Below are 139,917 nucleotides of genomic sequence, written 5' to 3' on the forward strand. Positions count from 1 at the left end.
AGAAAAGGCATTACATTGCTGTTAACATTCTGTGGCGGCGAGTGTGTAACCAAATAGGCTAAAATAACCCATTGTAACCTCTTTGTTCTTCTGTAGTAGCTATTAGCTAGCGTTGTGTTATTTGCTGTTGGTAGACTGTAGGACAGATCAGAGGCAGTGTCCTACAAACAGCGCTTAATTTGAGGGGTAGCAAGCCGGAGCGCGCTCTGGAACCTCGGGCGTTGGCTCCGGCAGCTATTTACACTGGATCCGGTGATCCAACACCTCTTTTGACTATGTAACAAAAAAAATAAATAATAATAATAATTAAATAAAAAAATGCAAGTTTATTTAGTGTTAATGTCTGATTTTGATATCTGTCTTGTTGGTGATTTCTCTCATGAAACGACATCCACAAAATATCTGCAGATGAACTTAATTTGCAGTGTTATTACAAAACATGCCCAGAAGCGCAGCGCCACGCCCCTCTCCTCTCCTCTCCTCTTTTTTTCCACACCAGAGCCGCTCATCCTCTGCACTCCGGGACCTCCCACTTTACAAATTAAGCACTGCCTACAAATAAGTGTTCAAAATAAGAGGAACATGTATTTGTCTCTTAAATCCAGGCCGTTCCCTGTAATCTGTAACAACGGTTGGAGAAAGTAATGGCAAATAGTGAGTGCACAAACCGTAGAAGGGAAACTGTACACAGCGCCAGGGCAGTGTGATGGTATGTCTACTTTTAGATTGTGTTAGCTTATCAATGAACACACTCGTCACTCGACGAGTTTCACGTCTTTACGACGGATACTTAAATGTGTGTTAGGTATTATTGTTGCAGTCTAAGCAGTCATTGTAGCAGCTAGATGAGCGAGAACCGAAAGGGTCTGTGCCATAAACTGTTATTTCTGTATGGCGTTGCTAATGTGTCGTTACTGTTGTTATTTCTCCCTCTGCTCGCCCTGTAAATGCCCTACGTCGCTGGATAGCGAAGGTGTTTTCTGCATCTCGCTCTTTTTCTTGTATGTTCTCCGTTTGTCGCCTTCCTCGCATTCAAACCAATTCGAGCTGAAGTCCACTACATGTCCAAAATGGTGGTCACGTTTACGAAGGTCACGTGACTGAAAGGGGTCTATACTTTTTACTTTTACTTGAGTAAAAAGCTTCAGTTGATACTTTTACTTCATGAAAAGTATTTCTAAACCATAGTATCTATACTTCTACTTGAGTAATAAATGGTAATACTTTTGACACCTCTGTGTGTGAGTAAGAGAGAGACGGGGGGGGGAGTGTGTGTGTGTGTGTGTGTGTGTGTGTGTGTGTGTGTGTGTGTGTGTGTGTGTGTGTGTGTGAGTAAGGTGGGGTTTACATTAGACCGTATCAGCGGATCATCAGATTAACGTTTTTAAAACGATTAGCGTGCACACAGCAACACCAATACACGATTCGCGTGCACACAGCAACACCAATACACGGATACGCTCGGCTCCGCAGGCATCCTGCGCTCCAAATCACTCCGCCCTGAACAGCGAGTGCCCTCTGGAGGGTGCGCACTCCGGCCCTGCGCAGCTCACAGAGCGCGCGAGTATAGCGCACGAGCAGTGATTCGGGACTGAGCCGCTGTGTGTGTGATCTCAGTGCATATCACTTACCACTTGCAAGTGGAAGGATGGCAAGCCTAAAGACAATCATAAGCTTGGAGGGTGGAGAGAGAGAGAGTGGAGAGTGTTTGAGGCAGAGAGAGACTTTTAGACTTCTTTTAATTACAAAATAATTCCAAGAGTACAGAATCATTTAACAATATTTACAAATGACAAATAAGTAAAATAATATTTTTTTAATTAAAACATTCAGGATAAAAGGCTCACAACTCCACCAGAGACAACACACTCTGTCAAGTTACACGTCTTCTACCAGGCTATTAAAGTGAACAGCACCTTCCCTGAGAAAACATACAGCATCATTACAACACCATATTTTCTCAAAAGACCCAAGATCCTTCATCTCACGATAAAAATGAAAATCGATTAAAACCCTCGATTTCACTAAAGTCTTAAACACCATTGTAATGTTGTACCCTGAGTCACATTCAACTTTGTTCCTCCTGCTTACATATACAGTGGTGCTTGAAAGTTTGTGAACCCTTTAGAATTTTCTATATTTCTGCATAAATATGACCTAAAACATCATCAGATTTTCACACAAGTCCTAAAAGTAGATAAAGAGAACCCAGTTAAACAAATGAGACAAAAATATTATACTTGGTCATTTATTTATTGAGGAAAATGATCCAATATTACATATCTGTGAGTGGCAAAAGTATGTGAACCTCTAGGATTAGCAGTTAATTTGAAGGTGAAATTAGACTCAGGTGTTTTCAGTCAATGGGATGACAATCAGGTGTGAGTGGGCACCCTGTTTTATTGAAAGAACAGGGATCTATCAAAGTCTGATCTTCACAACACATGTTTGTGGAAGTATATCATGGCATGAACAAAGGAGATTTCTGAGGACCTCAGAAAAAGCGTTGTTGATGCTCATCAGGTTGGAAAAGGTTACAAAACCATCTCTAAAGAGTTTGGACTTCACCAATCCACAGTCAGACAGATTATGTACAAATAGAGGAGATTCAAGACCATTGTTACCCTCCCCAGGAGTGGGCGACCAACAAAGATCACTCCAAGAGCAAGGCATGTAATAGTCGGCGAGGTCACAAAGGACCCCAGGGTAACTTCTAAGCAACTGAAGGCCTCTCTCACATTGGCTAATGTTAATATTCGTGAGTCCACCATCAGGAGAACACTGAACAACAATGGTGTGCATGGCAGGGTTGCAAGGAGAAAGCCACTGCTCTCCAAAAAGAACATTGCTGCTCATCTGCAGTTTGCTAAAGATCACGTGGACAAGCCAGAAGGCTATTGGAAAATTTTTGTGGACGGATGAGAACAAAATAGAACTTTTTGGTTTAAATGAGAAGCATTATGTTTGGAGAAAGGAAAACACTGCATTCCAGCATAAGAACCTTATCCCATCTGTGAAACATGGTGGTGGTAGTATCATGGTTTGGGCCTGTTTTGCTGCATCTGGGCCAGGACGGCTTGCCATCATTGATGGAACAATGAATTCTGAATTATACGAGCGAATTCTAAAGGAAAATGTCAGGACATCTGTCCATGAACTGAATCTCAAGAGAAGGTGGGTCATGAAGCAAGACAACGACCCTAAGCACACAAGTCGTTCTACCAAAGAATGGTTAAAGAAGAATAAAGTTAATGTTTTGGAATGGCCAAGTCAAAGTCCTGACCTTAATCCAATGGAAATGTTGTGGAAGGACCTGAAGCGAGCAGTTCATGTGAGGAAACCCACCGACATCCCAGAGTTGAAGCTGTTCTGTACAGAGGAACGGGCTAAAATTCCTCCAAGCCGGTGTGCAGGACTGATCAACAGTTACCGCAAACGTTTAGTTGCAGTTATTGCTGCACAAGGGGGTCACACCAGATACTGAAAGCAAAGGTTCACATACTTTTGCCACTCACAGATATGTAATATTGGATCATTTTCCTCAATAAATAAATGACCAAGTATAATATTTTTGTCTCATTTGTTTAACTGGGTTCTCTTTATCTACTTTTAGGACTTGTATGAAAATCTGATGATGTTTTAGGTCATATTTATGCAGAAATATAGAAAATTCTAAAGGGTTCACAAACTTTCAAGCACCACTGTATAGCCATCTTGGCTTGACCAAGCAAAAAATTCAAAACTTGACATTTAAACCTGCGTTTCTGGCAATATTTAAAACCAAAAATAAAAATCACCATTGAAAAACATTCATTAAAACAGCCAAATATTCTTTCCAAAAGAGAAAACAGAGGCTTCAGTCTTATACATTGCATGAAGGCATGGAAAATGGTTTCCCTTATGCTACAAAAAGGACACTGATGATTAACATCTGGGTTTAAAACTGAAATAAAAGAATTAACTGCCACTGCCCCATACAGAATCCTCCATTGTAAATCCCCACACTTCTTAGGTAATGGTGACTTGTGAAAAGCTCTCCATTGTGGTTTAACCTGCTCTGTTACTTGTAAAACTGTACGCCAAGGAGTGTCAACTCTCTTCAAGATATTTTTTGTTCAAAACCATCACACACAGTTTATATAATGCCTTACCAGAGGCAAGGTTAGAACCAAGAAATAACAAAAGTTCAGGCTTAAATAATGTGCCTGAGGTATCATCTACCTCTGCAGACACCGTAACATTTGGGACAGGATCAGAGTCATTTGGTGCAATAAAACCCATGGAAAAGTCAAATAACAATCTCATTTCATCCTCTGTAAACAGATTCTTCAATTTGCCAAGAAGATGTGATACTACTCGGGTTGACCTTACTCGTAAACGTTTAGACACTTGATCAACATTCTGAAAAGATGGACCAGCAATCTTGATTAAATTTTCCAAGGTGAGGACTTTTGCCTCACGGAGAACTTCTGTGAGGGCAGGGAAGGATATTTCAGATGTGAGATCCAGGAGGGAGCCATAAACCAAAGGCTCTTGCAACAACCAAAAAAAGGATGTGGAATTCAAGGTCCTCCCAATCTTTAACAGACTCCATACTTTCAAAAGATTGCGATAAAAAATGGGAAACTTGTTCAAGTTAAAATGATTTGGATCCATCCAGAACAAAGTCTTATCTAGATCCAGCCCATCAAAAGTCCGAAGCATGGCACAAGCTACGGCTTTGCAGCTACTGTCAACTGTTCCATTTAGTAGCCGCTGTATAAATTGTAGGCGAAAAGCAGCAGTCCTGCTCTGTAAATGAACCAGCCCGTCCCCACCTTCCTCTCTTGGAAAAAACAGTACACTCTGTGGAATCCAGTGTAAGCCATTCCAAAAGAAGTCAACCAACACAGACTGGATCTTTGCAAGTACATTAGCTGGAGGATCTATACATGCAGGGGCGTATCACCCGCGGGGGATGCGTACGTTTCATCCCCCCCACTTTTGTTGAAACACAATTTCATCCCCCGCACTTTTGTCAGATTAAAATGACATCATTATGAAAATTATACAGCTACTATCATCATCATCAGGAATCCCTCGCATTGCAAGTATGATTGCCCATTGGTCATCATTTGTGAGTCCTCTGGTGGCTCACAAGGCCGATGCGGGACGCACACAACCGTCGACAGGCCGGGCACGCGAAAGAAGTGGTCGTTGAGGGAGGAGCCCTTTCACGGGCCTTGCGGTTTTGGCGCTTCTCCTCACAACGGTCGCGTCTGGCAGACTCAAAGGAGGCAACACCCTCATGTATTTGCCCCCTCCACTTCGTGCGGTCAGAGGCAAGTTCTTCCCAGTTATCTGGGTTGATCTTACAGGCTTTCAAGTTGGCCTTGAGGTTGTCTTTGAATCGCTTCCTTTGGCCTCCAACTGATCTTTCTCCAGAGCTAAGCTCACCATAGAGGATTTGCTTTGGTAAGCACGAGCTGTCCATTCTAAGAACATGCCCTGACCAGCGGAGTTGGTTTTGAACTACCATGGCCTCTACGCTTGAGCAGTTGGCTTCCTCTAGAACGCTTGTATTGGTTCGGTGATCCATCCAACTTATGCCGAGAATGCGACGCAAGCAGCGTTGGTGATACTTTTCAAGGGCCTTTAAATGACGCCTGTATGTGGTCCAAGACTCGGAGCCGAACAAGAGGGAGGGTAAGACCACCGCCTTATAGATCTTCACTTTAGTCTCGATGTGTATGCCTCTCTCCTCGAATACTCTCTCACGCATTCGTCCAAAGGCATAGCTGGCAACTCGTAGGCGATGCTGAATCTCATCATCGATGTTTGCTTCGACAGAGAGAATACTGCCAAGGTATGGAAAAGATTCTACATTCTCCAGAACTGTCTCGTTGATTTTAAAGGAGGGGAGGACAATCACCTGGCCGGGAGCAGGTTGGTAGAGTATCTCGGTCTTTTTCACATTGACAGACAGACCCAGCCGTTGGTATGCGTGCCCAAAGGCATTCAGAATAGCTTGGAGACTCTCTTTGGAGGTTGCACAAATGCAGTTGTCGTCGGCATATTGAAGCTCAATGACGGAAGTTGTGCGAGTCTTGGTTTTCGCTTTCAGCCTTCTTAGATTGAAAAGACCCCCATCGAAACGGTAGGTGATTGCGACTCCATCAGGAAGCTGGTCTTTCATTAACTGAAGGACAGCTGATATAAATATGTAGAAGAGTGTAGGAGCAATCACGCAGCCTTGCTTTACACCGGTCCGCACTTCGAACGGGTCGCTACTGGAGCAGTTGTCAAGAACTCTTGCAGACATACCATCATGGAAGAGTTTGAGAATGTTGACAAATTTCTCAGGGCAGCCGAACTTGGCTAGGATCCTCCACAAGGCCTCACAGTTGACAGAATCGAAGGCCTTGGACAAATCAATAAAGGCCATGTACAGGGGTTGATGTTGTTCGTGGTACTTTTCTTGGAGCTGCCGAGCTGTGAAGATCATATCTATTGTTCCTCTATTCGCACGGAAACCACACTGTGTCTCTGGGAGGAACATTTCAGCATGTGGTTGAAGATGATTCGCCATGACTCGGGTGACTATTTTGCCAGCAATGGCAAGCAGTGAGATACCGCGGTAGTTACCACACACAGATTTGTCACCTTTCTTGAAGATTTTCACAATATCTGCGTCTCGTAGGTACGGCGCTAAGACCTCCTTTTCCCAGATAAGAAGGATAAGCTTGTAGATGCAACACTCTAGTTCAGACCCTCCAAGCTTAAATACTTCTACTGGGATTCCATCGATGCCTGGAGCTTTCCTGTTTTTCATCTGTGCAATGGCAGTTCATATTTCGGAGGGACTGGGTTCTTTACCAAGCTCAAGATTGACAGTTAGCTGCTCGATCTCGTCATAGATGGACTTGTCAACGGAAGAATCACGGTTCAGGAGCTCCCGAAAGTGCTCCATCCAGCGGTGGTTAATGCTCTTACTGTCCTTCAGGAGAGTCCCGTCTTGATCTTTAACTGCGGTTGCACCACATGAGGTTGGGCCATACGTTGCCTTGATGGCACTGAAAAGGCCGTGGGTGTCGCCTTTATCTGCGAGGCTTTGGATCTCGTTAGCCCACCACTCATTTTTTAACTTTCGAATCTGCCGCTGGACCTCAGCCCGAATGGTCTGATAGGCTTCCCTTTTGTTGTTATTCAGGGGGTCATTCTGCCAATCAGTGAATGCCTTCCTTTTCCTAGAGACCATTTCTGTGATCACCTCGTCATTCTCGTCAAACCAATCCTGGTGTTTCCGTGTTTTGTAACCAATGGTTTCTTTGCAGCTAGTAATGATTGCTTTCTTGAGGTCATCCCAGTATTTTATAGCGTCATCACCACCTACAGAAGTAAGGGTATGACGGAGAGACCTTTGCAAGTCATCACATACGTCCGGGTCTTTAAGTCTCCCGACATCAAGCCTTCGGCGCACAAGCTTTGCCGTGTTCCGCTTCTTCCACATTAGCTGGAAGAAAAGGTCAACTCGAATGAGTCGGTGGTCAGTCCAACAGTCGTCAGCACTAACCATCGCCTTCGTTATTCTGACCTCGCTCAGGTCTCGGGCGCAAACTATGGCATAGTCAATCAAATGCCAGTGCTTCGAGCGAGGATGTTGCCAGGTGGTTTTATACTTGTTTCTCTGACGAAACATGGTGTTGGTAATAACAAGCTGGTGCTCGGTGCATAAGGTGGGTAGCAGTGTGCCATTAGAGTTGCAATTTCCAACGCCGTCTTTACCGATTGTGCCCCTCCAGAGCTCGTTATTTCTGTCTACCCTGGCGTTGAAGTCTCCAAGGAGAACGATTTTGTCCTCTTTGAGAGTTTTGGTCAAGATTGAGTCCATGGTTGAATAGAATGCTTCTTTCACCTCGTCTTCAGCGTCCAGGGTAGGTGCATATGCGCATATGATGGTTACATGCTGGCTGCTGGACAGGGTTAAACGTAAGGTCATAATACGTTCATTTATGCCTTGTGGAACCTCGGTGAAATGATTGACGATGTCATTCTTAATGGCAAATCCGACGCCATGAATCCGCGGCTGTCCTTCGGGTCTGCCTTGCCAAAAGAAGGTATAACCTCCACCAGCCTCCTTAAGCTAACTGTCCACTGTTCCATTTAGTAGCCGCTGTATAAATTGTAGGCGAAAAGCAGCAGTCCTGCTCTGTAAATGAACCAGCCCGTCCCCACCTTCCTCTCTTGGTAAAAACAGTACACTCTGTGGAATCCAGTGTAAGCCATTCCAAAAGAAGTCAACCAACACAGACTGGATCTTTGCAAGTACATTAGCTGGAGGATCTATACATGCAGGGGCGTATCACCCACAGGGGATGCGTATGTTTCATCCCCCCCACTTTTGTTGAAACACAATTTCATCCCCCGCACTTTTGTCAGATTAAAATGACATCATTATGAAAATTATACAGCTACTATAAAATGTGTAACAAGGAAGTAAACTATTGCCATAATGTTAGAAAAAAACAGCCACGCAACGGACTCAAAACAGTTTTTCTCACCCGACCAATCTAGCGTGCCGAAAGCGCTCAATAATACAGTATCTGTCTGCAGAGCTGCAGAGCCAACACCAGTTTTACCGCTCCTGATTCACCGTTCCAGGTTTGACGGCGCATGCGGTGCTTACTGTGCCTGGCTCTGCGGCTCTGCAGACAGACCCTTCTCAAAGCGCTTGCAATGCCGTCATTCAAACAGTTGTCCCAGATGCCATGCCCTAAAAGATTGTGTTAATTTCCATAGGACTATTAATGCTGTCCTCTTTTGTCGTGCAATATTGACAAGGATGCAGAAAAGGAAAAGGCAGGGGACGATTGACTCCTTTTTCAAGAAGACCCAAGTAAGTTGACTATATTACCCCTGCGCCCACAGGCTTGCAAACGTGCCACTACTTTGAGTAGCCTACTGCTCAATCACTCAACCACTGCACTCATTTCAAGATCGAGGATCCGTGGTGCACCAGTTTTATTTAAGGCAGTATTGATTGAAATGCTTAATGTTAGTAGCATACTAGCCGTCTAGAGAGAGAGAGGCAATATTAGCTATGCTAATGTGACTTGTGTCGACTCGTGTGTTTATCAAACATTGAATGATCTATACACTGTGTATGACTTTTTGGGCTATGTGAAATTTTTGGTTTTGTTTATCTCAGTGTATACCAGTGTCGGCAGCAATACTGACATCTCTGTTATAGAACAGTATCCTGTTACCTAGAATTATCACTCAATACTTTTTCCCTTCACTTACTGAATAATTACATAGCCCTGGCAGTAACAACACCAAAACCCAACATGATAGATCTCTGCATGAAATGCAGAACTTGGCTGGAGTCAACTGGATTTATAGGCTTTCTGCTGTCCTCCCTTTCATTTGCATCCATGAACCATGGGTATGAAAAAGTTCCATATCGGTCATTGACAGTACATCACAGTGTACACGCCGGGCGTGGATATAGCCATAAACCGATTTCTAATGATATGGCTTCCCCATTCCAGAACACTCCCACTTTTGGAAAGCTTGATACGCCCCTGTATACATGCCAACCGGTGCCAGAGGGATGATGCTACCAGGTTGTTATTTATGAGCACTCTCCCTCTATAAGACAAATTATTCATTAAAAATTCCCATCTAGTAAGACGGCCTTTAACTTTTTGAATAACACCTTCAAAATTTTTCAGCATAAAGTCGTCATTCCCAATAAATACCCCCAAATACTTAAACCCATCTTTGGACCAAGCCAGATTCTCAGGTAATCTGGGTGAACCATCATTCCAGTTCCCCATCAACAAAGCCACAGTCTTACCCCAGTTAACTTTGGCAGAGGATAACATTCTAAAATCATTAAATACTCTCAACATGGCATCCACATCCCTCTGGCTCTTAACAAGTATTGCCACATCATCAGCATAAGCTGATAATTTAAAAGTAAAAGTACACTTTTGGATCTTTACCCCTTCTATGTCGTTTCTCAGCTTTACCAAAAGTGGCTCTATTGCTAGGGAATACAATATACCAGACAGGGGGCAGCCTTGTATGATGCCTCTGAAAACCCTAAAAGGAGCAGACAAGTCACCATTAACCTTTAATATGCTTTCAATGTCACGATATAAGACTTTTATGTAACTAATAATACCAGGATTAAAACCAAAAGCAGACAGAACATTCCATAAATAATTATGTTCAACCCTATCGAAAGCTTTTTCTTGATCAATTGAAACAAGGCCAAAATCCAAGTTCAGGCGCTTTCCAATGTCAACAATATCTCTGATAAAACAAATGTTATCGTGAATTAACCTGCCAGGCACACAGTAGGTCTGGTCAGGATGAATGACCTCTTCCACCACTTTGCTAAGCCTATTGGCTAGAACTTTAGAGAGCAACCGGTACTCAACACATAGGACAGAGATAGGTCTCCATGATCTAATGTCACTGAGATCCCCCTTTTTTGGCAACAGCGTTATAACAGCTCTCCGACAACTGTGAGGCAGCCGCCCATTGGCCAAACTGTTACTCAGAACCTCTAGCAAATCTGCACCTATTTCAGGCCAGAAAGCTTTGTAAAATTCAACTGGTAACCCATCAAGCCCCAGCGCCTTACCACCCTCCATATTTTGGAGGGCAGTAGTCAATTCCTCAAGGGATAGCACCCTTCCAAGGTCTGTATTGGCTGTGCTGGAAACCTGGGGTAGATTCTTCAGAAAACCATTGTCAGGAACCTGCTCATAAGTGATCTCACTCTTGTATAAGTCCTTGAAAAAGCACTGTGCATGCTTTCGAATGTCTGCATTTTCAGACAAGAGTGTGCCATCTTCTGAGCGCAAGGCTTGCATCAGCCTTTTCTGATTATTTTTCTTTTCTAAATTAAAAAAGAATTTAGTGGGTGCATCCATAAGTTCAATCGACTGAAAACATGACCTGACCAGAGCTCCTGTAGCCTTGACCCCCATTAATTCAACCAGTAAATTCTTTTTGCTTTTAAAGTCTCTGTTACATTATTTGTCATATCTGACACCCCTTGAAGTTTCAGTATCTCCTTTTATAAAGTTACCATTCGATTGGAGATGTCTCTCGTGACATTGAAGCTGTATTGTTGGCACAACATCTTTATTTGGACTTTGGCAAAGTCCCACCACTGTTGTATTGATTTAAAAGAATACTTTGTAGTCTTACACTGACCCCAAAAAAACTTAAAAACATCACTGAAATGAGTGTCTTGCAATAAACTGGTATTTAAATGCCAGTAGGCACTCTTTGGTTTTACAGTACTTATAAATATTTTACATGTTACCATACAGTGATCAGAAAAACCAACAGGAACAATATTGCAGCTTCTAAAAAAGTTGAACTGGTGCTTGAAAACATAAAGTCTGTCCAGCCTTGCCAAAGAAAGCATGTTATTATAAGAGTGAACCCATGTGTATTGCCTCTGAATTAAATGGAAGTTCCTCCAAATATCTACAAGATTGTACGCTTTTAAAATTTCACATATTTTTTACGAGAAGGCATGTGAGCCTCTATGTGATTATGATCCATACCATTCTCAGTACAGTTAAAATCTCCCCCAATAAGTAAGGTGTCTTGGCAGTCACAGGTCTTAAGTACACTTTCTAGAGTTTGAAGAAAAAGCATACGCTCAGTGCCATTGGTAGGTGCATACACACAAACAAAAACAAAAGGCTTGCTATCATATAAGGCTCTTACTTTTAAAAGTCTGCCTTTAATAATTTCGTCAACTTCATAAGAACATGGAATGAAATCACGACTAAACAGAATGCCAACACCCCCACTATTAGAGGTGTTGTGACTCAAAATTGTGACACCAGTAAACTCACTTGCCTAGTCCGCACAGTTACTTGTATCTGTGTGCGTTTCTTGAACAAAAGCAATATCAATTTTCTTTTTTTTAAGGGTTTCAAAAACAACAGCTCTCTTATTACGGTCTCTTACTCCATTTAAATTTAACGAAGCAATTAAAAATTCACACATAAGAAAGTATAAAAAATTAAACTTGGTACGCATGATAATCATAAAGGCTAAAGAAGTTACGACTGACTTTTAGCGTCACTGTCACCTAGATGAACATTTAGCTTAGTTAAAATCTTCTTTAAATGGTAACCCTCCTGATCAGTAAATCCTCCCTTTGACATAAACAGTTTTGTCTTAGCAATGAACTGTTCAACATCTGCAAAAAAATCAATCTTGACATTTCTAGCATGTTTCGTTTTAAACAGAAAACTTTTAATATCTTCGACAGTATAATTCTGTTGAGAGAAACCACTTGCGCGTACACTACAGCTGACACTGCAGTCTGACGCATAATCACTTTCACTCTCAGCATCCGACACTTCAATTGAAAGACTTTTCTTCTTCGCTTTTGAACCCAAGTGGGCTCGACCCCTTTTCTTTGACGGTATTTTAAAAACACTCTCAGTTTCCGTAGGAGGATGTTGTTCTCCAATGACTTCATTAAAGATCTGCTCTGCCAAATCCGAGCTACTCTGTGAATCCGTGGGCATTTCGGCCTCAGCGCTTGGATCTGTTGGGGCACCATCTGATGTCTCAACCTGATCGGAAGCCTTTTTTGCTCCTTGCATCTCACCTACACTGTCCTCGACTGTTTCATCATTGTTAGCTGCTTCCTGAGACTGTTCTTTACTGGGGATACCCTCAGTAGAATTCTCATCATTGGTCCTAGTCTTTTCTGGACAGCTTCGCGCCAGGTGCCCCAGCTGACCACATTCAAAACATTTAATAGTATTAGTGGTTACGTAAATCATATAATTGAAATCATCCACCTTAATATTCAAAGAAAGCTCAAGTTCTTTACTGTCTTTCAAGATAATGTAGGCGAACCTTCGGAACGACACTACATGCTTTAAAAGCGGAGATTTGGTAGCTATCGGTATCATTTTCAAGGGAGATACTAATTTTCCATAACGTGATAGGGCCTCTGCAAGCACATCGTTTCCAATGAATGGGGGGACATTAGAAAGAATTACCTTCCTTGAAGGGCTTGCCAAAGGTAAAACAGGAATAAACACCTCGTCAATGTATAACCCCAATTCCACCATGTCATTTACCAAACTAACCTCGGAAAGGAACAACACCACTCCGCTGTTCATACGAGATGCCGATGAAATGTTATCATGACCAATGAATTCACTGACAGCTAAGCTGATTTTCTCGACAGAGAAAGGACTATCCAACTTAATACCATGCCTCCTTGTGAGGTAGCCAAAATGCTCCTTGTGTCTACCCTCAGCAGCCATACCTCCAAAAAGGAAGCAGATGCCTTAGGTAACAAACAAAATTCAGCAAACTATTAACACCAACTCACAAAAACACCATACAAGGATAGAAAAAGAGAGAAAAAGTTTGGGGCACAGCGGCCACAAACTTCCAGCACTCACTCACACACGCTCCGAACCCACCCACTCGCACCGCATATGCGCAACGAGAGAGAGAGAAAGAGAGAGAGTTGCAGAGAGAGTGGAGAGTGTTTGAGGCAGAGAGAGAGAGAGAGAGAGAGAGTTACAGAGAGAGAGAGAGAGTTGCAGAGAGAGTGGAGAGTGTTTGAGACAGAGAGAGAGAGAGAAAGGGGGGGGGGAGAGAGAGAGATTTTTCAGTGCGACCGGAAGGCATTTCAGTGCGACCGGAAGGCATTTAACTGGATCCGGAAGGTTCACTGTGTTTATGTGTATGCCTGTATGGTAATTTTTCAAATCTTTCATCCGAGAGTCAAGGAATTGTGACTTTCAGTTTAAATTTTGTGTAGGTAAAAAGTAACCGAACTAAGTGGAGCTCCCTGAACCGAAATATTTATTTTTTCCAAATAATGAGAAGATTTTGGCACTCGCCATTGAAGATCTACATCCGTCCAGTTGGTGGCGTTAATGATTTATGTTTGGTCCAAACTGCCAAAAAAAACGAAAAAAAGTTTTTGGGCGCGGGATGTTCGTCCTCATTTCCTTGCACCACAATGGAAGAAGCTATTGGGATTTTGCGAAACATCTTGGGTTCACCAGCTATAATTAACTCTATTTCAAATGCCATCAGCACAGCGCCTCAAGTTAATTCTACTGGAAGTGTTAATGCGCCACAGGTTACTTCTACTCCCAATGTTAATGCCGAGATAAGCAATTTGTTTAGACCAGACAGAAATGGCGCTAGTTCTACATCCATGCCATCAACAACTTTGGAGACTCCCAGGTTCCAAGCCAGGTGTTTTAGCAGCTGGAATTCAAGAGGAAAGGGGAAAAAAGGTAAGAACATCTGTGTCATTCAACAGATTTTTCAGCAGCTTTTGAGCGCAAGGGTGTGCATTCAAACGCCAGGGCAGGGCTATAGCTAAAATTGCCCAGTAGAGTTAGCCATGCTGAAGATGTTACACTTAACACTGACCACGGTTACATATATCCTACATGCAGGGAATATCCTGGTTTTGAAATGAGAAATAAGGTCAGTTGTCAATTTAAAACAAGCTCTGGAATATTCCGTAAATGCGTGGAAGAGTGTTGTGCTCCCATGTGTCTCGGAATGAAGAGAGTTTTTCATGTCTCGCGGACAAAAAAGCTAATGCAATCTAAAACAGAGTTCCCTGTCAGTCAGATATCTTGCCAGTCCGACATTGTCGTCTAATTGTCGGAGTCGCTGCATTTCGTTAAACGTGCATACACTCCAACAGCCTTTTCCCCCCTTAGTCGGAATGGCTTTCCCCAGCATCTCGCTATTTCAACACACAGTTATAGTCACAGACATATAAACATAGACGCCGCCTTCCGCATAGAATCATATGTCATCCTCACCGCCATATTGGATGTGGCAAAGTGGAGAATAAAGATGCCTCATTCATGTGCTGCGTTTAACTGTACCAACAGGTTTACCGTCCAAACGAGATCACATGGGATTACCTTTCACAGGTGAGACTGGAAAAATACTTTTCATTGTATTTGGTCATTATAACATAATTTTACGAACAGATTTTTCTGACTTTTGGCTAATATGAAGTCTCGCGCATAATAGCCGCTCAGTGAAACCTGTCTCCAAACAACGAATATAATATAATTTATTTCATAGCCCACCCAACCAATTTCACCACCAGCTGTCAGATGGTGATGGCACACTCAAAAATAGAAGAGATTGGAAGCATGTCAGACTGTGAAGCAATCACATGGAGCAATCCCATTGTAATATGGTTTAATTGAATTTTTTCCATATAGCACTGTATATTGCAAAAATTGTTTTTGGAGACATTTTATAGACTATCTGCACGGCATTTAATGAAAGTGATGCGCAGACAGCACGGCACGGCTTCAGCAGCGTAAGCACAGCACATTATTCTACACGATCCCTGCTGAGCTCCAAAACATGCCTTGATGTGTAGATATCGTTAGTAGCCTACGATAGTAGCAGTGGAATAAAAAAAAAAAAAAAAGTTTCCGATAGCCTGATTCCGGTACAGGCCTGCTACATATTGAGGAAATTTAGGTCACACCTCCCACGGAATATTGACTGGTATTTCGCACACTATTTATAACCATCACATTAAAAGTTATATGTGTTGTTTTGATGCCTGTTTGTTTCCCAAATATATACGTGTGTGTCTTAATGGGTGAATAAAAGGCATCGAGTTAAATATTATTGTAGAAAGGGGCTTTATGAAGTTCAGTCCATTTACTTGCATCGGTTTACAGGGAAGATTTGCCACATCAAATATGGCGGACACTCTGACGTATCCCAGCAACAGGCCACCAGCTCAATGCGGCATCTATGTTTATATGTCTATGGTTATAGGCCTATATGCTCCACGTAAGTACGTGAGCTGAGGCGTAATCTTTAAACAGAAACACCAAGCACCGTTAAAATGCAGTCTTTTGTACGTGCATTAAGTCTACCTGAGGACCAAATAGTTTTCTTTTGTACTGAAATACTTTTCATTTAAGTAGCTAGGCTGAGACAAACATGCAACAGCATGACTTAATGTAGCCAACTGTTGCATGGCTGCGTCCATCATTGATAAAATGTTTTCAAGGTATGCCTCTCCTCGAATATATTTCAGTTCATGATTTGAGAAATGTGGACGGTATTTGTGTAACCGTGGTCATTGTTAACAATCAAATCACGCAGCATATGCTGCTCATGGTACTATTGACGTTCGTTTTTGTCATGCTGCCTGAAATATGTTGACATTCTGTTCTATATATTTTTTTAAAGAACAACCCTGGCAATGCACAAGACCTTCAACAAGGATGTTATTTTGCTGCCTTCTGCACACCATAGCTGTGTTGTGAGACACGGCACAAAATCAAAATTACACCAGAAGGGATACATTCTAAATGCATTTGAATTTGACAAATCGTGGGACAGCACAGCTGTAATCAACAAACTACGACAGGCATTCAGGTCCAAAGTATGCCTTCCTGATAATGTAAGGTAAGGACTGTAGTTGATAAGAGTCCATGGCGTTTGGCATCAGTTAAACTAAACACGTTTACATACATTTTTGAAATTCAACTTATTTGGCTCCTGATATAAAAGGCTCCTAATGTTCTGATCAGATGACAGCAATGATGAATTATGTGCTGTGTTTTCATGTTGCATCATGAAACTGTCTTTATCTACTTCAGCTTGCAAATCCTTATGCCCTGCGGGAATAAGCTGGTTGCTCCATCACTGTGTGACGGTCAGAAAATGGACGCAATCCTCATTCAGAAAGTTTTCAAAAGGGCATCTTTATATCTGAGGCCATCTGTATCACTTGAAGTAAGCATGCTGTCCTCGAGTCATTTTGCTTCCATTTTTATAATCATCTTGTTTGTCTTCACACTTTCAACCTACATAAATGATTGTTTGTCCTCAAGTGTGTGAGTGCTGAGACCTCAGAGGCGGAGGACAGCCTCAGTGAACATGACATTGTGATGGAGACGAGTGTCACAGAGACCCCTTCCTGCAATGTTACTGCACTGCATTCTGCCAGCAGCCATCATGAAGCACCACACCAACAACCACTGGCAAGTGGCCAGGCTAGACTCAGCCCAGAAAGTGACTATGGGACATATGTAAATATAATTGAAGATTCTGAGGAAGAGGGTGAATTGTTAAGTGCTATTGTAGCCAGCCTTGAAGACCAGACGTAAGTGTATCAGTACCTTTATCTAAACCTTTCCCTTTGTGTCTAAACTGAACAAATTCCAAGTATTGTAAAATGTTTATTTATGAATGAAATATTGTATTACATTCCACTGTGAGAAACAGCTGGCTATAAATGTGTTTGCACTATGTTGTTTCCTCTCATTTGAAGGCACCCTAAAGAAGATATCCCAGTCAGTCAAATTTTGAGGGAATTGGCGGAGAAAATTGACAGCAACAGCAGTTGCAAGTTTAACATAAATCGTTCCTGTGTCCTTGATGGAGCTATGCGGGGGTTTAGAAGGTTGACATTCAACCCCTGTAATACTTTGAGTGTGACATTCTCCGATGACAAGGGGACAAGTGAAGAAGCTGTAGACCTTGGGGGGCCGAGGAGAGAATTTCTTCGGCTGCTTATGGAAGCACTGTCTTGGTCTGAGATGTTTGAGGGACACGAAGGCCACCTTCACTTGGCTCTGGATTTCAAAGGTTTGTTTACTGTTATGTAGTAATGTAGATACATTTAAGTGTTTAAGCTACTGCTACAATAGTCATACTTTACAAGTGATCTGTACTTTCTGTTCTTCCTCTAGCTGTACGTGAGGACCGATATTTTTATGCTGGTACAGCCATCGCGCTCAGTTTGGTGCTTGGAGGCCCACCACCTTGTTTCCTATCCAACACCCTCTTCACATGCATCGCAGAGGGACCAGACATGTGCAAACCAGAGCTTGACGACATTGCAGATGGTGATCTGCGTGAAAAGCTAAGACAGGTCTGTGTGTGTGTGCGTGGGGGGGGGGCATTACTGACTGAGTGAGCGAGTGTGTGTGTGTGTGTGTGTGTGTGTGTGTGTGTGTGTGTGTGTGTGTGTGTGTGTGTGTGTGTGTGTGTGTGCGCATGTCGTGGGCTGAGCGTGTAGGGAAGAGTGTGGGCTGAGTGTGTGGGGGGGAAGCATGGGTTGTGTCTGTGTGATGGGGAGAGGGGTCTCTCGGGGCTGCCATCTCGGTAATTAGCATTGAACTGTAATATCAGGGTAGGGGTGTTGAGGAGTGACACTAATACCCACACACTGATTCTTATATGTACACTCCTCTCTCTCATAAACACTTTCTTTTGTCTCACACATGGGTGATTAAATTATACACACTGCACAATGAAGCCGAGTACTAGGGTTGTGAGGATCGTGATTCTTATGATGGTAATGTTTCTTTATGCGCTATTCCACAGGTCTCTCAAGCCAGGACTGTAGATGAACTGAAGCTGTCGGTTGAGCCAATGGGCGACTATTTAGCCACCGCTGGCTGTTTCAGGATGTTAACTTCGTTGACAGAAAAATACCAATTACTGGAAGACATCCTCATGTTTCACATTGTGCACCGCATCCGGGCACCCTTTGAAAAGTAATTTTGTTGCGTATGGTAATACTGTATAATAATAACACATGGTGCAGGGTGTCTGCGGAGTCTTAATTTGATTATTTCCATCCAAGGTCTTAAAAAGCCTTAAAGGACAGTTTCGGCCAATTTCAACATGCAGTTGTATTGCTCACGCTACCCTTGACTTGTCAGTACCAAGAGACGTGGTATTTTTTGGTTCAGCTCTTTCCGATATCCTAGCACACTAACTGGGGGAATGTGTTTGTTTACATATTGTTTGAAACCTCTTAACATACTCCAAATATTATCCAAAAATGTATGCAACATGAACAGACACTATACAACACAGCACTAACTTTTGGAATGATCTTTGGAGTATGTTAAGTAGTTTCAAACAATATGTAAACAAACACATACCCCCAGTTAGTGAGCTAGGATATCGACAAGGGCTGGACAAAAAATGATGTGTCTTCGGGTACTGACAAGTCAAGGGTAGCATGAGCAATACAACTGTATGTTGAAGTTGGTCAGAATTGCCCTTTAAATACAGACAAATTTTGCACTGTTGGTCTTCAAGACTAAAATCCTGAATAAACTAGCACTTCCAATGCATGGTTCTTTGTCTTTCCTAATTCCTTGGCTCACCTGTGCCAGTTAGCCACCAGGCCAGGTGGACTGTTAAGCAGTTCAAAACATGCAGTTTCATGGATAACAGCAGGTGTCGTAATACAAAATATCCAAATATGGCTCTTACACTCATGTCATAATGACATAATGTGGCCTTGAAAGTAATTCTGGGTCTGATTGTCCTTATTTTTTGTACTCTGTGAAGGTTTTGAATTTAACCAATAATGGTCTTAAAAAGGTTTTTAACCAAGTCTACAATTTCACTTAAAACCTGCAGAAAAACTTGTGGGAAAGTAAGGCCATTTATATTTCTGGACCTTCTCAAGCCCTGCTAGCTACGAGTGCTTTACTGAGACTGAAAAAAGACGAAGAGACTTCTGTGGTATTAAAATGTTTTTTCTATACAAAATCTTGGGTTTAGATTCAGAGATGGGCTGAAAACCCTGGGTGTCCTCCAGAAGATCCAGCAATACCCAGAGGCTTTCCGTCCACTGCTCTGTTACAGTCCGACTCGCCTCACAGCTGAGACTCTGGATGAATTGTTTATAATCAACTGGTCAGAGACCGGAAGCAACAAGAGAATGGCTGAGAACAGGATTGTGGCATTTTGGAGGGACTTTCTTCAGGATGCTCAAGGTGAGTGGAATTTGGTTGTTAATGGTTTCAAAGGTACCATATGTCATTGTGTGACACTGGACTATGGGAGGTCAAAATAACAAGCATTAAATAAAACGTTCATTACAAAGCAAAATGTCAGTCATATTACCTAGTATCAAATTTAAATCTATCAACAGTTATCAAATATAAACTAATTTAAGTTTATTTAAATTCTATTTGAAGTTGAATTACTTTAAACTTTAAATTAATTAAATAAGTGGACTTTAATTAGGCTTATACACTACATTTCCCTGTTTTCATTTTGAATGAGATATTTAAACCTCATGTAATTTCATGTGCCACCATTCAATTCGAATGTGTTTATTTTTAGAAAAATATTTGCTTTTAAGTTGTACTTTCACCTATCAATCATACTCTGTGACCGTCATCCTCCTGACTGGGTTAAGGCCATCTAGTGGGGCAGTAATTGATTGCTTTGTAATGAACTTTTTATTACATTTTTGTTACTTTGACCTCTCATACTAGACTGTATTCTTCCATTCTCATACACAGTTTCTCTCTAGTCTGACCATAATGTGAATTATTTTTTAATTTTTTTTGCTGGTTAATATAAGGGGCTTTTAATTATTTTCTCTACACAATTGTTTGTGCTCTTGAATGCTGCCATTAATCTTGTTGCCTTGTTTTTATTGTTATTATTTAACAGAGGACAACAGAACAACATTGCAAAGCATTCTGACTTTCACAACCGGGTCCAATGTGGTGCCACCAATGGGTTTCTCCCCTCAGCCCTCGTTAGAATTTCTGCACACTGGAGGCAAATATCCCATTGCAAATACTTGCATTAATTGCTTACGCCTGCCCCTATACATGGAGTATGAAGCTTTTAAGGAAGCAATGGACTTTGCTATCAGAAACACTCAGGGGTTTGGCATGGCTTAAGTGGGTGTGTCTAGTTCTTAAAAGCAGTGGCAGTATTTTGGCCAGGTTTATGATTTGTATTACATGCAATACATTCATGGTTCATGATGTTAATTTTGGCAAAGCTTGTCATTGGAGGCACTTTTGTTTGTATTCTGTTTGACTCAGGGACAGTTTTATTCAACAAGCACCACATCATGTGTGCACATTTACTGAAATGTTCCAACTTTCAAACCTTGTTTACCAAACTGGTTAGTGTAAGGGTTAAAGTCAAGGCATTTTCTAGTATACATGGGGGCAGCAATTCTAAACACCTTACTCTTGCACTTCTGCACTTATGGCAGTGCTTCATGTTTTTACATGGATGTGTGTGATGTTTGCGACCTCATTATATTCACAACATGTAACATTTCATTTTATTACAAGAGGGTTGACTTTTTAAACAATAAAATGAAATGAAAGAAAACAGTTTTTAATTCCTAATAAGACTCATGTTTTATTATCTAGTTTCCAAGAAGTTGACAAGGGTAACAAATAGATTTATTCCATAGTTTCCATCTTCCCCCAAAGGATCAATTGTGTGACGGATTTCTTCCATAGTAGTGTCATTCACATGAAAATCATTATCTGGAACTTCTACGACACTGCTGAATCGAAGTTCAGGAGGTGTTTCACGGTAGGTGGTACCTTGGGATTCAAGAGGTGCAAAGACATCTTTGACCCCTGTGATGTCCTGGCCTATATGCCTGATGATACCACTGAACCACAGCTGGAGTGGTGTCCTGTACCTTTCAGTTGACAAAGCGTGATTATTCCATTGATTATGGAACTCCCTCGCAGCCCGTTGTATTCGTGGTACATAAATGTAGTGAAGTGCGAACATGTGTAGCTCCGACAATGAGTCAAGGTAGTTTTGGTTCTCCATAAAGGTGAAAAGTTCAACATAAAAATACGACACAACATGATTCAACTCAGCCCATAGTCGTTCTGCTCTTTGGTTATGCACGCTGCGGCCTGCAATGACACTTCCCTGATGGAACCCCCTTCTGTTCAGCATGAAACGCGCAACCTCCAAGTTTTCAGTTCCATGGTCACACCGGACTCTTGATGGAAGCTCAAAGTTGTGCACCCCCTCTTCAAATAGCATCAGCACACTAGAACCTCTATTATTTGTTAAGCAGTCTAGGTATATAATGGTGCAGCTATATCCATCCACGCATCCGTGGAACACCAATCTCCAATGAATTAATTTGTGGTTAGAATCAATGTGCCTGCAAATAAAGATAGCAAGGGGAAAAAGTATCAGTTCAATGCATGGGGCAAATTTCTTGGGTAGGTATCATATGGGCACACTAACAGGCCTAGCGCTGTCATTACAATAGTAGGCTTAAAAATATAGTGGTGCTCACCATAACTCATTCGGACCACAGACATAGTAGGTCCTGCGGCGAATGGCCTGTCGGTGACGTACACATCGTCCCACCGGGTCAATTGCTTGTAGAGCTTCTCGCACTCTCCTGCGCTGGATACGAATCCCCATGTGCCGCAGACTGCCCCGTACATAGGTCTCACCAGCATTCGGCGTAGTTTCCAATACGTGTCTGATGTTTGATATTAAATTCTCCCGAGACAGTTGAGCATATTGAAGAGGTGGTACACCCAGGCGTTGTCGATGGCGGTACAAAGTCCATCGCCCAATGCCAAATAGTGAGGCTATTCCTTGCCAGTTCAGCCCAAGACCCAAACATAACCCTATCTGTTCTGTTGTCAAATCGTAGCGTGGGCGACCTGTTCTGCTTCTGTTGGTAGGGGGTACGATGGCAGCACTTTCTCTCGGAAGTTCGTCATGGAACCATTGCAGAACAGCAATTATCCACTGATGTAATTGTTGTAGTAACATTGTGCACTGTTTTTCCTCCAAGGTATCACGTTGTCCTACAATGTCTGTGATGTGAAGTATTATTCTGGCATGGGCTTCAAGTTCATGAAAACACCTTACAGTCGGATTTACTTGCATTCTTTCAAGGCAGTGTAGAACGCGCGAAAATATATCAATAACATCTTCGTTGTTTGAACTAACTAGTGAAATGTGACATGTGATGAAAATGAGTATAATTAACAGTTTGTGCATTATATTAAACTTCGGTCGGTCCTAGACTGTACTTCCATGTACAATGAACCTGTATGGTGATTTCCTGACGTACTGAAATGCCTTCCAGTCACACTGAAATGCCTTCCGGTCGCACTGGAAGATCTCTCTCTCTCCCCTTTCATTCTCTCTCTCTCGCTCAGCCACTCTCCACTCCCCCTCCCTTTCTTTCTGTGTCTCTGTCTCTCTCTCTACCCCCTCTCTCGCTCGCTTGCTCTCTCTCTCTCTCTCTCTCTCTCTCTCTCCACTTGTCCACTCCCCCATCCCCATCCCCCCCTTTCTCTCTCTCTATCCTATACCTCTCTCTCTCTTTCTCTCTCTCTCTGCCTCAAACACAATCCACTCTCTCTGCAACTCTCTCTCTCTGTCTGCCTCAAACACTCTCCACTCTCTCTGCAACTCTCTCTCTTTCTCTCTCTCTCTCCATGCACTTGTGTTCTTCTATGTAATTCCACAGTGTGGAGACAAATAAAGGAGACAAGGCTAGTATTCCAGTGTGTTTTGGCACCCATAAATATATAGGTGAAAGTGTTTTTTTCAGTATGGAGAGAGAGTTTCAGTGGGGAGAGGAGAGAATTCCAGTGTGTTTCGGCCTGAACGGCTTCTCATATTTGTAATATTATTTATACCACTACTGCCTAGAAAGTGTCAGACACTCAGTGTATGAAGTAAAATAAAACTGGTTAGAGCCAACTGACGGTTTAAAAAAAAAAGAACAAACTCCGACGACCGGCAGAGAGAGGGAGTGTGTGTGTGTGTGTGTGTGGGGGGGGGGGGGCTTAATTTGTAATACTTATACCACTACTACCTTTATTTTTACATGAATTACAGCAAGAAAGTGTCAGACACTCAATGCGTGAAGTCAAAAAAGCTGTTTTTAACCGATGGTTAAAAAAAGAAAAAAAAATCTCCGACAGGCAGAGACGCAACGCAAGTTGCTTTCTACTAAGCACCACGTCTGAACGAACCCACGTTTACCAGAACTCTACTGGTTATAAGTAAGTACAAACTGAAATATAAACAAACTTGAAGCTGAAGAAACCCGAAACGTTAACAGAAAAGAGCCGCGAACCTGAGTGACAGACAGCAAGCTGTTCTCTGTGTGAGTGAGCAGAGCGGTGTGTGTAGGGGAGGGGCGCTGTGATGCTGTGTGAGGATTTTCATTCAGTCCGAGCACAGATATTGACTCGTATTACTCGTATAATACTCGTACTCGGCAAAAGTGCTTTATCTGTACCGGATACTCGTTTCAGCCGAGTGTCTGACTCAACTCCAACGTTTAGTCATTCTTCCTCCGTCACTAGTGATAGCTTTATTTGTGATAAGTGCAGATTAGTTAGCTCTCTGACGGAGAAGATTACAGTGCTAGAAGGGCGTGTCCAGGCTTTAGAGAAGGTCAGTGAGTGTGAGAACAGTGTAGTTTCTGTAGGGGAAAGTCTGGATGCCCTAGGTCGAGTTAGTAATCCCCCAACTCCGGCATTAGAGCCCTTACAGCGGGGGCGAATGGGTGACGACTCAGTGGCATAAGCATTGAGCCAAAGCTACAGCTGAGGCTCGCCCACTGGAGCACCACTCCTCTCCGCGTCACGTGTCGAACAGGTTTGCTCTCTTTAGTGACGCACCCACTGAGAAACCTGAAAGAGCTCTGGTTATATGGGACTCTATCATGCGGCACGTGAAATTAGCTCAGCCTTTAGGGGCACCAGCAGCTTTAGTCACGTGTATACCGGGAGCCAGGGTGCTGGACATAGCAGGTAATCTTAGGGTCCTAGGCAAGCACAGGTTCTCAAAGATAGTTATCCATGCAGGAACTAATGATATATGCCTTCATCAGTCTGAGGTTACTAAGAGTAACTTTGTAGAGGTGTTTAAATTAGCGAAGGCGATATCTGATGCTGTAGTATGCTCTGCCCCCATCCCAATGCGGCGTGGCGATGTAGCTTACAGCAGGTTATGGTCGCTGAACTGCTGGCTGTCCAGGTGGTGCTCTGAAAACAGTGTGGGCTTTATAGATAATTGGGCTAATTTTGAGGGCACTGCTGGCCTGTTAGGGCGGGACGGTATCCATCCCACTCGGGAAGGTGCTGCTCTCATTTCCTGCAGCATAGGTCATAGTCTCAGGACAGGCCTAGTTAATTTCTGACAATCCAGAGCCAAGGCAAGGGAGGAGATGAACAGGCTAAACTGATTGTCTGCTAGTCATCACTCAGGGTCCACTACATTGAGACTGTGTCTGTTCCCCGGGCTAAACAAAAAGGTAGAAATATTCAGAGAGTTTGTTCCAGTAACCTAATCAATATAAAATTAGATCATATTGACTGTACAGCTGCTGCTCGCACCTTTGATTTAAAGGTGGGGCTATTATATATTAGATCTCTTACATCTAAAAGCACTAATGGTTAATGAACTCATTACTGATCAGGAGTTTAATGTACTTTGTTTAACTGAAACATGGATTAAGCCAAATGAATATATAACATTAAATGAAGCGAATCCTCCTGGATACAGTTATATACACCAGCCTCGTCTAACTGGCAGAGGAGGAGGCGTCGTGGTTATTTATAATGATTATCTAGGTGTAACACAAAAACCTGGTTATAAATTTAATACATTTGAAGTTCTTCATACTCATATAATGTATGTAGCCTCGAAAAATAAGTCTACCCAGTTAATTCCTTTGCTTATTATTTACAGGCCCCCGGGGCCATATTCTGAGTTTCTTTCTGAATTTGCAGATTTTATCTCAGATCTGGTTATTTCCTTAGACAAAGCTTTAGTTGTCGGAGATTTTAATATTCACTTCGATAACACAGAAGACCCTTTAAAAACAGCGTTTGTATCCATTTTAGGTTCAGTAGGGATTAATCAGAATGTCATAAGACCGACCCATAATGGTGGTCACACCCTTGATCTAATACTAACATTCAGGTTAAACAGACAATATAGTCATACTTCCACAGTCTGAAGTTATCTCAGATCATTATCTCATCTCATTCAAACTATGTCTGAGTAATAATATATGCACCTCACCACACTACTGTATTAAACGTACATTCGCGTCAACTACCGCACATAGCTTTATAAATGTTCTCCCAGAGTTATCAACTTTGACTGGGTCACTGTCAGTCCCTGCGGAACTTGATCAGGCAATTGAATGCTTAGAGTTAACATTCTACCATACCTTAGATAATATAGCTCCTCTTAAAAAGAAAATGGTCAGAGACAAAAAATTAGCACCCTGGTATAATGATGACACTCGCACATTAAAACAGACCACTCGAAAATTGGAACATAAATGGCGTCAAACAAAATTGGTAGTGTTCAAATTAGCGTGGAAGGAGAGCTTCCTGAAGTATAGAAAAGCTCTTAGTGCTGCGAGATCAACATACTGTATCTCTCCTCCCTAATAGAAGATAACAAAAATAATCCTAGATTCCTATTTAATACTGTTGCAAAATTAACCCGGAATAAGTCCACTATAGACACATGCACACCTGCAGTATATAATAGTCACAATTTCATGATATATATTTTTTAATGACAAAATTGAGAATATCCGACAAAAAATTCAAACTACTAATTTAAGGTCAGACAATGTAAGTGACCCTGTAGTTAACAATATAACTGTATCAGATCATCAATTAGAATGTTTTACTCCCCTTAAAGAAACTGAATTACTTTCATTGATCTCGGCATCAAAAGCCTCAGCTTGCATACTCGATCCCTTACCTACACGTCTATTCAAACAGATAATACCTGAAGTAATTGAACTGCTTCTAAAAATAATAAATTCTTCTCTTACGATTGGCTATGTACCCAAATCCTTTAAACTAGCAGTTATCAAACCCCTGGTTAAAAACCTGACCTTGATCCCTGTCAGCTGTCCAATTATAGGCCAACATCAAACCTCCCCTTTATCTCGAAGATCCTTGAAAAAGCTGTGGCACAGCAGTTATGCTCATATTTACATAGGAATAACATCCATGAAATGTATCAGTCAGGATTTAGACCTAATCATAGCACAGAGACAGCTTTGGTTAAAGTAGTAAATGGCCTACTGTTGGCGTCTGATCAGGGCTGTGTCTCGCTGCTTGTGTTGCTTGACCTTAATGCAGCATTTTATATCATTGATCATTCCATTCTTCTGGATAGACTAGAAAATGTTGTGGGAGTTAAGGGAACGACCCTCTCCTGGCTCAGCTATTATTTAATTGATCGTTATCAGTATGTTGATATAAATGGTGATAATTCTAAACGTACTGAAGTAAAGTTCGGTGTTCCACAAGGTTCTGTCTTGGGTCCACTGCTTTTTTCTTTATATATGTTCCCTCTGGGTAATATTATTCGTAAACATTGTATTAGTTTCCACTGTTATGCTGATGACACACAGTTGTATGTTTCTGCAAAACCTGATGAGATTCACCAGCTTTATAGAATTGAGGAATGTGTTAAGGACGTTAGACACTGGATGCTTATTAATTTCCTTCTGCTTAACTCTGACAAAACTGAAGTACTTGTACTAGGACCACATACAGCTAGAAGTAAGTTTTCTGATTACACAGTGACTCTGGATGGCCTTTCTGTTTCTTTGCGTGCAGCAGTAAAAGACCTTGGGGTGATTATCGACCCCAGTCATTCATTCAAAACTCACATTACCCAGATAGCTTTCTTTCATCTCAGAAATATTGCTAAGATAAGAAATTTAATGTCATTATATGATGTGGAAAAACTAGTTCATGCTTTTGTTACCTCCAGGTTGGATTATTGTAATGCCTTACTGTCTGGATGTTCCAATAAGTGCATAATCAAGCTCCAGTGAGTTCAAAATGCAGCTGCAAGAGTCCTTACTAGAACTAGAAAATATGACCACATCATGCCTGTCTTATGCACACTGTATTAGCTCCCAATCAAATTCCGTATTGATTATAAAATACTACTATTGACCTTTAAAGCACTAAATGGTCTTGCACCACAGTACCTAAGTGAACTTCTGCTCCTTTATGACCCACCACGCCTTTTTGGATCAAAAGGTGCAGGCTATCTGCTGGTACCTCATACAGTGAAGGCTACATCAGGGGGCGGAGCCTTTTCTTACAAAGCCCCACGGTTATGGAACAGCCTTCCAAGTAATGTTTGGGAATCAGACACAGTCTCAGCATTTAAGTCTAGGCTGAAAACATATGTTTAGTCAAGCCTTTTGTTAATAGTGTTTATGAGGTAAAGGTGTAGATCTGGAGGGTCCTCAGACAGAATGTTTTGGTAAACTGGGATGTATGGATGCTGTCAGTCCCCCACTCGCTTGCTCACTCAAGTTTGCTGACGGTGTAGTGGCTGGCTGCTTTATGTCCCAGGGCTCCCTCATGCCTGTGTTACCTTCTGGCTCTCCCCTTTTAGTTATGCTGTTATAGTTAGTTGCCGGAGTCCCTGCTTGTACTCAGTGCAATATGTATACTGTTCCTACGTATTCAGGTGACATTGGGCATACCTAACAACCTGTGTTTTCTCTCCCTCCCCTCCCCTCCCCCCCCCAAATCTGTCCCTCTGAGTTACATGGAGTCAACAGGAAATCTTTTGGTGGAGAGGGTGGAGACCTCGACTGGGTCTCATAGCCTTCAGGGAATCGGCCGTCAGACATTCTGTCGCATGTCCCAGACCCGGTGAAATGTAACTGAATTGTCTTGGCCAGCCCTAAGGGCCCCATCTGCATCTGCCTGCACTCACTCTGATCTATAATTCCAACTGTCTCATTGCTGAGGAGTGTACACCCATCACCCAATCAAGCATCCAGCCAGAGCAGGTCATAATATTTTTTAACATGCCATTGTTGTATTATGCCTGATGTCAGGACTCTCGTCTCTGCGAGCCTACCACACAGACTTAATACTTGTGTTATTTTTAGACATAGACACCTGTTGCCTACACTTATTCAGGTGACATTGGGCATACCTAACAACCTGTGTTTTCTCTCCCTCTCTCCCCCCCCAAATCTGTCCCTCTGAGTTACATGTTGGTCCTGGGATCGAGATGCTGAACCTCTTCTGCTCGTCTGACCTGCTTGATCCATCCTGGTGCCCTGGGTCTGGTTGGAGTCTCATCCCATCGCTCCTGTGGAGGATGGCCCCATGAGGACAGTTGAAAGTCACACTTGGAGGACACTCTGGACTCTTACAGTAATGCTTTTATGGCTGAGGACTACAGTTGACTTGCTAACTTTAGGACTGCAGTTGTCATGAACAGTTTTGCACTCAAGTTTCCATCAATGAAGAGTTTCTAACATCAACGAAACTGACGTCATGTTAAAACTGTTAATATTATAGTTATGCTGTCGTTGCCCAAATGAGGATGGGTTCCCTTTTGAATCTGGTTCCTCTCGAGGTTTCTTCATGTCATCTGAGGGAGTTTTTCCTTGCCACCGTTGCCACAGGCTTGGTCATTGGGGATAGATTAGGGATAAAATTAGCTCATGTTTTAAGTCGTTCAAATTCTGTAAAGCTGCTTTGCGACAATGTTTATTGTTAAAAGCTCTATACAAATAAACTTGACTTGACTATTATGATATAAACAATTCCAGTTTTGATTATTTATTAATGAACAACACATTGCACTTTTTTTTGTCTCATTAACTTACATTCGAGGCATTTAGCAGACACTCGTATCCAGAGTGGCAGACAACATACCCAGAGCAGCCTGGTGTTAGGTGCCTTACTCAAGAGCACTTCAGCCATTCCTGTTGGTGCAGGAAATTGAACCACCAGCCTTTTGATCCCAAAGCTGCTTCTCTAATCATTCGGCCACAGCTTCCCCCATGGCCTAAAAGATTCGAGAGAAATGGTTACTTCAGGAGAAAGAGAAAAATGAGAAGCTGGTAAGGGAATGATTGAAGCTACAGCTGAAAGATTTCAAAAGGTGTATCCTAAACTATGGTGCCCACTATCCGGAATGCAAGGTGCCATGAAGTAGTTGCCCATTCTCTATTGTTAACATCCATTGCCCAACATGATTACGAGCTAACAGGATATTTGTAATATAACATCCATAACTTGAAAATGTCACATTCTGAAGACCAGTTTTCCGAAAGTAATTCATTCCAAAAATAACAAATATTTTCAAATTGATACTTTGGCTGTTCAGTCAAGTCTCTTAAATGGTACACATGTAATTCTTTCTGCACTTGTCTTTGAAATTCACAGAGTTTGTAGAAAACCTGTAATCTCCCATAGACTTATATCTGTTTGATGTTACATCTATAATGCAAAAAAAGTGATGTATTTTTAGGATGTCCATAATGATATGAATTTTGAGGATTTATCTGTATTCATTAAAAGTTATGGAGATTAATCCACTAATGCTGAACTTGTCTAAGCTCTGAAGCACTTTGTTTTCCAATATGAGTGGAAATATCACATCTACGACACTGAAAACACCCCAGAATGTAAAACTGGAAAACTTTCAATTGTGAAACTGACGTTACCAACTGTACAACATCCAAATGTCATTGTTTGTTGATTTTTTTCTTGACATTTATATGACTAAATATGTACAGAGCCCATCAAGGGACGTGTGAAAAAAGTGGAAAGTTTCTCATGTTCACGGTATACAGGGTGAATTATTTACAATTGTATTTAAAGTTGCATTTTCTCACACACCAGTCTGCATATTCCAAAAGGAATCTCTTGTCTTGTAAAGGCTCAAAGGTCAAACAAATGCTCAAAATGTTCAGTAAATCACACAGTAAATAACAGACAGGACATCTACAGTATAACCAATTCCTGAACAGAATCTGAAAATGGTCATTGATGGAACTCTTGAATTGTTGGTGTTGCCTGTATTTCACATCATTGCCCAAGGCAGCATATAAATACAATTAAACAAAAGTGAACTATTGAAAGATGGACACATCACCAGGTCATTGTAGGGCTGACACAGAGACAAACAACCATTCACACTCACAAGCAATTTAGAGCCATGAATTAATGTAACCTACATTTCTTTGGACTGTGGGGGAAACAAGAGCACCCTGAGAAAACCCACACAGACACTGGGAGAACATGCAAACTCCACACAGAAAGACCCTCACCAGGCTTGAACCCAGGACCTTCTTGCTGCAAAGTAATAGGGCTAACCACTACACCACCATAGCAAATGCAATCATGATGAAATAAAAAATTCACTTTTCTCATGACACCAGGCCAAACGTGGTCCTGTTCATCCCATGCCACATCTAGCAGCTGAGTTTCTGTCAGAGTGAGGGTGTACTCTGCCCGTGGAGTGTCGTGATCATTTAGTGCAGCGGTATTCAATTAAAAGTCACTGAGGTCCAGTTATTAAATTTTGTCCAAGTAGAAGGTCCGAACCGAAGTCCAGCTTGTGTCTTATAGCCTTCCCCTATGTCCACATTTTCATATGGTTTCAACAATATTTACTGTTAATTTCCAATGCAAGAAATGAACTGAGTGCACAACTATCTCTTTAACCATAAATAAAAGTAGTCCCAGGAAAATAAATTCAAGGCCTTTATTTCAGATTAAAGAAAACAGAAACCTCAGAATAAAATAAATAAAAAAGTGCAAACAGAGTGGAATAACTCCTTTTTCTCTTAAATTAAAGAGGTCCCAACCTGAAGAATTGAAGGCCTACACTTCAAGTAAAAAAGTCAACTCAGAAAACATTAACTAAAAAGTGCAAACAGAGCATTGACTTAACATTTTCTCTTCTTTGTTCTTAAAATAAGGAGCTCCCAGCCTAAAAAAATGAGGGCCTACTTTTCAAGAAAAAAAAAGTCCACATCTTCAGAAAACAAGTGGCTTTTGGGGGGGGGGAAATGCAAACAGAACATTTTTCTTTGAACTTTTCTCTTTTAACTCTTCTTTTACTCTTCTTAATGAGAAAAACGAGCATGTGGCTGACCTGCCAGTAATTTAAATCTTGGTTGGAATGGAGTTAGTGCCATTCTCATGCAGATATGTAGGTGTTCATTGTTGAGCCTAGAATGGTACTTGGTTTTGACAATGTTCATAGTGGAAAAAGCTGACTCACAGCTGTAAGTTGATCCAAACATAGTCAAGGTGTGGAGTGCTACTTTGATTAGACCAGGGAACACACTCCAATGTGTTTATGTTGCCCCAAAATCCACGCTACTTTTAAGGAACATTCGTTTGCACGTTGCTGGGCTGTAAATGTATGTGTGATGAGTCGGGTAGACCTGTCATACTGTGCTTGCAGTTCGGTTATTTTGCGTGCCCTCAGCTCGGACTTCAGGGGATAACTTTGCTCGAAAGGGCTGTGCTTCGTTTCGTAGTGGCGCTTCATGTTGCCGCTTTTAATTAATGCCACGTTTTCGGAGCATATGAGGCACACTGGTTTTGAACTGCTCGCCGGAAAAATGAACATGTATTTCTCCGTCCATTCATACAACGATTTTTCTTGTCTACTTTCCGCCGCCTTTTGGAGCAAGCCATGTTGTCTCGGTCGGTTGTCTCTGAACTTAACTCTCTTTCTCTCTGCTTGTTGCTCTGCTGTGGCGCGCTGGGTAAACTAATGATTTTATTGGCTCAACTGAGTGACGCTATTGTCGTATTAACTGGAGTAGCAGCGCCTGCTGTCAATAGCCACGACCGTCCAAAATAATGCTTCATGAAAATTACTTAATCTCGTGAATTTATCATTGGTCACGGGTCCGGATCCGGACCGAGGTCCGCCATTTGGTGATGCCTGATTTAGTGGTTAGTATTATGTATTGTGGTCACAACAGCCCCAGTTTGAATCTATATCACAGCACTGCTTCTTCCATGTCACTCTTGAATAATGGATCAGTGGAAAATATGGGTGGAGAAAGAGCGTTCGCCCATCAAGTGGGCAGTCCTCACTCTCCCATACTATCTGCTCGGACACCTGTTCACCCTCTGTTCTGACCAGTGGGACCAACGTGTGGCTCCCTCTGGGTATTGCCCTTCAGCACTTTAAATCTGAGGTGGTCCACAGGCCAGGGGCTGCATATGGTGGTGGTGGATTACCTCTCCTGCCAGAAGGGGTGAGTGAGAAGTTTTATATATAAAATTGTGGCTGTTGAAGTTAACACAATAATGTGTTTATGCAAATTCCTTTTAATACCACAAATTTTTTCCATGTGATTAATGCCTGCATGTTCTGTGCCCCTCCCTCATAGTTTAGGAAATCAGGAAGTGACAGAGAGTGAGCAATGTAGTGAGTGGCTGGTCAGTGTAAGTCGTGATAAAGTGCACTTATGTACAGAATCAACTTATATTGTTGCATTCTGACAGTTTACATAAAATGTGTGTATTTTTTAATATGCTTTTGATGGCCCAGAGGGGAGAAAAGATGTGTTAAGGCCCAGCTGTGTGTGTGCGTCTAAGTGTACATGCTACATGCTGTAGTGAGAGAGTGTGTTTTATTCTGAGAAATTTGTGAGTTTTGTAAAAGTGTTTATAAATGCAGTTTTTGCTCATGAATGTTCCATATATTAACCAGTGAGTGATTGCATTTTGCTTGAAACCATCTTTATGAGCTGTGTGGCTTAACTAATGTTACGGGTTTTGGATATGAATATGGGTTTTGTATTTTTATTTTCTTGATTTAAAGATTGGCAATACTTTTTTCCAGAATCCATATCACATAGTTTGTTTAGTTTATTTTATTGCATATTTTGAGGCTGGAAGTTAAGGACAGAACTCGAGGAAAATATGAGATTGTTTTGTTCACAATGAATTGTGCTAAACTCTCAGAACTATAAAGTTAACCCCAGTATCTGTGGGAGAGGTGGCTGAGAGGTTAAGGTAATGGACTGCTGATCAGTTGCGCTTTGCGTGCATGCGTGCGTTTGAATCCTACCCTTGTTGCAAGGTGAATCCTGAAGAGGCTGTGCATGACTCCTCATGTTTGAACAACACAATAGAACACTCAAGCAAATCTGTCTATTTAACAATAGGAGCATTTATTTGATTTTTTTTTTATTCGAGTCCAGTACTTGAGTGCACTTGAATTTCATTGTATGTTTTCTGTACATTGACAAAGAATCTTATTTTGTATACACAGGATGTCAATCTTTCTCTTCTCCATCAAATTAGCCAGTTCTCTTCCAATACCAGTCATTGCGCCAACATTTCAATTTCCAATTCCACTCTCCTGCCTTTTCTATTCTCACATTTTTTCCAAATTCGCCTTCCACCTCTCTTTCTCCTCCTTTCCCCACCAGAAGCATCATTTCCACTGGTACCCTGCTGGGAAACAGTTTCAGTGGCGGTCTTGTTAAACCAGGCCTCGACCGATCCAGGATGAAAGCCCTCGTCATCTTCCGCATAGTTGATTTGGCATGAGTTTTATGCCAGATATCCTTCCTGACACAACCCTCCTCATTTCTCTGGGCTTGGGACTGGCGCTAAGAATACACTGGTTTGTGCACCTCAGTGGCTGGATTGATTGCTGCTTGAACATAAATTGAATTAAATGTCGTTCTTTGATAATTTGAATTACTTTAAGAATAATGACAAAAATTTGAATTACTTCCTGATTCTACCACACTTGTTTGAATTACTTCCTGGTTATTTGACACTAATTTGAATTACTTTGTAATTCAGTGACTTGAATTCAAATTATGTTCTTCATGGATGACTTCAGAGCCTTCATGGATGACATGACTATTACAACAAAGTCTGCTCCTGAAGGAAGATGGATGCTGGAGGACATTGTCAGACTGATGACATGGTCGAAGATGAAGTTTAAGGGATCCGAGTCTAGAAGCCTGGTTTTCAAGAAAGGCAAAGTTCAGGACAGCTTCAAATTCAGGATAGATGGTGAAGACATTCTGACAGTTTCTGAGAAGCCAGTCAAGAGCCTTGGCAAGTGGTTCAACAGCACACTGACAGACAAGGAGAGTATCTTTCAGATGAGACAACAAGCTGAAGAATGGATGTGCACTGTTGATAAAAGCAGTCTACCCAGGAAGTACAAGGCTTGGTGTTACCAGCATGGGGTGCTTCCAAGACTCCCCTGGCCATTACTGGTGTATAACAACTCCACATCTTCTGTAGAAACTATGGAGAGGATGATCAACAGATACATCAGACGATGGCTGGGACTTCCCAGAAGTTTTTCCATCATTGGGCTTTACAGTACCAGTAGTAAGCTTCAATTACCACTATCATCACAGAGGAATTCAAGGTGACCAAGGTACACCAGGTGATGATGCTGAGGGAAAGCACAGATGAGAAAGTTAAGAAAGCAGGAATAGAGGTGCCCACCGGTCATAAGTGGCGAGCAGACCAAGATGTGAAGGATGCCGAAGAACGTCTCTGATATAGCAACATCATTGGTACAGTCAGGACAGGACAGCTTGGGCTTGGATGTGTTACTAGGCCAAGCTGGAAGACAGCAACACCAACCCAGAGCAGAGAGATGGTCCAAAAAGAGGTTCGCCAAGTAGAAGAGGAGGCATGCCAGACAAGAGCAGTTGCAAAAGAAACAGGGAGGTTGGTTATGTTGGAAGGTACACGTAATCAGATGCTTTCATGGAGCATCCTTTGGCATATGGAAGACAGTTGTATAGCCTTCTTGTTAAGGTCCACTTATGACACACTTCCAACTCCAACTAACTTGAAGACATGGGGTCTGACAGATAACCCCACCTGCAAGTTATGTGGTGAACCTGTGAGCCTGGAACATATCCTGTGCTCCTGCAACACAGCACTACTGAGTGAAACAGTCACAGTCATTGAAATGGCCAGAAGGAAGGTCCACCACAGAACCAAGGGGCCCACCTTAATTAAGTTTATAAAAGAGGGGGCTAATCCAGTGACTAGTGCCACCAAAGGAACTGGGATCCTTCCAACAGCACAAGACTGGGAGTTGAAGGTGGATCTGAAAGAACAACTGAAGTTTCCTTTAGACATCGCCACAAGGCAAAGACCAGATGCGCTGCTGTTTTCAAGGTCAACAAAGCAGCTTATGGTGCTTGAACTGACTGTACCATGGGAAGAAAGCACTGAAGAGGTGCACGAGAGGAAGTGGGGTAAATACCAGCTGCTACCAGAAGAGTGCCAGCAGAAAGGATGGAAGATGTGGAACCTGCTGGTAGAAGTAGTGTGCAGAGGATTTGTTGGTCAATCCTTGTGGAAAGCACTCAGCATCCTGGGCATCACAGGATCAACCCGCAGGAAAGCCATATCTGACATCAGTAGACAGACTGAGTCAGCCTCTCACTGGTTGTGGGTTAAGAGAAAACAGTGATGGGAGAGCTCACAGTTCCAGGTTGAGTAAACTAACTCAGTTGGTGCACCTCTGGAGGACGTAGTGGGTAGCGCCAAAACGTCTGATGAAGTAGATACCCACCTGATGATGGAACTGACTGCAGTGCCTCACCACTGTTTGGCTCTTTTCTGATTATACACATTAATTTGAATTACTTTCTTTCTGTTCCTTTCAGATTAATTTGAATTAATTGTGATCCTGATATTTATTTGAATTACTTCCTGGGTTTCTAATATTTATTTGAATTTATGATTGCTGCTGTAACATAAATTTGAATTAATAGTCATTTTATTATTTTAATTTGAATAATTTCCAGATTAATGACACTAATTTGAATCACTTCCTGATTCTGTCACATTCATTTGAATTCCTTCTTGGTCATTTGACATGGATTTGAATTACAGGACTTAAACAGAAAACTCTATGGTTCAAACAGGACTTAAGCAGAAAACCCTATGGTTCAAGCATTCCGAATCTAGGGCATTATTCACGAAGCCAACTGAAATGGGGTTCTTGAATAATGCCTGATCTAATACTAACATTCGTGTTAAATGTAGAAAATATAGTCACACTTCCACAGTCTGAAGTTATCTCAGATCATGATCTCATCTCATTCAATCTATGTCTGAGTAATAATATATGCACCTCACCACGCCACTGTATTAAACGTACATTCACTTCAACTACTCCACAGAGCTTTATAAACGATCTCCCAGAGTTATCAACATTGATTGGGTCACTGTCAGCCCCTGCAGAACTTGATCAGGCAACTGAATGCTTAGAGTCAACATTCCGCCATACCTTAGATAATGTAGCTCCTCTAAAAAGGAAAATGGTCAGAGACAAAAAAATTAGCACCTGGTATAATGATGGCACTCACACATTAAAACAGACCACTCGAAAATTGGAACGTAAATGGCGTCAAACAAAATTGGTAGTGTTCAAATTAGCGTGGAAGGAGAGCTTCCTGAAGTATAGAAAAGCTCTTAGTGCTGCGAGATCAACATATCTCTCCTCCCTAATAGAAGATAACAAAAATAATCCTAGATTCCTATTTAATACTGTTGCAAAATTAACCCAGAATAAGTCCACTATAGACACATGCACACCTGCAGTATGTAGTAGCAACGGCTTCATGAATTTTTTAATGACAAAATTGAGAATATCTGACAAAAAATTCAAACTACTGATTTAAGGTCAGATAATGAAAGTGACCTTGTAGTTAACCATATAACACTATCAGATCATCAATTAGAATGTTTTACTCCCCTTAAAGAAACTGAATTACTTTCATTAATCTCGGCATCAAAAGCCTCAGCTTGTGTACTAGATCCCTTACCTACACGTCTATTCAAGCAGATAATACCTGAAGTAATTGAACCGCTTCTAAAAATAATAAATTCTTCTCTCACGATTGGCTATGTACCCAAATCCTTTAAACTAGCAGTTATCAAACCCCTGATTAAAAAACCTCACCTTGATCCCTGTCAGCTGTCCAATTATAGGCCAATATCAAACCTCCCCTTTATCTCGAAGATCCTTGAAAAAGCTGTGGCACAGTAGTTTTGCTCATATTTACATAGGAATAACATCCATGAAATGTATCAGTCAGGATTTAGACCTAATCACAGCACAGAAACAGCTTTTGTTAAAGTAGTAAACGACCTACTGTTGGCGTCTGATCAGGGCAGTGTCTTGCTGCTTGTGTTGCTTGACCTTAATGCAGCATTTGATACCATTGATCATTCCATTCTTCTGAATAGACTAGAAAACGTTGTGGGAGTTAGAGGAACGGCCCTCTCCTGGCTCAGGTCTTATTTAACTGATTGTTATCAGTATGTTGATATAAATGGTGATATTTCTAGATGTACTGAGGTAAAGTTTGGTATTCCACAAGGTTCTGTCTTGGGTCCACTGCTTTTTTCTTTATATATGTTCCCTCTGGGTAATATTATTCATAAACATTGTATTAGTTTCCACTGTTATGCTGATGACTCACAGTTGTATGTTTCTGCAAAACCTGATGAGAGACACCAGCTTAATAGAACTGAGGAATGTGTGAAGGACATTAGACACTGGATGCTTATTAACTTCCTTCTGCTTAACTCTGGAGCAATTCCAGCGTTATGGACGTGACACTTGAACTCAAAATGGCAACAAATGACCCAGTGCATGCTTTATTGTCTCCCAGTATTTAAACAGGTGTTGCATATTTTAAGGCTGTACCATACTGGAGAAGTGATAGAACAAGAACAATTCCCATAGTACATCTAGGGCATGCCAGAAAATGCCAATAAAAGATACGTTATGGATGTGACAGAAAAAGTATCACTTTTCTTGGGTGACTGTACATTTTTATCAAACTCTGTGAAATTGTAAACCTAATGTCGAAATGGAGATATCCATTTGATAGAGGGGTCCAAGGTGAATATTAAAAAAATCTTTGTTTAAAATATTTTGTATTTCATGCAGAGTTTCGGAAGGAAAAGTCAGCGTTATGGATGTGACGAAATTCCGTTATGGATGTGACGCGTCTGAAATAGACATGGCATATGTTTAGAAAATCAGCAATTTAACCACCATAACCCTTTGAAAAACTCTCTAAATATCAGCTAAAACTATCAAAGTTCTTAAATAATATTTAGGATGGCTATTGTTTTGCTGTTTTGTGGATTTTAGCATACATTTCTGTGGCTTGTGGCAATAATATAGAATTGTACATGATCAAAGTTGATTTTAGCTTGAGTTTTACATTATAAGAAAGAAAGACTGACAGTGACATATTAGGTTGGTTACAAATTGGTTCAACTTATTCACATCTGTAAAATACAGGCTTAGGTGATATCTCTGGGAGTGGTTTTGATGTATTACATGTTGCTTTATTTTTGCATGGTGAGGTTGACATTTACATGGAATTGCCCTCTGACAAGACTGAAGTACTTGTACTAGGACCACATGCAGCTAGAAGTAAGTTTTCTGATTACACAGTAACTCTGGATGGCCTTTCTGTTTCTTCAGGTGCAGCAGTAAAAGACCTCAGAGTTATTGACCCCAGTCTTTCATTCGAAACTCACATTGATAACATTACCCAGATAGCTTTCTTTCATCTCAGAAATACTGCTAAGATAAGAAATTTAATGTTACTACATGATGCGGAAAAAACTAGTTCATGTTTTTGTTACCTCCAGGTTGGATTATTGTCATGCCTTACTGTCTGGATGTTCCAAGAAGTGCATAAACAATTTTCAGTTAGTTCAAAATGCAGCAGCAAGAGTCCTTACTAGAACTAGAAAATATGACCACATCACCCCTGTCTTATCCACACTACATTGGCTCCCAATCAAATTTCGTATTCATTATAATGTACTACTATTGACCTTTAAAGCACTGAATGGTCTCACATCACAGTACCTGAGTGAACTTCTGCTCCTCTATGACCCGCCACGCCTACTTGGATCAAAAGGTGCAGGCTATCTGCTGGTACCTCCCATAGTGAAGGCTACATCAGGGGGCAGAGTTTTTTCTTACAAAGCCCCACAGTTATGGAACAGCCTTCCAAGTAGTGTTCAGGAATCAGACACAGTCTCAGTGTTTAAGTCTAGGCTGAAAACATATCTGTTTAGTCAAGCCTTTTGTTAATGGTGTTTATGAGGTAAAGGTGTAGATCTGGAGGGTCCTCAGACATGGTGTTTTGGTAAACTGGGATGTATGGATGCTGTCAGTCCCCACTCGCTTGCTCACTCGAGTTTGTTGACAGTGTAGTGGCTGGCTGCTTTATGTTCTGGGACTCCATCATGCCTGTATTACCTTCTGGCTCTCCCCTTTTAGTTATGCTGTCATTAGTTAGTTGCCGAAGTCGCTGCTTGTACTCAGTGCAATATGTATACTGTTCCTACTTATTCAGGTGACATTGGGCATACCCAACAACCTGTGTTTTTCTCTCAGTTCCCTCCCCCCCCAAATCTGTCCCTCTGAGTTACATGTCGGTCCTGGGATCGAGATGCTGAATCTCTTCTGCTCCTCGGACCTGCCTGATCCATCCTGGTGCCCTGTGTCTGGTTGGAGTCTCATCGCATCACTCCTGTGGAGGGTGGGCCCCATATGGACAGTTGGGGGTCGCGCCTGGAGGACGCTCTGGACTCTTACAGTGGTGCTTTTGTGGCTGGGGACTGCAGTTGACTTGATTACTTTAGGACTGCAGTTGACTTGTTGACTTTGGGACTGTGGTTGTTGTGAACAGTTTTGCACTCGGGTCTCCGTCGGTGGGGGGGTTTATAGCATCAGCAAAGCTGACTTTATGTTCGGACTGTTAATGTTATAGTCATGTTGTCTGTTGTTGCCCGGATGGGGGTGGGTTCCCTTTTGAGTCTGGTTCCTCTCGAGGTTTCTTCGTCATGTCATCTGAGGGAGTTTTTCCTTGCCATCTTTGCCACAGGCGTGCTCGTTGGGGATAGATTAGAGATAAAATTAGCTCATATTTTAAGTCGTTCAAATTCTGTAAAGCTGCTTTGTGACAATGTTTATTGTTAAAAGTGCTATACAAATAAACTTGACTTGACTTTCAGGAAATGCACCTTCCAAGAGCAATCCTATTCAGCCATGTACCAGAAGAGGGAAATTGGAGGGTCTTGGATGCAGATCATGAATGCAAAATTCCAAGTTCCTTCTACTTAATACTGGCTTCCTTTGCATTCTTCGTCTCATCCTGGGACTTGAGCATGTCTCAGTAAAATAAACAAACACATTAATAAATAAGTAAATAAATGAATGACTGATAAACTTAAAGTCTTCTGGGCAAATGCTGATATTTTTAAAATATTTCCTTTTATTGTGAAGGATAATGTTTATGTCCAATTTATCATAGAATTAACTGAGATGAGACTGAACTGGCTGCATCAACTGCTAAACTGGCTGTTTTGCAGGCCTCAGATCTGTAAAGTTCTTCTCAAGCACCCTCAGATGGCATGAACTCCTATCTCGAAAGGGAAAAATGGAAATGGCAATCCATCAACATCTTAAATCCTATAGATAGTTTTCACTGATGTCACGGCATTCCAGGGAACGCCCTCCAGCCGCCGTCTTGTGGGTCTAACAAAATGGACCATCGCCATAACCGGCTACGTTATCTCGGACGAATTTATGAAGTTATATAGTCAGTTTTCTAAAATAAAGATCAATGTTGGCAAAATCAAGCAAACAGAAGTATATAGATACATTAGACGACATCTCACGACAACGGTATGCAGCCAAACTGGCCTTGATTGGGGGAATTGACCCCTACGAAGTGGACAAAGATGCATTTTCAAGTGACTGTGCAGGGCTACCAAAGCCTGAAACTGACTTCATCAAACTTTAAAGGCTGTCTGATATATACAACTTTATATATTCTAGCATTAAATAGACTGTTGAATGTTATGCATTGGGATGCAAACAGCGCGCCTTTTGGCGGATGCCGCCTTTTTCACGGCAAATCCGATTTTTTTTGGGGGGGGGGCGTTGGAGTGTCTGATTATAATTTCAAAGTAAATTCTGTATTAAAATTACTAAATAAGCAAATCCGTTACAGTCCATGAAACAGGAAGTATAAGGATGAGAAAAAAAACAGTTTAAATCAGAAAGCTGCGCACATGTGCGCAGCTTTCCGATTTAAACTGTTTTTTTCTCATCCTTATACTTCCTATGTTTCATGGACTGTAACGGATTTGCTTATTTAGAAATTTAATACAGAATTTACTTTGAAATTATAATCAGACACTCCAACGCCCCCCCTAAAAAAAAAATCGGATCTGCGCGATTCAGCCATGAAAAGGCAGCATCCGTCAAAAGGCGCACTGTTTGCATCCCATAGACCTAAAATGTTTTTCAAAAATGACCCTTGCGTGAGTGAAGTGACAAGTGTCAAATAGAAACGTGACAAACAAGCGATATTAAGTGTACATTACAATGTAAACGTACACTCAGCGGTTCCAGTTAGGCATTCTCCAGAGATTGTTTACATGATGTTTTGGTTTCCAAAAACAAACTTAAACACAATTGATTGCTTATTTAAACAACTTACCACTTATAAAATGATCGGAGCAGACTTTGCTGTATTTGGAAGGCTGATAATCCTTGCGGTTGATTCTCGCAAGCCATAGAGTTCTCCTTTGTATGCTGAGCTTCTTTGTTTGCTCACCTTCGTGCTCCCGTACAGTGGGAATTTCATAAAAGCTCCGCTTGACGTCATCATCTGACCTATTACGACAGCCGTGAATACAACAGGTGTGCACCATTGCTAGCTTTAAATAGCCTGCTTGGGTTCTTTTGAAGACTTTGTACTTGCGCGTTACAATGTGTGCTCAGTGACCCGTATGGTAAGCTTGACCCACAAGATGGCCACCACTAGGGAATCCCCGACTCTGTGACGTCATGTGAAAACTATCTATAGTGAAGGAATACAATCTGTGATTCTGGAAGCCAACAAAAAGTGTGATGAAGGGATCATTTCCATCTAATGACCCACAATTACCAGATGTGCAAAGAAAGGAAATGGAACAGTGGTCTGAGGCTGCCTCAAAGCAGTGAGACAATCCCAATGAGCAACAGCAAGAAACCAATACTATGGGAACATTATAACAAATTTGTCGCCAGCCAACAATGGCACCAATGGAGGGTGAGCAGAGGCAATTCTCAAAGCAGCAAAGTGGTCAATATTCATCTAGTGACCTCCTTACCATCATGCACAGACAAAACGGCTGCATCTTGAGTGTGACAACAGTACATTGTCCCTGCCACCCCAAGAAATTCCCATATTTGAAAGGAATCCACTCCAGTAAAGGGCATTTATCAAAGCCTTTGAACAAGGAATGGAGCAAAAGGCAGGAAAGGCAGACTGCTTGTACCATTTGGAGCAGTTTACAAGAGGACGACCACAAGAACTAGTGCGCAGCTGTCAGTAGATAGCTCCTGAACGAGGCTACAGTGCTCAGCAAAAATGAGTACACCCCCTTTGAAAAGTAACATTTTAAACAATATTTCAATGAACACAATTTCCAAAATGTTGAAAAGACAAAGTTTAGTATAACATCAGTTTAACTTATAACGGGAAAAAGTAAGGTTAATAATATAACTTAGATTACACATTTTTCAGTTTTACTCAAATTAGGGTGGTGCAAAAATGAGTACACCCCACAACAAAAACGACTACATCTAGTACTTTGTATGGCCTCCATGATTTTTAATGACAGCACCAAGTCTTCTAGGCATGGAATGAACAAGTTAGCGACATTTTGCAACATCAATCTTTTTCCATTCTTCAACAATGACCTCTTTTAATGACTGGATGCTGGATGGAGAGTGATGCTCAACTTGTCTCTTCAGGATTCCCCATAGGTGTTAGATTGGGTTCAGATCAGGAGACATACTTGGCCACTGAATCACTTTCACCCTGTTCTTCTTCAGAAATCCAACAGTGGCCTTAGATGTGTGTTTAGTCATGTTGGAAAAGTGCATGACAACCAAGGGCATGGAGTGATGGGAAATGCAGCTCCCCGACACCAGCAGCACTCATGCAGGCCCACATAAGGACACTGCCACCACCATGTTTCACTGTAGGCACCCTGCATTTTTCTTTGTATTCTTCACCTTTGTGACACCATACAGTTTTGAAGCCATCAGTTCCAAAAACTTTTATCTTGCTCTCATCACTCCAGAGTACAGAGTCCCAGTAGTCTTCATCATTGTCAGCATGGGCCCTGGAAAAATCTAGCTGGGCTTTTTTTGTGCCTGGGCTTTAGGAGAGGCTTCTTTCGTGGACGGCATCCATGCATGCCATTCCTCTGCACTGTACGCCGTATTGTGTCACGGGAAATAGTCACCCCAGTTTGGCTTTCTACTTCTTTAGATAACTGCAGTGAACTTGCATGCCAATTTTCTTCAACCCTTCTCATCAGAAGATGCTCCTGTTGAGGTGTTAACTTCCATGGATGACCTGGATGTCTCTGTTGCCCCTTTTCCACCAAAGCAGTTCCAGGGCTGGTTCGGGGCCAGTGCTTAGTTTGGAACTGGGTTTTCTGTTTCCACTGACAAAGAACTGGCTCTGGGGACAGAAAAACCGGTTCCAGGCTAGCACCAACTCTATGCTGGGCCAGAGGAAAGAACCACTTACGTCAGCGGGGGGGCAGAGTTGTTAAGACCAACAACAATAACAAGACCGTGAAAGATCGCCATTTTTAAGCAACGAAAAGCAGCAGCTGTACAAACGTGAAGTCATCCATTATTATTATTGTTGTTGTTGTTGCCGCTGCTGCTTCTTCCGTGTTGTTTTTGCTTTGATATTCGCGCCAAGGTTTATGTAAACGTAGCGCCATAACTTCCGTATACAGCGACGTAACTGACGTATACAGCAACGTAATGACGTGGCTCCGCTTAGCACCGCGAGCGATGGAAAAGCAAACTGGTTCTCAGCTGGCTCGCAAGTTGAACGAGTTGTGAACCAGCACCAGCACTGGCTCCGAACCAGCCCTGGAACTGATTTGGTGGAAAAGGGGTATGTGAGATGGTTGCAGTTCCATCTTTCTTAAATTTTTGTACCACTTTTTCTACAGTATTCTGACTGATAAGTAAAGCTTTGCTGATCTTCTTGTAGCCTTCACATTTGTGGTGTAAAGAAATTATTTTCTTTGGGGAATTCTGAAGAGAAAAGTTGAGCATCACTCTCCATCCAGCATCCAGTCACTAAAAGAGGTCATTGTTGAAGAATGGAAAAAGATTGATGTTGCAAAATGTCACCAACTTGTTCATTCCATGCCTAGAAGACTTGGTGCGGTCATTAAAAATCATGGAGGCCATACAAAGTACTAGATATAGTAGTTTTTGTTGTGGGGTGTACTCATTTTTGCACCACCCTAATTTGAGTAAAACTAAAAAAAAAAAAAAAAAAAGTGTAATCTAAGTTATATTATTAACCTTACTTTCACGTTATAAATTAAACAGATGTTATATAAAACTTTGTCTCGTCAACATTTTGGAAATTGGTTTGTTTAAAATATTACTTTTCAAAGGGGGTGTACTCATTTACGCTGAGCACTGTATATAGTGGCAAGGGATCTTTTACAGGAATGCTTTGGGAATCCATAGAAAATTGCAACTGCCTATATGGAAAGAGCTCTGGCACGGCAAACAATAAAATCTGAGGATGTTAAATCACTTCGAGCCTACTCCTTATTCTTGCATGGTTGCTGTAAATGTAATAGAGGAGCTGCCATATGTGCAAGAGCAGGACATGCCAGTGAATATGAGGACCATCATCTCAAAGTTATCTTTTAAGATGAGGGAGCAATGGAGGACTAAAGCACATGAAATAATGGAAACAAGTAACCATAGAGCTTGTTTCAGTGATCTGGTTACATTCATTGAACGACAAGTCAAAATTCTCTCCGATCCTTTGTTTGATGACATACAAGATCCATCATTTGGTGCCGTAGGGGAAAAGAATCCCAACAAGTTTAAATTGCAGCCCAGGGATAGAATAAAAGGAAATATTGTCACCACAACAGTAACATCTATGGATTTGTCTGAGGGAGTTCTTGAACCAACTTCAGATTTAGAGACATCTAAAGGAGTTGAATGTCTTTGTTGTGCTTATAGTCACACTTTGGATGAGTGCAAGAAGTTTCAGAGAAAGGGGCACAAGGAAAAGATAATCTTCCTGAAGGAAAGGGGAGTTTGCTTTGCACGTTTACATTCTGGGCTTCTGAGTCATAGGCTACGTTTACATTACGTCGAATCAGCGGATCATCAGATTAACGTTCTTAAAACGATTTGCGTTTACACTAAAACCGTTAGCCGTGCACACAGCAACACCAATACACAGATACGCTCGGCTCCGCAGGCATCCTGCGCTCCAAATCACTCCGCCCTGAACAGCGAGTGCCCTCTGGAGGGTGCACACTCCGGCCCTGCGCAGCTCACACAGCACGCGAGTGAAGTGCACAAGCCACGATTCGGGACTGAGCCGCTGTGTGTGTGATCCCAGCGCATATCACTTACTACTTGCAAGTGGAAGGATGGCAAGCCTAAAGACAATCATAACTACGCAATGGGCAGTATTTGCATCAGTATTTTCATACTTTTATACTCTTTAATGAAAGGTGATACAAGGCGGAAGTCCGCGCCGTTTTTCAGCAGTCGCGTCACATGACCAACGCCAGCGAATCAGGAAGGTGGATGTCACAGTGACGTTGTCCAATGAGGACGCCAGCTAGAGCTCAGCACAGCGTATTCGCGTATCTCAATGTTTACACAGCACCGGAGCTGACACGATCTGGATTGAATACGTGGACGCTGGCGGATTCCCGTTTCCCGGCTTTTCCAGGTGGTTTAATGTAAATGGACAGTGCATCCATGAAGAAAACGAGACAGATACGGTCTAATGTAAACGTAGCCATAATTGCCAGCAGTGCTTGATGTCTAAAGCATGCAGTCAAACTCATCCTACTGTGCTTCATATTAAGGGACATCTTGCAACTCTGGAACAATCAAAGGAACCATCCAATAATCAGTTGACCCCACTCAAAACATGTAGCCCAACAGGGGCCGGTAACAGGCAGAAGAACTAGCCTCCTGTTGCGGACTATGGGTAAGAAAAGATTGTTCCAGCCTATTCTTTGACTGGTTAAGAGATAACTGGTCTGGACAGCAATGATTTTCACATCCTTCTCAAGGTTTTTACACAGAAGGAAATGCCTGTCACTGTAAATGATCTGGTAACTCCTGAAGACCTGACTAATTGGCCATATTTGTCAAAGGTGTACATCCCAAGCATTAAGGCAAATGTTGTGCTGTTAATTGGTATCAATGCTCCCAAGATAATGGAACCTTGGGAGGTCATCAACAGCTGTAGGAATGGTCCATATGCCATTAAGACATTGCTGGAATGGGTCATCAGTGGGCCACTGACTAGAAACAATGACAACTTGGAGCAACGGTTTCTTTCTTCTACAGCAAACAGGATTTCTCTGTCCAAATTGGAGAAAATGCTGACCGATCAGTACAACTTTGTAATTAAAAGGGGGTACATTTCTGTTTTTCATGTATTTTGATCATGCATTGCATAAAAAGTGGGATTTTCCTCACTGAAACAAAATTGTCTTGTTTATCCATCATTCAGTGCAGGCACAATCTTTTACAGGTTCCACCAACATTTGAACTCAGATGCCTGGATTCACCATCCAGAGTGCTAACCATGACACCATGGAGCCAAATCATTCAGCACTTGTGCTTTTTGGAAGATCAATACAGACATATAGTGGCCAATACCATTGAAGCTGTGATGATATTGCAATAAAGCCCAGATTCAAAATTGCAGAACTGGCCCGTACCCATCTTGAAAAGAAGTTGTTTCATGGTGATGGACACAAAGGGTTTGGGACATAAAAGCTGGCTTGACCAAAAGGAGTCTTCTGTTGAGACAGTCTGTGCATGTTAGGCCAAGTTTACATTAGACCGTATCTGTCTCGTTTTCTTCACGGATGCACTGTCCGTTTACATTAAAACGCCTGGAAACGCCGGGAAACGGGAATCCGCCAGGGTCCACGTATTCAATCCAGATCGTGTCTGGTCCGGTGCTGTGTAAACATTGAGGATACGCGGATACGCTGTGCTGAGCTCTAGCTGACATCGTCATTGGACAACGTCACTGTGACAGCCACCTTCCTGATTCGCTGGCGTTGGTCATGTGACGCAACTGCTGAAAAACGGCGCGGACTTCCGCCTTGTATCACCTTTCATTAAAGAGTATAAAAGTATGAAAATACTGATGCAAATACTGCCCATTGTGTAGTTATGATTGTCTTTAGGCTTGCCATCCTTCCACTTGCAAGTGGTAAGTGACGCGCATGCCCGATATGCACTGAGATCTCACACACAGCGGCTCAGTCCAAATCACTGCTTGTGCACTTCACTCACGTGCTCTGTGAGCTGCGCAGGGCCGGAGTGCGCACCCTCCAGAGGGCACTCGCTGTTCAGGGCAGAGTGATTTGGAGCGCAGGATGCCTGCGGAGCCGAGCGTATCCATGTATTGGCGTTGCTGTGTGCACGCGAATCGTGTATTGGCGTTGCTGTGTGCACGCTAATCGTTTTAAAAACGTTAATCTGATGATCCGCTGATATGGTCTAATGTAAACCCCACCTTAGTTTGGAAGCTGCAAATGAAGGATTCACAGGTTCCACTGAGATTTGAACTCAGATCACCGGATTCAGAGTGCTAACCATTGCACCATGGAACCCAAGTCAACCAGTGTGATTGTTTTAACCATCAAATTACTGGCATCGACCTGGCAAAAAAAAAAAAAAACCACAGACCAAGATGGACACAAGCCACAGTCCTTGATGCTGAAATCTGGGCTTGAACCAAAGATGCTTCAAGTTTCAGTCTAACACACTCCCAACTGAGCTATTTCAGCAACTCCTGGGGCAATTACGTCATGGCTCTATCCAAACAGCTGGATACAAAATTTGTCCCTCGTCAAATACATACAGCAAGCCGAAATTTTGTTTTGAGATTACATTAGAACAGGGGTGTCAAACCTGATCCATAAAGGGCCGTGTGGCTGCAGGTTTTCATTCCAGCCATGCAGCAGCACCCTGATTTGGCTTATTCAATCAACTGACACACCCACCCTTTAATCAAGGGTGGGTGTGGCTGCAAGTATTTGACTGTGTGAAGACAGTTCAGTTGATTGAATGAGCCAAGTCAGGTGTGCTGCTGCATGGCTGGAATGAAAACCTGCAGCCACAAGGCCCTTTATGGATCAGGTTTGACACCCCTGCATTAGAATATGTTACAGGCATTTAGCAGACGCTCTTATGGGACTGTGGTCGCAACAGCTCCAGTTCGAATGTGTGTGACAACACTGCTTTTTCCAGGTCACTCTTGAATGCTGGATCAGTGGAAAATATCGATGGACAAAAAGTGTTTGCCCATCAAGTGGGCAGTCCTCACTCTCCGGTACTACCTTCTCGGACACCCGTTCACCCTCTGTTCTGACCAGTGGGACCACCACGCGGATCACTCTGGGTATCACCCTTCAGCACTTTAAATTCAATTTGGCCTACAGACCGGGGGCTACATATGGTGGTGGCAGATTACCGGTAATGCCAGGAAAATGACAAAAGGAGGTCATCAAGATTGATGTCCATTGACCTTCTCAGGGCTCCAAACCGGGTTTTTAGCCTACCAAACGCACATTCTATTACCATCCGTGCATAGCCCAAAGACATTCCAAAGTACTGCTCTTGGGCAGTGCTCCCCCCATTGGCATATTCTTTGATCAGATATGGGAGCAGTGGATACGCGGGGTCGCCCAGTAGGTAAATTGGTATGGCCTCTTCATCAATAATTTGCCTGGGACAGGGTGGAATATTTCCATTTTTCAGGTATGTGTTTAGATTAGAATTTGCAAACATACGAGCATCATGGATGCTCACCAGCCATTTATTTTAACATGATGGTGGCGCTGGTAATGGTGACAGGCAGCAGCAGTGGTGCGTGAGCGTTGTGAGCATATGAATGTCAGTGCACTTTTTTAAAGCTCTAACCTCCTTGTTTTTTGTCTTTATCGTCATTACTAACAAGTTCGGACAATCATTACTATTTACTGCAACAATTACAATGACTTACCACGGTATGTTGGGCCTTCTATTTCTCATCACTTTCTTCTGTCACCTACTGAGTGGATTATGTGACCACCGAGGGCCTCTCCAATACGGCCGCGATTTCCTGCTGCTTCTGCCGGACAACAACACTGGCAGTGTGGATCCCTCATCCAGCTTCCCCATGGAGATCATCCGTCCAGTATACATCAGCGGTAACCAGGGCTGGGGTCCCAGGCCATTGAGGAAGAGGGGGAGACGGGGTAGTGTGCGCCAGAGACTGAAGAGGCAAGGCCACCGCCAGATTCCTCTGCCCACTGTCATCTTAGCCAACATCCAGTCACTTCGCAACAAGATCGACGAGCTCCAGGCAAACGTCAAGTTTTCACCTGAGTATAAGAACACTCGTCTCCTTGCCTTGACTGAGACATGGCTCAAAGATCATGACCCCCAGTCTGATTTGGGGATCGACAGCTTTGGGGAGCCTGTTCGCTTGGACAGAGATCCCTCGGTGACAGGTAAATCACTGGGGGGAGGCTTATGTCTCTATGTTAATAAGAACTGGTGCAGCACGGTGATAATCAGAGAGTCACTATGTACCCCCGACATTGAACTGTTGTCTGTGTCCCTTTGTCCATTTTATTTACCAAGGGAATTTCCACAGTTATTTGTAACACTTGTCTACATTCACCCAAAAGCTAACGCCGAGTTAGCAACCCAGGTTATAGTCAAGGTGCTGCAGCGGCTACAAGGGATTTCCCCGGATGCGCCGGTCCTTGTCATGGGCGATTTTAACCATTGTAAACCAGGGAAGTCCCTGTGTAATTTTTACCAGTATGTGACTTGTCCGACTCGCCATGGAAAATGTCTGGACCTCTGTTACGATTCTGTGAAGGGTGCTTACAAGTCCTTGCGCAGAGCCCCACTTGGTTTGTCGGATCACAATGCCGTGTATTTACTTCCGTCCTATAAACCAGTCCTGAAGGAACACAAGCCAGTGAAACATGTGGTTCCGGTTTGGTCGGAGGAATCAATCCAAAGTCTACAGGACTGCTACAGCTGTACAGACTGGGCCTTGTTTAAGGAGGTCTGTACTGATCTAGATGATCTCACAGAGACTGTGTCAGCATATGTAATCTTCTGTGAGGACTTGGTTATTCCACTCAAACAGGTTTCTTTCTTTCCGAACAACAAAGCATGGATTTCAAAATCAGTTAAAAACTTAATAAATCAGTGTAACATTTGTTTTAATCAGGGGGACACTACTAAGTATAGAGAGCTACAAAAACAAGTTAAGAAAGAACTTAAGCTTGTCAAGTGTAGCTATAGAGTGGAGAACCTGCTTTGTGCCAGTTGCTCCTGCCCTGCATGGGAAGGGGTGAAATCCATGATGGGTATGAAAACCAAAAAATGTCCTATTTCCCATGGCAACATGTCTGACAATGAACTGAATGTTTTTTAATAATCGTTTTAATACACACAACTTTGCAGTGGAACAATCCCATTTTAAGGCTGTGATAGTGGGCCAAAATCCCATCCACATTGAGGAAGGTATGGTCCGGAGACTTTTCCAGGGTGTGAAGGAGAGGAAAAGTCCAGGCCCTGATGGTATCAGTGGCCACTTACTCAAGAATTGTGCAGATCAGTTGTCTGATATTTTTTGCTATATTTTTAGACGCTCCCTCCATCTCAATAAGGTCCCTTGCTCATGGAAAGATTCCATTATTGTCCCCGTCCCTAAAAACAGAGCTCCAAAACAGCTGAATGACTAAAGGCCTATTGCCCTTACATCCCTTGTTATGAAGTCATTTGAGAAGATAAAGAATGCACTATTATCCACTGTGAAAACCGGCTTGGACCCATTGCAATTCGCCTATAGGCCAGGTAGAGGGGTGGACGATGCCATATGCACTTTACTGAACTTGGTGCTCTCACACCTTGAGGCAGCTAACACCTTTGCACGTCTTGTTTTTATTGATTTTTCCTCTGCTTTTAACTGTATCCAGCCACATATTTTAGCTAAAAGGTTAAAGAACACACATAACACTGACCCTGGTCTTATTTCTTGGTTGATGGGTTTTTTAACCGTCAGATCCCAACGTGTCAGGGTCAACAATGTTTTATCTGATGCTCTGCTCTCCTCCACTGGTTCACTGCAGGGTTGTGTTCTCTCCCCCCTTTTATTTGTTTTATACACAAATTTGTGTCAAAGCCAGCACACAGGATGGCATATTTTAAGGTTTGCTGACAACTCTGTTATTGTGTCTCTTTTAAAGTCAGATGATCCTGATCATGGCTCAGTGGTGTCTGATTTTATTAACTGGTGTAAGTAATCCTTTTTAGACATAAACGTCAGTAAAACTAAAGAAATGATCATTGATTTTAGAAAAAACAAAGATGTCATCTCCCCTGTATATATTAGTGATCAGGTAATTGAAGTTGTGGAGGAGCATAAATACTTGGGTACCATAATCGACTACAGATTTACTTTTGACAAACATGTGGACACTGTATGCAAGAAAGCTCACCAACGTATGCATTTTTTATCATAAACTAAGGAATTTTAACATGGACAGCAGTTTTATGAGAATGTTTTACAGTTGTTTTATTGAATCTGTTCTTACTTTTTCTTTTATCTGCTGGTTTGGGTTGCTGACACAGAAAAACAAGAACCGTATTTTTAACATCAGTCTCTGTAGCAAAATTGCCAATACTCCCCTGAACAATATCTCCATTCACCATAAAATCAGGTCACTCGAAAAAGCACAGGCAATTTTAGCTGACCCCAGTCACCCCCTGTTCTCAGAGTTCTCCCTTTTACCATCCAGACGCAGATTTGTTTTAAAAGGTTGTAGAACCAACAGATTCAAAAACTCATTTTTTACCTACTGTAACCGTCCTTTTAAACACTTCTTGATGAATGTTTTTATTGTTCTAATTATTTATGGTTGGTTAATGTCTCAATTGTGACTGTATTTATTGTTGGTGCGTGTTTTTTCTGCTGGCTGCAAAATTAATTGCCCTCAGGGGACATTAAAAATACCTTGAACCTTTCACCACCACGTCCATTATTTGTAGTCACAGGTAGCTTGAATATTTAAAGTATACCTGCCTTTCCTGTTAATGTAATCTGTAGAACTGGCTGAAGGTTGTTTTATCTCTGTGTGTGTGCACCGTCTACAGCACCTAGACACTGGGGGAGGCCGTGCGCTTGCTGAAATCCGTGCACAAGCTGTTGGACAGCAGTTTCTGTTGTCGGCAGTCGTATGTACTTAGGACCAAGATGCACAGTAATCGCTTTACACACTTGTCTGATTATTATGGAAACCATCGACCTAGAGAGCCCGAATGTATTTGCCGTTTTCCGTATTCTACCCTCATCAGCTAAATAATATGGGGTGCAGGCTACTAATTTTGTCAATACACTGACTGGGCTCTGCATGACAGTCGTCTGGCCTTCAATGTAGAGATGCAGTAACTCCGCAAGCGAGAGCAGCGATGATTGCGACATTCGGAAGTTCTCGTGCCATTCCTCCGGGAGAACAACTTCATTTGTGAAGTTTAGCCACCAGGCAGCAGTTCGCCCGGGTCGGATCCAAAAGCGGCGGTGACATTGGTAAGCAGCAAGCCTTTGTCTTGGTGGGAGGAAAAGTGCCTGAAAAACTGCGACCCTCCTCGCAGTTCTTCTTCTCTGCTCCTCATAAAGCAGTTGTAGTCCTATTTGCAAATGCAAACAAACCAAAAGTGTTTGCAAATATGTAAAAACGACGACCACCCGTGTTGCATCCATGAGACCATCAAACCAAAATACTGAGCGCCTGACGCAAATATTGTTCTGTGACGCATATCGTGACGTCGGGAAAACCTAAAACTCCGTTTTCCACTATTTACACGCAGGCATGAAAACGGAGTTTTCAAAGATATCCGTTTTCAGTGACTGAAACCTCTGTTTATGTGTAAATGAGAGGTGCAACCGCATAAATAAATGTGTCTTCATAGATATCCGGCTACGTGTAAACGCACCATGAGAACGCGTGTTGCTTTATAGCTCTGCGGAACACTGGGAGCTGTTTGAGATGCGCTATCCTGGGGTTTAATATTGAAGGCACGTTCACGCTGTCCCTCTTCTTCCTCGTCACCCGCTTCCTCCTTTTCATCACTTTGTTCGCACTGAACCCATTTTATAACGCCATCCCAGAAGTCTTTGTAAAACTGAAATTTTGGTTCGTACCAGTCTGTATGATCAGCCTCTCTTTCAGAGTCCTCTTTTATCGATCTCTGTACTGATGCTTGCAAGTTATTAAACTCAACGAAAAATGCCTCAAATAACTTAATTTGTTTCTCAACAGTTTCTTTATCTTGGCCGGATTCAATAAGGCTGTTGATTTCGTTACGTTTATGTGTTAGAACACCAAGCTTCCCTCTGCGTGTTACAATTAACTTAAACAGTTCTCGTTCATTTGAGAAATCCTGGTCTTCAGTCTCTTCCTCAGTCATATTGAAACTTAACTCAAAAGCTTTAAACACAAAAGTTCGTTACTAACTTAAAAAGGTTGAACACAGCGCAGTAGGAAAGGCGAAAGGCAGCGCGCGCACAGGCCGGTTCAGTTTGTAAAGTGCGCGCGGCGGCTCAAGTTCAAATGCGAGCACGGCGGCCCGTTCAGCAGTTCAGCCTTATTCTCACCAACCAGAAAAGTCAGTCAATCCTACAAGCACGTAAATCCACATCCACGAACTCCTGACAAGTAATCCACAAGCTTGCGACAACGCAGCTTCCAATCTTCCAAAACCGTGTGCCTGCTGGCGTCTCCAAGCTTCTAAACTTTCCATACACACTTGACCACTCATGCGCGCTCCGCTGATTAGCGCAGGTGAACCAATTAACCCTTTCATGTACCGGGCTCCACTTAAGGCCAAGGCCAACATCTCATATCATCTCTAGCCGCTTTATCCTGTTCTACAGGGTCGCAGGCAAGCTGGAGCCTATGTTGCAACAGAAGGCTTGGTTCATCTTAGAAATGGTCAATGCACGACATAGGGGATGGCGTAGGAATCCCCAAGAACATCACAAGAAACTAAATTGCTATAGAACATAATTTTTTGACACTGAATTTTCCCGATTCAGGGATTATTCTTTTGAGTACAAATTCCAACTCTGGACCCACCAGAGAGGGGGGGGGCGGGCATCTATCTATCTATCTATCTATCTATCTATCTATCTATCTATCTATCTATCTATCTATCTATCTATCTATCATCTATCTATCTATCTATCTATCTATCTATCTATCTATCTATCTATCTATCTATCTATCTATCTATCTATCTATCTATCTAAATTGTATCCATCATTGGGCAAGGGCTTGGCTTGGGAAACAGAGAATTTTGAGGTCAAAAATCACAATCATTGCTGATCAGTGGTGAAGGTTTTGGGTTAAGAAGCAGAACATTTAGAGTTTAAAAACGCAATTATGGCTAGTTAAGTGGTTAAGGTCATGGGTCAAGAATTAGAGGGTTTTGAGGTTAAAACAGCAATCATTGCTAGTAAAAGGGTCAAGGTATTGTATACAAAATTAGAAGGCTCTGAGTGTAAGCAGCCAATCAAGCCAAGTGGGGGTATCCAGTCAATCAGACTTGTTTTAAGGGCTATTCCCCACAAGCCCCGAACCTAACCATAACCTCTACACCTAAACTTAGCCGTGATCCCAGTACCCAACCCTAACCCCAACCCCTAACCTCTCAACCCTTAAACCTAATCTCAACTACTAAAATCAAATCTTGGATCTAGACCTTCCCCTGATCCCGTTCCCGAACCCTGGTTGAGGACCATTAGACTGATCACCAACCCCTTCGACCAACATCCAGATTAAGGTACAGAAAGATTGTTTGCTTGGGAGTGTGGTGTCTGGGCTGTGGGGGGTGAGAGAGTAGATGGACTTTGGACAGGCCCGTGCAGAACGCAGGCCCCAGCTTTTGCTGGGGCAATGGAAAACTTTCACCCTACCCTAATCCTAACCAGAGGTAGCCTATTTTGGGGAGTGGGCCAAAGATAGCACCTTCTGGATCACCAAACTTTACTTTAGCATGCATATGAAAGTCACCATTTACATATACAAACTGACAATGATCAGTTAAATAAGACCTGAGCCAGCAGAGGACCATTCCTTTACCTCCAATGACATTTTCTTGCCTATCCAGCAGAATGGAATGATCAGTGGTGTCAAAAGCTGCACCAAGGTTAAGCAGCACAAGCAAGGAGACACACCCCCGATCAGGAGCCATTAGTTGGTAATTTACTACATTAACCAGTGCTGTGGCTCTGCTATGATGAGATCTAAATCCTGATTGATACCTTTTATGGATGTTATTCCCATGTAGATATGAGCATAACTGTTATGCCACAGTTTTTTCTAGGATTTTGGAGATAAAAGGGAGGTTTGATATTGGCCTATAATGGGACAGCTGACAAGGGTTGAGGTTAGGTTCTTTAATCAAGAGTCTGACAACTGCTAGGTAAAAGGATTTAGGTACATAGCCATTGCTAAAAGAATAACTGATTGTTTTTCAAAAAGAGGTTTGATTGCTTCTGGTGTTATTTGTTTAAAGAATCATATAGGTAAGGGGTGAAAAAAATCCCCACAAGTACACAAGTTGAAGATTTGGATTGAATAAGTGAAATTAGTTCAGTCTCTTTAAGGAGTGTAAAACACAAATCATTGCTCATAGTGTTGGATACCTATCAAATTGTCTAGTTTCAAATTAATAGTTTGATATTTTTGCCTGATATTTTCAATTTTGCCATTAAAAAAAACTTCATTAAGCCATCGCTACTACATATTGAAGGTTTGCATGTTTCTGTGGTGGTCTTATTCCTAGTTAATTTTGCAAAAGCATTCCATAAAAATGTAAGATTATTTTTATAATCTTCTATTATGGTGGAGAGAAACATTGAACAAACAGCATTAGAAGCTTGTCTCTGAAGTTCCAGTGGCTCTCATTCTATGCTAATTGGAATACTATCAATTTTGTTTGACACCATTTTCTAATTTTACATGTGTGTTGTATGTGTGCATGTGTGATTGCTATACCAAGGTGCTAGGGTTTTTTTTTTCTCCTGAATTATTTTCTTTTAAGTGGAGCTACATTATCGAAAGTAAAGCAGAATGTTGACTCGAAGCATTCAGTTGTCTGATCAAGTTCTGTGAGGTCCAATCATAGTTGATAACTCTGGGAAACTACTGATAAAACTTTATGCAGTAGTTGCTGTGAATGTACTTTTGATGTGATGGTGTGCAGGGTGCATATATTATTGTTAAGACATTTCAAAAAAGATGAGGTAATGGTCTGAGGGAGCATCAGACTGTGGAAGTATGACTATATTTTCTATATTTAATACAAATGCAAGTGCTAGATTGAGAGTGTGACCACTAGGAATCATACAAAAACCTGAACAAAAATAGGGTTAGGTCCTGTGACATTCTGATTTACCCCTACTGAATCTAGAATGGACACGGATGCTGTTCTCAGTCTTCCAGGTGATCAAAACAAATAATGTCTCTAACACTTAATTTGTTGTCTAAAGATACAACCAGGTTTGAGAAATTCCGCAAATTCAGAAACAACTTCAGAATTTAAACCACGGATCTGTAAATAATTAGTTGAATCAACTGCGTAGATTTTTTTTTTTAGCTACATACATTAGGATAAAGAACTTCAAGCATACTGAATTTTTGTTCAGGTTTTTGTACAATTCCTACATTATTATAAACAACTTTGATGCCTTCTCCTCAACCAGTGAGACGAGGTGGATGTATATAGTTGGACGAGCTTCATTTAAGTGCTCCGTACTCATTTGGTTTGATCGACATTTCCATTAAACATTAAAATCCTGATCAGTAATAATTCCATGAACAATTAGTCTCATGCTGCAGTACTACACTGATAAGTGTTACAGTTAAATCATTATTTGTATGTTGGTAATTAATGACTACTTAAGAGCAAAACATTAACAGTCTCATTTTAAACATCACTATAAGGTTACATATTTTAAAACAGTCATAAAACACTGGTCTACAGCCAAAATGCTTCTGAAATAAATATAGTCAAACTTTACTAACTCTGGATCGCTGAGAACGAAAATGAAACTTAAAATTGTTCATTGGCTTGTTTTCAAGATTGGCTCTATGAATAAATCTATGAGTGGGTTTGGACAGTACTTACTTTTTTGGCAAAACAATGAATGATGCAATCTGAAGCCGGTATTGCATCATACATGACATTATGTTATTCTTAGAAGTCACTGATGATGCAATCATAAGTCAACTGACATCACTCCGCTGAACAAACTGGTCTTATATCAGCTCAAAAAAAAATTCATACAGTGCTATGCACTCGAGATCAAGTCTTTGCTTGACAAGAGATGCTCCGTTTCATGAATACAAGAGACAAGCTGCCAATAAATAAATAAATAAAAAACCCACTGCGTACACACAGAATAAGGACGAAACTTATTCATTACTAATACATAATTGGTTTTTGCAATTTGGTTCATAATACATTTTATTTATATAAACTTTTTGCTGATTTTCTAGTGTTACATAAAGAGAACAGGTGAAATATCATGTAAACCGACCATAAACACATGAAGAGACCTAGTTTTACAATTTATATTTAAAACATTACGATCTACACAATGTACATAAGTATAACATTTAAAATCTTAAATATCTTGGAAGCCACAGCCAATCAGCTGATTAGCTGTCACTTCTAATTCAACACACCAAATTTCATAATAGCCAATTTCATCTCTGAAGCAGACAACTTCTGAAAAATTGTTGACCAGTGTAACATGAAAAATAAAGTTCAAAGTACAGGTCATTTTCAGTCAAAACTTAAATAACCATATTTAATTTGACAACTTTAAATCATGCAATGTCTCTGAGTTAGTGCACTTGAAGGTCTTCAATGTAACTAAACAAGCAAACATCTTTCCACACTGTGAGCAGTGATACGGCTTCTCTCCTGTGTGAATGCGCTGGTGTGTCTGGAGATTACTCTGCTGAGTAAAACTCTTTCCACACTGTGAGCAGTGATACGGCTGGGTCATTCCATGCCAAATCAACAAATATCTGACAAATTTATGCTTGACCATCTCAAATTTCAATGAAATTTGGAGGGCTCAGAGATACTATAAAAAGAAGTTAATCCCCAAAATTTGAGCTTCCTATCTCCAACAGTTTCAGAGATACAGGCATTTGAATTTTTCGATTTTTTTTGCATTTTGCTCAAAACATACATATTTCAAAGTGTAATATAATCTTTATTATGCAAGATAGAAACCTAAAATTTTGCACAGAGAGACTCAATGTCTTGTACTACAAGCTTCAACTTAGAATTTCAATGGTCATTGTATATTAGATGGTGATTTTAACAAGGAATTTAAAAAGACAAATTTGCATTTTTTGCATTTTTAATTCATTCTGGAAGCTTGCCTGTGGCAGTAATGCTTAAACTAAGAATGTTATTCAAATCTACACAGAAATATCTACCAATTTCAGTTTTACCAAGTCTCCACTATTCCTAGTTTGTCTGTAATAGGGTTTTGAAATTCGCCGATTTCTAAAACATGCCATTTTCAGTAGCATGGATTCCAATGTGGGATAGCAGTTAGGAACTTGTAAATCTTTTTCAGTAATCTCCTAGACCAATATTTTATATTTCCAAGTTTTTGTTCTGTGTCTCAAATATTTCTGAGCTACAGGTGTTTAAAAAAATCCATTTTTTCCAAATTCAAATTATTGATATTTCCATTTTATTGATGATTAAGGACTGATAAATACAACTAAATGATTTGTATAGATAAGGAAACATTTTACTTGTGTTCATGTCACAGAAATATGGCTTTAAAAATATCATTTTGAAATAAGCTAAATAATATATGAACATTTCACATTTTTCAGTAAATATATATATAAAAACTAAAGAAGTCAGTCATTTTTCAGATAAATCACTTAACTTACAATTTCTGTTGTATGTTACTTTGTGGCAGTCAGAATCTTTCTTTAGTCCAACTCCTATAGAACAGGGAGGAAGTTCAGCCATTTCTAGATGTCTAAGAACAAACTCATTTATACTGATCTCAAATTGAAAGCAACTACAATTAAATTCCCTAGTCAACTATTCAAAATATCCAATCCTTGCAAAGAAACACATTCAGTTAATAACACTGGTAAATTTTCTCAGTGCTCTGTATTACAATGTATTTAATATAATCCAAGCAATATAAATGTTATCTGAACAAGTATGCAGTTTACAGACTCTAAAACTAAGATATGAGCCACCTGTTCTGGTATCAAAGGTCACCTATTGTGCTGTGTTGATATTGATAAGGCTGGCTGTTGACTGGTACACAATAGCTGGTCATTGATTGCTAATGTTGCACAGTCTTAGATTAAAATCAATTTACAAATAATTAATACTGAGCATTAATTGAAATTGTATTTAAAATTGAGGGAGAAACATGTCTCCTAACCTACTTGAGCCTTATTGAAGCATTTATTAACCCTCAAATATCAGTTATATGAAAATATATCAAAAACTCGAATTTGGTGAAAATGGATTTTTTAAACCCCTGTAGTTTAAAAATACTTGAGACACAGAACAAAAATTTGGAAATATAAAATATGGGTCTTGGGGATTACTGAAAAAAATTTACAAGTTCCTAACTGCTATCCCACATTGGATTTCTTGCTACTGAAAATGGCATGTTTTAGAAATCGTTGAATTTCAAAACCTTATTACAGACAAACTAGGAATAGTGGAGACTTGGTAAAACTGAAATTGGTAGATATTTCTGTGTAGATTTGAATAACATTCTTAGTTTAAGCATTACTGCCACAGGCAAGCTTCCAGAATGAATTAAAAATGCAAAAAATGCAAATTTGTCTTTTTAATTTCCTTGTTAAAATCACCATCTAATATACAATGACCATTGAAATTCTAAGTTGAAGCTTGTAGTACAAGACATTGAGTCTCTCTGTGCAAAATTTTAGGTTTCTATCTTGCATAATAAAGATTATACTGCACTTTGAAATATGTATGTTTTGAGCAAAAAACAAAAAAAATTGAAAAATTCAAATGCCTGTATCTCTGAAACTATTGGTGATAGGAAGCTCAAGTTTTGGGGATTAACTTCTTTTAATAGTATCTCTGAGCCCTCCAAATTTCATTGAAATCTGAGATGGTTGAGCATAACCTCTTGTTGATTTGGCATGGAATGACCCGGCTTCTCTCCTGTGTGAATGCGCTGGTGTGTCTGGAGATTACTCTGCTGAGTAAAACTCTTCCCACACTGTAAGCAGTGATACGGCTTCTCTCCTGTGTGAATGCACTGGTGTATTTGGAGATCACTCTGACGAGTAAAACTCTTTCCACACTATGAGCAGTGATACGGCTTCTCTCCTGTGTGAATGCGCTGGTGTGTTTGGAGAGCAGTCTGATAAGTAAAACTCTTCCCACACTATGAGCAGTGATGCGGCTTCTCTCCTGTGTGAATGCACTGGTGTGTTTGGAGATTACTCTGCTGAGTAAAACTCTTCCCACACTGTGAGCAGTGATACGGCTTCTCTCCTGTGTGAATGCGCTGGTGTCTTTGGAGAGCAGTCTGATAAGTAAAACTCTTCCCACACTGTGAGCAGTGATATGGCTTTTCCCCTGTGTGAATGCGCTGGTGTGTTTGGAGATTACTCTGATGAGTAAAACTCTTCCCACACTGTGAGCAGTGATACGGCTTCTCTCCTGTGTGAATGCGCTGGTGTATTCGGAGATCACTCTGATAAGTAAAACTCTTCCCACACTGTGAGCAGTGATACGGCTTCTCTCCTGTGTGAATGTGCTGGTGTTTTTGGAGAGCACTCTGATTAGTAAAACTCTTCCCACACTGTGAGCAGTGATACGGCTTCTCTCCTGTGTGAATGCGCTGGTGTATTTGGAACTGACTCTGCTGAGTAAAACTCTTCCCACACTGTGAGCAGTGATACGGCTTCTCTCCTGTGTGAATGCGCTGGTGTATTCGGAGATCACTCTGCTGAGTAAAACTCTTCCCACACTGTGAGCAGTGATACGGCTTCTCTCCTGTGTGAATGCGCTGGTGTTTTTGGAGATGACTCTGATGAGTAAAACTCTTCCCACACTGTGAGCAGTGATACGGCTTCTCTCCTGTGTGAATGCGCCTGTGTGTTTGGAGATTACTCTGATGAGTAAAACTCTTCCCACACTGTGAGCAGTGATACGGCTTTTCCCCTGTGTGAATGCGCTGGTGTGTTTGGAGGTTACTCTGCTGAGTAAAACTCTTCCCACACTGTGAGCAGTGATATGGCTTTTCCCCTGTGTGAATGTGCTGGTGTGTTTGGAGATTCCTCTGCTGAGTAAAACTCTTCCCACACTGTGAGCAGTGATATGGCTTTTCCCCTGTGTGAATGCGCTGGTGTGTTTGGAGATTACTTTGCTGAGTAAAACTCTTCCCACACTGTGAGCAGTGATACGGCTTTTCCCCTGTGTGAATGCGCTGGTGTTGTTGGAGATTACTCTGATGAGTAAAACTCTTCCCACACTGTGAGCAGTGATACGGCTTCTCTCCTGTGTGACTGCACTGGTGTGTCTTGAGTGCATTCTGAGAACTAAAACTCTTTCCACAATCTGAGCAGTGGTGAATTTCCTTCTGTATATCATTATGGGAAGTATCAGAATGGATAATATCAGTTGATGTTGGTTGACGACTGGAGCATTTGGAGGGGATCTGAAGCTTATATTTAATCTCTCCTGATTCTCGCAGTCTCACGTACTCTTCATAGTAGCATCTCTTGATATGCTTGTCGAGGTAAATTGGAGATGCATCGGAACGAGAGCATGTGGAGCATGAAAAGACTTGCAGCAGAGCGTTCTTTACTTCTGGAGAAATGAAAGGACAACAATAACAAATTGAACATGAAATGCAACAAGATTGTAAAATATAACAACACTAACCCAATGTAAGGAGTGTTTTTACTGAAACTTAATCAAGATTCTACATGAATTAAGACGGAGACAAAAACAAAAGGTTGCGGACTAAGATATAGCAGCCTCTAGCTTGGAATACTGGGAGATTCAATAAGGTCCTGGAACAGCAGCTATGCACAGCATTGGCCATAGCCCCATGGGTCTGAGTGACCAAAGGGGAGTTGTTGGTTCCTGTTCGACATCATGTCAAGTCTAGGTAATGGCAATGCCTTATTTACATCTCATCCAGGATTGAGAAGGAAATTCAGCCCTCACATTCAAGGTTCTGAAAGATCCAAAAATGGGCCTTATCAAACTGGATATGGATAGATTTATTTGCAAATAGTTTCTAGTAGCATTTACACAAGCAAATATGTATTTTCTATCTGGATTTTTTTATATGGATTAGGTTGTCAAGTTTAAAAACACTTATTAATTTCAATTACACACTAATTTCATGAAATTAAGTTTTGTGGGATTTTGTGAAGCCCCATGATTCATATTAATGTAAATGATGAAAGCAAGCCAACATCCATAAATTAAGACATATAACAATAGTCATTTAATTTAAATGTAGGCGTATAAAAAAAAAAAGGGACACACTGCATCGGTTCAGATGGCATTCAAGTAGGTCTGCAGCAGTAGGAATTTCCTTACTGCAGTATTTGAAGAATGCCACTGTGTGATTTGTAGTAGTAAAGCAACCAAACCTCCATGTGTTTAATTGTTCGTTAATTCATCAGACACTATTTGTTCCTTAACATGTTGAAGTTCTTCAGCTGCAAGAGTTTAAAGTGCATATCCTGGACCAATTTATTTATTTTATATATGAAAAGTATGTCCCTTTACACATTCATCCAGAAGGGTAATTTTGCACAAGACCATCTGTCGACAGCAGAAAAAAATCAAATAACAAAATGCGTCTGGAAAAATCCCAAGGGAGTCTGGAGCCAGATTCGTGACGCCAGATTCGTGACGTCACCTGCGGAAGCGTCAGTAGGCTGCGAGCGCTTGCACGGTTTAAGTGCACAGCCTGTGTAGACCAAGCGCTCCCATTTCTCTCTCATTGTCCAGTCTTTTGGGAAACGATAAGTACTAATCCCATCATGATTGGTGTTGCTACACCCTCCTACGATACATCTATTAACCATTTTAATAATTACGTGATAACGTTGAAGAAATTTGCAGAAAACCACCAGGTCGTTTTCTCATAAACAAACCAGCGCTGATGTAGGATTCAGAGGGAGGCGTTCCGCACGCGACATCACGAAAATCAGTGTTTGCCGGGAAATTCAAATGTCAAGTTTTTCCAGAGGCAGACCGACTTGCCTCAAATGGCTTGATTTCAACTGAATTTTTCTGGTATTGCGCAAGGTAAAAAAATTTAAGAGAATGCAGAATGTTATAGATATTTGACCAAAGTTTAATATAAAATAGGAGAATTACATTGATCTTGCTCCTGAATTTACCCGTGATATGCACTTTAAGGAGCTAAAATTTAACATAATTAAAAAGATAAGTTCTCCATGGTATGACTCTTGTGGAATTATTGAATTCCATAAAAATACTAAAACTGTTATTGCTTGATAATATAACCATCACATATGCTCCTGAAATAAAGCAAATGTATTGCAATTGATTTTTATAATGGTTGATGGGTTTGATTGACATCTGCATTATCCAATTAACAACTTCGCTTGGTTCAGACACACTGCATGTGTGTGTTCAACTAACTTCTTTCCAGCCAGCTGGTTATATTGCACTGAAGGTATTATAATGCCGCCCCCAGTGTTTCTGTAATATGGGGAGGTCTAACATTATCCTATATTATGTGTTTGCTGTGACAGGGCATTGCCCCCCCCCCCCGATTTCTCCCCAATTTTCTCCCTAATTTAGCCATGGCCAATTCCCACCCATCAGACTCCTCTCCAGTATCACATAACAGCTACCAACCAGGGAGGGCTATCATGTGCTTCCTCCAAGACAAGAAACACCAGTTGACCATGTTTTACTCATACAATGTCAGGGGGCTGCAAAGCACACTCAGACGAAAGCCCAATCCACTTACTTCCTATTAAATGTGCTCTCTCACACCCATGACTGGCCAGTGTAACTGACAGGGCAGAGAAGAGAGAGCATGCCATCTCTCCCTCCCAGAGAGCCCAGACAATTTTGCTCTCTTGAGCTCCCAACCACAGATGATTGTGGCGTCATCAGGACTTGAAAGTGGCAATATCTGGATGATGGGGAGGATGACTGGGACAACACTTTTCTGCTGTGCCACTCGGGATCCACAGGACATGCATTTCACACTACTTCTAGTTAATCTGGGCATGATGAATAAAACTACAACAATATCTTGTGGTTTACTATATACACTGGTGCTTGAAAGTTTGTGAACCTTTTAAAATTTTCTATATTTCTGCATAAATATGACCTAAAACATCATCAGATTTTCACACAAGTCCTAAAAGTAGATAAAGAGAACCCAGTTAAACAAATGAGACAACAATATTATACTTGGTCATTTATTTATTGAGGAAAGTGATCCAATATTACACATCTGTGAGTGGCAAAAGTATGTGAACCTCTAGGATTAGCAGTTAATTTGAAGGTAAAATTAGAGTCAGGTGTTTTCAATGGGATGACAATCAGGTGTGAGTGGGCACCCTGTTTTATTTAAAAAACAGGGATATATTAAAGTCTGACCTTCACAACACGTTTGTGGAAGTGTATCATGGCATGAACAAAGGAGATTTCTGAGGACCTCAGAAAAAGCGTTGTTGATGCTCATCAGGCTGGAAAAGGTTACAAAACCGTCTCTAAAGAGTTTGGACTCCACCAATCCACAGTCAGACAGATTGTGTACAAGTAGAGGAAATTCAAGACCGTTGTTACCCTCCCCAGGAGTGGTCAACCAACAGAGATCACTCCAAGAGCAAGGCGTGTAATAGTCGACGAAGTCACAAAGGACCCCAGAGTAACTTCTAAGCAACTGAAGGCCTCCCTCACATCGGCTAATGTTACTGTTCATGAGTCCACCATCAGCAGAACACAGAACAACAAATGGTGTGTATGGTAGGGCTGCAAGGAGAAGCCACTGCTCTCCAAAAAGAACATTGCTGCTCGTCTGCAGTTTGCTAAAGATCACATGGACAAGCCAGAAGGCTACTGGAAAAATGTTCTGTGGACGGATGAGACCAAAAATAGAATTTTTTGGTTTAAATGAGAAGCATTATGTTTGGAGAAAGGAAAACACTGCATTCCAGCATAATAACCTTATCCCATCTGTGAAACATGGTGGTGATACTATCATGGTTTGGGCCCGTTTTGACGCATCTGGGTCAGGACGGCTTGCCAAAATTGATGGAACAATGAATTCTAAATTATACCAGTGAATTCTAAAGGAAAATGTCAGGACCTCTGTCCATGAACTGAATCTCAAGAGAAGGTGGGTCATGCAGCAAGACAACGACCCTAAGCACACAAGTTGTTCTACCAAAGAATGGTTAAAGAAGAATAAAGTTAATGTTTTGGAATGGCCAAGTCAAAATCCTGACCTTAATCCAATCAAAATGTTGTGGAAGGACCGGAAGCAAGCAGTTCATGTGAGGAAACCCACCAACATCCCAGAGTTGAAGCTGTTCTGTATGGAGGAATGGGCTAAAATTCCTCCAAGCCAGTGTGCAGGACTGATCAACAGTTACCGGAAATGTTTAGTTGCAGTTATTGCTGCACAAGGGGGTCACACCAGATACTGAAAGCAAAAGGTTCACATATGGCCCTTTTCCACTACCCTTTTTCAGCTCACTTCAGCTCGCTTCAGCTCACTTCAGCCCGACACGGCTCACGTTTCGACTACCAAAGAACAGCACGACTCAGCTCGCTTCAGCCCTGCTTAGCCCCCAAAACTCGCACGGTTTTGGAGTGGGGCTGAAGCGAGCCAAACCGAGCCGAGTGAGGCTGGGGGCGTGAGCAGACACTCCCCTGTGCATGCCCTCACATGCCCACACACGCCCCGCGAGCACGCTGGGGTCTGTAAACACCGCAAACCCGGAAGAAGGAGAATTACGAATTACGAGAATTTCTGAAGCCTTATGCGCCTCGCCTCATCTATACGCTCTTGCCAGTATCTGTTGGCGTTGTCGGTGACAACAAGCCACAGCACCAAGACCAGCAACACTAACGACTCCATGTCCTCCATGTTTATTGTTTACTCTCCGGGTCGTGAGACTACCGCTTAAAAGCTCACTGATGTCACTGTTTGCGCTGCTTAACGACATCACGTGACGTCCACCCACTTTCGCTAACTCCACCCAATGTGTCCACCCACTTCCAGCCAGCACGGTTCAGCGCGGTTGTAGTCGAAATGCAACTCCAACAGCCCCGCTCAGCTCGACTCAGCCCGACTCAGCACGGCACGGCTCAGCCCGACTCAGCCGCGTTTGTAGTGGAAAAGCGGCAATATTTTTGCCACTTACAGATATGTAATATTGGATCATTTTCCTCAAATAAATGACCAAGTATAATATTTTTGTCTCATTTGTTTAACTGGGTTCTCTTTATCTACTTTTAGAACTTGGGTGAAAATCTGATGTTGTTTTAGGTCATATTTATGCAGAAATATAGAAAATTCTAAAGGGTTCACAAACTTTCCAGCAACACTGTATTCAGTTTTGCAATAGCAAGATATGCAGTGGGCGGACTTCACGTGTCTCAAAGGAAGCTGATAGACTTCACCCTCTCTGGTTGGTCATGGTCATATGATCGAGAAGACCTATCTGGTTGGTGGAACAGGCCAAAATGAGTTCTCTGGGGAATGCTCTAGTTATTGCAGACTGCATTGTACAACAGCTTTCATCCCAGAAACACTGGTAGGCTCAGAAACGTCACGAAATGATGCAGAAAATAACCTCTATAACCTCTTAAACAAAAGTAACACCTTGCTGTCTGGTTGCTCCTGTAGGTGCAGGACTGAGTTCTTTGGTGTACTCTTCTTCATACCACACCAAGAGCTCCTGTCCTGGGTTAATGGATCGACAGCAACGATACAGAATTCTCCCTTGATACTCAAATGCCACAAGATTCTGTTCTTCTTCATTACGGGCACAATTCACATACCTAAAAGAGTGAGGCAACGTTTCAGAAAAAGGTAAAAAATCAGATCAGAGTTACAGACTTGGAGAAAGCATGGTGGAGATATCAATGACATGAAGATAAAGTTCTTCCAACAAATGAAGAGCTGTAAAATCAAATCACAAAAACGACCCAACAGCTAGTGTACTGCTCACCTCATCCAATTCACATGCGTCTCTCTTTTGGCATTGATGTATTCTTCACACTGCATGCTCCTGCATACCTGTAGAAAAATACCACATTTATTTATTTATTTATTTATTTATTTATTTAAAGTATTTAGTCAGCCACCAATTGTGCAAGTTCTCCCACTTAAAAAGATGAGAGTGGCCTGTAATTTTCATCATAGGTCCACTTCAGCTATGAGACAGAATGGGGGGGAAAGAATCCAGGAAATCACACTGTAGGATTTTTAATGAATTAATTGGTAAATTCCTCGGTAAAATAAGTATTTGGTCACCTACAAACAAGCAAGACTTCTGGCTCTCACAGACCTGTAACAACTTCTTTAAGAGGCTCCTTTGTCCTCCACTCGTTACCTGTATTAATGGCACCTGTTTGAACTCGTTATCAGTATAAAAGACACCTGTCCACAACCTCAAACAGTCACACTCCAAACTCCACTATGGCCAAGACCAAAGAGCTGTCAAAGGACACCAGAAACAAAATTGTAGACCTGCACCAGGCTGGGAAGACTGAATCTGCAGTAGGTAAGCAGCTTGGTGTGAAGAAATCAACTGTGGGAGCAATTATTAGAAAATGGAAGACATACAAGACCACTGATAATCTCCCTCGATCTGGGGCTCCACGCAAGATCTCACCCCGTGGGGTCAAAATGATCACAAGAACGGTGAGGAAAAATCCCAGAACCACACAGGGGTTCCTAGTGAATGACCTGCAGAGAGCTGGGACCAAAGTAACAAAGGCTACCATCAGTAACACACTACGCCGCCAGGGACTCAAATCCTGCAGTGCCAGACGTGTCCCCCTGCTTAAGCCAGTACATGTCCAGGCCTGTCTGAAGTTTGCTAGAGAGCATTTGGATGATCCAGAAGAGGATTGGGAAAATGTCATATGGTCAGATGAAACCAAAATAGAACTTTTTGGTAAAAACTCAACTTGTCGTGTTTGGAGGAGAAAGAATGCTGAGTTGCATCCAAAGAACACCATACCTACTGTGAAGCATGGGGGTGGAAACATCATGCTTTGGGGCTGTTTTTCTGCAAAGGGACCAGGACGACTGATCCGTGTAAAGGAAAGAATGGATGGGGCCATGTATCGTGAGATTTTGAGTGAAAACCTCCTTCCATCAGCAAGGGCATTGAAGATGAAACGTGGCTGGGTCTTTCAGCATGACAATGATCCCAAACACACCGCCCGGGCAACGAAGGAGTGGCTTCGTAAGAACAGGGATGAGAATGAAAAATATTTTAAAAGTCTGAAAAAACCGGGGCGGGGCGGGGCAGGGCCCGGGGGGGGGGCCCATGGAGCTAATGATTTTTGGCTTTTTTTTTTTAACCCCAAAACTATTAATTTTATCAGCAAAAATTTGCAATTTATTTGGAAATAAATTCCCCTTCTTGGTGGACTCCCAGGTGAAAATGATTAATATGGTACAAGAGACTTGTTTTTAATCAATTCACATTTGATGATTTCAAAAAAATTAATGCACCTTTTAATATAAACGAGCTCTACAGTATTATATTTCTGCATTTTAGCTATTCATGTCTTTGAATACTCTAATCCTTTAAAATGAAGTGCAAACCAGAAAAAAGTTCTATCATATAATTCTCTTAAGCTTTCTTCTGATATTATCAGGAGGTCTTGCATATTAAGCAGGCAACATTCAACATCACTTATCACTTCCCTTTCAACTGTTGTGTGGACTAACTAGGTTTTATCTGGACAGGATGTTGTGTAATGTAATACATATACCATGTGGTCAATCTGAAGATCGAGATGGTGATTTTGAATTAAAGAACAGGCATGTACAATGGGAATTACATATTGGAAATTTTTTTTAAATCAAAAACTACAAGTTCATCTCGGCCTAAAAAATTTGGGCAGACGCTCCCGCGCGGCACACACCAGCATCCCCCCCCCCCCCCCCCCCATGAAATGAGCAATAAGTAGGAGAGTTATACATGCTATCATACTTAAAATTTCATCAGAAATATATGGCCCTTTTCCATTACCCTTTTTCAGCTCACTTCAGCTCGCTTCAGCTCACTTCAGCCCGACACGGCTCGCGTTTCGACTACCAAAAAACAGCACGACTCAGCTCGTTTCAGCCCTGCTTAGCCCCTAAAACTCGCACCGTTTTGGAGTGGGGCTGAAGCGAGCCAAACCGTGCCGAGTGAGGCTGGGGGCGTGAGTAGACACTCCCCTGTGCAGTGATTGGTGAGGAGGAGTGTCCTCACATGCCCACACACGCCCCGCAAGCGCGCTGGGATCTGTAAACACCGTAAACCCGGAAGAAGAAGAATTACGAATTACGAGAATTTCTGAAGCCTTATGCGCCTCGCCTCATCTATACGCTCTTGCCAGTATCTGTTGGCGTTGTCGGTGACAACAAGCCACAGCACCAAGACCAGCAACACTAACGACTCCATGTTTATTGTTTACTATTCGGGTCGTGAGACTACCGCTTAAAAGATCACTGAATCAGTGACATACAGAGCATTGTGGACGAGTTCGCGGAGCGCAAGGCTCGTCGTATGCCCTTCAAATAATGCGCGCAGTAGGCTATTGATGTTTTATTATGAGCCATGTACAGTATGTCGCCTAATGTTTTTTTGTTTCTGAGTTACATGTTCGTTTGAAGGACTTAATGTACAAAATAACATAGTTGCACCCCGTAGTGTTGAAATTGGTAAACAGAGTGCATTCAGTGAGGTTTGCACCGCCCTCCTTTTATTTCTGACTCTTCCTGTCACCGTTGCAACCTCTGAGCGCTCATTCGTATGCCCTTCAAATAATGTGCGCAGTATAGGCTATTGATGTTTTATTATGAGCCATGTACAGTATCCTAATGTTTTTTGTTTCTGAGTTACATGTTCGTTTGAAGGACTTGATGTACTAAATAACATAGTTGCACCCGGTAGTGTTGAAATTGGTAAACACCGCAGTTGCGGACATTTTGTAGCCTAAAATGATGTTATGATAAGCTTTAATAAAGGGCCCGGTCATTTGCCCCGCCCCCGGCCCGGCTCTGACTTGTTCCGCCACTGTCACTGATGTCACTGTTTGCGCTGCTTAACGACATCACGTGACGTCCACCCACTTTCGCTAACTCCACCCAATGTGTCCACCCACTTCCAGCCAGCACGGTTCAGCGCGGTTGTAGTCGAAATGCAACTCCAACAGCCCCGCTCAGCTCGACTCGGCACGGCACGGCTCAGCCGCGTTTGTAGTGGAAAAGCGGCAATAGATATGATACTATGATTCTCCCCAACATGCTACATTAGATAAGCTAACCCCATTTATAAAAGATACACACTTATATATGACATGTAATTGATATATATTTTTGGGGGCGCGCGCTCTCTGTCATGCCGATCCTGTAGGCTGCACTGACTCAATACAACTGAAAACTCCGGTCCTCGAGGAAAAAAAAAAAAAGATAAAAGCCCGCCCACACTGAAAGCTGATTGGCTTATTTTGCTGAGTAACCCAATCAAGATGCTCTTTGTCTGGCATGCGCTACATGAACAGGCACACAGGCAGTGTTGCCAGATTGGGTGGTTTTAAGTGCCTTTTGGCAGGTTTTGAACATATTTTGGGCTGGAAAACATCAGCAGTATCTGGCAACACTGCACACAGTCTCCCTCACGCACCCCCTCGCGCGCGCACATTCTAAGATGCGTGATGCAGACCTTAATGTTGCGCGCGCACGCTCTTGCTCGCTTCTATCAATATGCAGGAGACTCCCAGAACTTCCGGTAGACTTGGGATGTCTGTGTTATAAGGTGACCACAGATCATTAATCATACCCCCCCAAAAAAAAAATTTCTCAACGGATTTACATCGATCTCAAAAACGATCATTTTGGTCTGAAAAAGTCAGAAATCCGCCAATCGGTGGAAAATTCTCATCCCTGTAAGAAGCATTTCAAGGTCCTGGAGTGGCCTAGCCAGTCTCCAGATCTCAACCCCATAGAAAATCTTTGGAGGGAGTTGAAAGTCCGTGTTGCCCAGTGACAGCCCCAAAACATCACTGCTCTAGAGGAGATCTGCATGGAGGAATGGGCCAAAATACCAGCAACAGTGTGTGAAAACCTTGTGAAGACTTACAGAAAACGTCTGACCTCTGTCATTGCCAACAAAGGGTATATAACAAAGTATTGAGATTAACTTTTGTTATTGACCAAATACTTATTTTCCACCATAATTTGCAAATAAATTCTTTAAAAATCACACAATGTGATTTTCTGGATTTTTTTTCTTCTCATTTTGTCTCTCATAGTTGCGGTATGCCTATGATGAAAATTACAGGCCTCTCTCATCTTTGGGAAAACTTGCACAATTGGTGACTGACTAAATACTTTTTTGCCCCACTGTATATGGCTTTAAATGAGGTTTACAGAAACAAGAACAATGACTCATGCCAATATTATTAAGCCTCACAAAGGCTGAATTAAAGGTTTTTGACTGTATCGTAAGATTCACAAAACAGCTGACAAGCTCCGAGATGAATTTAGTAACTATAGGAAAATGCAGGTAAGGCTTTATCAGAATTTAGCCAAAGGAAAGGTTTCTCATAAAAGCCTTTACTTCTGACATGGCAAAGCTGTGCTGTGACTCAGACCTCTCTGATAAATATCCATCTGTCCCTTGTGTTTTGGTCTCTAAACAGACAGCTACAAAAATACACAACTTTAAAAGTCAGTTCTGTCTCTAAATGGGTTTTATATAAAATATTTTTTTATCTGTACAAGTAATATTTATTTGGGCGCCAATGTTGTTTTAGTTCAGTGTAGCAGTGTTCATCTTTAATTTAAATTATTTTAAATTTACTTTTAGTCTTGTGTCCTGAAAATAGTAGTTACATTTTAGTCTTTTTTTTTGGTCAAGATTTCATCAATGGAACTCAATTTTAATTTTAGTCTAATTCTATCAATGTTTTAATCATAATTTCCTCAGATAGTTGCATGGTACTTGTAAAATATGCCCTGCAGTTTTAAGAGGACCTGTTGCAGGAGGGGTTTAGCCGGATTCCCCCCCCCCAGCATATGGCTGGTTTTGTCACTATGCAGAAGTTACAGTACTCAGCATAAATGAGTACACCCCCTTTGAAAAGTAACATTTTAAACAATCTCAATGAACATAAGCAATTTCCAAAATGTTGACAAGACAAAGTTTAATATAACATCTGTTTAACTTATAACGTGAAAGTAAGGTTAATAATATAACTTAGATTACACGTTTTTTTTTTCAGTTTTACTCAAATTAGGGTGGTGCAAAAATGAGTACACCCCACAACAGAAACTACTACATCTAGTACTTTGTATGGCCTCCATGATTTTTAATGACATCAACAAGTCTTCTAGGCATGGAATGAACAAGTTGGTGATATTCTGCAACATCAATCTTTTTCCATTCTTCAACAATGACCTCTTTTAGTGACTGGATGCTGGATGGAGAGTGATGCTCAACTTTTCTCTTCAGAATTCCCCAAAGAAAATAAATTTCTTTACACCACAAAGGTGAAGGCTACAAGATGATCAGCAAAGCTTATCAGTCAGAATACTGTAGAAAAAGTGGTACAAAAATTTAAGAAAGCTGGAACTGCAACCATCTCACAGAGACGTCCAGGTCGTCCACGGAAGTTAACACCTCGACAGGAGCGTCTTCTGATGGGAAGGGTTGAAGAAAATTGGCATGCAAGTTCACTGCAGTTACCTAAAGTAGAAAGCCAAACTGGGGTGACTATTTCCGGTGACACAATACGGCGTACACTGCAGAGGAATGGCATGCATGGATGCCGTCCACGAAAGAAGCCTCTCCTAAAGCCCAGGCACAAAAAAGCCTGCCTCGAGTTTGCCAGGGCCCATGCTAACAAAGATGAAGCCTACTGGGACTCTATACTCTGGAGTGAGGAGACCAAGATAAATGTTTTTGGAACTGATGGCTTCAAAACTGTATGGCGTCACAAAGGTGAGGAATACAAAGAAAAATGCATGGTGCCTACAGTGAAACATGGTGGTGGCAGTGTCCTTATGTGGGGCTGCATGAGTGCTGCTGGTGTCGGGGAGCTGCATTTCATTGATGGCATCATGAATTCACAGATGTATTGCTCTATACTGAAAGAGAAGATGCTACCATCACTCCGTGCCCTTGGTCGTTATGCACTTTTCCAACATGGCAATAATCCTAAACACACATCTAAGGCCACTGTTGGATTTCTGAAGAAGAACAGGGTGAAAGTGATTCAGTGGCCAAGTATGTCTCCTGATCTGAACCCAATCGAACACCTATGGGGAATTCTGAAGAGACAAGTTGAGCATCACTCTCCATCCAGCATCCGGTCACTAAAAGTCATTGTTGAAGAATGGAAAAAGATTGATGTTGCAAAATGTCGCCAACTTGTTCATTCCATACCTAGAAGACTTGGTGTTGTCATTAAAAATCATGGAGGCCATACAAAGTACTAGATGCAGTAGTTTTTGTTGTGGGGTGTACTCATTTTTGCACCACCCTAATTTGAGTAAAACTGAAAAATGTGTAATCCAAGTTATATTATTAACCTTACTTTCACGTTATAAATTACAGATGTTATTTTAAACTTTGTCTTGCCAACATTTTGGAAATTGTGTTCATTGAGATATTGTTTAAAATGTTCCTTTTCAAAGGGGGTGTACTCATTTACGCTGAGCACTGTATGTGGAGTTAGCCATGACTGTAATGGTGATGAGCCCTATTTTCATATGAAGATGTTACTTTGTTCAGACCAATGTCGTGTGTGTGTCCTGACTCATATACCCGTTAGAATCCAGGAGCATTATGAAAGCCATACGAGCAGGGAAGTGAGCGAGTCTAGCAAACCGGATTCACTCCCGCTTCCCAACTACGGTCAGGAATGTGAAAAAGAGGGAAGGCAACATACTGGAATGGATTTTGCTCAGGATATTTCCCCTAGCTGTAAAAATTCCCTTGAGAAGTAAGCTAGGATGACTGTGTTAACAGAACCAGCTATCTTGGGTCACATTTATTCGTCAGGGCATAATGAACAGAGATTTTGTTTTGCCGTGCTTTTACCGGCCCTCTCTGTGGGCCTGTCATTTCAGGTTCACATGACAGCATACGTGTTCTCACCGGTCAATCACAACCAAGTTAGCTAATGCACATTAACATTCTACACTAATGCAAAAGCAGTGTGCAGCAGTGAAACAAAAGCCATGGAAAGGTCAAAAATTTAAGGAGGAGCTAAAAAAACAAACAAACCAGGCATTAGAGGCATAGGCTTCCAAATGTTTAAAAAAAAAAATAAATCTACAAACTGTTTGGGCATCAGCACCCTGAATTGGCCTGCAATGCCATTTTCAAGGACCAGAATGAAGAGCTTAAAATGGACATTAAAACATAGCTATAGACTAGGCTGTTGCCTCTCACAGTTACCAGAGGACTAGCCCCCCTGTAACCCTAGCTGTATAGGTGAGAGGCCGAGGGCTATGGAAACGAAGGTCAGCGCCGCCCAATGTGCCTGACTGCATGGAGCGGGAAGGACTTTAGAGATGGGCTAGGCTGCATGTTCACTTAAAACTGCTGTAACTTGCCCAACCATAACTGATTATCATATGTACCAGAGATTTCCAAGCTTGTTGGGGCTGAAGGACATTAAAGGTCAAATCAGAATGTCAAGGCACACCAAATTAAAAGTTGGCTATCGATTATGAAGAATGTCACACACATTATGATGGGCTAGAAGGTCATTTGCAAAATTTGACCCAGATTGCATGACAGCAGATTGTCAAATAATTATTAAAACAGATAGGTAAATCAGACAGGCAACTGTATCATTTATTAAAAACGTGAGGCAACGCTCATTACAGTGTTTTCCATGAGTTACCTAGACTGTAGTGACGGAAGCATTTTCAGAACACAAACACCATTTGATTTGAGACTGATAACATGAAGTGTCCACTCCAGTCATCCACTAGTCCAAACACAATACTATGGTTATCAATTTAAAACAGCAAACAGATAACATCAATGGAGAAGTTAGCATTGATAATTAGCATTCATCAAACTTGAGCTTAGAGAACGTTAACATCAGCATGTCCGAATCTCATCTCCTCGCTTGAAAACAGTGCACGGTTAAATTTGTAGAGTTTTAGCTTATTTGAGTCAGAAAAGCTGCTAACACATCCGGTAGCATGTATTCGTCATTCAAAACACAAGTGCATGCTCTAACCAGAGTTCAAAATAGGTTTATTTTTGGCTAAAATGAAATTATTCTGCATGTTCTCTATTCAATATTTTAAATTTTCTAAAAAAATAAATAAACCGGTTGAACACAGGTAACCACTTCTGCTTCATTTCTTTGAGGGCTGAAATGTATGCTCTAGTCATTTTTTTAACTGTTTATGAACTGTGAAACTCCTTAACCATGCTTTGCGGGTTTGGCCTTTTTGCTGTGGCATCACCATTCATATCGATACAATCAGTGTGTTTATGCTTAAATTACTAAAGCACAAAATTGTTTTGTACAAGTTCTTCATAGATCTAAAACTCTTAATTTTGCTCTCAAAGTGCACCAGTTTGATACATTTAACTTTAAAATAAACAAAATTATCTCACAGGGGAGCCTGCCCCCAGAGCGAGGGCCACTGACCCTAATTTCACAAAATCCTGAGGGAAACACTATTATTCTGTCTTTTTTTTAAAAATAACTACTGCCAGTGGAAAAGCTACCTGTTCTTTTGCAAGTTAGGGTAGCTGTGAAAGAAATCTCTCTCAACTCAAACATAGAAGTAGGTGATCGTGATTATGCAACATATCCTGAAGCATGTTGATGTTCAAAAATAAACTTGACGGGTAGTGAACTAATGTGGCAAGTGTATGTGGAAGGAGAAATCATGAGACGGAGAGCTCCGCTTTTGAATATAAAAGTGTGTCATTGCATATCGTACAACGAAATTGGACGCCATCCTACCAGTGGAACATCTACTTATTTTAGATTTAATTATTTATTTCGGTCATTTCAACTTTCAATAACACACACTGGTTACATACATATCAGCAAGAAAGACCGAAAAGGATTAGACTGAAGCAAAAGCTTAATGCGTCTACCCTCATCACATTTCATAAATTAATAAATCTTTTTTTTTTTATGCCAAAGGAATTAAGGAAAGAAACAAAAAGGAAAAAAAAAACTAAAATTATAATAGTAACAATAGTATCTGTTACATTTTGTTCAATACAATTTTACAGCTTTTAATTTCAAATGAACACCAAAACATACATATTGGATTTTGCCGTGTTCGTATTCTGTAGCGTTACATATCAAGTAGCTGGATCAAATTTAAATCAAACCATTTTTTTCCAAACATATTTCATATCTCAGTTTTGTACTTACTGATAATCTTATGTTTGTATGCTTTAAGGCCTTTACACAGTTTAATTTCATTTTCAAGACCAATCCATAAATTAACTCCTGTTATAGATATACACCTCTATTTCACATTTGTTCTGAACTTTGTTTTAACAAACATATGAGTTCCTTTCAATTCATAATGATTCTCTCTGATTTGAAAAAAACTCTGAATACAGTCAGGGATAGTTTTGTTTTTGATTTTAAACATAAATTGAGCAATTTTGTAATCCACAAAATCACGAAATTTAAGGCCATTCAAGTTTATAAACTGATTGGTTGGTTCACTATAACATACGTTGTGTATGATCCCAATAGCTCTTTTCTGCAATATGAAGATCGGGTTTGTGATTGCATTTCCCCAGACCTCCACACAATAAGTTATGTATGGAACAAGCAGAGAATTATAAAGTGCGTGCAATGATTTTTGGCTTGGAATGTGTTTAGTTTTATGAAGTATTGCAATAGACTTGGACATTTTTGTTTTTACACGTTTAACTTGACAGGTAGCGAACTAATGTGGCAAGTGTGTGTGGAAGGAGAAATCATGAGACGGAGAGCTCCACTTTTGAATATAAAAACGTGTCACTGCATATCGTACAACGAAATTGGATGCCATCCTACCAGTGCAACATCTGCTTATTAAAAATAAAGAAATATGTCCATATAATATATATTAACAACTCAAAAACTCTAAAAAGACATACACGCACAAAACATTCACACTGCTGTTTTTTTTTTTTTTTTTTTAAATTGCACGGTCCCTTTAAAACAAGCACTGTTTAGTGCAGTTATGGCTCTTGGGTAGAAGCTCTTTTTCGGTCTATAGACCCCTTACACTGACATCACATTTACGTTAGCAATGGTTACTACCCTACCCTATACCTGTAGGACAAGCAAACTTTGTTTACATACTGAAGCCAAGCAAAGATGTCAGACGTCCGTTGCTGTTGTAGTTTTCTTCAGACAGCTAAAAAAGCTCTACTAACGGATTACTTGGATAATCTTAAAGAAGTGAAGGATACATGGAAATTAGAGTTTATTAGTGGCTATGATCTGTACAAAATTCCTCAAAACCAATGGAGTGACGGTGCAGATTTGTGGCCTAGTGTTGGCTACATGTTGGAATGTACTTTCCTTTTCCGGAAGAATCCGGACATGGAAGAACAGTTCAAAAAAAAAAAAAACTGCACACCCTACTATATAAACAAGAAAACCTTTGTGTAAAGAATTTTTACCGACATCAGCTTTAGGGAACAGAATGCTGCAAAAGCCTGAGCATTTACTCTCAAAGGACTACTACTTGAACTGTGGGCTAGATGGTATTCCCGGCCCGCCATGTCTCAACAACCTCAAGGACATCAAGTTACAGAGCTATTTGCACTCAACAATGTGCAACGTGCTAGAGGGGCGCATCCGTATGTGCTGACCCTCGGTAGTGGCGTGTGGCGAATTTGTCTTTGTCTGTTTATATTCTGTAGTAAGTTTGTAAAATGAAGCCAGGTGATCAGGGCTCAAAATTAACTTTTTTTCTTTGTGTCCCCCAGTGGTCCCGAATTCTGTGTTGTATTGTCCCGAATGGAAGCAATAGTGTCCCCATTTTTTTCCTCTCTGAAATAACCAGTGGTTAATATTATCATATGAAGTTACTATTATATTTGTAACTATGCGATTTTGAACCTTTTATATCATTTTTACAATAAGTCACAAAACACAAGTGACACATGTCCTATACATCATCTACTTCAAAATTAGTTATTGCATTTTAGTTTATTAAACTTTGGTGATCTCACTGTATGAATAGATACCCGTTTATTTAAAGGGGCCAACTAGCTCATTCAGAAAATGTTTCAACTCACTACATCTGCAGTACACTTTAGTTGAAAATAAGACCCCTTTTATGTTCATTTCATCTACTTATACCTTGAATATCTGTTGGCATATATAAGGCCAACTTATCATTTTCACCATTACCGTTATCCATTTTTATGTAATATACCTGTTGCCCCATTCAGAGATGTTTTGAAAGCCATCAGCCATACCATCAATAGATGAAATGACCTTGAGCAAGGCACCAACCCCAACATTGCTACAGGGACTGTAACACTGTAAAAAACCGTAAAGTCACTTTGGATAAAAGTGTCATATCATATAAGTGCAAACAAAGCAATGTAATCCAAGTTTTTTTTTATTGTAACCTTTAGTCATATAAATCATTTACATTATTTACAGTGCTTAATTTCATTTTCTTTGACCTAGATAAATTTCCCATTCATTTCTATGGAATTATTTGAAAAACTACACACATTTTCAAACATCCGCTGCTCTGGCATGCTTTCACCTAGAGACATGATTCAAACTTTAAAACGTAGAGAAACTTTTCCTCTGTGGATCTGGCATTCAACTTTTTGCTAGGCTCTATACTTTTTGATCAGTCACAGATCAAGCACCATGATCACACCTGGAGAAATTCCGGCTTTATAATGGGTGTCTATGGCGTTACACACCAGTGGAGCTCAGGAGTTTAGAGTGTAGGCAGCTTGAAAAAAAAAAGCTCTGACTTTCTCATTTAAACTGTTTTCTCAGCCACAATTTTCACTCTACACACACAACTTTCTCAAAAGTTGTAGTCACACATTGTGTGAATCAAGACAAGTGTCTCCCTGAGCGATAGGATTTACAGTTTTTGAATGAGAAGCCTGAAAGTAAGGAGAGGACAGCCGCGCTCTCCCATAGACTCACATTATAAACGTGGCAGCGCTTTTACTGCAAAATCAGAAAAGTCACTTGTTTTTAACTCGCTCTAGTGTCCACATTTTTTACACTAGGGACAAAAAAAAAAAAATACATTTATGTGTTCATGGGAGCCTTGTAGCACTCAGTGTGAAAGAATTTTGTGAATAGCTCCTTTCGTTTCCGTGTAAATCAGCGTTGTTCGAGGAGCGGGAACTCTGAGAAAAAGCGCTCTTTGCTTGTTATATTGTGTCTTTTCCCTGCACCGTTACCAAGGCGACGAGCTCCACTCAGGGAGCAGAGAGGGGAGGGGCTGCTCTCTCTCTCTCTCTCATGGTGTATAGCAGGGGTGCCCACAATATTTTGATTCGCGAGCTACTTTTAAAATGACCATGTTAATATGATCTACTCAGACTAGGTTGTTACCACTACTAGGCCTACTATGACTACTAGTACTACTACTACTAGGACTACTACTACTACTACTACTACTACTAATAATAATAATAATAATAACAATAATGACACTTGTTTTGATTTATAAACATTCACATGCAATTTGTTTAATAATATGCAAACATGCATACAAAAAGGTGACTGAAATCTACATTCAAATTATGTTAAATGCATAAGCTTTGTACTCCTAAACGTATTTTTGTTCAAATCACTGTTAACTTTTATAAACCGCAAACTACTAATATGTAAACATGGAACAAGCCCACTGTAAAAAAAAAAATGGGCTATGTTTAGAAAAAAAAGTTAAATGCATCCAGACAGGCATTGTAAACCCCAAAACATTTTTGTTCACATCAATTGACTTTTGTATAGCCTGCTAGACAGAGATTTGACATTTACAACAATTTTATATAAAAACATTTTTCCTTCTTTTATATTTTTTTCCTTCTTTCTTTTCTTTTTTTTTTTAACCGTGGAACTTAGCAACAGCACAACTTTAATACATAGCATACTGATGTAGGCCCTAAATCAGATCTTAATCCGATGATGATCGGCACTGGAGGGAGTCAGAGAGGGCTGCATAGTCCGGACAGTAGCTGCTGGTAGCGAGCCTCAAGCAGGCCTCGAGATGATCGTTGGACATACTGGAGCGGTATTTGGACTTAATGATCTTCATATGCGAAATAAGTGGAGCCGAACAATGCGGTTAAGGAGGTGGCACATTGCCGCATGTTCGGGTACTTCGCCTCCGTGAGTAAATTCCAAAACGGCCCATGCGCCCTGGACTTCAACTCGATGTCAGACTGCAGCATCAGCATCTCGTCTTCCACGGCAGACGTGTTCAGCTGAAACAGTGCCGCAACTTTTGAGGCGAGGGAATCCACCTCAGTATCTTCCCCGAATGGGTGGCACATGAATGTAGCTAGTGGCTTGAGCAAAGCAAAGTCTTGAAATCGCTTCTCAAACTCTGACTGGAGAATTTCAATCTGCTCAGTGTAGCGTGCACTGTTAAGTTGCGCAAACGCCCTCCCTTGCATCTCCAGCTCCGAGGCGAGGTTTCAGAAGTTTCCTAAATCACGGCGCTGCATCTTTGAAACCAGCAGTTTCATTTTGCTGGTTGTCATGGTAACCTAATGTAACAATTTTTTTGACGCAGCGCTCTGACATTTCGCTTCAGGGAAAAAGCGAATTTGTTTACATGTAAAAATGACCACAATGTTTTTTTTTTTTTTTTAATTTCATAACAAATATATTAATATTTACATATCAATCATGAGATCTACCATCCCTGCCTTCGAGATCGACCGGTCGATCGCGATCGACGTAGTGGGCACCCAGGGTGTATAGAGATCTTGCAGTCACGTGACCAGAAAGTACACAACCGCCATCTTGTCGGTCAAAAACACCGCTGAATACTGCTGCACTCGTGTACAGAATGGATCAATTTCAACCGACGGACTACACGGCTCATTTTTCTAATGAACAGATACAGTGGTGCTTGAAAGTTTGTGAACCCTTTAGAATTTTCTACATTTCTGCATATGATCTAAAACATCAGATTTTCACACAAGTCCTAAAAGTAGATAAAGAGAACCCAGTTAAACAAATGAGACAAAAATATTACACTTGGTCATTTATTTATTGAGGAAAATGATCCAATATTACATATCTGTGAGTGGCAAAAGTATATGAACCTCTAGGATTAGCAGTTAATTTGAAGGTGAAATTAGAGTCAGGTGTTTTCAATCAATGGGATGACAATCAGGTGTGAGTGGGCACCCTGTTTTATTTAAAGAACAGGGATCTATCAAAGTCTGATCTTCACAACACATGTTTGTGGAAGTGTATCATGGCACGAACAAAGGAGATTTCTGAGGACCTCAGAAAAAGCGTTGTTGATGCTCATCAGGCTGGAAAAGGTTACAAAACCATCTCTAAAGAATTTGGACTCCACCAATCCACAGTCAGACAGATTGTGTACAAATGGAGGAAATTCAAGACCATTGTTACCCTCCCCAGGAGTGGTCGACCAACAAAGATCACTCCAAGAGCAAGGCATGTAATAGTTGGCGAGGTCACAAAGGACCCCAGGGTAACTTCTAAGCGACTGAAGGCCTCTCTCACATTGGCTAATCTTAATGTTCATGAGTCCACCATCAGGAGAACACTGAACAATAATGGTGTGCATGGCAGGGTTGCAAGGAGAAAGCCACTGCTGTCCAAAAACAACATTGCTGCTCGTCTGCAGTTTGCTAAAGATCACGTGGACAAGCCAGAAGGCTATTGGAAAAATGTTTTGTGGGCGGATGAAACCAAAATAGAACTTTTTGGTTTAAATGAGAAGTGTTATGTTTGGAGAAAGGAAAACACTGCATTCCAGCAGAAGAACCTTCTCCCATCTGTGAAACATGGTGGTGGTAGTATCATGGTTTGGGCCTGTTTTGCTGCATCTGGGCCAGGACGGCTTGCCATCATTGATGGAACAATGAATTCTGAATTATACCAGCGAATTCTAAAGGAAAATGTCAGGACATCTGTCCATGAACTGAATCTCAAGAGAAGGTGGGTCATGAAGCAAGACAACGACCCTAAGCACACAAGTCGTTCTACCAAAGAATGGTTAAAGAAGAATAAAGTTAATGTTTTGGAATGGCCAAGTCAAAGTCCTGACCTTAATCCAATGGAAATGTTGTGGAAGGACCTGAAGCGAGCAGTTCATGTGAGGAAACCCACCAACATCCCAGAGTTGAAGCTGTTCTGTACGGAGGAATGGGCTAAAATTCCTCCAAGCCGGTGTGCAGGACTGATCAACAGTTACTGCAAACGTTTAGTTGCAGTTATTGCTGCACAAGGGGGTCACACCAGATACTGAAAGCAAAGGGTCACATACTTTTGCCACTCACAGATATGTAATATTGGATCATTTTCCTCAATAAATAAATGACCAAGTACAATATTTTTGTCTCATTTGTTTAACTGGGTTCTCTTTATCTACTTTTAGGACTTGTGTGAAAATCTGATGATGTTTTAGGTCATATGTATGCAGAAATATAGAAAATTCGAAAGGGTTCACAAACTTTCAAGCACCACTGTAACTAGATATATGTCTAAAATAAATGATCTACAGATTAGTGACCCTTATGGCTTACCGGACGGAGTTTTCACGACCGGATTTTGAACTGCCAGCGGAATACCCGGACGTGTATAATTACCTCATTAACTTTCCCTTGCTGTTCAGTGGTGAAGCACTGCGTGCCTATAAATCTCTGGACAGTTATCTTTACAGAAATTCAGGATTTGTCAGCGACTCAGATGTGGCATATTGTAAACAAGAATCCTCATTGGATGGGTAAGTCACTTAAGTATTGAGTATAGCACTGACCAGCCGATTATAGAATAGAATAAGGTAATTCCAGCTGTGATTCCAAATCGTCCGTCTTGTTTACATGGATCTGGTGTTGGAGAGGTAGGGGCTTAGCAGTGGAGGTTTGAGTGGCTGTTTTCTGAGCTTAGTCAACAGGTCGGCTCTGCCTGCAGCCTCGCTTTTGCTTCCGCTCCCGACGCCGCCTCCTTCGCTTTGCTTCCAATAACAATCCACGGAGACCCCGCTGGTCTCGCTATCTCATCCGGAATGTTGTGCATGCGATGGAAATCGCTACAAACCGTCATTTTCTGCTGGAAACCAATGCCCAGTAAGTCCATACGTTTGTAGTGGATATTGAAGTCCGGTACAGACGAACAACACGCAAAAATACATACAAAAAACATAAAAAACGTGCACAGGTAGGGAGAGCTTGTAGCCGCAGCCGTTGTAGTAGAATTGTATATAGTAGGGTTTTCCAGAAGAAAAGGTAGAAGTAAAAGCAGAAGTAGAACCAGAAGCAGAAGTAGAAGGCGGAATATGGCGTTTGACCGACAAGATGGCGTCAGTCACAATCTGGATTGGCTGTGACGTCACATGCAAGTGCTCCATTGAGCTGTTATATTTACAGAAAAATTCATGTTAAAAGGTGTCTCATGCTGCATCAGATTCATCAGAAGGTGGTAACTTAGGTGACCTGCAAGGAAATTCATTAAATTTTGTGAAATTATTCCTGTCTAAATATAGGTTATGGCAGCCTTCTTGAAAAAAAAATTCAAAAAAAAAAAAAAAAAGCCTGCCTACCGACCCTAGTTTTGAAATCTACGTAACCGGAAACACACTTTTTTTTTTTTGGCCTAAAGAACTGAAATACCATTTAAATCTGAAGAAAATAGCCTTCATGGAGAGTAACCTAGAAAAAACAAAAGAACTGACCAAGGAAGTCAGACGGCTAATAAAAAAGGCCCAACTGGATTACAAGGATAAGGTTGAAGGAAAACTGAAGACTGGTAATGCTAGAGATGCATGGAGAGGGTTGAACAAAATGATGGGTAGGGAGAAAAAACACATTTGCCAGTGTGACGAGGACCCTGTCCAGCTAGCAAACAATCTAAACAGATTTTACTCTAGATTCGATATACATGATTTTCAAAAAGAGTGTGACGCTGTCTGCACTGGTCTGATCTCTGACCCAATGATTATTCAAGAACACACAGTAACTTCCATACTCCAGAGGCTTAACCCTCACAAAGCCCCAGGTCCAGATGGACTCAAGGGGAGGGTGTTAAAGGAATGTGCGGCCCAACTAGGTCCAACTATCACCAAAGTATTCCAGCTGTTCCTGGACTGCAACTTCTATCCTCAAGCTTGGAAGACAGCGACTATCATCCCTGTACTTAAAACTCCCCATGCCAAAACAAATAACGACTTCAGACCCATTGCTCTCACACCCATCCTCAGCAAATGCATGGAGCGTCTAATTCGCAATGATCTGACCCGCCAGGTAGCAGGATCACTGGACCCTATGCAATTTGCCTATCGTACCAACAGAGGGGTGGAGGATGCCCCACACACCCTCCTACACAACATACATAGGTCACCTGGATAAACCAAAAACTCATGCCCGCATTCTCTTCATGGATTTCTCCTCAGCTTTTAATACTGTGCAGCCACACCTCCTCTTACAGCGCCTCTGTGACCTGAAAGTTAGTAGTGGCCTAGTCCTTCTCATCAGGGACTTTCTGAGAAACCGGCCCCAGCGTGTGTGTATTAACAACTGCCTCTCTGACTCTCTAGTCCTCAACACCGGTGTTCCTCAAGGATGTGTATTATCACCCCTGCTTTTCTCCATATACACAAACGAGATACAATGCAACAGTGATGACCTCTCCCTCATCAAGTATGCAGATGACATGGCCCTAATTGCTTGCCTGCGGGACACAGACAGCTCCCCCTACCTGCAGTACATCAACACCCTAGCTGCATGGTTTGATAGCAGCTTCCTGGATCTCAACGTCACCAAGACCAAGGAGATGTGGCTGGGAAGCAGCAAGAAGGGAGGCAACAAAGATTCTGGGCATGCCTTCAGGCCAATCAGCATGAAGGGTCAGGAAGTGGAGCAGGTCACTCAATTCAAATACCTTGGAACAATAATAGACAGTCAGTTACAATTTCAAGAACATGTGGACTATACATTCAAAAATGGGAGACAGCACCTGGCTCTTCTGAGGAAACTCAGGAACCTGAACACTAGTCAGCGGACAATGACCATGGTCTACAAATCAGTGACAGAGTGTGTGCTGACATTTAACATCGTGTCATGGTATGGGCACCTCTCTGTCAAAAAAAAAAAAAAAAAACCACTGGTACAGATCGTCAACCAGGCTGGAAAAATAATTGGACACAAACAATTGCAACTTTCACACCTATATACACAGGCTCTAACAAAAAAAGCATTTCAAGTCTACCAGGACCCCACTCACCCTCTACACTGTGCTTTCCAGATGCTGCACTGATCGCTGTCGAAGCGCGCAGAAGGTGTTAGTACGCCTGTCATTATAGTGCGGACTTTCTATAGCATAGAAAATCGCTACGTTTCAATTTGTGTAACTGAACTTGTTTCATATCACTGGTCATATAAACCTATGTAAACAGGAAAAACACGGAAGAGTTTGGTCGCATCTAACTACAGCCCCAAAAAATACCATTGGCCATGCTGAGCCTAGCTACATTGCTAACAGGAGTGACAGCGCGTCTGACTGACTGGGAGGTCGCGCAAAGCTCGGAGAGGTATGAAGCAGCTCGTCTCAATTCAGATAAGAGCATATTTCATTATGGAAGTACGGTGGACTGTTCCTTTAAGGGAACGGCCCTCTCCTGGCTCAGCTCTTATTTAACTGATCGCTATCAGTATGCTGATGTAAATGGTGATTTTTCTAGACATACTGCATTTTTTATATCTCAGGGCTTTACATTAGCACCCGCCAAATGCGGGTAAAATTCGGCTTTGGCGGGTAATAACTTTAGTCTCACTAGCCACTTTGGCGGGTGGTTTATTCTGTGGTATGACAATATATTTTAATTGTAGTTTTCTCTGAAGGCATCTGATATAATAAACACGTTGCAATGTAATATTACACACCTACAACTCCCATGAGCACCTGCGTAAACATTCTGACAACATGTTAGAATTGTTTAGAACGTTCGTTAACGTCTCAGATAAAATCAAATGATACGGTATCCTGCGGTTAATGAACAAAGCAACAAAGTTGCTGACGACTGACAAGCGCACTGTGTGGCAGCATATAGCTGGAGTTTCAAACCCTGCTGCTCAGGAAAAAAGGGGCAGAAATGAGCAGGGCCGGAGCAGCATTTTAAAAATCACCGAGGTCCGTGATGCGCAAAGCGCGCGCCGAAAAAGCTCGCCATATTTCAATGAGAGGGGTGAATTACACACCACACAAGAGATCTCATCTCATTATCTCTAGCCGCTCTATCCTGTTCTACAGGGTCGCAGGCAAGCTGGATCCTATCCCAGCTGACTACGGGCGAAAGGCGGGGTACACCCTGGACAAGTCGCCAGGTCATCACAGGGCTGACACATAGACACAGACAACCATTCACACTCACATTCACACCTACGGTCAATTTAGAGTCACCAGTTAACCTAACCTGCATGTCTTTGGACTGTGGGGGAAACCGGAGCACCCGGAGGAAACCCACGCGGACACGGGGAGAACATGCAAACTCCGCACAGAAAGGCCCTCGCCGGCCACGGGGCTCGAACCCGGACCTTCTTGCTGTGAGGCAACAGCGCTAACCACTACACCACCATGCCGCCCAGATTGGCTCGTTCATAGCAAAACCGAAAATACCATGTACTGCGAAGACTGCAGAAAGTCTGGCAAAGACAGGCACCAGTAATTTTAAACTCGAAACTATAAAGGACCACGAAAAGTCAAATGCACACATCGGTACTATAACATCAAAACCGGCGAAGACGGCTGGTTCACTACAGGACAGCATTGCTTTCAGTCCCTGGCTGTCATGAAGTCGGCTGAGCTGGAGAGGATGGAGCTGCCGTTTAGAAACGTTCAGGTGATTGTAAAGAAGTTGATCTCGCCCCAGCTATCAACTTATGACCTGCTGGAAGCCTCAGGTCACGAAGACCATTTTTCATGGACCATTCAGACTCATCTGATGATGAATGTAATGAGGACATTTAATGTCTCTCTCTACACATGTTCACACACACACAATTAATAGATAATACATAATATACATAATAATACACATAATACTTGCATATCAAAACATCAAATGTTTTTCAATGATAAATGTTTTGAATTGGACTTTTAATATTAGAATCAGTTCAGTTGTACTGAATGTTATTTTTCATATACGATTTCATATTGAAAGGGGCTTGAATTTGAGTTCAATAAACAGAATACTCTGCTTATATTTTTGTCTGAATTGGTTCCATGTTTTCATAGAGGGAGCTACCTTAACAGCACTGAATACTTGAGTGCTACTGTACAGATACATTATACGCTGCCATTCATAATTAAATCTAGATCTTCCGAACTTTAACGTATCATGGTGAAGAAAAAACTGCGATTTCCTGGCAACAAAATTGTGGCTAGTGAAAAGGCTGAATGGCTAGTGACTCAGGAAAACCACTAGCTACAGTGGCCGGTGAGCAAAAAAGTTAATGTAAAGCCCTGATATATATAAAACCAACCTCTGGGTGATATTATTCATAAACATGATATTAGTTTCCACTGTTATGCTGATGACACATACAGGTCCTTCTAAAAAAATTAGCATATTGTGATAAAGTTCAATATTTTCCATCAGTTATTTAAGAAAGTGAAAATGTTATATATTATAGACTCATTACACATAAACTAAAATGTTTCAAGCATTTTTCTATTTTAATTTTAATCAGTATGGCATACAGTACAAAAACATTAAAAAAAAAACATCTCAAAATATTAGAATATTTCATTTCGAGTTTGAGTAAAACAGTATGAACACAGTGTATCTCTCGGTCTAGTTCAGTACACACAACCACAATCATGGGGACGACTGCTGACTTGACTGTTGTCCAGAAGATGATCACTGATGCCCTCCACAAGGAGGGTAAGCCACAAAAGGTCATTGCTGAAAAGGGTGGCTGGAAAAGGTGCGCAAGCAACAGGGATGGCTGCAGTCTTGAGAGGATTGTCAAGAAAAGTTGATTCAAGAACTTGGGAGAGCTTCACAATGAGTGGACTGAGGCTGGTGTCAGTGTATCAAGACCCATCATGAACAGACATCTTCAAGAAAGGGGATACAACTTTCGCATTCCTAATATCAAGCTACTCCTGAGCCAGAGACAATGTCAGAAGTGTCTTATCTGGGCTAAGGAGAGAAAGAAATGGACTGTTGCTCAGTGGTCCAAAGTCCTCTTTTCAGATGAAAGTACATTTTGCATTTACTTTGGAAATCACGGTTCTAGAGTCTGGAGGAAGAGTGGAGAGCCACAGAATCCAAGGTGTTTGATGCCCAGTGTGAAGTTTCCACAGTCTGTGATGATTTGGGGTGCCATGTCATCTGCTGGTGTTAGTCCACTGTGTTTTATCAAAGGCAAGGTCAATGCAGCTAGCTATCAGGAGATTTTGGAGCACTTCATGCTTCCATCTGCTGAAAAGCTTTATGGAGATGAAAATTTCATTTTTCAGCACGACCTGGCACCTGCTCACAGTGCCAAAACCACTGGTAAATGGTTTACTGACCATGGTATTACTGTGCTCAACTGGCCTGCCAACTCTCCTGACCTCAACCCCATAGAGAATCTGTGGGGTATTGTGAAGAGGAAGTTGAGAGACACCAGACCCAACACTGTGGATGAGCTTAAGGCCGCTATCGAAGCATCCTGGGCCTCCATAACACCTCAGCAGTGCCACAGGCTGATTGCCTCCATGCCACGTCGCACTGAAGCAGTCATTTCTGCCAAAGGATTCCCGACCAAGTATTGAGTGCATAACTGAACATAATTATTTGAAGGTTGACTTTTTTTGTATTAAAAACACTTTTTTTATTGGTCAGATGAAATATGCTAATTTTTTGAGATAGGGATTTTTGGTTTTCCTTTACTTTTTTGCCAAAATCATCAATATTAAAACAATAAAAGGCTTGAACTACTTCAGTTGTGTGTAATGAATCTAAAATATATTAAAGTCTAATGTTTATGAGTACATTACAGAAAATAATGAACTTTATCACAATATGCTAATTTTTTGAGAAGGACCTGTAGTTGTACGTCTCTGCAAAACCAGATGAGAGACACCAGCTTAATAGAATTGAGGAATGTGTGAAGGACATTAGACACTGGATGCTTATTAAATTCCTTCTGCTTAACTCTGACAAGACTGAAGTACTTGTACTTGGACCACATGCAGCTAGAAGTAAGTTTTCTGATTCCACAGTGACTCTGGATGGCCTTTCTGTTTCTTCACGTGCAGCAGTAAAAGACCTCGGAGTGATTATTGACCCCGGACTTTCATTCGAAACTCACATCAATAACATTACCCGGTTAGCTTTCTTTCATCTCAGAAATATTTCTAAGAAAAGAAATTCAATGTCATTACACGACGCAGAAAAATTAGTTCATGCTTTTGTTACCTCCAGGTTGGATTATTGTAATGCCTCACTGTCTGGATGTTCCAAGAAGTGCATAAACAAGCTCCAGTTAGTTCAAAATGCAGCAGCAAGAGTCCTTCCTAGAGCTAGAAAATGACCCCATCATCCCTGTCTTATTCACACTGCATTGGCTCCCAATCAAATTTCACATTGATTGTAAAATACTATTCTTGACCTTGAAAGCACTGAATGGTCTCATGCCACAGTACCTGAGTGAACTTCTGCTCCTCTATGACCCACCACGCCTACTTAGATCAAAAGGTGCAGGCTATCCCGAGTGGGCTGCATCCCACTCGGGAAGGTGCTGCTCTCATTTCCTGCAGCATAGGTCATAGTCTCAGAACAGGCCTAGTTAATTTCTGACAATCCAGAGCCAAGGCCAGGGAGCAGACGAACTGGCTAAACCGACTGTCTGCTAGCTGCACAGAGTCGTCACTCAGGGTCCACTACATCGAGACTGTATCTGTTCCTCGAGCTCAACAAAAAGGTAAAAAATTTTCAGAGAGTTTGTTCCAGTAACCTAATCAATATAAAATTAGATTATACTGACTGTACAGCTGCTGCCAGCACCTTTGATCTAAAGGTGGGGCTATTAAATATTAGATCTCTTACATCTAAAGCGCTAATGGTTAATGAACTCATTACTGATCAGGAGTTTAATGTACTTTGTTTAACTGAAACATGGATTAAGCCAAATGAATATATAGCATTAAATGAAGCGAGTCCTCCTGGATACAGTTATATACACCAGCCTCGTCTAACTGGCAGAGGAGGAGGCGTTGCGGTTATTTATAACAATTATCTAAGTGTAACACACAAACCTGGTTATAAATTTAATACATTTGAAGTTCTTCATACTCATATAATGTATGTAGCCTCAAAAAATAAGTCTACCCAGTTAATTCCATTGCTTATTATTTACAGGCCCCTGGGGCCATATTCTGAGTTTCTTTCTGAATTTGCAGATTTTATCTCAGATCAGGTTATTTCCTTAGACAAAGCTTTAGTTGTCGGAGATTTTAATATTCACTTCGATAACCCAGAAGACCCTTTAAAAACAGTGTTTGTGTCCATCTTAGATTCAGTCGGGATTAAGCAGAATGTCATAGGACCGACCCATAATGGTGGTCACACCCTTGATCTAATACTAACATTCAGATTAAACGTAGACAATATAGTCATACTTCCACAGTCTGAAGTTATCTCAGATCATTATCTCATCTCATTCAAACTATGTCTGAGTAATAATATATGCACCTCACCACGCTACTGTATTAAACGTACTTTCACGTCAACTACTACACAGAGCTTTATAAATGATCTCCCAGAGTTGTCAACTTTGATTGGGTCACTGTCAGCCCCTGCAGAACTCGATCAGGCAACTGAATGCTTAGAGTCAACATTCCGCCATACTTTAGATAATATAGCTCCTCTACAAAGGAAAATGGTCAGAGACAAAAAATTAGCACCCTGGTATAATGATGACACTCGCACATTAAAACAGACCACTCGAAAATTGGAACGTAAATGGCATCAAATAAAATTGGTAGTGTTCAAATTAGCTTGGAAGGAGAGCTTCCTGAAGTATAGAAAAGTTCTTAGTGCTGCGAGATCAACATATTTCTCCTCCCTAATAGAAGATAACAAAAATAATCCGAGATTCCTATTTAATACTGTAGCAAAATTAACCAGGAATAAGTCCACTATAGACACATGCACACCTGCAGTATGTAGTAGCAACGACTTCATGAATTTTTTTTAATGACAAAATTGAGAATATCCAACAAAAAATTCAAACTACTAATTTAAGGTCAGACAATCAAAGTGACCTTGTAGTTAACTATATAACTGTATCAGATCATCAGTTAGAATGTTTTACTCCCCTTAAAGAAACGGAATTACTTTCATTACACTGTGTGCACAATTATTAGGCAAGTTGTATTCCTGATGATTAATTTTATCGTTGAACAAATACAGTGCTCTCAGTCAATCCAAATTGTTAATAAACCTAAAACCAGAATGATTAACAAAGGAAAGGGGAGTTTAGGCCTTCTCAGGGGAATATATAAGTGTGCACAATTATTAGGCAACATTTAGTGTGCAGAATTATTATGCAACTAAATGAAAAGCTTAAAGTTTCCCATCTCACTTGTTTATTTTAATTTTCAGTGTAACAAATAAACAACTCAGAATTAACAAATAAACACTTCTAGCATTTCAAAAATATTCAGTGACCAATATAGCCACCCTTCTTTTCAATAACTGCCATGAGCCTTCCATCCAGTCTGTTAGTTTTTTGATTTGTTGACGATCAACTTTTTGTGCAGGAGCAACCACGGCCTCCCAAATGCTATTCAGAGTGGTGTATTGTCTTCCCTCGCTGTAAATCTCATGCTTAAGAAGGGGCCACAAGTACTCAATAGGGTTTAAGTCAGGTGAGGAAGTGGGCCATGTCATTACTTTGTCATCTTTAAGGCCTTTGCGGGCTCGCCAAGCAGTGGAGTACTAGGGTGCATGTGATGGTGCATTGTTCTGCATAACAATCATGGCCTTCTTGAATGATGCAGACTTCTTCCCATACCACTGCTTGAAGAATGTATCTTTTAGAAACTGGCAGTAGGTTTGGGAGTTGATGTTAAGTCCATCTTCAACCTGAAATGGTCAAACTAGCTCATCCTTAATAATAGCAGCCCATGCCATTACCCCTCCACCACCTTGCTGGTGTCGGAGTCAAAGTGCCTTGTGTCCATTAGTTATCCAGCTATGGGCCCATCCATCTGGTCTATCCAGAGTCACTCTCATTTCATCTGTCCATAAAACCTTTGGAAAATCTGTCTTCAGATATTTCTTGGCCCAATCTTGACATTTCAACTTGTGAGTCTTGTTTAGTGGTGGTCGTGTTTCAGCCTTCCTTACCTTGGCCATGTCTCTGAGCACCGAACACCTTGTCCTTCTGGGCACTCCAGGTCGGTTGCAGTTCTAGAATATTGTGGCACTGGAGGATAATGGGTTCCTGGTAGCTTCATGTTTAATCCTCAAGTCTTTTGCGGTTAATTTGTGTCTTTTCTTCTCCACACATTTTTTGCGACCCTGTTGACTATTTGCAACAAAACGTTTGATTGTTCTGTGCTCCCATTTCTATAGCTTAGCTATTTCAAGAGTGCTGCATCCCTCTGATAGGCATTTTACAATTTTTGTCTTTTCGGTGTCTGTTAAATCTCTTTTTTGGCCCATTTTGCCTGAGATAAAGAAGCTGCCTAATAATTATGCACACTTAATATAGGGTATTAATGACTTTAGGTCACACCCTCCCTCATTACACAAATAAATACCACCTGAGAATGCTTAAATCCAATTAGCATTCAAGTGTATCTAGCTTGCGGTTGGAAAACATGCATAGAAATAATGGTAGGGTCAGAGTACTCACTTGCCTAATAATTGTGCACACAGTGTAATCTCTACATCAAAAGCCTCAACTTGTGTACTAGATCCCTTACCTACACATCTATTCAAACAGATAATGCCTGGAGTAATTGAACTGCTTCTAAAAATAATAAATTCTTCTCTTACGATTGGCTATGTACCCAAATCCTTTAAACTAGCAGTTATCAAACCCCTGATTAAAAAACCTGACCTTGATCCCTGTCAGCTGTCCAATTATCGGCCAATATCAAACCTCCCCTTTATCTCCAAGATCCTTGAAAAAGCTGTGGCACAGCAGTTATGCTCATATTTACATAGGAATAACATCCATGAAATGTATCAGTCAGGATTTAGACCTCATCATAGCACAGAGACAGCACTGGTTAAAGTAGTAAACGACCTACTGTTGGCGTCTGATCAGGGCTGTGTCTCGCTACTTGTGTTGCTTGACCTTAGTGCAGCATTTGATACCATTGATCATTCCATTCTTCTGGATAGACTAGAAAATGTTGTGGGAGTTAAGGGAATGGCCCTCTCCTGGCTCAGGTCTTATCTAACTGATCGTTATCAGTATGTTGATATAAATGGTGATATTTCTAGACGTACCAAGGTAAATTTTGGTGTTCCACAAGGTTCTGTCTTGGGTCCACTGCTTTTTTCTCTCTATACATGTTACCTCTGGGTGATATTATTCGTAAACATTGTATTAGTTTCCACTGTTATGCTGATGACACACAGTTGTATGTCTCTGCAAAACCTGATGAGAGACACCAGCTTAATAGAATTGGGGAATGTGTTAAGGACATTAGACACTGGATGCTTATTAATTTCCTTCTGCTTAACTCTGACAAGATTGAAGTACTTGTGCTAGGACCACATACAGCTAGAAGTAAGTTTTCTGATTACACAGTGACTCTGGATGGCCTTTCTGTTTCTTCACGTGCAGCAGTAAAAGACCTCGGAGTGATTATTGACCCCGGACTTTCATTCAAAACTCACATCAATAACATTACCCGGTTAGCTTTCTTTCATCTCAGAAATATTTCTAAGAGAAGAAATTCAAATGTCATTGCGTGACGCAGGAAAAACTAGTCCATGCTTTCGTTACCTCCAGGTTGGATTATTGTAATGCCTCACTGTCTGGATGTTCCAATAAGTGCATAAATAAGCTCCAGTTAGTTCAAAATGCAGCAGCAAGAGTCCTTACTAGAACTAGAAAATATGACCACATCACGCCTGTCTTATCCACACTGCATTGGCTCCCAATCAAATTTTGTATTGATTATAAAATACTACTATTGACCTTTAAAGCACTAAATGGTCTCGCACAACAGTACCTGAGTGAACTTCTCCTCCTCTATGACCCGCCACGCCTACTTAGATCAAAAGATGCAGGCTATCTGCTGGTACCTCGTATAGTGAAGGCTACATCGGGGGCAGAGCCTTTTCTTACAAAGCCCCACAGTTATGGGACAGCCTTCCAAGTAATGTTCGGGAATCAGACACAGTCTCAGCATTTAAGTCTAGGCTGAAAACATATCTGTTTAGTCAAGCCTTTTGTTAATGGTGTTTATGAGGTAAAGGTGTAGATCTAGAGGGTCCTCAGACATAGTGTTTTGGTAAACTGGGATGTATGGATGCTGTCAGTCCCCACTCGCTTGCTCACTCGAGTTTGTTGACGGTGTAGTGGCTGGCTGCTTTATGTCCCGGGGCTCCCTCATGCCTGTGTTACCTTCTGGCTCTCTCCTTTTAGTTATGCTGTCATAGTTAGTTGCTGGAGTCCCTGCTTGTACTCGGTGCAATATGTATACTGCTCCTACTTATTCAGGTGACATTGGGCATACCTAACAACCTGTAATTTCTCCCCCCCCCACCCCAAATCTGTCCCTCTGAGTTACATGGAGTCAACAGGAAATCTTTTGGTGGAGACCTCGACTGGCTGTCGTAGCCTGCAGGGAATCGGCCGTCAGACTTTCTGTCGCATGTCCCAGACCTGGTGAAATGTAACTGAATTGTCTTGGCCAGCCCTAAGGGTCCCATCTGCGTCTCATCATTGCTGAGGAGTGTGCTCCCATCACCCAATCAAGCATCAAGCCAGAGCAGGTCATGATATCAGGGGCGCAGATAGGATTTTTGAACTGGGGGGGACTGAGCTGTCAGCAAATGATTCCATTTTGTGTGTGTGTATATATATATATATATATATATATATATATATATATATATATATATATGTGTATGTATATATATATATACACACACACACATACACACACACTACCGTTCAAAAGTTTGGGGTCACTTTGAAAAGTCCTTATTTTTGAAAGAAAAGCACTGTTCTTTTCAATGAAGATCACTTTAAACTAATCAGAAATCCACTCTATACATTGCTAATGTGGTAAATGACTATTCTAGCTGCAAATGTCTGGTTTTTGGTGCAATATCTCCATAGGTGTATAGAGGCCCATTTCCAGCAACTGTCACTCCAGTGTTCTAATGGTACAATGTGTTTGCTCATTGCCTCAGAAGGCTAATGGATGATTAGAAAACCCTTGTACAATCATGTTAGCACAGCTGAAAACAGTTTAGCTCTTTAGAGAAGCTATAAAACTGACCTTCCTTTGAGCAGATTGAGTTTCTGGAGCATCACATTTGTGGGGTCGATTAAATGCTCAAAATGGCCAGACAAATGTCTTGACTATATTTTCTATTCATTTTACAACTTATGGTGGTAAATAAAAGTGTGACTTTTCATGGAAAACACAAAATTGTCTGGGTGACCCCAAACTTTTGAACGGTAGTGTGTATACATGTTATTTCACCTCCCTCACTGCCATCACCAGGAACTACCTGCAGGCCAGGACAATGATAACATTTTAACATAGCCTATGGAAATCCAAAGTTTACATATTATCATCATGCACAGAAACTGCAAAACTAGTTTTAAAACCGCTAAGTTCCAACTGTTAAACATAGCAAGAGGCTGGGCTGTGTGTGTGTGTGTGTGTGTGTGTGTGTGTGTGTGTGTGTATAAAGTGTAAACCAGTGTCCTGACTTTCTAACTATGCCTGTGTGTTGCGTGAGCAGCAGTCAGTCAACAACTCTTCGCAAAGTTTCCTTATGAAACAATATGTTCGCTGAAATTATGGCAGGGAATGCCAGATTAAACATTAAAACTGCCTTCTGAGCACTGTATCTACAGGCTACCACCGAAAGAAGGAGGCTACCAGAAAGGCATCTCTACTCTGTACGATTTTACTTTCACTACGACATTACTTTGAACAGACTATCAAAAAATTGCAAGGTGATATGATAAAGTAAGGCACAGATTACTTCCAGTCTTTTTTTTTTTGAAAAAACGATGCAATCGTTTTCTGCCTTTTGGCACCCTTCATCATGCCGTGTTGGGGTCCTGAACTAGGAGGCGCTGTCCCCGATATGCCTGTCAAACTTGTTGTGGGTAACCATAGCAACCAAGCTCAAAACCTGTGCAGTCTGCACAGTTGCAACTATGTCTGTACTGCTGTGCACCAGGGCCGTGCAAAGACCTTTGGAGGGGCAGGGGCTCAACGTTCAAAAAAGGGCACTTGGAACAAATTTTTCACACAAGTTAACTTTATTCAAAACTAAATTTCAATTGCAAATGAACATTCTGTGTGTGTGTGTGTGTGTGTGTGTGTGTGTGAGAGAGTGAGATCCATCTAAATGCTGCAGTATTCTTCAAAGCAGCAGTCTTCGGTTTGCCATGTTCTTGAAAATGTCTATGACAACACTGTATTCAATATGGATATCTTTCTCAATTGCCAGCAGACGAAGGTCTGACAGCCTTTCTTCATGAGGCTGCGGAGTTTTGTCTTCACTAGCTTTAACTTTGAAAAGGAACGCTCTACCGTTGCAGTTGACACAGGTAGTTTTCTTTCTGACCCAACTGGACAGAGATCCACTGCCTTTTGCTGCCTCCCGCAGCTCCTTCTCTTTCTGCTTCTTTATCCTCTCTTTCCTTGGCATCTTTGCATAATGCAGGTTTTCACTTATTTAGAAAACGTTTCCCTATGTTTTAACTCAACTAACCTAAGCTACTATAACATAATAGTCTTGATAGAATATGTTGTGGACGTCGTCATTCAGCCTTAAGTTTTCGAAGCTGCTAGAATATGTTATTAACGCCGTCGTTCAAAGTTTCCGAATCTGCCACGTTAATCAAATGGATGGAGCAAACGGTTATAGCCTAGGCGGCTTCATTAAATGATAAACAACCCTACGCATTTACTGTTGTGTTCTAAGCTGCACAGTATTGCATGTTCAGATAAGAAATGAAAGGAGACTTTCAGTGTGACCTTACCATGCCGTTCCTCACACTGTCTCCCACTGCCAACCGCCTGCATGCGCTTTCTGCACGGAGGCTCACTGAATGCATGACGTCACGGATTGATGCCCGCATTTACATAGAAATACGTTATTTTATAAATCTATAATTTCATATATTATTGTCAAATTGTAGAGAATATTGATGTTGGAGCTAACTTATCTTTTACAAATATTAAAAAAACAACAACAAAACAGTCCCTATGAAAAGGCACTTTGGACAGCAAACAGAAAAGGGGCAGGGGCTAGAGCACCTGTAGCACCGGTTCATTGCACGTGGGTGCTGTGCACCTCAATAAACCGAATGGTAATTAGTCTTTTGATTTTTCCGTGAGGTTTGCCTTATGCAAAGAAAGACAGCATAGACGTTTTTTCCTCCCTATAAGTGGGGGGGACCGAACGAGGTGAATTTAAATCTGGGTGGGACGAATCCCCCGCATCCCCCCCTCTATCTGCGCCCGTGCATGATACATTTTTTACCATATTAACATGCCATTGTTGTGTGTTATGCCTGATGTAAAGACTCTCGTCTCTGCGAGCCTACCACACAGATTGAATACTTGTCATTTTTAGGGCATACCTAATGTGTTTTCTTTCTCTCTCTCCCCCCCCCCCAATCTGTCCCTCTGAGTTACATGTTGGTCCTGTGATTGAGATGCTGGCCTCTTCTGCCCCTCGGACCTGCTTGATCCATCCTGGTGCCCTGTGTCTGGTCGGAGTTTTATCGCACCGCTCCTGTGAAGGACGGCCCCATGAGGACAGTTGAGGGTTATACCTGGAGGATGCTCTGAACTCTTACAGTAATGCTTTAATGGCTGAGGACTACAGTTGTCTTGCTAACTTTAGGACTGCAGTTATCATGAACAGTTTTGCACTCAAGTTTCCATCAATGAAGAGTTATAACATCAACGAAACTGTCCTCATGTTAAAACTGTTAATATTATAGTCAGGCTGTCTGTTGTTGCCCAAATGAGGATGGGTTCCCATTTGAGTCTAGTTCCTCTCGAGGTTTCTTCCTCATGTCGTCTGAGGGAGTTTTTCCTTGCCACCATCGCCACAGGCTTGCTCATTGGGGATAGATTAGGGATAAAATTAGCTCATGTTTTAAGTCGTTCAAATTCTGTAAAGCTGCTTTGCGACAATGTTTATTGTTAAAAGCGCTATACAAATAAACTTGACTGACTATCTGCTGGTACCTCCTATAGTGAAGGCTACATCAGGGGGCACAGCCTTTTCTTACAAAGCTCCACAGTTATGGAACAGCCTCCCAAGTAGTGTTCGGGAATCAGAAACAGTCCATGTTGAAGTCAAGGCTGAGCACATATCTGTTTAGCCAAGCCTTTTGTTAAGAGTGTTTATGAGGGAAAGGTGTAGATCTGGAGGGTCCTCAGACAGAGTGTTTTGGTAAACTGGGATGTATGGATGCTGTCAGTCCCCCACTCACTTGCTCGCTCGAGTTTGTTGATCCTGTAGTGGCTGCTGCTTTATGTCCCGGGGCTCCCTCATGCCTGTGCTACCTTCTGGCTCTCCCCTTTTAGTTATGCTGTCATAGTTAGTTGCCGGAGTCCCCGTTTGTATTCAGTGCAAAATGTATACTGTTCCTACTCATCAGGTGACATTGGGCATACCCAACAACCTGTGTTTTCTCTCTTTCTCTCCCCCCATCTGTCCCTCTGAGTTGCATGGCAATCCTGACCTCTTCTGCTCCTCAGACCTGCCTGATCCATTCTGATGCCCTACATCTGGTTGGAGTCTCATCACGTCGCTCCTGTGGAGGATGGCCCCATATGGACAGTTGAAAGTCACACTCGGAAGATGCTCTGGACTCTTACAGTAATGCTTTTATGGCTGAGGACTACATCTGACTTGCTAACTTTAGGACTGCAGTTGTCATGAACAGTTTTGCACTCAAGTTTCCATCAATGAAGAGTTAGAACATCAACAAAACTGATTTCATGTTAAAAATGTTAGAATCACATTGTCTCTTATCACCCAAATGAGGATGGATTCCCTTTTGAGTCTGGTTCCTCTCGAGGTTTCTCTCTCATGTCATCTGAGGGAGTTTTTCCTTGCCACAGGTTTGCTCATTGGGGATAGATTAGGGATAAAATTAGCTCATGTTTTAAGTCGTTCAAATTCTGAAAAGCTGCTTTGCGACAATATCTATTGTTAAAAGCGCTATACAAATAAACTTGACTTGACTAGAGGGTGAAGAGTGGGGAGCCATTGCTGAGGCAATCAGACAGGAAGTCCTTTATCCAGAGGCAGATGGATTAAGACAGTCTCAGGTCTGTCAGGTTGGACACCAGTCTGTGAGGGAGAATGGTGTTGAATGCTGAGCTAAAGTCCACAAAGAACAGCCTAGCATAGCTCTCCTGCTGCTCAAGGTGAGTGAGGGCAGTGTGGAGAGTTGTTGCTATGGCGTCCTCTGTAGATCCATTAGCTCTACAAGTATACTGGTGTCTAACATGGGTGGGGGACTTGAGATGATGCAAGTCTGAACCAGTTGCTCAAAGTGCTTCATGATGACGGGAGCAAGTGCCACTGGTCAGTGGTCATTCAGGCTGCTAATGGTCTTTTTTTGGCAATGGAAGATGGTAGAGGACTTCAGGCAGGGTGGGATGGTGGACTGGGATAGGGACTGATTGACTTATGTGACATCCTGTGCTCTGTACATAACATGGTTCTAGATGTTGTTTTATTTTACTACAAGATACATGCCTATCAGAAATACTGGACAGAGGTGGTCAATTACTGCAGGAGTCTTGGTCAAGGTGGCTCATTGCTATTTAGCCCCTAATGTTCTCCAAGCTTTAACATTAACAGCCCCATGAGCCTTTGCACTCTGGCAAGGCTCCGTGGAACTGGCAACAACTAAAGCGACTGCCTTTTCTGGTCGCTACATGAATAATCCTCCTCCCTGGAGCCAAATTTATTTTCAAAATGGAATTAAAGGCCATTTACATTAAAAAAAAAAAGTGACTACCTACAAACATTTTTAATGAAAAAGTACAGTCACTGTTGTATTTTAAAAAAATATTATTTCATGAGCCTGCATGAAAATGCATGGGGTTGCTCAAAATTCCACAGCACACTTCACTTTGTCTCACAGCACACCGGGTATATACTGTCTCATCTCATCATCTCTAGCCGCTTTATCCTGTTCTACAGGGTCGCAGGCAAGCTGGAGCCTGTCCCAGCTGACTACGGGCGAAAGGCGGGGTACACCCTGGACAAGTCGCCAGGTCATCACAGGGCTGACGCACAGACACAGACAACTTGAGCACTGAGGCGTTACTAGTATTTTTATTAACAGGCAAGTTCCACCACACTGGCTAAAAGAACCGATGTCGGACCGCAATGTGCTCAAACTTGCGATTTACACCACTACTCCACATATCATCTGCAAGAAGAAACTGATATTAATTGGAGCTACCTTCATCTAGTCATCATATTTTGTTACATAAAAATATACAATCTTTATAATAAAATTTATGACAAACTCACAACCGAGGAGTCTCCACTGTTCTTGGCTTCCTCTCGGTTCACCAGCTCTCCCTGGCAGGGGCCGAAGTGTGCACCTACTGGAACAGTCTCCCCCTTATTAAACACTCCCAGGCCTGCATCAGGAATACTGGACTTCTGGATTTCTAGCCCAGGAGGAAGTGTTTGTCTGGCTCGGTCAGGGACTCCCATGGGAACAGGAGTATCGGGGATGAAGAGGGGTGGTCCATGAACCTCGCATTTGTTGAGGAAGAAGGATTTGCAAACTTCACAGTCTAGGAGAAGAGAAAACACAACAGGAAGAAATGAGGCCCAAATGTGTGTGCAATCTGTGTGTGTCTATCTAAGACCATATATGGTACATTAGTACTGTATAAAGATTATCCTAAGAAAGCTTGCCAGTAAGGTTCACTGAGCATCTGGTTGAGACTAGAGGTGTCCATCAGGACTGGGATCAAACAGGACACAACAAAGTACCAGTATTGGCAAAAAATATGGAAACACCTACCAAAATGACAAAACACCACAATTTGACCTTTTGTTCTCAAGTTCTCTTAATAAACTAAACATTTTCATCATAACAAACAAATGTTACAAGTAACCAGAGTAAATCATTCTAAAATATTATCAATATTTGGTATGGAACCCCTTGACACTGAAGTGCACTGACACGATCAGGCATGCCATCATAAAGTTTATGAATAAAATCAAGGGGAATTGATCTCCATATGTCTTGCAACACTTCCCAGAGCTGTGGCAGGTTTAAAGGAGCCCTTTTCACCTTCTCTCGCTCCATGTAGTTCCAGACTTGCTCAATTATATTCATGTCAGGACTTTGGGTTGGCCAATCAAGAATTGTCAAGCTGACATCTTGTTCTTTGTTTTGTAAATACTGTTTAACCATCCCGGCTGTGTGTTTTGGGTCATTATTTTACTGGAAGATAAAGTTGTTGCCAATGAGAGCTCTTCCAGAAGGCACAGCATGATGGATAAGGATTTGTCTGTACTTGTCAGCAGTGAGGGTCCCATCTAGTTTGTAGAGATGACCAGCTCCATTGTAGGTGATGGCTCCCCATACTTGCAGGACCCCTCCGCCATGTTTTACTGTGGGAGAAATACAGTTTGCCTTGTATCTTTCTCCCTTTCTGCACCTGACTTACTGTTGCATAGCGTTGCCAAATAATTCTAAATTTCTTCTCATCTGAGAACATGACCCTTTTCCACTGCTCAGAAGTCCAACTCCTGTGAATTTTTGCCCAGTTAAGTCTCTTCTGCTTATTTCCACCTCTCAACAAAAGTTTTGCGCACTGACACATGACCTTTGAGGCCTTCTGCTGAGAGCGTCTTCCTAACCAGGTGTGGGGAGACATCCTTGCCTGTAGCATCTTGGAGGTCCTGTGCCAGTTCCTTGCTGGATTTCTTCCTCTCTCGTAGGGATGGAGTCTTGAGGTACTGGACATCAGCTTTAGTCAACTTTTTCTTCCTTCCTCCACCTGAAATGTTCTTGAAGTTCCCAGTCTTCTGGTGATGCTTGAGGCATTTCCAGACAGCACTGTGGGTCACATGCAGTTTCTTTGCTATGGCTCATTATGAATGGCCCTCCTCCCGCAAAACTTTCATCCTAATACGCTGCTCTTCTGTAGTTTCTCTCTCTGATGCCATTTCTGCCTGTTGCCTGGCTGTAGTCAGAGGATAAATACCTTTTCTAATGAATTATTTGTAGAGACCACATGATTTAGTTAATGGTTTTCACCTGTGGAATAATTAGCATATCATGGTAGGATTGCCCAACAAGGAGTGATTAAGGTGGTTTTTGGGGCTAAACTAAAAAAAAGAGATACTATTTCCAATATTTTTATGATGTTTATCACACAACGATGGCCAAAACTGCTAGTATTTTCATGGGTAAAGTATAAAATTGTGGTTAAAATGTGTCTCTGTAGCTTCATAATGTATTTCAGTTGCCTTCAGTGCAGATTCTGATGCCATTTGCACGGACTAAGTATGCAAAATCGATCTTTTCCTAGGCATTTCCATATTTTGTGCCAGCACTGTATACGAGTATGAGGTATTTTTTTTTTTACTTCCTTGTGGGAGTAAACAAATGGTCAGATACAAAGCTTGCAGGGCAAAATAAAACGAATGTTCATTAACATGACTGTGGCACTGCATGACGTATTTACAGTATTCTCTTAGGACTTGCCTGGGCAGGGTTGTTTTAAATTCAGCTACTTGTTTGCTTATCTTCTGGGGAACAGAATTTCCCAAATTTGTTATGAAAATCACCCCTGACTGCTCCCCGGGCGCTCTGGTGTGGCTGCCCACTGCTCTGGGTGTGTGCGCACGCGTGTGTGTCCACTGCTTCAGATGGGTTAAATGAAGAGGATGAATTTCACTGTACTTGAAGTGTGCATGTGACAAATAAAAAGTTTCTTCTTCTTCTGTCCACACAGCAAGTAAGAAAGTAAATAAATAAATAGTCCAACGGGGAGGAGAACTTGCAAAACTTCACACAGACAGCAACCAGAGCTTAAAATCGAATCCAGGACCCTGGAGCTGCACCACTGTGATGCCCCAAAATCCGTATATTTGGATTCCTGTCTCTCACACCCACTGTCTCTTATTGAACATTCCATTCCAGAGGCATAATGAGGGGCATACTCTCTGTCCCCTATTAAATCACAGCTGGTTGGGATCTTCTGCGAGCTTATGCATGTGGGGAACAGAGCACATAACACTGTCCTCCAGGTGTATTTTGCTATCATGTGACACAGCATGAGCTGCAATTGAAAAAGAGGAGTTTGATGGCTTTACATGTCTTGGAGGAAGTACGTGTTAGCCTTCACTCACATGATTAGAGAGACCTGGCTAGTGGGTGGATACTAGCAGGTGACCACACTGGACGACAAATGGGTGGAAGAAAGAGGGGGGAAAAACCTATAATCTTCTAATGTGGTGAAGACGTTACGACACATTTATTTAACATTTATGGAAGGAGACCCAGGTATCAGTCAGCAAGTTTCCCAAGATGGAAGAGTCTTCAGGACAGAGGACTTTGTGCTTTCTGGTTTCTCAGTCACACGACATCCCACATTTTTTTTTTGTCTCAGAATAAAACACAGGAGTGGCTGGAGAGAATGACAGACATTATGCCACATTAAATGTAAACAGAAACAAATTAAACATTGAATGTGTCATTCATTAATAAATTCAAAATTGCAATAACAAGCAAATCACTATGGTTTCAGGGGAATCATACATTTTGGGCCATGCTGCAATATGAAAATAAAACCATGCAGCATAGATTTTTTTAATACACACCCATCATGTGATATTCCATGCTTTTTTTGTTCAGGTTAACATCCTCGGTTTATAACGACTAAAGTATTTTAAATAAATAAATAAACAAAGTTTCTCTCACTCCTCGCTACCATGTTACACGCTCTATAAACAAAGTTCATACTTTAATCAATAAAAAAATCTAAATTTCAATGTCAAATTGTTGATTAAAATTATAAGAGAGACTGAGGCTACATGCCAAATGTACTGTATTGCACTTTTAGTGCACCAGATAGTGTGCAGGGTAGAATAAACAGTGAGTGTTACTGAGCGCCAGAGTGGCCTAATGTCTTACAGAGATAGTCTTTATCGTCAGGATCTTCCACTTTAATGGAGAGACCTTCAGGTGGGTTGTCGAGATCGTCTCCATAGCTGTAGATATTCAGCTCCAGCGTCTCCTCTTTCTTCACACAGGCTTCTGAGGTCTCTCCATCCATGGATGTCTCTGTTTTCATGTCCTCACACAGCTAAAAATCAAACAAATCTGTTAGGGCAGGACGGTATCCATCCCACTCGGGAAGATGCTGCTCTCATTTCTCGCAGCATAGCTCATAGTCTCAGAACAGGCCTAGTTAATCCACGACAATCCAGAGCCAAGGCCAGGGAGCAGACGGACAGGCTAAACTGTCTGCTACCTGCACAGAGTCATCACACAGGTTTCATTACATTGAGACTGTGCCTGTTCCCCGAGCTATACAAAAAAGTAGAAATACTCAGTTTGTTCTAATAATCTAATTAATATAAAATTAGATCATACTGACTGTACAGCTGCTGCCAGCACCTTTGACCTACTGTAAAAGCTAAGACTTAAATATTTTCTCTCTTATGTCTGAAGCACGAACTGTTAATAAACTTCTTACTGATCGGCAGTTTAATGTACTGTGTTTAAAAAGAAACATGGATTAAACCAAAGGAGTCTGTAGCATTAAATGAAACTAGTCCTCCTGGTTGCAGTTATATACACCAGCCTCGTCTAACTGGCAGAGAAGGCATCGCGATTCTTTATAATGATTATCTCAGTATGACACAAAAACCTGGACAGTTAGTATGAAGAACTTCAAATGCATTTGTGGCAGTGGGGTCGTGGCTTAGTGTCAGTTTGTGAATGTAGGGCAGGGCCAGGGAAGGTGAGTGGCAAAGTCAATGCACCTGTTGCCAATTAAATGTGTGTGTGTTTGTTGCAGTGACTGTGGAGTAGAGCCCTGCACTCCCACGGGACTCGCGGGACCCGCCGCAAAGCAGTGTGGCGCGGGACAAATTTTGAAAGCTCATTGCGGGCGCGGGCGGGACCGGAAATGCACATATGCGGGCGCGAGCGGGAGCAGGAGTGCACATATGCGGCGCGGGCGGGAGCGGTGATAAGCTGCAGTCCCGCTAACTAAAAACGTGTTTGAAATAAAATTTATAAATTATTAATTTATATCTATCATATATAATTTGTGCTGGATATTTTATTTGGCATTAATAAAAACATTTTAAGATGCCTAAATTTGCCATTGATCACGCTAACGGGAAATCCTTTGATAACTCTAATGACTCGCCGTTCACACCCAGCTAGCAAGAGAACCATGAGTAAAGTGATTTACTGTTTGAGTTAGTCTACAACTCTAATCAGAGAGACAGGTTACACAGTGACGGTAGGCTTGACTCAATGCTATCCCAGAAATTCTTCCTGTAATATGCAAATTTGGCTGTCCAATCAGAGGCGGCCAAATTTGCATATTACAGGAAAGATTTCTTGGATAGCATTGAGTCAAGCCTACCGTCACTGTGTAACCTGTCTCGCTGATTAGAGTTGTTCACTCATGGTTCTCTTGCTAGCTCTGCTTTGCAATTTAAAAAAATTAAAAAAAACATTGGTACAAAGTGTAGGTATCATGCCGCCATCTTGTGTCAGAACTACAATTCCCAGTCCACTTCCGTGTGACCTACGTCACACGTGGGCGGGATCATCTACGTCATCATACAAGGAAACATAAAACAATGGGACAACGCTTCCATCTTTGTCTCTCACGGCTGGCTTCCGATGAATCTGGACGTATAAAGAGGCGCGCTCTCCACCCAAAAAGACGTCTTCTTTCTTGCAAGATCCATCACTCAGCGCGATTTTCTTTCTTACCCTTGGCAAAGGTAAACTCTAGAGTCGCGCGATCCTTAAACTCAACCCGAGTTACAACCGGTTTACTTGCATTAGAAGTGACGTCACGACTGCAGCCCAGGCAGTCAAAAGTTAAGAAGCGATTGAATCCTTTTTAACTCAAAAGCGCTGTGCATCTTATTCTGATCAGAGACTTTTCCTCACGAACGCTGAGGTTCGGACCAAGAATCCTCTGCTTTCCACGGGAACCACCCAAGTGCTCCGCTGGACCCGAAAGTTTTCTACACCTCCATCCCGAGCGGCTCACGTGCTCCCACGGCGAGGCTGAAACTACACCGGCGAATAGTTCTTCATATCTTGCTAAAGGCAGGATTAAGTAAGATTTTGGCATTTGGGCATAATTAGGATAGTCTTAGGAATTTGCTTTTATTTGAAATAGTGTGAATTTAAACCCAGGTTTATTCATTACACTATTAGACACGCAGCGTGTTGATTTATTTTGGTTCTATGTTCTCTCAATTGTTTAATAGATAGGCTGCGCATGCTTCTCTCTTTTTTATTCTTACTAACATTATAATTTCATTATTATACATCTTGATGTCATTAAGATTTCAGTGAATTCAGTATGGTTATGAGCTAGTGGGTTAGCTACAGCTTCCCTTTTGTCTGCTTAGCAACACAAAGCTAATCAAGGCCTACCATGTGCTCAGCAGGCCATCAGGCCTGATAAACCACACCTCAGCTAGAAATCCACAAGTTAGCTTTTAGTTAGCTACGGCTAATACCCTTGTCTTTAGCAACACGTGCTCAGTAGGCCTCACAAACACACTTTAGCTAGGCCATAGGGCCTTTAGCAAACTCACACTAGCAACACAAGGCTAAACACAGAGCTAATCCTTTGTTCTGTTTAGATAACATTCTTTTGTTTAGCTACCAACAAGCTAGGCCTCCACCACGTGTAGTTAGCTACACGAGGCTAAACACATGGTCAAGTCCTACACCCACACACACACACACACACACACCTCACTGCTTGTATATATTGGTTTATTATTTTTATCTTTGTTATAATAAATTCATTTATTAAACAAGCTGTGTTTATTTGTGTGAACAATATGAAGTCCCTAGTCTCCCTCGAATTCAAAAGGGTGCATATACAAGTTATGTAATATGGTAAGTGATCGTAATAATTTGGAAATATACCATAATTTAGCTGTTTGGTAATTTATTATTAAGCACCAGGATTAATGGTATGATTCACTAAATGATTCATTGAACGATTCCCTAAATGATTCATTGAACAATTCCCTAAATGATTCATTGAACGATTCACTTCAAATGAGAGTGATTCTATGGTATGATTCAATTCAAAGGAGTCAAAGTAAACGATTCAATGGGATTGATTCATTTTAATTATTAACCTTCAAAATTTAATGAGACTGATTTAACGAGATTGATCACTTAATATCAATAATTAATTGATTGCACCCACAAAAGCAAGCCCATTCACTTTATGCTGATCAGAGAATTACAATGGTTTCTCATGTGACAAAAATGTGCGATTCGCTATTAAATATTTTAATCGCTTGACAGCACTAATTATTATTAGAGACACTACATGCTGAATTCAGAAACAAGGTAAATAATAACGAACGTGAGCTGTAGATATTTATGCTCAAATCCACTCAAAGTAGGGGGCAGGGCACCATCACGCTGTGTCAAGACAAGAACTTTCCTGAGAAATAACGCGAACGTCTGCATCATGCGGGATTTGCGGGCGGGAGCGGGACAAAATATGGCAGGCGCGGGCAGGAGCAGGAGCAGGACTGAAAATCATAATTCTTTGCGGGCGCGGGCGGGACTGCACAATGCGGGCGTAGGTGGGAGCGGGACTGAAAAATCCGACCCCCTCAGACCTCTACTGTGGAGAACAGAAAAAGAGGGAGAGAGCAGAGAGAAGAGATTTCCCCAGACCAAAACACAACTGTGTGTACGCACACGTCTGTGTACCTAAACGGACGTTAAAGCTGAAAAACAACATGAAAAAGGTGTGTGTGAGCGTCATCTCTCGCCTACCATGCTTCTGTACTCCACCCACATGAGGGACGTATTAGAGTGGTGCCGAAACCCAGGAGTACAGAAGGGAACCACCACATGAAGTCTTCCCCATTGAAGGATCTCATCCATGCCCTCGCTACTGCCCAGCAGAACCAGAATCAAGCGCTGACCGCCCTCCGGAAGGAACAAGAGCAAGGCTTTGAAGCCTTGATACCGGCCCAGCAGGAAGATCACCAAGCGTTCCGGCATCTGCTTGTGTTGTCGGGGACCTCGACCGCAGCGGACCCTCCCCACAGCACCCTCACAAAGATGGGTCCGTACAACAATCCGGAAGGCTTTAATTGCTCACTTCAAAGCCAGCAGCCGAAGTGCGGGGTTGGCCAGTCGAGCAGCGCGCAGCATGCCTACGTCCGCTCCTGACTGGCGAGGCACAGCCCGCCACACAGCAGCTCACTGCCGGCAGCCAGCTCATATACACCGACCTGAAGAGAGTCATCCTGCAGTGTGTCGGCCACTCTCCGGAACAACATAGCCAGTGCTTCTGGACACGGACATTGGAAGAGGTCAGCCAGCCAAACTGCCAGCATTCAACCAATAGCGGCTGAGGGTGGAAGACCATGACACCAACAGGATCATCGATCTGGTGACACGAACAGTTTATCGCTCAACTTCCGGAAGGAACGGCAGACTGGGTCCAGCGTCATCGCTCAGCATCCCTGGAGCAAGCCATCAAGTTGGTGGAGGGCCATCTGATGCCGGTTCCGACAGCAGGCGGATGGGTCACCTCTTCTCCCTTCTCTTCCCGTCCCCACCCCATTCCCCCACGACAGAGACGGGGGCTGGCTCCCCACAGCTGGCCCACCGCACCAGTGGTGTCCTCCCATATTCTCCTTCCGCGTCTGTGATTGAGGAGTCACACAGTGACTGGAGCAGCCCGGCAGTCCTGGTACCCAAGACTGATAGATCGGTCCGGTTCTTTGCAAACTATGGAAAAAAGTCAACGTGGTATCTAAATTCGACACATACCCAATGCCTCGCATTGATGAGTTGCTTGATCGGTTAGATGCTGCTCACTTTTATTTGACACTGGATTTAACAAAGGGATATTGAGGTTTTTCACCCACGTGACCAAGTCATGTGATGCATCGTTACGCTGCCATTTTGGACGTCACAGCTCGAATCAGTTTGAATGCGAGGAAGGCGACAAACGAAAAACATAAAAGAAAAAGGAGCGAGATGCAGAAAACACCTTCACTATCCAGCGACGTAGGGCATTTACAAGGCAAGCAGAGGGAGAGGTATTTGCAAAAGTTGAGGTTAGCAGGCTTAGAGAATGACGTTTACCTGCTTCCACCAGGATTATTCACTGACGTACAGAAGGACACGAAGCCCTCGTCTTTACCTGACTTTGGCCCACATGATCTGTATACCTATGTCGTTAAAAACCCATCGCCATACACAGGTATTGATCTGAAAGCGTATAAGAGTTTGGATGCCTACAAATATTTTGTGTCAGGCTGGGTAACATGCCTACATCAGTGGGTCGTCCCTGGAGCCGGTGGTCGCCATCTTATTACAGCTAAGGTTTGTTCACATTTTCATTTACTTTCGGTCCTCAGGATAAACAAAATGTTATTAAATGTCATTGAAATAACTTCTTAGTCTGTTGAGACATGGCCCATTATAAATTTGCTGTTATCAGGCAATGACCAAGAACTGTATTATTAGGGTCAGTGTCTGTGTTGTAGCAGTGTACTAGCAGCTAGCTGTTAGCACTAGCTAATGTCAACAACATAGTAGCTAGTATGTTACTGTAGCAATGTTTACGTTCAGTCATTTGAATGACTGTTAAAAACTTTCAGTCTCAAGTTTTTCCTTTACTGTATTTACTAGTTTACTGTAATTATGATCCGGCAGCTATTTACACCGGATCCAGTGTAAATAGCTGCCGGAGTGCGCTCCAGCACCTCGGCCGGAGCACTCCGGGAGCAAGTCGGAGCGTGCTGCTTAATTTGAGGGGGAGCAAGCCGGAGCGCGCTCCAGAACCTCGGCCGGAGCACTCCGGGAGCAAGCTGGAGCGCACTGCTTAATTTGAGGGGGAGCAAGCCGGAGAGCGCTCCAGCAGCTATTTACACTGGATCCGGTGTAAATAGCTGCCGGATCATAATTACAGTAAACTATACAGTAAAGGAAAAACTTGAGACTGAAAAGTTTTAACAGTCATCCAAATGAATGAACGTAAAAACATTGCTACAGTAATATACTAGCTACTATGTTGTTGACATTAGCTAGCTTGACCTTCAAAATGGCGGACACTGGGGCGTCACGTGACCCCGTGACGTCAGGTGAAATACCTCAATTGGCAGATCCCCTTGACTCCTCTATCCTGAGAGAAAATGGCCTTTTCCACACCGTTTGGATTACACCAGTTTGTCACGCTTCTTTCTGGGTTATTTGGGGCTCCCGCCACATTCCAGCAGCTCATGGAGAATATCCTCAATCCCCACACTGCCTATGTGGCAATGTACCTTGACGACATTATCGCGTACAGCAATGATTGGCCTCGGCACCTTGAACACCTTAGGGCTGTCCTAGAGTCACTGAAGCATGTGGGTCTCACAGCTAACCCCCAAAAAATGTGCAATTGGGTGGGTGGAAGTACGGTATCTGGGTCATGGGCAGGTGTATCCCCAAATTGACAAAACTGCTGCAATTGCGGCTTGCCTGAGGCCCAAGACCAAAAAGGGGGTGAGGCAGTTCCTGGGGCTGGCTGGCTACTATCCTAGGTTCATACCTAATTATTTAGATGTCACCAGCCCACTGACTGATCTCACTAAAAAGGGAGCACCAGATCCGGTCCAATGGACGGAGCAGTGCCAACAGGCTTTCACCAAGGTAAAAGCTGCAGTGTGTGTGTGTGTGGGGGGGGGACTTTTACACTACCCTGACTTCTCTCTCCCCTTCATTTTACAGACAGACGCATCGGACAGAAGGCTGGAGGCCGTTTTGTACCAGAAGGTGGAGAGCAAGGAACTGTAAATCAGCTGCAAGCTCTCGATGCACGAAAGTATGTACAGCACCATTAAAAAGGAGTGCCTGGCCATCAAGTGGGCGGTCCTCACCTTCCAATACTACCTGCTGGGGTGCCCTTTCACACTCTGTTCGGACCACGTGCCCCTCCAGTGACTCCACCGCATGACGGATGCCCATGTGCGGATCACCCATTGGTATCTCACCCTCCAGGAGGTTACATGGTTACATTTGAGGTGGTCCACAGGCCAGGGCACAGGTGGTGGTGGCAGACTTCCTGTTCCATTGAAGGGGGAGTCCACTGCAGGATGTATGGCTCCCCGGCCCGAGTCGATCGGTGGGGGTATGTGGCAGTGGGGACATGGCCTAGCGGCAGTTTGAGGATGGAGGGCGGGTCCAAGGTTTCTTTATTTGTACCATACCATAGTACTGGTAAATTCATTGTGTAGGCAGGAATTCAGCAATCCCAATACAAAATAACAGCTATGTAAAATACATTGTAACAGACAAGACAACAACAGTACACACATCCTAACATATACCATCCTTAAAAGTGTGATCTTTAAAAAGTGCTTCATCAATTGTTCAGTATGAACAAAATTATTCACCTCTGGGCCTTACTGTTCAGCAATACAATTACTGTTGGTACAAAGCTCTTTCTGTACCGTTTTGTTCTTCCCTTAGGGACCCCAAAATGATGACCAGAGCGAAGGAGCTGGAACTCACCATGCAAAGGGTGTGAGCCATCTTTAAGAATACAGGTAGATTTACGTTGTAACTGTCATAAAGAGAAGACATGGTGGGTTGAGGCTTCCCAATTAGCCACCCAGCCCATTTATTTGGTTCAGGGAGTTTTTGTCCTGTAGTGACAGACTACCAAACCAAGACACGAAGGCAAAAGATAACAATGACTCAGTAAAAGCACGATAAAATCGGGTCAGCATAGTTTTATCAATGTTAAAACGGAACAATTTCTGAAGATAAAACAACCACTGATGTCCCCTCTTGCATACTGCTTCGCAGTTCTTGTTAAAAGTCAATTTATCATCAACAACAATCCCAAGATGCTTGTAATTATCCACGCGTTCAACAGATTGGCCCTTGATGACTGTGAGATCATGGTTTGGAGCCTGATTTCTAAAATCAATAATCAATCATGTCCTTTGTTTTGGATGTATTAAGCACCAAGAACGAAAGATCACACCACCTAATAAAATCCTCCAAGATTGGACCATGGCTGTATTCATTATTGTGTAACAAACTTACAATGACGGTATCGTCTGCAAATTTTAAAATGTGCCCGTTTTCATAGACAATCTTACACATATCTGTATAAAGGATAAAAAGTAAGGGAGAGAGAACACATCCCTGAATGAATAAGTTTAACTAGACAATTCCCCTTCGGGAAATCGTGAGAGTGATGCAGTGGGCGTAGCAGTCGCTATTGCAGGAGTTGTACTGTACTGTGTGAATGTGTGACTTGCTATGACGCTCCGATGCTATGATCATGTGTGTGTTTGAGAGACAGAGAGAGAGAGAGAGAGAGAGAGCAGCCCCTCCCCCATCTGCTCCCTGACTGGAGCTGGTTGCCTTGGTAACGGTGCACAGGTGGAGGCAGAGACATAAGATTACAGGCAAAGAGAGCTTTTTCTCAGATTTCCTTCTCCTCGAACAACGGCGATTTACACGAAAATGAAAGGAGGTATTTACAAAATTCTTTCACATTGAGCGCTACAAGGCTCTCATGAACACACTGATGTAATTTTTTTGTCCCTAGTGTAAAAAATGTGGACAACAGGTCGGTTGTTTTCAACTCGCTATTTCTGATTTTGTAGTAAAAGCACTGTCGGGATTATAATGGGAGTCAATTGAGCAGTTGGGCTGTGAACCTGTCACTTTGAGGCTTCTTGTGCGAAAACTGTAAATCCTATCGTTTAGGTAGACACATCGTGTGAATCAAGACAAGTGTGACTCCAACTTTTGAGAAAATTGTGTGTAGAGTGCAGAGCATTTTTTAAGGATTTTCCACTAGGAGACCAACTGGTCTGGGCAATACAATCACAGGCCCCAGAGTCCATGCGGCTGCACCGCTGCGGCATATTCTGTGATGCAAAATCGTTCACCAATCACCATACAGACAAATGCACTACAGTGACTACACAGCTATCAAGAGCAATTACCAAGCACAAATGTTACAGGGGCAAAGACAGGTTTTTAATTTGGGCACCATGGCGAGCTTAAACTTTTTTTTTTTTTTTACTATTTTCGCGCGTAGCGTGCCGAAATTTTTTGACGCATCATTTTTAGTAATTTTTTTAACCAATTATAAATATATCGAGCAATAAAAATAATATAAATTACATAAACATGTGCAAGTATAAAGTAGTGCTGTATCTAAAAAGTCAAAGGTTTTCTCCAACATTCTGAATAAATAAAAAAGATAAAAATATTTTGTAAGCCTAATTATGATCACAGCATCTATTTGGGCGCACATCTATTTCAATTCAACTTCCAATATAATTTGGTATGAATTAATTTGGGCATAAATGGGATAAAAATAATTTTCACTTAAGTTTAAAAATAAGCTGGTACAAAGCAGATTACATAAAAGTCTCACATAAAATATGTAATAAAAATCCATAGCGTACCTGGCAACTGTAAGGCAGCTGTTGCAGACGACAAGCCAATGACCTCGACCTTGTCAACAATATCGTCTGATGTCTTCTGACTGTTCTGTCGTGTGATAAACCTCCCCATTCCCCCGCCTGTAGACTTAATAATGCCATCGATTGTGCATTTTCCATGAATATATGAACTGCTGTTCTTATTATGCGATTTACCAGTTGTCTTAGGTCTACCACGACCCGGCATGACGACCACTTGTCAATCTATACTATCAACAGTATCACAAACCGACAGCCACGTGTTATCATGAATCGTTGAGAATTTCACAACATAAACAAAGGAAGTATATTTTACGACATTCAGACGTCAGAGACTCAGACACGGTTTACGGTAATCGCTAGACACATTTCATGTTCACTTCATGTTATGAAGCGACTGAACAACAAATTGAAATATATATGCCAAAAAATGACATTTAACAATAATTTAAAAATATTTTGGGTTCTCCACCCTTATGAAACAGGATATTTTCTTCTAATTTGGGCGATTTTCGTAAGTTCTATTTTGGGCCTTTTGACAAGCCCGTAATTTGGGCACCGTTATACGGTATGTAAATGGGGCTGTATTTGCCCTTGTGTTATATCAAAGACACTCAAAGTTACACAGTAATGACATCGGATTCTAACATCAGCCATCTCAGTAACCAAATTTTAGTTTTGTTTTTCTTAACCAACATGATCTTGTGTGTATATATCTTATAACATAGATCTTCATTTTCCTTGTTAAATGTATACTTACATGGTACTTGATTAATTAATTGCAACTGATTGAACCAAATGATAAGACATAACTTGGTTTAAAATTTGGGCTCCCAGTGAAGCTGGTTTGGCATTGACTAGGAGACCAAATCTGGCCACTGGGAGACCATTTGGTCTCCCAGTAACTATGCTAACTATGTTAAAAAATGCTCTGGTAGAGTGAAATTTGTGGCTGAAAAAACACAGTTTTAATGAGAAATGTAGAGCATTTTTTTAAAGCTGTGTACACTCTAGCTCACTCTAGCTCGACTGCATAGACACCCATTATAAAGTCTGAATTTCTCCAGATTTGATCATGGTGATTGATCTGTGACTGATCAAAAAGTATACAACCTAGCAAAAAAGTTGAATGCCACATCCACACAGGAGAATTTTGTCCCCGTTTTAAAGTTTGAATCATGTCTCTAGGTGAAAGCATGCCACAAGGATGAGAATGAAAAATATTTAAAAAGTCTGAAAAAACCAGGGCGGGGCCCAGGGGGGCGGGGCCCATGGCCCAGGGGGGCGGGGCACAGGGGTACCAGGGGCTAATGATTTTTGGCTATTTATTTATTTATTTTCTTTATTATTAGACAGGGAGATTATTATTAGACAGGGAGATTATTATTACACAGGGAGATTCTTTTGTGTAATCTGAGCTGAAGTGGGTTTTGTACTTTGGTTTTTTGGGGCGCACGCGCGCTCTCTCTGCCATGCCGATCCTGTAGGCTGCACTGACTCAGCTGAAAACTCCGGTCCTCGAGAAAAGAGATAAAAGCCCGCCCACACTGAAAGCTGATTGGCTTATTTTGCTGAGTAACCCAATCAGGATGCTCTTTGTCTGGCATGCGCTACATGAACAAGCACACAGGCAGTGTTGCCACATTGGGCGGTTTTAAGTGCATTTTGGCAGGTTTGGAACATATTTTGGGATGGAAAATGTTAGCAGTATCTGGCAACACTGCACACAGTCTCCCTCGCGCGCGCACATTCTAAGGCCAAGTTTACATTAGACCGTATCTGTCTCGTTTTCTTCGCGGATGCACTGTCCGTTTACATTAAACCACCTGGAAACGCCGGGAAACGGGAATCCGCCAGGGTCCACGTATTCAATCCAGATCGTGTCAGCTCCGGTGCTGTGTAAACATTGAGAATACGCGGATACGCTGTGCTGAGCTCTAGCTGGCGTCGTCATTGGACAACGTCACTGTGACATCCACCTTCCTGATTCGCTGGCGTTGGTCATGTGACGCGACTGCTGAAAAACGGCGCGGACTTCCACCTTGTATCACCTTTCATTAAAGAGTATAAAAGTATGAAAATACTGCAAATACTGATGCAAATACTGCCCATTGTGTAGTTATGATTGTCTTTAGGCTTGCCATCCTTCCACTTGCAAGTGGTAAGTGATATGCGCTGGGATCACACACACAACGGCTCAGTCCTGAATCACAGCTTGTGCACTTCACTCGCGTGCTCTGTGAGCTGCGCAAGGCTGGAGTGCGCACCCTCCAGAGGGCACTCGCTGTTCAGGGCGGAGTGATTTGGAGCGCAGGATGCCTGCGGAGCCGAGCATATCCATGTATTGGTGTTGCTGTGTGCACGCAAATCGTGTATTGGTGTTGCTGTGTGCAAACTAATCGTTTTAAAAACGTTAATCTGATGATCCGCTGATACGGTCTAATGTAAACATGGGCTAAGATGCGTGATGCAGACCTTAATGTTGCACACGCACGCTCAAAAACGATCATTTTGGTCTGAAAAAGTCGGAAATCCGCCGATCGGCGGAAAATTCTCATCCCTGATGCCAGAGCAGCAGATGTTTGAAAAATGTTGAAAATGTGCGATTTTTTTCATTTATTCCCATTGAAATGAATGGGAAATTTTGCGTGATTTTTTCACGACTACGTCGCAAAAAAATTGTAGAATGCTGAACAAAGTAATAGCACACCTAGTCCGATCAAGCCGCACGTTTTGATGTATTGTTTCTGTGTGCGATGTACAGTTATTGGGTTATTCGAAATCGAAATTTGTACAGAAGATGAATAAGTTTAAGAAGAAGAAACATGCAGAAGAAGAAGAGTTTGCAGTGCCTAATAAAGCCCTGCGTATAAAACCAGCCCTGAGTTAAAGTAAGAGGTTTCATTGCTGCCAGAGCTAATTGTTAGACACAGTTCTCTCTCTCTCCAGGGATCAGAGGCTTCGAGCTCAACACCATACGATTCTTCCAACAACAAGACCTCCCGGTTCGGGAAACCATGCCTAAAACAGTCCCCTATGATTTCATCCATTTTCAGTGTGTAAAGCTTTCTGCTCAACACACTGCAGAGGGGGTGATTCTGCCTGATTAGCTTAACAATAATAATAGCATTTTTAAAAAAATAAATAAAAACCCCGAGAAAAAGTCTGTGAGAAATCAAGTCGGAATTTTGAGAAATAAAAAGTTGGAATTGCGAGGAAGTCTCAATTTAGAAGAAAAAAGAAAGCGATAGAAATGAACTTGAAGTGAAGATTTAAATACTTTCAATATACAACTAAGCAGGTTAGCCAAACTACAACTCTCTCCTGAGTGGATAAATAGTGCACTATCTAGGGTGCACACGGCATTATTTCATACTGAACAGAGTTCCTAAAACAGTAAAGTGGAGATATATTTGGGATTCGACCACACACCTTCAGTTTAACTTACCTCAGGGTTTTAAATCCTTAGAGCCAGACACAATAACGTGTTTTTATTTTTATAACTCGAGGGGCTAAAGCGGCTCAGACGAGCAGCGGTTTTTTCTTCTCCAGTGTTTTCTGGCGGTTGGAGAAGCAGCTATACTGGACGCGTTACCGCCACCACCTGGACTGGAGTGGAGTTTCAGGGTGGAGGACGCCTATCCCAGCCGAGCCCAAAAGCCAGTATCTCACTGGGCTGCGACAAATTGCGAACGTCATGCGCTAGAGAGTTTCAAAAGTGTCTTGAAACATTCGCGGGGCTTCTCAATTTCCTCGCATGAGTCGCAAAGTGTCGCTCCTTCATCGCTGATATTTTGAACGTGTTCAAAAAATTAGTGCGATAAAATTTCTCTCAAAATAGCCGCAAATGCATCGCTGGTGTCGCAAAGCTGTCACGAATCCTTCTCAAGTCAGTTTCCGTGAGACAGGAAGTGCGAGTTCTTCAGCCAGTATCTCACTGGGCTGCGACAGTCTGCGACTAGTTGGAGACACAGCAATGGCGATAAAATATGTGAATATCAATTCAGTGTGATTCCAAGTGAAAATTGTCGCTAATTCATATATTTTATCACAATTGTTGTGTCTCCAACTAGTCGCAGCCCAGTGAGATACTGACTTAACCCTCACACACTTCTACTAATAACAATTATAATGTAATTTTAAAAAGTGTAATGTTGCATGCCTGGAACCATTTGGTTGTTCTGAACATGTCTGGATTGTTTTTTTGTTTGTTTGTTTGTTTGTTTGCTTGTTTGTTTTCTGCCAGAAGCTAAAATTCTGTGGGGCTGGAATAATAAAGACTCCTCTGGGGCACATAAAGCCAGCATCTTTTTTTTTTTTTGTCACAATATATAAATACAGTTACAATAAAATGAAACAAGAAACAGGTAATGATAAAATTTCTAAAACTAAATCTTGTGACAGGTGGAAGCTACAGGACTTTCGTCCCAATTGATAAACTTTTCTCCTATATATATATATATATATATATATATATATAGGCAAGGCAAATTTATTTATATAGCGCATTTCATACACAGTGGCAGTTCAATGTGCTTTACAGAGGTAAAAGCAAAACAGTAAACAATAGAAAATAAAATTACATAAAATAAAGGGGGAAGAAGAGAGAAAAACATAAGAATTAAACAATAGTAGAAATAAAATAATGAAATGAAGTAAAAGTTCAGTAAAAACAGCAGAATAAAACAGAATAAAAGTTAACTAAAGTTTAAAACATGCAGAGACTGTAAAAGTTAAGTAAAGTTTAAAATGTAAAGATGACGATATTTATCAGTTAGCAGAAAGCATCTGAGAACAGCTTGGTCTTTAGTCTAGGTTTGAAGCTGCCAACAGCAGGAGCATTTTTGATGTCCTCTGGGAGTTGGTTCCATAGCTGTACTGCATAGTAGCTAAAAGCTGCTTCACCACACTTTGTTTTAACAACAGGTTTTACCAGTAAATTTTGCTGCTGCGATCTGGTAGATCTGGTTGGGTTAGGCCGCTGCAACATATCAGAGAGGTAATTGGGCCCTGTACCATTTAGAGATTTGTACACCAGCAGCAATGCTTTAAAGTCAATTCTGTAGCTTACTGGAAGCCAGTGAAGGGACCTTAGAATTGGAGTAATGTGCTCTGTTCTTTTTGTTCGTGTGAGAACCCTAGCCGCTGCATTTTGAATCACCTGAAGTCGTTTGATGGTCTTTTTTGGCAGGCCTGTGAAAAGGCCATTGCAGTAATCAACCCTACTAGAGATGAAGGCATGTATAAGTTTTTCCAGATCATTTTTTGACATAAGTCCTCTTAGTTTGGAAATGTTTTTTAGGTGATAAAATGCCGATTTAGTGATTGCTTTCATGTGACTGTCAAAGTTTAGCTCACTGTCAATGAAAACACCAAGATTTTTAACCATATCTTTAGTTTTAATCCCCTTTGTGTCAAATATAGTGGTAATCCTGAGTCTTTCATCTTTTTTCCCAAATAGAATTACTTCTGTTTTATCTGTGTTCAGCTGAAGAAAATTTTGTGACATCCAGTTGTTGATTTGGTCGATACACTGATAGAGACATTCAAGGGGGGCATAATCATTAGGTGATAAAGCAAAATAAATTTGGGTGTCATCTGTATAGCAGTGATACAAAATTGAGTTGTTCTTAATAATTTGTCCAAGTGGGAGCATAGAAAGGTTGAATAGTAATGGTCCAAGGATCGACCCCTGGGGGACACCACAGGTCAAAGACATTGATGTTGAGGTACAATTTCCCAGGGTAACAAAGAAGCTTCTAAGTATGATTTTAACCAACTGATAACTTTACCAGTCAACCCAAACAAGTGTTCAAGTCGATATAGCAGTATGTTGTGATCAACAGTATCAAAAGCTGCACTGAGGTCCAGTAACACCAGGACCGATGTTTTGCCTGCATCAGTATTAAGACGTATGTCATTTATAACTTTAATCAGCGCTGTTTCAGTGCTATGATTGGCATGAAATCCTGACTGAAAGTTATCAAAACAGCTGTTTGATATCAAGAAGGCAATTAATTGATTGAAGACAATTTTTTCAAGGATTTTCCCGATGAATGGTAGATTTGATATTGGCCTGTTGTTGTTTAATACTGAAGCATCCAGATTATTCTTTTTAAGTAGGGGCTTTACAACGGCTTTTTTCAGGGACACAGGAACAATGGCAGTCTCTAGGGATGCATTTATGATCTGAAGCACATCTGTAATTATGAGGTGAAGAACAGACTTAAAAAAGTTGGTGGGCAGAATGTCCAATTCAGATGTTGAGGAACTGAGATTTTGTACAGTTTTTTCAAGAGTCTCAATCAATCAAACAAAATTCTGACATTGTGTTGAAATTGTCTGTCTGTGTCACTGGTGATTGCAGCTTTTCAGTTATTTGCAACTGAGATATATTATGAGCAATATTCTGCCATATTTTATCAATTTTACCTTTGAAGAAGGATGCAAACTCATTGCATTTATTAACTGAGAGAAGTTCAGGTGCTAATTGTGGTGGGGGATTAGTTAGCTTCTCTACTGTTGAAAATAGCACACGGGCATTGTTCATATTCCTGTTGATGATGTTGGAGAAGAAAGACTGTCTTGCTTTACCAATTTCATAATTATATTTACAAAGCATCTCTTTATGGATTTGAAGTTTAGATTTGCACCATTTTCTTTCAGTCTTCCTACATTCTCTCTTTAGCAATTTAACAGCTGGGTATTGCTTCCATGGTGCTTTCTGCTTGTCATTGACTCTTTTGATTTTGAATGGAGCAATATCATCCATAATTTGGGTCATATTTAAATTAAAAATTTCCAGTAAGTCGTCTACAGAGTCTGGCATTTTAGTTGAGATCCGAGAGAGAGCTTGCTCAAAGAGAACACGTGTTGTCGTTTATGACTCTCCTACCCATAGTTGTTGAACTGTTCTGAATGTGAGGGGACATAGAAACATCAGAGAAAACACAGAAATGATCAGATAAGGCCAGGTCAACAACAGTAGTAGAAACAGTAAGACCCTTTGTGATAACGAGGTCAAGGGTATGACCACGAGAGTAGGTCGGCCCCTGTACATGTTGTACTAGGTTGAAGTTGTCAATAAGTGCAAGTAGTTCTCTGGCATAAGTGTTTTCAGGATTATCTACATGCAAGTTAAAATCCCCAGATATAATAAGACAGTCAAACTCTAAGCAAATGACTGACAACAGTTCACCAAACTCTTCCAGAAAAACTTTGGCTGAATGTCTCGGAGACCTGTAAATAGTTAATAAAAATATGTTAGGAGAGCATGTAACAAGTGCACATAAGTGTTCAAAGGATGTAAAATCACCAAGTGAGGACTGTTTACATTGAAAAGAGGCTTTGAATATATTTGCGATCCCTCCACCTTTCCCATATCGGGTAGCACTCATGAAATTAAAATTTGGGGGAGCTGCTTCAATAAGGGTGGTAGCACTCTTTGCTTGATCCAGCCATGTTTCAGTTAGAAGCAAAAAAATCAAGATTGTGTTTGCAAATAAGATCATTAATTAAAAATGACTTGTTTGAAAGTGATCTAATGTTCAGAAGAGCTAGCTTTACAGAAAGTCTAGAAGTAATATCCGCTTGGGCACTCTGATGTTGTTTTGAAACAGGAAGGAGACTAGACTGGTTTACCCCCTGGGTTAAATATGCTCTATGTTTTCTATTTCTTCTCAACACAGGAATAGAGAATGGCATAGGCATACTGGGTCCCAGCTTGTTTTCAAAACTACACCCAATGCAGGGACCCACAGCACATCATACAAGACTCTTTGTATATTCCATGAGGTTGGGAGGGGGAAGGATTGGAGATGTCATGTATTTTTTAGATGGTGAAAAAGATTGGTAGCCAGCTGAAAGTCCTGGGTGAACACAATTCAGTCTGTTGGTTGATTTTCGATGAACTGGATACACTGCTTGTTGCGAATGATTTGGGCTGGAAAAAGAGAGTGCAGCCATTGGCAGCAGTCTCTGCATACTTTTAGGGAAATCCATGCAGGGGGGAGATGGAGATGGTACAACAAAGTCAGAAGAGCGAGACTGAGATTGGGACTTTGGTGAGGTCTTTGTGAGTGTCTCCATGACTGTCTCTGTGGTGACTGTCTCCCGGACAGTCTCTGTGATACTTGCATGGGGTTGAGATGTGGATGATGCAGCCTTGGCATGATTGTCTTTGGTCAGGTCCTCAATCTGGATGGGTGATGCAGATATCTGTGGCTGCCCATTGTTAACAACATGCTCACATTCTCCATGTGATTGTTGATGTCCTTGGCAGTCTGCCCCAGATGGTTCTTGGCAGTCTGCCCCAGATGGCTGTGTGTCCTTGTTGAAGCATCTCTGCTGTGCTTGCAGTTGTTTTGACTTTGCAGAGGTATTGTTGATATCTGTAACTGGGTCAGTATGTGAGCACTTGTCAGCAGTTCTGCTCAATGTTGGCTGAGAAAAGAATGCATGCTGGAGAGAGAGGCTGTAGTGATCAGCTAAAACTTTGGTCCCAATCTGGCTGAGTTCAGTGGTATTTGGCTTGAAGAATTCTCTGCGATTCCAGAAAAGGTTAAAATTGTCTATGAAGTTCATACGAAATAAAAAACAAGTTTTTCCAAGCCAGGTGTTAAGACTGAAGAGTCTAGAAGAGTCTTCCTTGCAGGGAGTGGGCCACTGATAAAAGATTGTATTCTAGTCTTATAGAGATCAGAAAAAAGTTTTCTGAAATCATCTTGGACAAACAGCTGTTCTCTGAAAACATCATTTGCTCCCACATGCACAACAATTCGTTTGATAGTTTTATGCTCGGACATGAGTTTCAAAATGCTGTCTTTGGTGTCAGAGATGGATGCATTTGGAAGGCAGCAAATAATCATCCCATGTCCTTTTAAATGTCTTACAGTGGAATCACCAAGAACAAGGGTTGTGGGATCAGGTGGTGCTACGAGCTGCTTTTTGCCTCTTCCCACAGCTCTTCGGTTGTGGTGCGATCTCTTTCTATGATGTGCTTGTCCACCTGAAAATTCCGCTTCCACATCCCTGAGGCATTCAAATTTGTTCTGAAGCCTTATGGGCTGTGGATTTTCCATAGGATTGTAAATCCAATTGTAGTTTGTAGACCTGGCTCTATTTCTAATAGCATGGCTGTGGAGCATGGGTTGCATAGTATCAGAACGAACTGGTGTTGAGGTAATTACTCTTCTGTTTCTATTGTTGGGCCTGCCACCCATCGTGTGCCAGTTTTCTGTACTCACATTTTGCTCTGTTAGATCGATGTATTCATCCACTCGATCTGCAATGCCATCGGCCTGTCGGGGTGCAATCTCTGCATTCTCAGCCACTGTTTCTGTACTCCTTTCGTGAGATATCACTCTTAGTTCGTCCGTCTTTGGCAGAGCATCAATCTTTGATTCCAGGATAGAAATCCTCTGTTCTAGTTCTGTGCATTTTCTGCAGGATCTCCTGGATTTTTTGCCCCCTGGCATTTTGTTTTAAAAGCTAACTTATCTTGTAAAGGTGAAAAATAAAATGAAGAAATAGTGGAAATTAAGTGAAAAAGTAAAATAAAATAAAGATCAAGCAGGAGCAAAGCAGGAGCAAAGCAAAGAAGCGTCCTACTCGCTTGAGTAGGCGGAGCAAAAAAAAGACATTTTATATATATATATATATATATATATATATATATATATATATATATAAAGTCTTTATATAATTTGATCTTATTCTTCAAAATTATCAAAGTTTATGGGATATAAAATAGGGTTCAATAGTCAAGTAAAGAGTTAATGAGGTTTGTACTGTGACAGTTGATTATAATAGTAGCTAATTGTATGTTTCTTAAATTGTGATAGTCTCAATTTCGTTGACTTAGCTTCATTTAGAAGCTTATTCCAGAGACCAACTGTTCTTGGGAGGAAGGTGGCTCTGTAGTAGGTTTGCTTGTGTTGTTGAGGCTGAATATAGTTATTTCTGTCAAAGTTCCTTGTGTTGTAGGAGGATGCAGAAGGTAGGAGGTGCTGTTTGAGGTCAGTGTCAATTACATTGTTTCTTATCTTGTATAGGAGAATAAGCTCAGTGATGTTCCTTCTATGCTCCAATGGTTGAAGCTCAAGTACACGGAGTCTTTCAGTGTAGCACATGTCTTCTGGATAGTTCAGAATAAACTTTGTTGCCCTACGTTGAATATCTTCAATTAGCTTGATATGTTTCACAGTGTATGGTGACCATACACCGGAGGCGTACTCAAGCTGCCGTCTTTCCAGCAAGCAATATAAAGTCATCCTCATTGCCACCTCTTTAATGTGTCTTCCACAAGTTCTCTTCACCAGTCCTAGGGTCTTATTTGCCTTCGCACACTTATCCTCGATGTGCTTGTTCCATTTTAAGTCACTTGACACAGTAACACCAAGGTCTTTTGTTTCAGTTGCATATTCAAGGACCTGATTCAAGATTCAAGATGTTTGTCATATACACAATAACAGACACAGCGGTTTATTATTGGGTAATGAAATTCTTATTTTGCAACTGCCCAACCAAACTATGCTTACCAATATAAAAAGAAATATATAAAGTGCATATGGAATGCAAAATATAAAAGTAGAATGAAAATGAAGATAACATAAAAAAAAGGAGAGGCAAACAAACAATGTGCAAATATAGAGGTAGATATACTGTGCAATGTCTTGTGCAAAATTGCTAATATAATCCATGGTTCAAAGCCTGATGGAAATATAGAGGTAGATGGTGATTATAATCCGTGGTTCAAAAGCCTGATGGCCTGGGGGTAAAAACTGTTTGTCAGTCTAGTAGTCCTTGCTTTCACACTCCTGTAGCGTCTGCCAGATGGTAGGAGCATGAATAGTCTGTGTTGTGGGTGTGTTTGGTCCCTGATGATGCTCTGTGCCCTTTTTGTGACCCGGGTGTTGTAAATGTCCTGTAGTGCGGGGAGGACAGCTCCACAGATGAACTGTGCCATTTTAATGACACGCTGGAGAGCCTTTCTGTCCTGAGTTGTGCAGTTCCCATACCACACAGTGATGGAATTTGTCAGGACACTCTCCACTGTGCACCTGTAGAAGTTGCTGAGGAGTTTGGTGGACAGTCCAAATTTCCTCAGCTTCCTCAGGAAGAAGAGTCTCTGTTGAGCCTTCTTGATGGTCTGCTGTGTGTTGTGTGTCCAGGTGAGATCCTCACTAATGTGAGTTCTGAGGAATTTAAATGTTTTCACCCTCTCCACCTGTGTCCCATTGATGTGCAGCGAAGCGTGCTGGTCTCTCCTCCTCTTCCTCGGGTCAATAATCATCTCCTTGGTCTTCTCAGCATTCAAGGAGAGATTATTTTCCTGGCACCAGGAGACCAGCTGAGCCACCTCCTCCCTGTAGGCTGTCTCATCTCCGCTGGTGATCAGCCCAACGACAGTGGTGTCATCAGCGAACTTGATGATGGAAGTGTTGCTCTGGGTGGGGGTGCAGTCGTAGGTGAAGAGGGTGTACAGGAGTGGACTGAGCACACAGCTTTGGGGGGTCCCTGTGCTCACTGTCTTGGTGCCGGATGTTCTGGTACCGACTCTGACAGCCTGGGGTCTGTTTGTGAGAAAGTCCAGGACCCAGCAGCAGAGGGAGGATGTCAGTCCAAAGGTGGAGAGCTTCTCTGTCAGTCTGCTGGGGATGACGGTGTTGAAGGCTGAACTGTAGTCCACAAACAGCATTCGAACATAGGTGTCCCTGTGTTCCAGGTGTGACAAGGCTGTGTGACTGGCTGCATTGATGGCATCATCAGTTGAACGGTTCTGACGATATGCAAATTGAAGGGGGTCTATTGTGTCTGGGATGCCCTTTTTGATGTATGACATGACTATCCTCTCAAAACACTTCATTACAACTGAAGTGAGTTCAATTGGGCGATAGTCATTCAGGCATGTTATATTGTTTTTCTTTGGGAGGGGCACTATGGTGGTGGTCTTGAAGCATGTGGGCACAGAAGACATGGAGAGGGACAGGTTGAAAATGTCTGAAGACCTCTGCTAACTGTGTGGAGCAGGCCCTCAAAGCACAGCCAGGGATGTTGTCAGGGCTGGCTGCCTTTTGGGGGTTAGTCCTCCTGAAGACCTTGCTCACCTCGGTTATGGTCACAATAGGTGAAGAGCTCTGTGCTGCCTCTGTTGGTAGAATCCCTCTGTGTTGGTTGGTGTTGAGGGTGTCGAAGCGAGCATAGAACTCGTTCAGCTCATCTGGTGATGTGTTGTGGTTGGCTGTGACCCTGCTGTTTATTCAGCTTTTCCGCTCGCTCGCGAAGAGAGAACTGGCTTTTATTCAGCTTTTCCGCTCACTCGCTCACACCAGTCATCTGGTTGGGAAGAGAGCCCCCTCTGCTCTCGCGCTCTCTCCTTAAATAGGGCACGGTCACTAGGAAGACACACAAACACATTAATTGACGACAGGTGTAGTGATTCTGCCACTTACCTTCCCTGACTCTGCCCTCCTGTCCCAGACCGATGCTTGACCACGCCCCTGCTGCCACAGTAGGTTATTATGCGCACGCGTGGCTCATTGGAGTTGCCTATGGATAATGTGGTAGATCCCCCCCCCAAAAAACGAATTTGCATGATTCACAAGGGTCGCATTTTTATGCCTGAAAATCCGGAATTCCGGAAAAATCCGGAAGAATCACATCCTCGTTCAATTTCTTCATTTATATTTTTTGCTTTGTAATTAAGTCCCTGTTGAATAAATGTGGCTACTCCCCCACCTGTTCCTAGGCTTCTATCTTTGCGTACTGCTACATATCCGGATATAATCGATTATAAAGTAAAGTGATGGCTTTAACCATGTTTCTTGAAAACAAATGATATTAGGTTTAACCTGCTGTTCTTCAAGGTCCCATGGCATCGTTTTTTCATTAATTGTGCGGTGGTCTCTAGTATGAATGAATGCCCTGTGAGCCGGTTTTGGTGAACAAAATGCTGTGGTTCTCCTGTTTCAGGCTGTTCTAGTTTGGTGGAGGAGTGGGTGGCGGGACAACGACAGGATTTCAGCTCTTATCATTAATATTCATGACATGTAAACTTGTTACCTCTGATTGGCTAACAGCACTGTGACGCTACCTCCAGTGGGTCAGAACAAGCGGATGTGGGTGTCTTACTATGGCGAGAGAGAAGGAACAAACCGCGAAGGGAAAAATACCACGCGCTGACGTCATTAAGGTGTGACGCGAGGAAATAAAAAAATTCAACAAATGTTTGGGTTTTTACTGAACAAACAAATAAAATGAACAAGTGACTTAAAAAAAAAGAATGTGGGTGTCTTTGTAAAAACTGTTTTGATTGGCTATTATAACCGAGCATGCTGCATGCCTTTTGGTTTTGTAGCGCAGAGTACCTGGCTAACTGCAGGAAGCGGTTAGCTGCACAGCTAATGTAGCCATTGCAAGGCTAACGCACCGATTTTAAAACACGGCAAAACGACTTAACAGTTATACACTTACTTGTTCACTGTTTGTGGCTGATGCGGCAGGGATGCTTGGTACGGACCCAGGCTTCAGTGACAGTTGATGTGCAAAACCTGCCCTGTACTGTCCCAAGTTGTGGAAACATTCATCAGGAAAATGCTTCCGACAAACATACACCGTCTTCGGTAGACTCGACGGCGTATTATTGGAGTAAATAAAATTAAGCCACTGCGTCTTCAGGGGCTCTCCTGTCGGCAGTAAAAAAAGACTCCTTTCTGTGTTGTCACATCCATGTACAGCGCAACTTCCATGTTTGGTGGCAACTTTTGAGCTGGGCGGGCAATCCATACAGTGGGTGGGAATCATCTCCCTTGCTGACGTAGTAAAGGGAAGAGCTTATCAACGCGCCGTTTTGACACGCCATTTTCAAATGTTGGGCATAGTTTGGTTTACACATTATGAAATTTCTAGCCACTGGGGTGACTTAAGAAGGTCAGAGGAACTCATTTTAACGTTAAAAACCCTCAGAAAGTGAAAATTTCATGCCATGGGACCCTTCAATAAACTGTTTAAATTCTTGCCCATTCGCAATTAGACTCCTGGCATTCCACTGTAATATGGACAGTACCATTATAAAACACCACCACATGACTGCTGACTTTCAGACACTCTGGTTGCTAATACTGCATTTACAGACTCAACGGATAATTCCCCTATATCCAGGTACTTTTCTGCTGCTCTTGTAATAATCTTTATTCTCTCTGTTCTGCTATCTGTCTGAGCTGAGCAATTGATAACTTCCACTATGAATGCAACAAACTTTTTCTTCTCCACAATCGAGGTGTCTTCAGAAACTTTATAATTCAAAGATTGTGCAGCTCTTTGAGTAGGAGGTTGAGACACAGGTTGAGACACAGACACTGCTTTAGCATCAGATCGTACTTTGCTATCTATCTTTTTGATTGCATCAGCATAGGTAAGCTTCTCCTTCACCCTTATGTTTTGAATCTGTACTGCTCTTTTATGGACCTCACATCCTTTATAAGCAGCGCTGTGCTCCCCTCCACAGTTACAACACTTTATTTTAGTTCCTACAGCACACTTGCCATATTCATGTTCCCCCCCACACTTGGCAAACCTGGCTTTAGCCCTACAGGCTGCAGCAATATGCCCAAACCTTTGGCATTTAAAGCACCTTGTTGGTGGCGGAATGTATGCTCATACTGCATAACTGACATACCCAATCTTAACTCTTTCCGGTAATCGCTCTTCGTCCAGAGCTATCATAACTGACAAACTAGGACTTGTAACTGCATCTCTTGTAATAGGCAAACGTTTCACCTTGGTTACTCTAACCCCTTTCATGTTAACTCGGATCTGTTCCTCTGTCAACTCAGTAGATACTCCAGATATCACACCTATACACTTCCCCTTTTCCTCCCACACTTGCGGCTTTATCGCTTTCCCCAATAGTGTTTTACACTTCATTAACCCCCTGCTGCTGGTCTCTATCTCTACACACAATCATCAAATTGCCATCTCTTAAAGTTTTGACTGTTTGTACTGCACCTACTAACTTGTATACTGCCTCACTAACTTTTAAAGGATTTAAAGTACACGGGGATTGGAATCGAAGGATAACTTGAATTTCATTCCTTTTACCTTCCTCTCTCCATCGGGTTCTATTTCTTTCCTTACTTCCTCGATTGACTCTCTGCCATTCTCCTGAGTATATATTTCTCTCATTGTAGTCGCTTGACGCTAGATCACCACCTTCATCTGCCTCCTCAATCCCCTCCATCTCACTCACTTCCTGCAAATCCTGGATCACACCTCCAGCCCCCCAAAAATCCACTCAGCCGAAATCTCGAAGATTTAAATTCGGCTGTCGCAGCCCAGTGAGATACTGGCTGAAGAACTCGCACTTCCTTCTTCTTCTTCAGGATATAATGGCAGATTGGACACCATCCGGTGTATTACCGCCACCTACAGGATAATTAAGTCCGCTACTAGTCCATCAGTCTCTTAGACAGGGCTGCCAACTTTTCGAAATTCCTTGGAGTGAGATTTTTTTTGGGGGGGGGGGTCGACGGCAAAATTTTTCCGCACACCATGCAGTAAGTGGGAATTTTGTATTCAGTTTGATATTCACTTGTCCCCCTGCATTCTGGTGTTTTGTTTGTGGGTTGTCCAGCTGGAGATGGACAATGGGGGGGGGGGGGGGTTGAGATTTTGGATTTAGTAGATGTTCCTGCATTCTGGTGGATTTTTGGAGTGGCCTGCTGTGCCATACCTACATTCTTACACACCCTGACTTGCCAGGCCTTCAGCTTGTGGCCAACAAAAGCACCAAGTTTTGGCTTAAAAGCCCCCACACTAGAAAACTACAGATGACTGCCAATGTTCCTGTAGCCCTATAGACCTGTGTTTCAGATTTAAAGGCAAGTTCATGTTTGAAAATATTTCATCAGCTAAGCCTAAACACCTTCTGAATTGAAACTAAATGTTAAGTTTTTAATAACTGTTGCAAAAAATAAGATTGTCCCTCACTGACTATTCATTATGCATTTAAGGGCTTTCCCCACCACTGGGTTCAGCAGAAGATTGGCATGGGGAAAAATATCAACAGCAAAAGAACAAATAAAATGCTTAAACAGTAAGCAAAATGTGCATGTGGTACAAGAAACTAGTCTGGCTAACGCGACTTCAAAGCTCTACGAGCTATTGGTCTGGCCAAGATATTAAGCCCAACCGTTTCCCAGAGCCCGTGGTTGACCCGCCTCCCTGAAATGCCTCAGTTTGCTACTGGTTGAAGCCAGAAAAGGCTGTGACAAAGCTTAAACCAATCACATCACTCTTTCCTCTGACATATGTGACGTGACGGGGCTAACTGGTAGATTAAACTCTTACCGAAGCCGGTCGGGAGCAAGGCGAAAACGTCCTTCCTTTCAATAAATACCTCCAGGGCTGTTCTTTGCTCCGTTTTCAATGAGAACTTCCCGTTGAATGCTTTCAATACAGCATCTACCGCTGTGTTAAAGGCTTGCCGCTGCTCCATGTTCGTGATGTGAATGAAGCGCTTCCGGCATAGATTCTGTAAACAATCTATGGCTTCCGGTCGCAGTTCTACTACGTCACTGCCTTGAACACGCCTCTACCCAGGGCCGTTGGAGATGCTCAAAGTTGATTGGTTCCTGATTTTTCGGGAGCTTGGAAGAGCTGTAGATAGCTTGCCTGGCCAGACTTAGCTCGCAACAGGCCCTCGTGTTGCGTCACGCTTAGCATGGGCGGGCCCAGGCTAACAAGAAACATTAAAATGATTAAGTTTGAACAGTATTGAAACACAAAAAGCTGAACCTTGGCCATAGGTGGGAATGTGCACACAAAGTTGGGCTTAAAAATTTGTCATACTTAAATAAGCTATATTAATATATTTCTTATTAATTTATTTCTTATCTATGTTTCTTATTAGTAATAGAGCATTCGTCAGGGCCTGTTATCTGACAAATATTCTCTACCTGTCTTGCCCCCTTTGAAACCCTGTCTCCTCAGTATATTGTTCTCGGTCTTTTTTTTTTTTTTTTTAATTATTCACAAGTTCAAGTTCTTTGATATTACAGGTGACCATGCTTTATTTACTTTAACTGAGCAATTACATACATCATAAATAATTAAAAATAAATACCCTGTAAATAAACAATAGGTATGGTGGCTAATGGCTCTTCTTGCATTTGTAATATCTCTTACTTGCTTTATTTTACAACATTTCCAGTATGGCTTCAAATAAAGTCATAAAGTATGATAACATACAGTAAACAAACTAAAAATGCGCCTTAATAACCGTGTGCTAAGGAGGTGCTCTCCCGTGCTGCTTGTTGGGGAAGATAGAGGCTGTGGCACGGCAGGAGGCCTATAATGATTTAGCATGCCTAGTACCAGGGGCGCCACTAGAAATCTTGGGCCCTATGAAAGATTACAATTTAGGGGCCCCCCCCGGTAAAATTTTCAAGCTCAAGCAACTGAATTTGAAGTCTGTTTTTGGCTGGCACTTCTACTTTACTATGCATGTGATCAGCTACCTAGCAAGTTTAGGTGATACAATTATTTGGTATCTGAACATTTTAAATGCAGAACCGTCAGAATTAGACTGAATAGACTGTTGCCTTAAAATGAAAATTCCATGATATATATGGAAGATATATTATATTTCTTTTATGAGCAACTATTATTAGGCCACTCAGTAGCCTATGGAGTTCATTCAATCCAAATGTTTGTGTTGAGAGAAACTGCATGCATCACTGTAGCAGTATGGATTTATAACATTCTGTATGCACATTATGGATACTCCACAGCCCTCCAGCAAACATCAATAATCAGGATTACAAAATGTATTCCTTTGTTTCCTCCATTTATTGACTTATTGTATGTGATCAAATGTATGCCTTGATGAATAACTACACTAGTTTTTTGATACAATTACAGAGTGCACTGCAAGAAATCCACCAAGTGTTTTTGGTTTCTTTTAGGCATCACGCATTTATTAGAAAACACAGCAAATGCTCGAATATTTAAGTTAAATACTTAGCAACAGTATCAATAAATCTACACATGAACAATAGCAATGATATCTATGACCACAGCTAATGTGCAAAATATTAAATACTTAATATCAACAAATCCACACATGAACAATGGCAAAACATCTAGACTTAATTATACAATAAAGATACCTATGAAAAAAGGTGATTTTTTTTCACACACAGTGTGACATCCGGACTTCATAATTCATCACACCTGCTCCTGCTTAGCAACTTCTAGAATGTTCACCTCTGTTGCGCACATAGAAAAACTGACAGCTGATCTAAGCTGCGCTAATAGCTCTGTGCACACACGGAGCTACACATTTCACGTGTCCCGCGCCCAGAATCAGACTGTACCATTAGTAAAAAAGGGTGGAGGGGTGAAATGACAATATCATAAATAATTCAAGAAAAATGTTATAGCAAATCATAACCATGTATAATTTGCTTATTTTAACAGATGAAATGAAATTTTATTTCAAAAACTTACACAAGGCAATAATATTAAAATAATATTAATATCCCTCACAGGCCCCCCTGTCAGTGCCAGGCCCTTAGAATCGTCCTAACTTTTCCCCCCTAGCGGCGCCCCTGCCTAGTACACAGCTCTCGATATGGCATTCAATATTCTCACAACACTTATAGGCTAAAACGATTAAGAAACTTTATACAAGTTCATAATTACACCAGTAACAAAACACATTGGCGTGCATATGTACAAACCTGTCTGAGACACCCGTCTTCAACTCAGATACCTTCTCTTTCCTCTTCTTTGGAGTTTTACGGCAGCCAGCATCCAAATAATTGCATTGCTGCCATCTACAGGATTGATGCCTAATTAAGGCCCAATTACACTATTGAGGTATTTCACTCACGTGACCAAGTCATGTGATGCTGCCATTTTGGACGTCACGGCTCGAATCAGTTTGAATGCGAGGAAGGTGACAAACGAAAAACATAAAAGAAAAAGGAGTGAGATGCAGAAAACACCTTCACTATCCAGCGACGTAGGGCATTTACAGGGCGAGCAGAGGGAGAGGTATTTGCAAAAATTGAGGTTAGCAGGCTTAGAGAACGACGTTTACCTGCTTCCACCAGGATTGTTCACTGACGTACGGAAGTACACGAAGCCCTCGTCTTTACCTGACTTCGGCCCACATGATCTGTATACCTGTGTCGTTAAAAACCCATCGCCACACACAGGTATTGATCTGAAAGCGTATAAGAGTTTGGATGCCTACAAATATTTTGTGTCAGGCTGGGTAACATGCCTACATCAGCGGGTCGTCCCTGGAGCCGGTGGTCGCCATCTGATTACAGCTAAGGTTTGTTCACATTTTCATTTACTTTCGGTCCTCAGGATAAACAAAATGTTATTAAATGTCATTGAAATAACTTCTTAGTCTGTTGAGACATGGCCCGTTATAAATTTGCTGTTACCAGGCAATGACCAAGAACTGTATTATTAGGGTCGGTGTCTGTGTTGTAGCAGTGTACTAGCAGCTAGCTGTTAGCATTAGCTAATGTCAACAACATAGTAGCTAGTATGTTACTGTAGCAATGTTTACGTTCAGTCATTTGGATGACTGTTAAAACCTTTCAGTCTCAAGTTTTTCCTTTACTGTATTTACTAGTTTACTGTAATTATGATCCGGCAGCTATTTACACCGGATCCAGTGTAAATAGCTGCCGGAGCGCGCTCCGGCTTGCTCCCCCTCAAATTAAGCAGCGCGCTCCCGGAGTGCTCCGGCCGAGGTTCCGGAGCGCGCTCCGGCTTGCTCCCCCTCAAATTAAGCAGCACGCTCCGGCTTGCTCCCGGAGTGCTCCGGCCGAGGTTCCGGAGAGCGCTCCGGCTTGCTCCCCCTCAAATTAAGCAGCGCGCTCCGGCTTGTTCCTGGAGCGCTCCGGGAGCAAGCTGGAGCGTGCTGCTTAATTTGAGGGGGAGCAAGCCGGAGCGCGCTCCGGAACCTCGGCCGGAGCACTCCGGGAGCGCGCTGCTTAATTTTAGGGGGAGCAAGCCGGAGCGCGCTCCAGCAGCTATTTACACTGGATCCGGTGTAAATAGCTGCCGGATCATAATTACAGTAAACTAGTAAATACCAGTACAGTAAAGGAAAAACTTCAGACTGAAAGGTTTTAACAGTCATCCAAATGACTGTACGTAAACATTGCTACAGTAACATACTAGCTACTATGTTGTTGACATTAGCTAGCTTGACCTTCAAAATGGCGGACACCAGGGCATCACGTGACAAGAACACAGACCATTCTGATGTTTTCCCAATAAAAACAAAGTGCTATTTAAAAATGTATGCCCAATTCTCAACCTTGCAAAAATAACTTCCTCCTTTCGATTACTCCCTCAGCGCTCGAAACTAACGGTGTCCCGACGTCCCGGGGACCATAAAAAATGTCATCGGGACACAAAATTATCATATCTGGGACAATCCCGGGACAATGGAAAAAAATAGATCTAGAAAAAAAGTTCTACATTAATATTGTTTACAAAGTCGTAACACATACGTAGACATTCACCTAATTTGTCAATTTTAATTTTAAAACGTTAACAGCGAAAAATACATAGTAGCTACACTTTCGATGCACCTGCATCAGTAGGCTACAGAGCAGCGCATTCTGTTCGAGAATCTTCGGCCGGAGTCCGCATTATATGGACTTGGAATGGAATTGCTAGCGCACACGCTGCGCCGACTCTTGCCAGAACAAAAATGCTGAAGTGGTTGAAGCGGACCGACCGCGGGGAAGAAACTGAAAGCCCAGACATAACGTCTCCGGGACCTTCAGGATCCAAAGTGTCATCGCCTGGTCTGCAGGCAACGCTAGCAACTGAATGAACTGAATGAACACTGTTAGACACGTTATAAAATACAACAGGAATGATGTGGATGATATTGACGGAAGATACCCTTCAACAGAATAAGTGAGTTTTCTTGGTGTCTTTCTAGTTCAGAAAGTTTAGTCAGTCAGCAGCACAACTAGGCTCGGACCTGCTGCCACTATGCTGATGTTGCTAATTTGCACCCACGTTTCGGCAGCGAAAGTTCATAAAATGGATAACGGAAAGTTCATAAAAATGGATAACGGAAAGTTCATAAAAATGGATAACGGAAAGGTCATAAAAATGGATAACGGTAATGGTGAAAATTATAAGTTGGCCTTATAAGTGCCAACAGATATTCAAGGTATAAGTAGATGAAATGAACATAAAAGGGGTCTTATTTTCAACTAAAGTGTACTGCAGATGTAGGGAGTTGAAACATTTTCTGAATGAGCTAGTTGGCCCCTTTAAATAAACGGGTATCTATTCATACAGTGAGATCGCCAAAGTTTAATAAACTGAAAATGCAATAACTGTAATTTTGAAGTGGATGATGTATAGGACATGTGTCGCTTGTGTCTTGTGACTTATTGTAAAAATAATAGGGTTCAAAATCACAGTTACAAATATAATAGTAACTTCATATGATAATATTAACCACTGGTTATTTCAGAGAGGAAAAAAATGGGGACACTATTGCTTCCATTCGGGACAATACAACACAGAATTCGGGACCACTGGGGGACACAAAGAAAAAAAGTTAATTTCGAGCCCTGTACTCCCTCTTTTACAGCCAACTGAGTCAGTTACTCTACTAGAAATTGAGAATAGATGCCTACCCTTTGTTTCTTGTTGCCAACTCTGTTGCCATTTTAAAATTGTTTCTTGCCACACAATACTTTTGCCCTCTGATATTGATAACTTTATATTTACATCTATGGACTCTCTTTGACAAGCTTTCTTGGCTAATTTATCCACTTTTTCATTAGATGTGACACCTACATGAGCTGGGACCCATATAAACGACACCTCTATCCCGCTTCTTTTCACACCACTAATTATCAGTAAAATCTCATAAATGAGATCCTGTCTGCTTTTTGACGAACCTTTTCCAATGCAACTAATAGCTGACACAGAGTCACTACATATCAGTACTTTCTGACTCTGTATCTGTTCAACCCACTGTATTGCCATTAGGATTGCATAGAGCTCCACAGTAAATACACTTAAAAAATCTGAAGTTCTTTTAAAAGCTTGAAAATTAAAACTCTGAACAAAAAAGGCTGACCCTGTAGCTCCTGTGTCTTGATCTTTTGACCCATCAGTAAAAATTAGTATATGGTTCTTATTAGTGCTGTCAAAAATGTCGCGTTATTATCGCGTTAACTTGACTCAATTTTAACGGCAATAATTTTTTTATCGCGAGATTAACGCTCTGTGACATGATGTAGGTTTTTCATAAGCTTTTGAAACTGCCAGGAACTTGGAACAGAGACTTTGCTTAGAAAAACGATAGCAGCTAGACTGTAATGCCACGCCCCGCACAGCCAGAGTCCTCTGCCCCCCCCAAAGAACCAGCGCGGGCAGGGCGCGCTAGCCCCGCGCCTCGGGACGAAGAGCCACGGTGCTCGGCTTCGGTTTCGTTTTCCCATCGGCGGCTCCAGCCCGACTTTGCAGTGGCTGTGACAAGACGTGTTATGCTCTGCAGTAAAAAAAAAAACATTGGTACAAAGCAAGCCCATTCACTTTTTTATGCTGATAAGAGAATTACAATGGTTTTTCATGTGACAAAAATGTGTGATTAAATTGCGATTAATCGTGAGTTAACTATGACAGTCGCGACATTAATCGCGATTAAATATTTTAATTGCTTGACAGCACTAGTTCTTATATCTTTCTCTTACATGACACTGAAATTCAAATGCCAAGTCTACCTCAGGATTTTCCATCTTAATTTCAAGCAACTTCAAGTCAGTCTCTGGACCCTCCAATTGCCATACAGGAATTAAAGGCCACATTACTACTGAACAAAAGCTCTTATTAAGAATGTTCAATTCCTGTGCTACAATTTCTCCAGACCACCCAAAACTTGAGAGTCTTGCCACCTCCCTCTCCCATGATGGTTCAATTACACATTTTACAGGGTGATCACATCTCTGACCCATCAAATTGACCCAATAGTTAGCTTGAAGCTGCCTTCTTCTTAACCCAAGTGGCATTTCACCTGTTTCCACTTGTAGCGAGCACACTGGAGAAGATCGTACAGCTCCCGTGCATATTCTCAATGCCTTAGCTTGAACTACATCTAACCCAGCTAAAATGGATTTGGCTGCAGAACCATACACTAAACACCCATAGTCAATTCTTGACCTGATTAAATAAACATAAATCTGCTTCAAGGATGCTACATCTGCTCCCCATTCTGTTCCAGCAAGACATCTCATTAAGTTCATGACTCTTTTACTTTTGTCTATTATTTTTGAAATATGATCTCTCCAGGTAAGTCTTACATCAAAAATAACACCAAGAAATTTGAAACTCTTAACCCTTTCCAATGGTCTACCATACAGCTGTAGTTGCATATTTTCAGGTACCTTCTTTCTAGTAAAAAACATTACTTTAGTCTTTTCAATAGAGAATCTAAAACCCCATCTCTTACCCCAGTCTTCTACTAAGGTTAAAGCTTCCTGAACCTTCTTCAGGGTGTACTTCACATTTTTCCCCCTTTTCCACCAACTACTATCATCAGCAAATAGAGATCTCCCTTTCCCTGGCTGAACATTAGAAAAAAATATCATTAATCATTATATTAAATAACAATGGGCTAATAACACTTCCTTGTGGAGTTCCATTCTCAACCAAACATCTTCTTGACATATCTTTCCCTATTTTCACCTGGATGCTTCTATTAGTTAAAAAGTCCATTACCCAATTAAACATGTTTCCCCCAATCCCTAATATATGCATTTTAATTAAAAGTCCCTCCACCCAAAGCATATCATAGGCCTTTTCTACATCTAAAAACACTGCCACAACAGTTTCTTTCTTTACTTGTGCTTTCCTTATTTCATCCTCAAGACATACGATTGAGTCAACGGTACTTCTCCCCCTCCTAAAACCACTCTGACAGCTCACCATCAAACCCCTTTCTTCAATAAAGTGCATTAACCTACATTTAACCATTCTTTCCATCAATTTACCTAAGTGAGAAGTTAAAGCTATAGGCCTATAATTTGCCGGATTACTAGCATCTTTTCCTGGTTTTCTAATTGGAACAATAACAGCCTCCTTCCATCCTGCAGGAATCTTTCCTTGCTCCCAAACTTTATTAAACATCTTTAAAACAACCTCAATTCCCTTATCACTTAAATATCTTAACATATTATAGCACACTTCATCTTTACCAGGAGCTGAGTTCTTACACCCATCCAGGGCATTTCTTAACTCTCTTATTGTAAAAGGAACATTATATTTATCCTCTAATTTTCCTTTCTTTTGTATAACCCCAGCATAAATACTCCTTGCTTGTTCCCTTCCCCTTCTTTCTTCTGATAAATTGATAGAACTATGTATCTTACTCAGAGTATTAACCATCATTTCTGCTTTTTCCAGGTTTGATATAGTCAACTGAACTCCATCTGTAAGAACGGGATAATTCCACTCCCTCCTATTACCCTGCATTTTTTTAATCATTCCCCATGCATTGTTAATACTAACATTACTTCCAATTGAACTACAGTACTCTCTCCAATATGTTCTTTTCCTCTGTCTTATCGTCCTTTTAACTACTGCCTGAGACTTCTTATACTGAATTAGATGCTGAAAGTTATGCGTTC

General features: G+C 41.7%; 4 protein-coding genes across 4 annotated transcripts; 2 read left to right on the forward strand and 2 right to left on the reverse strand.

The window, feature by feature from the left end:
- Nucleotides 1–14,217: 14,217 nt before the first annotated feature.
- LOC132868101 (uncharacterized) lies at nt 14,218–18,419 on the forward strand. Its single transcript, XM_060901054.1, has 7 exons — nt 14,218–14,297; nt 16,249–16,467; nt 16,662–16,797; nt 16,896–17,167; nt 17,336–17,652; nt 17,757–17,921; nt 18,394–18,419. The coding sequence occupies exons 2-7, from the start codon at nt 16,262–16,264 to the stop codon at nt 18,417–18,419; spliced, it is 1,122 nt and encodes a 373-aa protein (XP_060757037.1). The 5' UTR covers nt 14,218–14,297; nt 16,249–16,261.
- LOC132867737 (G2/M phase-specific E3 ubiquitin-protein ligase-like) lies at nt 18,211–21,109 on the forward strand. The gene is made up of 3 exons (XM_060900751.1): nt 18,211–18,566; nt 19,591–19,805; nt 20,494–21,109. The coding sequence occupies exons 1-3, from the start codon at nt 18,442–18,444 to the stop codon at nt 20,727–20,729; spliced, it is 576 nt and encodes a 191-aa protein (XP_060756734.1). The 5' UTR covers nt 18,211–18,441; the 3' UTR covers nt 20,730–21,109.
- Nucleotides 21,110–58,293: 37,184 nt separating this feature from the next.
- On the reverse strand, nt 58,294–58,946 carry LOC132867780 (gastrula zinc finger protein XlCGF42.1-like). Its single transcript, XM_060900784.1, has one exon. The coding sequence runs from the start codon at nt 58,901–58,903 to the stop codon at nt 58,658–58,660; it is 246 nt and encodes an 81-aa protein (XP_060756767.1). The 5' UTR covers nt 58,904–58,946; the 3' UTR covers nt 58,294–58,657.
- Nucleotides 58,947–60,950: 2,004 nt separating this feature from the next.
- On the reverse strand, nt 60,951–118,828 carry LOC132867697 (zinc finger protein 883-like). Its single transcript, XM_060900707.1, has 6 exons — nt 118,677–118,828; nt 105,675–105,846; nt 102,044–102,315; nt 68,079–68,146; nt 67,730–67,908; nt 60,951–62,700 (listed from the first exon to the last, which is right to left on the reverse strand). Exons 2-6 carry the CDS (start codon nt 105,832–105,834, stop codon nt 61,271–61,273), a joined length of 2,109 nt encoding a protein of 702 aa, XP_060756690.1. The 5' UTR covers nt 105,835–105,846; nt 118,677–118,828; the 3' UTR covers nt 60,951–61,270.
- Between the last annotated feature and the right edge of the window lie 21,089 nt (nt 118,829–139,917).

The sequence above is a fragment of the Neoarius graeffei genome, chromosome 19 (assembly GCF_027579695.1).
Source record: "Neoarius graeffei isolate fNeoGra1 chromosome 19, fNeoGra1.pri, whole genome shotgun sequence".
Classification (NCBI taxonomy): Eukaryota; Metazoa; Chordata; class Actinopteri; order Siluriformes; family Ariidae; genus Neoarius; species Neoarius graeffei.

Coding starts and splice junctions, on each gene's coding strand:
- LOC132867737 (XM_060900751.1), top strand. CDS start 18,442: ATGGGCGACTATTTAGCCACCGCTGGCTGTTTCAGGATGTTAACTTCG. Junction 18,567..19,590: donor ATCCGGGCACCCTTTGAAAA/GTAATTTTGTTG, acceptor TCTTGGGTTTAG/ATTCAGAGATGGGCTGAAAA. Junction 19,806..20,493: donor CTTTCTTCAGGATGCTCAAG/GTGAGTGGAATT, acceptor ATTATTTAACAG/AGGACAACAGAACAACATTG.
- LOC132867697 (XM_060900707.1), bottom strand. CDS start 105,834: ATGAAAACAGAGACATCCATGGATGGAGAGACCTCAGAAGCCTGTGTG. Junction 102,316..105,674: donor TGACGATAAAGACTATCTCT/GTAAGACATTAG, acceptor CTCTTCTCCTAG/ACTGTGAAGTTTGCAAATCC. Junction 62,701..67,729: donor AGGAGCAACCAGACAGCAAG/GTGTTACTTTTG, acceptor TCATTTCTCCAG/AAGTAAAGAACGCTCTGCTG.
- LOC132867780 (XM_060900784.1), bottom strand. CDS start 58,903: ATGGTCAAGCATAAATTTGTCAGATATTTGTTGATTTGGCATGGAATG.
- LOC132868101 (XM_060901054.1), top strand. CDS start 16,262: ATGCACAAGACCTTCAACAAGGATGTTATTTTGCTGCCTTCTGCACAC. Junction 17,168..17,335: donor GCCAGCCTTGAAGACCAGAC/GTAAGTGTATCA, acceptor TCTCATTTGAAG/GCACCCTAAAGAAGATATCC. Junction 17,922..18,393: donor CATTGCAGATGGTGATCTGC/GTGAAAAGCTAA, acceptor GCTATTCCACAG/GTCTCTCAAGCCAGGACTGT.